Source organism: Brachypodium distachyon, chromosome 5 (assembly GCF_000005505.3).
Source record: "Brachypodium distachyon strain Bd21 chromosome 5, Brachypodium_distachyon_v3.0, whole genome shotgun sequence".
NCBI classification, from domain to species: Eukaryota; Viridiplantae; Streptophyta; class Magnoliopsida; order Poales; family Poaceae; genus Brachypodium; species Brachypodium distachyon.
The window spans coordinates 21412942-21549170 of record NC_016135.3 but is presented as its reverse complement, the minus strand read 5'-3'; the positions used below and the strand labels follow the sequence as shown (position 1 = coordinate 21549170).

Genomic DNA, 136229 nt, shown 5'->3' with positions numbered 1-136229 from the left:
GGCGCTGCATGAAAATGGGAAATAGTCATGTTAATGGGGTTGGTAGGGGACTTTGGGCTGGGGTGGGCGCCCACGCAGGAAAAGAAATGATTAGTTTTATCAGATAATTCTAGTAGTAGTAGCAAGAGGAAAACAAGGGAAAGAAGGGGTCGTGTCTCAAAGCAGCTGCCTAATCAAAGCTTTATCTGATTAGTTACCCACGTATGCATATACTCCAGGAGTACTAGCAACACTTTGCACTGTTTCGAATTTTTACTCCAGGAGCGGTGCTATTATTATGTTATAACATTGTAATAAGCGCAGTTGCTCGCAAAGTGGTTAGAGGCAGGGTCAAAGTTCTCTGAGAAAAAAAAACACATTGTACCCCTACTGCATCTCTAGATGCCCTCAAATCCGAAAGACGGTTTGGAGATATCATGCCAACATGCATGCTTTACGGGATACTAATTAGGATGATTTATTAAATAACATGACCAAACTTTGTCTGAAGATAGACATGCGTAAAAGATAGTAGTGCCAAAGACAACAACTTTTGGAGTTTTGTTGCAACTCTCGGTTTTTATCGCCTGCTTGATTTCTTTTTTAACACATCTGCCACCGAAGTCATTAAAACTCCAGGCAGTTTGCTCAAAGCACAAAGGTAAAGTTTCGTACGTGGGCGCATCGCAACTCTTTCATCCACGGGGATTCACGTTTGCCAAATACTCCTACATGCCCCGCACAAAGACCAGCCCCGAGGGAGCCGGGTTGGACGTGGTGAGTGAAAATTTTCAATCTTTGGGACGGACGTGTCGGTGCAGCAGCACGCACGTGTATTGCCTCGGCTTTACCCCATTCGCACGTATCCAGACACGGCCTGCTCTCGATCGCTGAGCGAATAATAGATGGTTCCAAGCTTCCAGTTTAATGCAATCAGATTTCCATCAAAATCACCGCTGGATGGTAGTAGTAGTAAGCGCCTGGAAGCAACCGCAAACCACCGTTCCCTCTGGTTCATAAACCGAGAGAATCACATTGAACTGGGCAGGGGGCGCTCCCGGCCTGGCCAGCGCAAAAGGGGAGGGGGGGCACAGGAGCACGTGACACGACATTATCAAGTGACGCAGAGTACCCTTGCGTGCTCTCCATAGGGGGTAAGTACTTGTCGTACGTAGCGGTTAATTAACGACAAATGGGGTACAGCCACGTTGTTATCAGTGATCAAAGTTGTTGGCATTTCATTTTCTCAACGCGTCACTAGGTTTATTTTGTTTTTCCCACACCCGCTTTTAGAGTTCTTTTCGTAGAAACTTCCGGCTTGTCACCTCAGTTACGTTAGTCATGACTGTCTGCGGTTGACATGTAGATTTGGATGGCGTAGAGTCGTCCAAGCTAAGCGCTCTCTCTCTCTCTCTCTCTCTTTTTTTATTGTAGACTAGAGTAATTTGGCTATTCGTCTTCTTTACTTGCGAAAAATCTGGCATTGGAGTTCTTTTTGTAAAGAATAATTGGTTGCTGTCGTCTTTTAATACTGGTTTGTGACTAGCTATGCGCTGTAGAATCCGCGAGCGTTTCATGCTGAAGGAAAAGGAAGAAGAGAAACACCATCAGGACGATCGTTGGTGACCAATATATAGCCCAAAAGTCCAGAGTCAGACTAATGACCTCAGCTTTGAAAACTTCGCTCGTAGCTCAACTTCGTCGACGCGCTTGCCTCACCAATTAACAATTGGTGCACGAAAACAGATACATACGTGTATACATACGTGTATGTAGGACTAAGATTCATTTGATCTTACATAATTGAAAAAAAAAGAATATGTCGCATTTGGATACTAAATCAGAAAAGGGCCAAAGAGAATTTGACCTGACCAATTATTGCCCTAACATATATTTTAGATGGGTTGGGACCAGTATGTTTTTTTAACCGGGACCAGTAGTATGGCTGAGATTAGAGTGATGGGGACTTTTCTTCTAATCCAACTATCAACACATGATTTTTTTTTTGCCCCTTGTGTCTAGCTAGTTCGTTACTACGGGCCTTAGCTGTAGCCCCACCATATGGCATATGCTGCACCTCCATCCCCACTCGATCGATCTGGCGCAACAAACTTTTCTGTACATGCAGTACTCCATCCATATCACATGCAGATCTTCGAAAACTAACCTTTATACTCATCCAGGGTTATTCTAACCGGTAATTAAAAGGGCTAAAAGAGGGGCACTGGTGGAGGAATCGGATGCCTAGCCAAAGCCCAGAACAGAGCAAATTACTCTGTTGCCAGATGAGTATTCTTCCGGACGAACCTGCGGCCTGGGCAGGGCGGGCAAACACTGTTACTGCTACTGCTGGAGTACTTCGTATAATTTCCTTTCCATTTCCTTCCGGCGCCTATACGGTGCATGCATGAATGCATGCAGAATCTGTCATACATTCTGGCCGGCCGGTCTTGACCGCAGTCTTTTCATGAGCACACCTTTGCATGACAAGGACGGCAATATCGTGTATTCATTTCGTTCTATAATTTTTATCAAATATTACATGTATCTAAACAAATTTTAAGAATAAACACATCAACTTTTTTCTTCTAAATTTAAGACAAGAGTACTACTTACTGTACAAAAAACCAAGCATCACATGGACTGTTCATGCATGTGCACCTATCTCTCTCTCTAATTAAAGAAATCGGCCCGCTACGTGCACGTTGCACCTGCACGTCGTGCCTACCCGATTGTAACGCCTCCAATTGACCGTGTTGTGTTGTGACACCGTCCGGAAGAAGAAAAACACGAAACATAATTGAAGTGGGGTTGCCAGAAATAACGTGGCGCCTTAATTTATTAGCATTGCAAACAGCAATAAATCAGCGTATCAAAAATAGAGAGGGCCGCATCGAATGGACGGACTGCACATTCAATGAGCCTATAATTGAATTTTCACAACAGTGCTCCTTGGAGAGTACACTACATTTTCCAGAACGGTTAAATCTTTGTGCAATACAGAAGTTTTTTTTTATGCGGATCGCACCCTGAACTTGCCGGATATTACTAATGGCGCTGAAAGACAGCAGCACGTTGCAGGCTTGCTAGGGGACACGCATGTACAGCGACGCAGGAGGGGGCAGATTCATCGGCTCATACTACGGAATCACATGGAGAGTATTTTTGTTTAATTTTGGCTTTTAGTCCAGGACGAAGGAGCCGAATGAGATTAAAATTTAAAAGCGGTTAGTCTGCTAAGATTCGCGCTGAACCCATTTCTTTACTGAGTAAATCCTTTTCAGTTTAGCCCCTCCGTGTTTACTGTATATATGATTGCTCTCCCTCTGTACGCTTTCTCCTCTGCCGTCTTTTCGTTCTCTTCTCTACCTGCTCTCCAAATGTTGTTGCCACCCAACAAACAAAAGGCTTCTTCCGCCTTCGCTACCCATCTCTGCCGCTTCGAAGCACGCGCTCCTCGATCAAAAAAGGACAGGAGAAGAAGAAGCAGAGCAACAACAAGCGGCCGCAGGCGTGCACCGATTCTGCACGGCGCGCCGGCGCGTGCGCGCGTGAGAGGAGGAGGCGGCGCCCATGGGGTCGAGGCGGCGGCGCCAGCAACACCACGGCCGGTGGGTGGTGCCCTCGGTGGCGCCGGCCGCGGCGGCGTTCGTGGCGGCAGGGATGCTGCTCCTCGTCGTCGCCTTCCACTGCTTCCTGTCGCCGCCGCCCGGGGTGGGTGGCGGCGGCAGCTTCGTCCGCCGCCCGAACCCGCCGTTCCTGGTACGCCTCCCTCTAAAGCCGGGACTTTGGGGCGACGGGAGTCGTCGGTTCATGCAATGGGTTCCGCTTCGATTTCATCCAGTTCCTGCCTTAATGTGGATTCTCCTTTTTTTTGTTTTGTCCCCCCCCCCTTTTGTTTCGCCGAGCAGTTGAACAAACCAGGCGAGTTGCGGAGAAATCTAGTTGGCACCGTGGATTTTACCGTTCCGGTGAGTGGGTAATTTCGCGCTTGCTTCGTCCTTGGTTGCGCATCCCGGGGAAATTGTGCGCTTAATTCGTCCAATAAATTCCGGATTTTCAGAGTGGCGGGAGCAAACTGGGGGAAGAGCTTTGGGTGTCGAAGTCGGCGCACAACTTCGTCGGCTGCAGCAACGCGACCAAGGAGTTCGCTGGTACGCATGCTTTGCTTGCAACAATTTTGTTTTCGTTTCGTATACGCTATGTTTGCTCGATAGGATTAGCATTGCCGCTGTCCGTATTTGACTGCTTGGCTGCTTGCTACTGTTAGTGTATCAATAAAGCTCCCTTTTTTTTTATGGCTTGGCAGATGCCAAGGCCGTCACCGAGTCGAACCGCTATCTGACGATCGCCACCAGCGGGGGCTTGAACCAGCAGCGAACAGGGGTAAGAGACCAATAGAGGAATGCTAGTTTCTACCATCAAATTATTCAATTTTTGCTTGGTTTAATAGTATGAACATTTCTTCCTCAAAAATAAATAATAAATATATAGTACGAACATACTCAACTTCTGTGCATATATCATCAAATAATCTTAGTCGTTATGTGGAACCGCTGGAGCATGTGCTACTGATACTGCAGTACTGTACTACTAGTTTCAAATCATTTCTCTTCAGTTGTAAGCATCCGGCATGTAGCACTGGTTAATTTACTCCAACTACTCATTGTGACGATCGTCCTTCATCTAGTTTATACTCCAACAACTTGATGATGCCCTGCGTGCCCCTGCATCCGTGCATTTCTGTCTTTTGTTGGCATACTCCAAGTCTCCAACTGCTTTTGGAAGCCCTGCATGACTGCACTTGTGTATTTATTTCGTTTGTTGTTATTATTAGCTGTCATCTGCAACTACTCTATATGTTAGGAAATGCATACCTGGATCCTTGCCAGTTCTGAATTTGAATCATCTGAACAAGTGCTGTTTTTTTGTCACAAGCCTACTCTATGAGTTATTGTTGTGAACGGGTGTCCAGCGAATAATGTGTCTCTCTGAGCTCGAACTCACATCTAACTTTCACGATTAATTTTGAACAAGCCGGGTGACCCACGTGTTTGCGTGGCCAGACTTATTATAGATTTTTGTGGCGGTTTCAACGAAGTAGAATTTGATTTTATCTCTATTAAACTTTTTATTGATTTCCCTCACTAAGGTGTCACAGTTATATACATGTGTACTTTTATCCAAAAATCTTCTTTTATTTATTTTCTATATTTAGCTCTAAACCATTATAATACGGATCCACAATGATTAATGTGGAGATTATTTAGCCTATGTTGATCAACGTGGTGGCTTCTTGTCGTTCTGTGTGTGTTTTTAGATCGAAAGGCATTACGCCCTGTTCCATTCCACTTGAAATGAAACCAGTAACTGTCCTTCTGTTTTAATTATATAATAGATTTCTTATGTTCCAAGATCGGTAATTTTGCCTCTTAAGCTCTCTCTTTTCCATATATGACGCGGAAACTCTTCTGTTTATCTGAATTTTCAGATCATAGATGCTGTTGTTGCAGCACGCATTCTGAATGCAACACTTGTCATTCCAAAGCTCGATCAGGCATCCTTCTGGAAAGACGCGAGGTCACTGTTTGACCCTCTCTTGGTTGCTGTGCCAAAATAGCATATCCTAATTCCATGTTCTTTATCAATGTTGCAGTGATTTTGTGGACATATTTGATGCTGATTCATTCATATCCTCGCTTTCAAACGATGTAAAGATCATACGGCAAGTACCCGAAAGGAATGGGAAAACACCATCTCCATATAAGATGCGTGTACCTAGGAAGTGTACCCCAACATGCTATGAGAACCGAGTGCTACCTGCTCTTTTGAAGAAACATGTAAGCATTACAAATTGTCAACATGACGTGTTTCTTATGTTTAGAACCTAAAAATCTCAATTCTGACATGTTTCTTGCTTTTCCACCTATGCAGGTTGTTCAGCTAACAAAATTTGACTACAGAGTTTCCAACAGGTTGGAGACTGATCTGCAAAAACTAAGGTGTAGGGTGAATTATCATGCACTACAGTTCACTGATCCAATTCTTAAAATGGGTCAAATGCTTGTCCAAAGAATGAGAGCCAAAAGTGGACGCTTCATTGCTCTTCACCTGAGGTAATATGTCGTGTATCGAATTTTGTGTTGTCTTTGCAGTGAAAGCGAACTATGTTCACCCACACATATCCTACAACAGGTTTGAGCCTGACATGCTTGCCTTCTCCGGATGCTACTTTGGGGGTGGCGAAATTGAGAGAAGGGAACTGGGTGAAATACGTAAGAGGTGGAAGACACTACATGTAAGAGACTGTTCGCTTTTGATGGTAATTGGAGTATGTTCATTTCAGATTTTTACAGTTACACATATACTTCTGAGCAGGAAAGTAACCCCGACAGAGAACGCCGGCATGGAAAATGCCCCCTAACACCTGAAGAAGTTGGCTTCATGCTCAGGGCATTGGGCTTCGGAAAGGACGTGCACCTATACGTTGCATCAGGGGATGTGTACGGAGGAGAGGAGACATTAGCACCTCTGAAAGCGCTCTTCCCAAACTTCCACTCCAAGGAGACTCTAGCAAGCAAGGAGGAGCTGGCACCTTTCTTGCCATTTTCGTCTCGCATGGCTGCCCTTGATTATGTCGTGTGCGATGGAAGCGATGTTTTTGTGACAAACAACAATGGCAACATGGCCAGGATGTTGGCTGGTCGAAGGTAATCCTTTTGTGATCTAGAATAATTTGAATAGCAGTATATTATGAAAAATTGCAGATTTACACTCTAAAGAGAAGGTGGTTTATTAATAAAATGTGTGTTCAGGAGATATTTCGGGCACAAGAGGACCATAAGGCCCAATTCTAAGAAGCTTTCCTCACTCTTCCTTAATCGAACCAGCATGAGCTGGGACACATTTGCATCCAAAGTTCAGATGTTCCAAAAGGGATTTATGGGAGAGCCCAATGAGATTAAACCAGGAAAAGGTGAATTCCACGAGCATCCTATGGACTGCATTTGTGCAAGGACAAAGGGAAGAACTGGGCATAGTAAGCCGCACCTAAGTAAACATGTTGGAGAAGCTGTCGAGAACCGTACTAGTGATGTGGAGTTCGACTGGAGGGATTTGGACTATGGAGAGAATACACCCTTGGGAAGGGATTCATCTTATGAGACTGATCCAGACTATAGCCGTGTTGGTGGATCAGACGTTCCTGAATTGGAGGACATAATCTCAGACTAGTCTTTTTTCACGTCAAAGAGACCGTCTGTAAAGTTTTTTGTGTACAGAAGCTGCCGCATAATATATCCTGGAGACATAGAAATTAGGAAGAGATTCTTACAAAAAAAAAAAGGTAAACACAAAGTACTTGACTTGAGTAGATGATATAATGTCATTATGCACTTGATGCTTACAAAATGAAAATTATGCACTACATGATCGTTATGTTTTATTCTAGTAATATGGATCACATTTTAATCTTAGTTTCCTTAATATTTTACACTGAATGAGCATTTGATATGCAAATTGAAATTTCATTTAATTATGGCACTTAAAATAAAGTTCCCATGAAAAATGAATCAAGCTGGAAACATTGATTATCTTTATGTATTTCTAACATGGATTTCAACACTCTAATTCTCCACATGTCTTGTCAATGCAGAAGCAGGCCTTCCGAATGAGCAAGACAAAAATGTACATTGTTTGATTAGTCTGGCGAATGCTGGCTGGCAAATTAGGAGAGGTTTTTGCACGGTTATTCTTTCATATAATTTAGCATGTACAGTCAAATAGATGATAAGCCTGTTCTCCTTATAGTTTTTATGTTATGTGATTGTCAGATTTTGCTGAGTTCGTTTTTTTTACTCTCGAGTTTTCCTTCATGATAAATGGTTGTATCTAAGTCCTTTGGGTGCTCTAAATTATCTGCAAGTTGTAATAGGCTGCACCTCTGAAAAGAGGCTGGAGCTCTGGAGTGCTAGTGTATCCTAGAACATTTTGAGGTGAAATGTACTCTTTTAGTTTCAGAACGTGCACCCAATATTTATTTCTATATATACAGCTTAGTAGTACTCTGGACGTGATTTTCTGCTATTTGGGCAGGAGAAAACAGAGGTATGTTTTGATATTTTGAACAGACCTTTATCATTTGCTACCTTTCCTCCACAAGGGGCTCTGTTTCGATATTTTGAACGGGATTTTTTTTATCAAGAAGGCACATTCTCTGTTTTCGTCTACCCGCGCGACGCGAGCTGAGCCGTCTGATCGTGCGGTCGCTCCCTGCGCGCGATCGTTTAGCTCTGCACGATGATCACGTCAGCGTATCCAGAAACCAAACTAACTCTCGTCCATCTCCTTCCTCTTGCCCCATTCCGCTGCTCGCCATCCCGGTCGTCGCCCCGCGCTGTGGCCCTGCCGCAGCCACGCGCCGCGTGCCCACGTCCACGCCGCTGCCGCGCGCTGCGACCCCGCCGCCGCCAGGAGTTATCCGCGCCGCTGCCTCGCGCTGCGACCCCGCCGCCGCCACGCGCCGCATCCCGAATGGCGGGGAGAACCAATCCGAAATCCCCGCGCCCGCGGGCTCTTCGCTACCCATTCCCGACAAGGGCGTTGTCAGTGAAGAGGACGGTAAGGATGGGGAGGTGGAGCGGCTAGAGCCGAAGTGGCGCCGGGCGAGCGTCGCGGCGCTCTACGCCATTCTTGCCCGCGGTGGCGGCGGAGGAAGGAGAGGCTGATGAGGAGGACCGGCGCTTGGATGGCGACGACAGTTCATCCTTGTTGCTCCAGCATGCGCGTGCATAGTGGGCGGAAGATTTTGACCCAAATAAATAAACTATTTGTATTCATTAGGTGTGTTGATTTGTATTCATTATTGCGTGGCAATTTGTGGGTGCTAAACTTTTAAATGGAATGTTTTTTTTGTGACATTTTTATTTGTGTTCATCATGGCTGGTCATCGCTTAGCCACTTAAATTGTGTTGGAGTGGAGGAGATGCATGATGTGGTGGTGGGTGGTAGATTTGACCAATGGACAAACATGGAAATTTGTGTTCATTAGCGATGACAATTTGTGTTTATTAGGTGTGAAAGTTGTGGCGGTAGATTAGAACTGAAATATTTCTTTTGACATGCTTATTTGTATTCATTAGAGGGGGCAATTTGTTGATAATAGACATGTATATTTGTGTTCATTCGGTGTGACAATCTATGGGTGATAGATTTGGACCAAAATGTTATTTTTGACATGGTTATTTGTGTTTATTAGAGATGACAATTTGTGTTCGTTAGGTGTGGAAATTTATGGCGATAGAATAGTACTGAAATATTTCTTATGACATGGTTATTTGTATTCATTAAAGGTTGCATAGACATGCTCATTTGTGTTCATTAGGTGGGACAATATGTGGGTGGTAGATTTGGACCCAAAATATATTTTTGACATGGTTATTTGTGCATTAGAGAGGAAATTTGTGTTCATTAGGCGTGGAAATTTGTGGCGGTAGAATAGGACTGAAATATGCTTTTGACATGGTCATTTGTGTTCATTAGGTGTGACAATCGGTGAGTGGTAAATTTGGACCAAAATATTATTTTTGACATGGTTAATTGTGTTCATTAGAGGTGACAATTTGTGTTCATTAGGAATGACAATTTGTGTTCGTTAGGCTTGGACATTTGTCGCGGTAGATTAGAACTAAAATATGTCGTTTGACACAAGATATTTGTATTCACTAGAGGTGGCAATTGGTTGATAATGGACATGTTTATTTGTGTTCATTAGGTGTGGCAATCTGTAAGTGGTAGATTTGGACCAAAATATTGTTTTTAACATGGTTATTTGTGTTAATTAAATGTGTCGATTTGTGTTCAATAGGGATGATAATTTATTGGCGCTAAATTTTGACTGCAATGTTCTTTTTTGCATGGTTATTTGTGTTAATTAGATGTGGCAATTTGTATTTATCGTCTGACTATTTATATTATGTGCTGGAGTGGAGGAGATGCGGGATGCGATAGTACGTGCTATATTTTGACCTAAATGGATTGATATGATTATTTGTGCTCATTAGTGATGGGAAATGTTAATTAGACGTGACAATTTATATTAATTGGGGATAACGTGGAGATAAGATTTACGTGGCAAGTCTATTTATCTCCTGAACTACTTGTTTTCTGGAAACTTAGAGGTGGCAACTTTTATTTAATGGCTATCAATTTTTCAACCATTATTCGAAGGTTTTGGCATGATAAGTTTTGTTTTTTACATGGTAATGCAAAGAACACAATCACACCTGATGAGGGTACGGATCCTCAAATGTTGATATCCAACATCAAGATATGCGCAATCTGTTGACAAATTCCTGTACGCTAAGAGTTCAAATAAGCTGAGTACATCCGTATGTGCAATCTGTTGAAAACCAATGTCTCTTTTTACTTTTAATCTTTTCATTGTTGTCCTCGTGAAGCCAGAAACTTCCTGGAACTCGGAACTTGCCAGGAAAACTTACCGGGACGTATCATGAAGTTGGATATGAATTTCTTGGCTACACGTGCACACACAAATCTCCTCTTGCCTTTTTTTTCTTTTTTTCGTAGCAATCTGATACCAAGATGATAAGGGGTGGCCCGAACTTCTCGTTGAGCTCGTTGTGGATGGATGATAACTCGCGAGACGCTGACGAATCTCTGGCTGGTCTCTTGCTGCCAATGCAACAATTCTCAACCCTATTTGATATTCGCAATACCACACACTTGCGTAGTAGTCCGCTGATCACAAGCGGTTTCGCAATCTTCCAATTCCCAGCGGAACGACAGATTACGCTCGAACTTTCAGTAGATAAAACACCCTATCGAAACGAATATGGTGTAGGTAAAATTCCTGATCGAAACAAATAGAAATCATAAACTTTTAGATGAATGCTTGGAGCAATTGAACAAAAGGTTCTGAATAAGCTAAAACATGGTGTACCCTAAACCTAGGCGCACCCCTTGTTTATATAGAGGAGTAGCCCAAACTCAATACAGACTCCGGCTCAAACTCAAACTAGAATTCGACTCAAACTAGAATTCGATTCAGACTCAAACTAGAACTAGAATTCGACTCAGACTCAAACATAGACTCGCAGATCCGGGCGCTCCTTAGACGCGTCGGACTCGTCGTAGGCTATCCTAGTGCGCCTCATATTCGTACACGACTTGTGGTGCATCCTGGACATATCATCCTTGTCGTTGGCTGCCCCTTGCAAGACATTCTTCTAACTTGTATCCTTCATATTCATTTTTGGTGCGCCTGCCTCAATCTCCTCCCTCGTGCATATCTTGACGTTGGATATCAACACTTAGGGATCCTTACCCTCATCAACACCCATCACACAATTGTTTAGCAACTCTTGGTACATATAGTTTAGTTTATACGTCATAATCCTGATTTAGTTTAAGGTCAACAATCACAAATATTTTATGAGTTTTTCTCGAGCTTTTTCAAGTCTCTTTCGAGAGACTTTTCGTGCTCCATGTCAATGCCCAGCGTCCCAGTGTTATGCGCAGGGTTAGAAGAAAAGAAGATGCACTGATACACGGACAGAGCAGCTTGCTTCCATGCGAAGTGGCAGCTGACGCCGCAGAGCTGGTGCTGCACGCCGCATGCTGAGACTATAGAGCTAACGGTCGCGCTTTATTTGCACCTAACAACATACTTCCTCCGTCTAACAAAAGATGTCTGAAGTTTGTCAAAATTTGGATGTATGTAGACATGACTTAGTGTATAAATTCATTCAAATTTGTTCAAAGTTGAGACATCCTTTGTTGGATGGAGAGAGTATATCATTTGCTATGCTATTGTTGGTCCACCGTGCAACACCCCATTGTCTTTCTTTCCAATTTCGTTCGCACCCTCTACCCCTCCATGGCTCCATCCCCAATGCACCTCTTCTCACCTATAGGCTATAGCACGTGCCACCCTTGACAGAACTCTTCTCCCCTGTTTGCCCCCCCCCCCCCCCTGTCCCACGGCATGGACCCTTCTGATGCAGCATTGGGCAGCAAACTAGATGTCGTCGTGACACTACCAATCTACACCACCAGTTGGAAAAAGAAGGAACGGCATACTCCTAGTGACTCAAATTTGTCCACATATGGATGTATTTGTATCAAAAGGCGTACATATGTATACATGTAATATTTCTTCAATTAATATGTGACAGAGGGAGTATTTCGGTTCAGAGTGCACAGATTTGGCAAATGTGGGGATGAGATTTAAGATTTATCTAATGATAGGGTACGGTAGATCTATACCATTGCTGTCAAAGAATACGATTCCAGAGCAAACTTTGCATAAATGCATACTGCCAGTGACTTCATCCTCCCAGCACAACCCCACAAGACAGTGCAATAGAGGGGGTAATACTCCACGGGTTGTTGTCCATGGTCTTCTATGTCTCCGCCAATGTGTACAAGATATTCTTCCTTAAATTTCCGAGGAAGAGGGTTGTGGTGGCGTTCCAAATTGAGCACAGTACGAACTCAATGATTTTCTGGTTGGGTTCTAGTGTTTGGGGAAGTTCATAAATGCCGATTTCATGACCATGTTTAGTGAACCCTATGCTAGAAACCTTCGATGGCATGACTTCATTTAGAAGAACTCATGTTGTGTGCATTTGAAGTTTTGAACAACTTTTGGAGTTGAAAGTCCATTTCCATAAAACGGGACGTTCTATTTTGGAAAGTCGGGAGGTTGTCGAATAGTACACCAAACTAATTGGACGATGAGTCGGCCAATTCCCGATACAATACCTAAGGATCCATATATATTATCTGAGGCTTCCGAATGCCGAATTGAAAGGGGGAAGAGGGAAGACTAGAAAAACGAATTGTTATAGCAGAGGTCCTTGGCTCTTCGCCCGTGAGGGGTTTCTTTTGGGTGTAGTACATTTTTAGTCAAGCACATGTATTTGGGAATCGTTCATAGTGATGTCTCGGAGATGAATCGCGCGTTGTGGAAAGTCAAGGTTCTCCTTAAAATCAGGATTTTCCTTTGGTGCCTCAAACACACCGTAACTGTCTTGTACATGATTACCCACACGAAATACATCACGGCGTGCCCGTTCGACAACTGGTAGGTGGTAACTGATACTACTGGTAAAATACATGAAAAGTTATCGATGAGAGAATTGTCCGAATAAATAGATAATTTTAAATTAGTGAATTTGATCCTATAATAAATATAAAGGCTCCAAAATATTCACGATATGAAATCAAAGAGGTTTTAATTTTGTTACCATAACTAATGGTCAAGGAAGATGGATAATAATTGTGTTACCACAACTAATGGTCAGGGACGATGGATAATAATTTTGTTACCATAACTAATGGTCAGGGAAGATGGATATACAAATTACATTGGTGGGTAATTAAAATGTGTCATATATTATATATTATTGAAACGACGTAGGATATCAGGCTGGAGATTTTTTAGACCTCATAAACAGCACATTTTTAATAGTTGCTCGGGTATAGATATGGATATAGAATAATTTTTATGAGGCAAACGATTTCCATTCCTGAAGAGCAAAACAGGCAGTGAAGCCTCCGGTTTGGCTGCTTGCACGCGTGTACATATACTCCCACAGTTGACGTCAACTTTTGCACCGGAGACGAACTGATTTGCTGAAGAGTCAACAAGTTTCCACAGCATTTTTTGCACTAGCTAGTATTGTGACATAAACTACACTAGAAATTTCATCGTCGTCGACGCGAGGTCCTGTAGAGGATTAACGATCCTCTCTGCAATACACAAGCCTGCTGCAGTACAGATGGTGAGCCAGAACACATTTCACGTATATAGCTTGACCCGTAGTACTCTGCTTTCCACAAGCTCCGTGCGACCAGTGCTCGATCGGACTCACGGACGTCCGGATTCATTACCTCTACAACAACAGCAAAACTTTCGATCCGATTCATTATTAACAATTACGGACAACAACAACCAGTACGCACGTGCTGGGGTTAGTACTAGTTAAAACTGATCATGTATGACTGAGACACGCTTCAATCTTGCAGGGTCTTACTATCATCGGCGTCCGCACGGCCATCCTGCTGCTCCTGGCGTGTCTCGCGGCAGCCCGTGGGCAGGAGCGCGCGTTCAGTGTTGTGAACTTCGGTGCCCGGGGCGACGGCACCACGGACGACACCAAGGTACACGTGCAGTCTATGTGCTCGATCCATTGAACTCACGTGCAACGCACCAAACTCACGTGTGCTCGCTTTTGGGTGTCTCGATTCTGAACCGCGAAGGCGTTCGAGCAAGCGTGGGCCGCAACGTGCGGTGCGCGTGGCCCGTCGGCGACGCTCCACGTGCCGGCGAACAGATCCTTCCTTGTCGGGCCGACCACGTTCCACGGGCCTTGCACTTCCGCCAGAGTGACAGTCCAGGTACGGTCCGTTTTGAATGGGCTTAGATATGGGCCGTCAATTGCTTTATCTGACGGCCCGGGGAAAATTAATGCTTGCCTTGTGTTTCGTAGGTCTTGGGCACGATTACAGCGCCGCCTTCGACGTCAGCCGCGTGGAAGTGGAGCGACTATTGGCTCATGTTCCAACAGGTCCGCGGGCTCACGGTGACCGGCGGAAGCGCCGGCGTGCTCGACGGCAGAGGCCAGACTTGGTGGCCCAGGAAATGCAAACGCAATGTGAGCCCACTAAATAAGAAAACCACACTTTCCCTAATCTGGATCTGTGTGTATTTTCTTGTTATTTAATCATCAATCTTCATCTCATTTTTGTGTTACTATCAATCTTTAGTTTCTCACACATCTGTTATTGTTTTCTGTTGCCGTTCAGTCAGGTCAGGGTTGTCTTGTTGTTGCACCGACGGTTAGTACAAAACCTTCTTCCGGCAAATTTAGCTAGCTACTCAACACTCCGAGACTGTAAAACTCACTGCGTGTCACTGAATCCGACATCAGGCCTTGAAGCTGGTTAGCTGCGACGGCCTGGAGCTGAGCTACTTGAGCAGCAAGGATAGCCCGCAGATGCACATCGTCGTGAGCACGAGCAGGGGGGTGAACATGACCCATCTCACCATCACCGCGCCGGGGGACAGCCCCAACACCGACGGCATCCACCTCGACCGCTCCGAAGGCGTGCAGATCACCGGATCGACGATCGGCACCGGCGACGACTGCGTCTCCATCGGCTCCGGGACCCGCTTCGTCACCGTCGACGGACTCGTCTGCGGGCCTGGTCACGGCGTAAGGTAACGGAGCTTAATTTGGAAGGTATCTGCATTTTGTTTTTACTCATCGATCGAAGAAGATGAGATCGTGTAATGGTTGTTGGGCTTTGTTTTCGTGGCTATATAGTGTGGGGAGCCTGGGCAGGAAAGGATCAAACGCAGCAGTGGAGTACATCGATGTGAGAAACGTCCACTTCATCAATACATCGAATGGAGCGAGGATCAAGACATGGCTGGTAAGTGAAGGCTGTCTGAAAATGGATCACTGAAAGACTTGTCTTTACGAACAAATACTGAGGTTAACTAAAAAAATTGTATCTTTGTGATTGCTGATTACTTCTTCACTCAGGGTGGACAAGGCTACGCAAGATCCATCTCATTCACCGACATAAAATTCACCAACGTGGACCATCCTGTGGTCATCAACCAGTTTTATGTAGACCGTGCCATCCAATCGATGGTATGCAAATATAATTCTGTGCTTATCGTAAATTCCAAAGCTAGCTGGGACAATAAAAACACAAGTCTATGTGAGGAACACGTAGTAATGCTCGTGTACCTTGTGGGATTTGCAGGGGGGAGTGGCGATCAGGAACATAACGTACACCAACCTGAACGGGACTTCGAGCCAGAAAACGGCCGTGGCGTTTGACTGCAGCGAGAGCGGCAGCTGCACGGGGATCCACGTCAACTCCATGGCGATCACGGGGACAGATGGCCAAGCGACCGTAGCCCGCTGCCAAAACGTGCAAGGAGACACCTCCGGAAACGTTTCTCCACACATCCCTTGCCTTGGCTAAACGCACCAGTCCTCTCCCCCTGGCTGCCTCTGTAGTCTGTATGCACCTAGATTTTCTTGAACTCTGTATTAGGAGAGAGAGACTGTGTTTTTCTAGAGAGAGAACAGAGGGAGAGAGAGACTCTCTCTTTTTTACACTAGAGAGAGACTCTCTCTAATCTTTAGCAGACAGGAAATTTTGTTGAGGCGTGGGATTTGCCAGAAAATAAAGAAATATTTCTGCTTCTAGAAACCGAAGAAACATTCAACCGGCCAACCTTAGCCATGGCGTAATTTTTCTTTTTTTTGACCAGTTGGCGTAATTTTTCTTTATGAGCAGCCATGGCGTAGTTTTTACGGGCAGCCATGGCGTAGTTTTTCCCTTATGGGCAGCCATGGCGTGGTTGGCTGCGTTAAGACGGCAAATGGGCTGGGCCCCGGAGAAATATTCGGCGAAACTGTCGGAGTTGTTCCTGGACACATAACGTGACCGGGCCCAAACTGCAGAGGCCGCTCAACGCACTCGGCCCTTGCCGCAAGAGTTCAGGCCAGGGGGCATCGACGCATCCTACAACACCCGCCCTTTCGCTCAAAAAAATAACAAAAAAACCGCCGTCCTTGTCTTCCCTGTGCCCTCGAGCCACGGCATGATCAGTTCCCTAAAAGAGCCTCTACGGCTCTACCCAAGATGAAGGGAACGAGCTTGGCATTGTGCCCGGCCAATACACCCAAACTAGAGTTGTGCTTGCGGAGGCTTGCGCTTGGCTAGCCGTGAAGGGGACCGGTAGATCGGGGATCCACCACCTTCCAGATAACTAACGTTTCCATGAATTTACATGCTCGCCAATGTTCGGGTAGGCAGGGAGATTCACCATATGAATCTCATAATCGATGAAGAATGTGTGCAGAACATCGGATCTGCAAACACGGTTACACGGATAAATGAACTATCAACATAAAATTCAGAGCAGGAATTAGATTCGATGTCTTGTTACTTGTAGTGACTCGACCGAACACCGGAGTATAGGGTTTTTTTTTTAGGGAAGAGTACAGGGGCTTTTTTAGTTGTTTGCTTAGACCAGTAGATTGTGTAGTTCCCTCTTACATGTGCAGTCAGGACCAGTATCAATTCATCAAGATGAGACGTTTAAACTCGGACGAAATCCAGTTCTGTCAGTACGGTTCACTTGTTAATTTGGTGATCCAGTGCTGCTTACTACAGGAAAGTTCAATTGTATGTGCGGCATCTAAAAATGATTAGTAACACGCAACCACCCTGTTGACACTAGATGTAAGAGACACAGAGAATGAATCCATAGTCTTTATTGATGATGATTTGTACACATAAATAAATAGGAAAACAAACGGCGTCGTTTCTTGGAGATGACGCTTCAGAGAAACCAACTGCCGGCAGTTTCGTTGATCGCGGGATGCAGCAGTTAAATAGTGGTTATCCTTAATTAACACATGTTAATTATTCTTAACACTCCCCTAATCACTGCTTCACTGAATTGAGTGATCCATCATCTTTGATTAAAACTTCTCCAAAAACCTTATGGGAAAAAAATGTGATGAGCAGTGTAGGATATGTTGGTAAAACTCTTTAAAAACCCTCTAGAAAAAATAAAGAGAAAATGATACAACACACTATAGTTATTGACTCTGTTAACTCGATACGAATAAGATCTATAAAATATAGAGGACAATAATTACGCAGTGTATACTATTCCTAAGAAAACCGGTGGGGAAAATAAAGTATGGCATAAGATCTTATGTTGATATTACCTCATTAAAAACCTTAATGAAAACATGTAAAAAAATCATAAAGGAAAAAGGTGTAATATGATGCTTTCAACAGGAGTGATTTAGGAAGACACTACCCTGATTCTTGCAATCACATAGCCGTCCTATACCAATACCATGGATGTATTTTTGAAATGTTGAAGTTGTTAGAGACTTTGTGAATAGATCAGGATGATCATCGCACGAATTGACTTCCCCCGATGTCTATTTCCCCACTCTTCTGGAGTTCATTGGGGGGGGCGGGGGGAGCGATTTAGGGGTGATATGCTTGCTTTTAATGTGTCGTGTTTGCATCTGTGCAATACAAGCCACATTATCTTCGTAGATAATGGTTGGTTATTCGATAGAACCAATTCCACGAGCCTTACGTATGTGGCTTATCATCATGCGAAGCCACACGCATTCACTTTATGCCTCGTATAATGCAATTATTTCAGAATGATTGGTAAACGTTGCACCTAGAATCTATTTTGAAGACTTGCATGATATGGCAGTTTCATCATGTCGGAACACAAAGCCGGTCTGCGATATGTCATTATGTAATCCCCATAATACTAGATTGCAGACCGGCTTTGTGCTCACACGTAGTGGAACTGCCATATCATGGAAGTTCTCGAAACAGACACCGGTGTGTATTTCTACCGATCATTCCGAAATAATTGCACTATATGAGGCATCACGTGAATGTGTGTAGCTTCGCAGGATGATAAACCACATATAGAAGTCATGTGAAATTGGTTTTATCGAATCACCTACCAAAGATAATGTGGTTTGTGTTGCACAGATGCAAACAACATACATCAAAAGCAATATCACTAAGCATATTTCCCCAAAATTGTCTTATCCCCATGAAGTCCAAAGAGTGTCGAAATAGGCATTCTGCAAGTCAAATCATGTGATAATCTACGTGTGCACAACATCTTTACCAACTTCAACATTCCAGAAATTCATTAATGGAGTTGGTATGCGATGACTACGCTGATTTGCAAGAATCAAGAGGGGTGTCTTCCTGAATTATTCATGTTCAATGCATCATATTACACTCTTTTTCCTTTCTGAGTTTATTTTACAAGTTCTCATTAAGGTTTTTTTATGAGGTAATATCAAAATGAGATCATATGTCATACTTTCTGTTTTCCCCACCGTATTTTTTAGGAAAGTATACGCGGCATAATTATTGTCTGTATTGAGTTAACAGAGACAATAATTATAAATGTTTTGTATCATTTTCTCCTTATTTTTTCCACAAGATTTTAAAAGAGTTTTAACAGCATATCCTACATTACTCCTGACATTTTCCCCACGGGGTTTTGGAGAAGTCTTAATCAAAGATGATAGATCACTCTTGCATCCCACAATGCCCGGAACTGTCGGCGGTTTTTTCTCTAGAGCGTACTCTCTAGGAACTGACATCTTAGAAGGCCTATTTAGACGTGCAAACCATCATCAATAAAGATGACAGATTCATTCTCAAATTTTTTTACAACTTGATCTACAGTAATTATCTTTAATTGAGAAAAAGCAACCACCTCCCAAGTACTAAACAAGTTACAAGTCAGATATATCCAACGCGGACCAAGGTACTTCAGTCAGATCTTTGTGCTGACAAATTCTGGTGATTATCATTTTGTCCAAAGAGCTCAAGTGACAAATTGTCAACGGCACGATGCCCCATTCAAGCTCCTTGATTGTCTGCACAGAAGCCCATCCATAAGTTACTTTATCTGCAGATTTAGGAGCTACCACGATGCCACCTCTGCATCATACAGTAGTATACTTTCCTTTTTGTTGTCTCTGGTTTCCACCAAGCATGGAGCGGAGGAAGTGTTGACATTTTTGAAATTAACAGGGCTCGAGCACCATGGTTCCAACCTTTCATTAGAAAAAGAAGAAACCACCATAGACCTACTTACACGAATGCAGCCCACAAACGTTTCAGCGAAACAAAAGTTAATTACACGAGGATATCGGTATCACCGAACCTGCCACCAAAACGCCAACAGGCCACAATAATCGTGAAACTACAGAGTCTTCATAAGATATGCTATTCTAACTTCTCTTCTAGTTACGTTGTTCTCACGTTCTCCCTTGACAAGCTTGCTGCCTCTTGAGCTCGTCTTATTATCTCCTGGAAGGCTTGCAGGGAATTGGCAGCAAAGTTCTCCAGAGCTTGAAGGACCAATCTCAAATTTATGTGCACGCTGCTTGCTTCGATGCAATGCGCCTCATATGTCCGTATGGTCGAAGAACGTTGAAAACCCTGTCGGCCCGGCACTAGGGCCAGCTTTCTGTTTAATTCATCTGCTTCCTTATTAAGATCCAGTGCCTTTCTTTCCAACAACTTGGTCCATTTCTCCCTTTCTCGAACTGCAACGATTTTCTCACCTTGCTCAAGATTCTGTTGCTCCCACAGATGGCGCACGCTAGACACAAGAGCGTGCATTGCATTAACCACATCCTTCTCAGAAATCTTATCCATAGCTTGAGACCATTTGTTGCAGATGACAAAAATCAATGGAGCCCCTATTCTCCCAGGCGAGTGTAGGGGAGCTGTCTCCTGCGGCTCATAGTTGAGACAGAGTGATAGCCATCCATTCAGTGCCTTTACAAAGTTCCTGTGTGCACTCACCCAAGAGGAAAAATTGATGATCCATTTAATTAGTTCAAGTTCAAGTTCCATTGCCAAATCACGTCCGTTTCCACCTGATACAACGGAAGCCAAGTTCTTCGCTTTTGATATCACTTGAAGTTGTATTTGGTAGCAATGTAACTTATCTTGCCACATTTTTGCAAACCTGGAAAGGGGTGATCAGTTATTAGAAAGAGATACCAGAACCAAATGAGAAATAGATGCCATGTAAGAGATAAAGTACATAAAAGCAACCAGAAACTTCAGTCTCCACCAAAATTATCATGTATCCAGTAAGCAAAACAGATTATGCGGGAGTCAAATAAAATCTTTGGAATAATCCCAATTTTTAATGCAGGATATCTGCCTTTTCCCCAAAATCAAATCATTAAATTCAAACGTTTGCATCATTCATATCGCCATGCACAACATCAAAGTGAAAGTTGATATGTTATAACTGCAATTGACATCTTTTTAGGTACAAACTAAAAACAACAATGAAAAAAGTAAGAGTATTATCCTCCAGTTGAAAGACATACCCTTGGGTCAATGTATTAACTTGTGGGCCTAATTCCTCGTCCCTCACTCTGTTAATCTTCCTTGAAACCTTGGCAATGACACGCACAGCTATTCTTATCTTTGTTGACAGCTTCCGGAGCAAATTTCGAGTTGCATCAATCTTATGAGCTTCAGCACCCCTTTGATCTAAAAGCTTCAGTCGCCTAGAATTCTTGGCAAGAAGTAAGCGCATTTTCTCCTCAGCCTACAAAGAGAAATGCCACAAAAAATAAGTAAAATATTGTGTAAGCAGAGCAGGATACTTTGGTGAGTACTTGCATAGACATAATCTACTGAGCTACTCAATAGGACTGTATGGCATATCACAACAACTAATGTTGAGTGGCATATCCAATCCACAAAAGATGATACTAGCACATAGTGTGACATGCTGACCTTGATAATCCTCTAGCATGAGAATAGGTGAAACATACTTCATTTTACATACTTAATTCCAATTGTTTAAGCAACTTTGCCAGGTACCTCAAACCATGTTCATTTGAAGCTTCTTTCAAGTAGATTGCTCTTGCACTAAATAAAAAGGCTAGCTGAAGGTCTAGCGAACCAAAACTAGTAAAGTGCCCTACTATTAAACATCAGGCTACATGATGTAGGACCCAGACGACACTGTTTTGGAGTGACAGGATTGTGACCTAATCTATTTAATTTCACGGCTAGAAGAACAAAACTCAAATGTAGAAGCATTCTCATTCAAATGCCCATGCACATTTCCATAAACAACTAAAATCATAGCTTAAGATCAGATACCATTTCTACACATAGCAAGGCACTTTGTTAAAATGAAAGAGTGTGTATACCTTGACCTCACCATACAGCTTCTTCTCCCAGAAATATAGCTTCTCCAGTGTCAAGGATAAGCTCCACGAGCCCACCCCTTTCCATTCTCCACCAACTCCCATGCCCAACATGTCCACGTCTTTACAGCCCAGATGCGACACAGAGATTGCAGACATCACCCTTGATGAAGCTTCTTCAAACAATGAAACAAACAAGTCACACAATGCACCACGGATAAACTGAATTAGATCAGACATTCAGAACTTCAGAGTAGTAACTTCTCTGAACGAGTAGTAAGCTCACCGTGGTAAACCGAGTTACGTCCCTGGTAGCTCGGCTTCCCGACCTCTAGCAGCGGCGCGAGCTCCCTTGCCGCCTCCGCCGCGCGAATAAGCTGCGTCTTAACCGCGCTAGCAGCATCCACCGCAGCATTGCCGACGACCCTGGCCGGAGGCGGCTCTGGTGTCACTGGGGCGACATCACGGTACGCCGGTGGCCTCCGTCGTACGCAGCCTCCATTCCGCGGCCTGTCGAGCTCGGCGATACTGTTGACGACACCGGCCGAGCTACGATGGCTTCGGCCGCCGCCGCTCCTCCGAGCCATTGACATTGAGTGTTCGCTAGCCATCTCCTTGACAACCAAGCTCTCCCCGTCGTCCTCCTCCAGCTCCGGGATGCCTTCCTCCTCCCGCACCTCCCGTGAGCTTCGGCTCGGCGTGTACGCAGCCGCTGTGGCGGCGGGGTTGTAGTAGTAGTGGCTATCGTACGGCTCGTGGTTCTCGATGTCGAACACGTTTAGGAAGTCCCACGAGCTCTCCCTGGCCGGCGGAGGCGGAGGCGCCGCTGCTCTCAGCGGCGCCGCATGCGCCGCGGCCGGCTCACCGCCGTAGGCGTCGTGATACTGCGGGTACTGGCCGCCGCCGCCGCCTGCCGCGTCGTACGAGCCGTAGTACACGCGCTCCGTCCCCTGCGCGCGCTGCGCGACGGCGACCGACGCCGGAGGCGGGCGGCTGCGCGCGTAGTAGAACTGCAGCGTGCTCGCGGGGGCCACCGCCTGGTAAGCGAACGCGGGCGGCGGCTCGGGCGCGTATCCGTACGCGTAATTCGGGTATTGGGGCTGCTCCTGGAAGTGGAAGACGCCGCGGGGGGGCGACCCGGCCGGCGAGGCGGACTCGGATCCGGAGGAGGAGGAGTCGAAGTCGATGTGCTGCTGCGCCTGCGAGGAATGGCAGTCCGGAGGCGACGAGGAAGAGGGCAGATGCAGACCGCCGGCGCCGGCGCCCTTGCGCTCCGGAGGCAGCGCGAGCCGCGGCGAGGAGGAGGCCTGGAGGTGGAGGAGGATGTACAGCGGCGTGGCGAGGGACTCCAAGGATCCCGCGAGCGCGCCGTGCGCCTCAGCGAGCGCGTAGCGGTGCCGCACGGCGGCCGCGATGAGGTCGGCGCGGCCACGGCACAGCGCCACCGCCTCCTGGCTGTCCAGCTTGGACCCCTTGCACCCCATCGCGGCGCGGGCGGCCCAAAACCGCAAGGGACGCACACAGCCCCTCCTTCGAAGGTCGAGTGTACCTACTACTCCTGTTCGTCGCCTCCCATTATGGCGTTCGGTGAGGTTGGCGCGAGGACGGAGAGGGAAATGTCGACGAACTCCAGGACGTAGATTTGCTGTAGAATGCTGCAATGGAGACGAGAAGTGTTTTTCCGGTGTTTGTGTGGCTGGGACGACGCAAGGGAAGTGGGTACTGAGGCGAGGGAGGACTGGAGGAGTAGGAGAAGCAGAGAAGAGAAGGTTGTGGGGGATCGGAGGAAGGAGAAGACCGGGAGGCAGGAAGGCAGGAAGGAGATCTTCCTTTCTATCGTTTTACACTTTTCTTTTGCCGGGCCTTGTCGTTTGTCCCGTAACGCGGAGCTGTGGGCGGAAGCGGAGTCAGCACAGGGAAAATCCGAGGCGCGCGGGCAGTGTGAGGGTGAGAGGAATGTGAGGTTCTTCCGGTAAGCTATTGGATGTACCGGACGGATTTCACAGAGGGGACCCTTCGTAATGGAAGCGACGGAGCGGTGGGTGTATTGGTGGGGATGGGGGAGAGAGAGATGGGACTCGGGACTCGGATCCGAGGGTTCTGTTTTTCTTTCTTCTGACTTTGGGTGCGTGCTGCGCGGCCGTGCGGCGCATTGACGGACGCTTGTCCTGCTCCTGCATGGCCTGTGCGTGTGTGCGGATCGGCACCCAGGTGTTAAACCCGCTGGCGCGTGCCTGCTCGCCGGGACACAGCGCAGCTGTAGCAAAGCCCCTTTCTCCGTCTTTGCCCGGCTCTCTCTGCTCTTTGAGTCTTGGCAAAACAGAAGATGCAAGGGATGTCTTCGATTTCTTTTCATTTTTCGCAAGGAAGTTAATACACTTGGTCTGCTGCTGCTGTTTTGGCAAAGGGGCAGCATTTGACGGTCGTTGAGCTTTTGCATGGCTGGAGCCAAAGGAAGAAGTTTTGGTTCTGGATGCGCCCAACCGAGGAGCATTCATTGAGTTTGGGCCGGGAAGTAATGCCATGGGTCATGTCGCCGAACTAGGTGCTTCTCCAGTAGAGTGGGTTTTCAGTAGTAAATTCCTGTATTGTTACATCAAACATTGCTACGGCTGCGGTGCTGCTTACAACATTGATGTATGCTGGTGGATTGACTTTGCAGCTTTGCTGCTATGTGCTGCTGTGCTACTGGCCTGCTGAACCGTACATAAATTACGCCCGTAAAGGTGATGACTGCAAGGAACTGTAGACGAGCACACGTACGTATGTGCAAGAGCAGACAAGAAACAACGCAAAGACTTTTCTGCTAGTTCCTCTGTCCTTCTGGTGTTTTCCCGGTAAACAACCTGACGAGCGATCCCCAGCTGCTCCTTGGATCATCGGTTATAAAACCGGGCCATGTTCGCTGGTATACACAACGAGGAATATTGTATTTTGGTAAACTGAGGATTGTTTACTGTAGTTAGCATTTTCACTCCATGTGTGGGTACAAGACCAAAGGGCAGTAAAAGGCGGTAGTCTGAAGAAATGTCCATGCACTCAATGCAAACTTGCAAACTCCCGCATTCTATCTTTCCTCCTTGTTCATCCCTGTTTCTGCTTTCGTCTCCGCACGTCCACATTCATGTCTCACACTGTTTCAGGGCGGGTTGTGGACCGGTCCAATCCTTTGGAGAACAGGGCAAAAATCTGACGACCGGGAGCCTCAGAGAAGCATGGCGACAAGATCTCGATGCAACTCTGCGAGGCGATCACGCTGCTCTGCGCTGCTGCAGAGAGAATTTACTCCAAGGACCTCCAACCATTTTCCTTGCATGCTCGGCTTCCTTCACCTCTGAGCATGTCTCTCTGTAGGGCCAGGAACTTCTGCCATGTCTTCAACACCATGCAACCACTGGAGGGACAGTGTGCATTGATCCACTCCCACCTCGTGACCTTTTTTTCTGGTTTCTCGGTTCAATCTTAAATGCTAGGTACTGTATATACTACCTCCACTGTTCATTCGAGGCTCCTGCTCTTTTCCTACAGTAGGATCCAATCAGGAGCATGCCGCTTTCCATTGTGCTGTTCAATCACACGACGCTTTGGTGATCCATTCCGTTCAGGGTATTTAGCACTGACCTTGCAAAGATCTCTGCAGCTCAGAACCTCTTTTGCCGACAAATTGGGATGGGGAGAAAAGAAGTGCACGTACGATGGTTAATCACTAGTGCTACAGCTCACTAGCTCCTGATTGCCACAGTTAAGCACCGGATAAGGAGCTGAAACGGATGCTGTACTTCTGGTCCACCGAAAGGATCTCCATCATGTTGAGCAGCTCAGCATGCCGCCTACTGAAGAGCATAGCTAGCTAGGCACAAGTCACTCACTCATCCACGATCGATTCAATTGTACGCGGCTGAGACGAGAAACCCACGTGAGCCCAACCCCAAGTTAGTAAAAGGCAACGGGTTCTTGTAGGATCACTTTTGTTTTAGTTGTCCCTTTGATCCGGTTCTTTTGATAGAGGACTTTTCATTTGGTACCAGCAATGTCAGAGATGCAGACGCATAACGTAAGAAGCGAGTTACAAGTGCTTAATTGAATTCTACTGCCCATGCGATCGAGCGTTTCACGTGATGGCAAATCGAAGAGGATATACTATCATAGTCCATGCAGAATAGTGTCATTATTGTATTGGTGAGGGAAGCACATCATGCAATCAAATGGCCGTACTAAAAAAGCAAGCTGCAAATCTCGGTCTAACAACTGTGAACCTTTCTGTCTAAAAACTGTGAATAGAGTAGTCCAGCATGTGGTGTGTGTGTGTGTATAGTAGGCCTTGCATATTCAAAGTTCGATAAGCCACGGCTGTCTGGTAAGTACGGTATCTTCCAGTGAATTCGTCCTTGTCTGGAATTAACGGTAATCATAACGCCCAGTACATCGTGTCCTGGAACACATTGCTGAAGATCTGAATCTGTTTAGGCGCAGTGACGTTCAAATTATTGCACCCACTCGGCAAAATTAGAGGCCCCATGAACCACCTAATTCACATCAAAACATGATTACTCCATCCATCGGCCATTAGTTTTGTGTCATGTGGCTCAAGACCCTACCATGATCGCAGCGTGACGGTGTAGGGATTTTAGATCAACAATTTGAAAACACATGGGGCCTAATTGGCTACTCGTAACTGTCAAACATCAAATTGCCATTGTGATCCGTAGCAGCAAGTTCCTGGATTTCAGATGGTATACAAAACTATGCAGTAGTATCAATTTCTAATAGTGGTGTAGAAGGGTTTGACTTGACTAGCTATGCCAGTAATAACTGCACACGGACATAACAATTCGTTTCACTGCCTACTTGGCTACCTCTTGACACTACCTATGCAAACTCTAGGCATTTTATTCATGCAAGCCGTCAGGTCTTGCATGTTTAACCCTGGACCTCCGAAGTATATCTGGTTTGAAGGTACACGAATTTTTTTCTTCGATCGAACAAAGTCAATTATTATTCATCATCAACTTGGATATGCAGGGACGAATCTACCTTGTGGCCAGCATGCAGCATAATGTTACGTATCTGTGATGATGGTCCTCGTATGATCTTCCAGCTCCCAAAAACAAACTTTTTATGTTCTCCGCCTTAATAAAGATGCGTACTCATAGCATAGGAGTAGCAAACTATAGTTGGTCAAATCTGGTCCGAGTTAAAGTCGATCTGTTCGTGCAGGCCACATGCCAATGTTTGCTTGTTCTCATCTCTCTTAAATCTTTATGCCAGCCTTTCACTACGGATTGCCTCAGCTTTAATTCTTTTTGGCTTTTCCGCAGTCTTTTCCCCTTCCATTTTTGTGTCTATCTTTTAGGATACGATAAATGTATCGTCCATGCATGCATGCACCTCATCAAACTGATCTATCTGTGCTAGGCCACGGCTTAAAAATTGTCATGGCCGAGGTAGAAAATAAGAGAGGGAGACATGTTGATTGTGTGTGTGCAACTGCATATAGGTAGGAGTACCGTTCTATATACACTGAATGATTAGATCAATAATTGCCCAGAAGAAGATAAACATAGATACTTATCATGTAGATGTCAGAAAAAATAGGAGTATGTAGCACGTTTTCGTCTCTTCCGTACTTGTTCATAAGGAGTATTATGTCCATCAAAAGAAGTATTATGTCCACACCAATACCATTAGTTTCGTCTTTTAACCAGGCATGAGCGACAACGACAATAAAACAGCACCGGACAAACATGTGATGACACTGCCACACTGGCAACCAGGTTAGTACTAATTACCAGGACACCCGGCAATTAACATGTGGACGGACACATGTACTGCAAATAGTTTCTGCTGAAACATAAAACTATGCAGATTAATTGACATTGAATTAACTCCAACATAAGTTAGTGCCTTGCCCCCCGTACTACTGTATGATTTCTCTTGCCCCGATGGTTAGAACGGGGCGCGGACGTGAAAACTAACTTATATATTGCCTTGAAAAAGATTAAAACTCCCTGAATATGCATTCTCGAGCGCATGTTATTTGTTTCCATCCTCGGAGGTCATCATGCATGCATGCTGGTGTTGGTGGCTAACCAGGCTTTCAAAGATTCTCTGAAAAACCTGAAACCAAAGCAATATGCTAAAGACAGTAATTTGTGCCAGGACAGAAATGATGTACACCAGGAGCCTTAGCAATGATCATCAATGTGACAGAACAGTGATATGGCCATGACAACATGCACTGTGCAAGGGAGACGCGGTGGCGTGCAAGAACAGTGATACGTACTGGGTGATTGGGTTTTTGCGTCTATATGCACAGCATAGAGTGTCACAGACTCACAACTAACAGACCCTCTATTTTGGGATGATCTTTTTATTGAAGTGCATGCCCAAAAGCCCGAAATGATGGAAAGAGATTTACTTCAGCACTCACCCTACGTCTTTGCATTTTTTGACTATTTTGACGTTTGCTTGGGAAGCCGCAATATTTGTTTAAAATAGTGCGTTGGTCAGGAGTCAAACTTGAGACCTCCGCTCTAATACCATATTGAACTGCATGCGCTAGCCATCTGAACCAAAAGCTCAAACCGATGAAAAGAGTCTAAACAATTTACTTCAACACTTTTCAATCATGGCCGACGCATCGATCTGTGGTCGTCGAGGCCGGGGTAGCCCTACTGCGTGCGTTGGCCCAGTGAGTGAATCCATTTGCACACCGGAGGGCTGAAACGATTTCTTCAGAAGCGTGGGAGCATTGGATCCTCTAAAACCATACTTACCGCGTTTAAATATCCATCAACCATCCACTCCTATACTAAAGGTCGATCTTAGTAGACGGGGGTCCTAGATATCTAGTGCATGCATCTATATGACGTGCATTAATTTACTGTACAGAAAAAGAAAAACGATAGATCATGGAATTGGAGATGGATCTACTAGACGAAAAGTTACTCGTATATTTGCCCGCCCTTTACCTTTGCATCAACACGTCTGCACGTTTTTTTTTCTTTGACAGAATTCTGAATTGTGTTTTATTAAAGGGGAATAAACTCCTTTTAATAAATTGTGGTGCAGGCTGGCTTTTTGCCTGCCGAAGTTCTCTTCATTTTTTTTTTTGTGTTTTAGTAGTACTCTTTTCTCGAGAGAACGAGTGGCTGAAAGCCTGAAAACACCGCAGAACTGGGCCATATGAACCTTCAGATGGAGTATTTGGCAACGCAACTTCGTATCCGAATATAATTTTTTTAGAGGAACGGCCCAGATATAAATAGGCATGACTTAAAGGCCGGTCTTTTCAAACGGAAAAGGGATAGAGTTGACACTCACCTGGGCCGGCCCATTACAGGTCTGGAGCGTTTTTTTTGTTTTCTTTATCAGTTTTTTTTATTTTGTAGGGTTTTTTTCTTTCATGTGTTTCATCATTCGATATTTATTTATTCCGTGCTCTTTTAAAAGAATATTTAGATAACGTGACTTTTTTTAACCAGTTCAGATACCGTGACTTTCTTTCATGCGTTTCCACGAATTTTGCAGTTGCTTCCAACATGCCCAAGCCATCCGTTTCTTGCGTGCGTGCGGAGAGCAAGAAGATTTGGGGCGGATTTGCAAGGTGCACATGAAAATTGCATAAATACTAGGGTAAAAAGGTCAAAGTTGCGTGAAAAAAAATTCTCAACCGTAGTTGCCTTGGTCTTAGCGAAGGAATTTATGCATCTTGCTTTCAGGAGCGAATGGAGTATTTTATTTTTACAAAATAAAAATGTTAACACAACTAAGTCATTCATCTTTGTGTGAGTTAGGCAAGCATTTTTGTTGTTTAAATACATTTATAGTTCAAATTGGAACTAAAACCATGATAAGAATTTATGATCGGAGTGAGTAATTCACAGTGTGTTTTCTTACACATGTAGTTCGGATTTTGTGATCTAGGTTAGTTTTAGGTGTGAGCAATAGCATTAAGCTATAGAAACAAATGATTCGACAACCTGTATTGCGAGGTTTTGTTCCCGGCCACCGTGCGTTCAACAGTCTTAAGTTTGCACCCGCTGGGATGAACGGCTCAATAAAATCTACAAGGTTATTCCAACTTATAAAGGTTGATTTCGTCACCAGAGATGTGAAAAAAAATCAAGATGCAAATGGCGTAGCAAAGAAGTTGCCTTCAAAGATTTTGTTGATGTAACTTTCTACTTATCCAAAATCTTTGTTGTTATTTTGTTTTTTTGTCAGTTGTACTTTATTCATTGAGTAAATAAAACTAGATCGTTATTTTTTTTTTAAAAAAAGAACACTGTTCGAAAACCAGCCGGAGAGGACCCATCCCATCCTGGCATCATATGGCTCATGCCAGACATGACCTGAGCCACAGCCCACAGCCCACGGCTGTTGGATCCGTGATCCGTCCAGCCAAAACCAACAGGCCGACACACGGACAGAAGAGACCACGATAAACCCGACTGATGAGTCGACGAGAACCCCCGCACTCCTGCAGCAGCAATGGCGCAACGTGCGATCAAACGAATTCACGTGCAGACCCCAGGGGGGCACACGGGAGCATCCTGTCGGGAACCAGCCGAGCAAACGCTGCCAGCGCTCCAGTTCCATATTCGCCATCGCCAGCACGGCGGCAGCGCATCTATCTATCCCTAGCTACGCTCTGCTTAAAGAACAGGAAACCGTCCTCCTCCTCCTCCATGTGGCGGTTAGACGCTTTGATCTGTACAAGAGGGAAGATTAATGGCCAGCCCTTCCTGCAGGCTGATCATACGAGCTTAAGCGCAGAACGTGCGGGCGCGACTGATGCTTCGTGCGAAAGCGCATCGGCAGGGCGGTCGCAGCTGCGCTAATAACCTGTTTCGTAAGTTCAAACTTGGGATAAGGTACTGAAAACCTTAAGACAGGTTTGCAGTGCGTCAACTGAGAGAGATTGCAATCGAAAATGGTTTACCAGAAACCTTTGTCCGATGAATGCGCAATGTGTCGTCCTGTGTCGCCGGCGCTAGTACCAATTCTGTCGCAACAAGTCTATCACATGACGACTCACATGTCCCAACCCAACTGATTACATACATGCATGATACAAGCGTTGGCAATGCACATGATTTTTGGTATTGTTTTTGCCCAAATATATGGCGTCCAGGTTATCTCACATGACGACTCACATGATATTTTGCCGTCATCAGTGCGAACTGCAAAGGAGCAGACGGACGGAGATCTGGAAGTCTTTCTGAAATAGGGGGCGGCTAGGCAGGACAAGTGGAAAAAGTGCAGAGGGCATCTGTGCCGACTCACCAAATGCATTGCGCACCGCGGATCGGAGCTGTCGTCGAGCCGGCGGTGCCGGCTTACCTGCACACAAGCCCAGCTAGACGCACACTTCCCACCAGGTTGGGCATATGTTGTCCCCGGCAACGGGCAGAGATGACAGGCACGAGCTGGACGGACCCGGCATGACGTGAGTGTCTCATGCGAGTTCTGAAAGAAACAGGGGATATTGCTCTTGCCGGCCTCGAGCTGCGAGCAGTGATAGAAATTAGCTAATGGCGACGGGAACGTGTACGGCTCTAGGCGACAGGGCAACGCGAGTGGTGCTGCTGGTTTTAAACAGTTTCTGTTGCAACTGATATTTACGGTTGTCATTCCCCTAAAGAAAAGGAAATACTCATACTCCTATATATTTACGGTTGCAACTGATACAGGACCACAAAATTCATAGCGTTTCCGGTAGTACCGAAAAGGATCCTGTGGTTCGGTTCACCTAGCTGACGAGTGACGACGAATTCAGACATACGGAGGAGAGCAGGCATACTCATTTGCAACCACATGAGGCAAGATTTTCGATCAATCTAGAATGCCCTCTCCGGCTAATACTAGTAGTGTACACGACGTCGTAGAATTTTGTGAAAGAATGTGCGGCATCTGCATTCCATGGGTTGCTATCAAGAACCGGGCCAAAAATGCAGATTTCCCCATTCGTAACGCCAAGTTCCAAACTCTTGAAAGATGCAGTCGAACGAACAGGTTGCATCCCAGAACAATAATATTTACAAATTTGCTCCAAACAAGAAGTACCAAAACATGACGTTTCTCAAATTTCAATTCGAGCTGTTCTTCGACATCAGAAGGTCGGGCTGAGAATGTTGAGCAAGGAGACTCTAGTGTTGACCAGAGCTCGGAACACCTTCTCGCCGCTGCAGTCGACGCTGGCGATGCACCGTTCCAGGTTCTCGTGGAGTTCGAACGCGGCCTTCCGCGCCTTCTCCTCCGGCTTCATGCGTCCCTCGGACCGAAGACCCACGGTGGACGAGTCATCGCCATTGTCGGCGCTGCTACCGCTACGTTTCCCGGCCGACCGGCGCTTGGCGCGCGACATCCAGCGCACGAGGTCGGCCACCCACCATATGCTCTGCCTACTGGTTCTCGGCGCGTCCGACGAAGCAGCGATGAATCTCGAGGGGGCCGTGAGCCAGCAGTGCGTGGAGGCGACGTCCACGCGCGCGGCGGCGGCGGCGTTGGAGAGCGCGGACACGCCGGAGAAGACGGCCGCGGAGGCGGACGCCACGGCGATGGTTGAATCTGCGACTGCCGCAGCGAGCGCCGCGGTCTCCGGCTGTAGGTCCTGGGGAAGCGCGACGGGGGCCCTGGCCGCGACGGCGCGCGCGGCGGAGGCGAGACGCGGGAGGTCGCGCCCGGCGCGGCGCTGAGCGCGCGCCGCGGAAGCGATCCTGGCGCGGTCACCGCGGCGCAGCGCGGCGCGCGTCTCTGCCTGGAGCGCGGCGAGCGCGACCAGGGACTCGCGGAAGCTCCCGTGCGCGTCGGCTAGGCGGAGGTAGTCGTCGAGGAGCCGCTCGGCGAACGGGGACGACGCGCCCAGGCGGCGCAGGGGCTCCTGCGCTAGTGGGTGGTGGAGGAGCTCCGAGAGCGACGCCAGCACGCGCACCACCTGCGACGCGGCCGCCGACACGGACGATGCCGATGATGGCGCGGCCGTGGAGGAGGAGGAGGAGGAAGAAGAAGGGAGACGGTGGCCAATCACGAGGCGCAGCGCGGCGACGTCGTCGTCGAGCTGGAGCACGAGAGGGTGGAAGCGGCAGGGGAGGCTGGCCGAGCGGACGCGGTAGGCGGCCGCCAGCTTGCCATTGGCGGAGGCGGAGGTCTTCGGGGTCGGGAACGAGATGGTGCGGCGGTAGTAGCCGGCCATCGTGTTTTTGGCTCCCTGAACGGTGGCGTGTGTGCTTTCTTTTCGCCGTGCCGAGCGGCGAGAAGGATGCGGGTTTATTGAAGCCGAGTGCGGTTGGGTCCCGGGAACGCGCGTGACACTAGACTACCAGCGCTAGACTGGTAGCTTTGCCAAGGCTACCGTAGCCGTGTGTTTATACAAGGGTCTCACGGGAGCGCGACCGGCTTGATCGAGGGCGGTGCGTTCTTCTGCTCGTGCCACATTGACTGCCGCCACGCTCCGTCACGGCACGGACAGGCCGTTACGCTTCACGCCTTTAACGGGATCGTTTACGGCGGGCGCATCTCCGTTACGGCACCCCGCACAGACTGACCGTTACGTTCAACGTGTTCGTTTCGGGCCCGTGGACCGTGCACCGGGCGGGCGCCCGCTCGTCGGCGTGTGCTGGGTAGATTTCTGCGGAAATGCCCGCACGTTCGAGATCCGGGGCAGAGTGGCGGGCATTTCGCCACGGAGGCTTGCCTTCTCTGCCTCGTCCCCGCCACGGCCGATTCCGTGGGGACGCATCCAGCAGCAAAGCCAGCAACGCATGCATGTCTGGCACGGCACACTCTCTCTGGTCGATGGAGCGAGGGCACTCCACTCATGAATCACGAGACGGCTGCAGGGTGAAACAAAACAAACGCACGCACAGGCACAGCACAACGTGATGGCATTGTTGCTGCTGCCTAATCTAATCGTCCTCTCAGCCTCGGGTGACGGCGATTAGGCCGGCAAATTATCTCGCCGCGCGTTTCATTAACCTGCGCTGCCAGGGCCAACACGTGAAGCATAGAGCTCATGTCTCGCGGATCGTGTGGCTGCGTTCATTAATGTGGCATGCGGAGCTGGCCGGGACGGGAAGGCGAGACTGCGACGCCTGTATTGACCTGTGGCTTGTAAAGGTCGTGCGCTGTGCGCCTCTTGAGCCAGCGATCAGCTACCGTGCACGCGACTTAACTGTTCTTGAGCTTAGCTGCAAAATGCTGCACAGCCTGCACAGTACGTATATTGGTCTGCGCAAACGGGTCCCGTGTATTGTTCCATTTTTAATCAATTTTGAACTCTCATGTTTTTAATGGCAAATCTGAACTGCCAGGACGGCCGGAACCCCATCTGAAAGTGACTTGGAGAGCTCGTCCGCTCTCTGCTGCTGTTAATCCTCGTGACTAAAACAGCGCTCCATTGATTATCATCTCTTCAGAACCAACACTCGTCACTCTCGGCTCTTAACATGATTAGTTTTTCTTCTCCTTTCTTTTAGGTAGTGGAACCTGACATTTGACAGATCCCCCCACCCCCGGCCCATCCTCCCACCCAAGCAGAAACTTCTAGCGGAGATCAAGTTAAGCGTTCGAACTTGTACTGTGCTACTACGACCTGTAGTATAAGCCTTAATTAAAGTCACAGTAAAGCTACGTACTCCAAGTCCAAAGGTACTAGGATGTAATTAAGCTTAGTACTAATACTAATGACAAGTACTGATCGATAAAGTTATTAGTGGAGTACAGTGGCTAGTTAAGTAGTTGAGGAATCAATTCGGCACCCAAATTGCTTAGTACAGTACAATGCTGTACGTAAACCATCACTGTCGCACAATTGGCCCCATTATTTTGACTAACAAGGCCACGTCTTAGACGCCGCGACACAGACGATTCTTATACATTGTTGGCAATACTTATCTATTTCATTTATGTTTTGCTGCTATGTGGGGGGCTTTTGTTATCTTGGAGTTGCTAAGTTGCACAGTAAAGGAGTACTAATTTGGGATTTCCATTAGGTCGACAACCATAGCTTGTGACATACAATCGGACGAGACAAAGGTGACTCGACCTCGTGCGAGGCTAATTTTTTTTAAATAATATGATTTTTTTAATTTTTTTAAAAATAATACTCGTTTTTCAAAAATTTTAAAAATAATACGGTCTCGGCCTCGTCCAGGCCGATTGGGCCCAGTCGGCCTGGCTTGATTAGGCCCAGTCGGCCTGGGCCAGGCCGACTGGAGCAGTCGGTTTCGTCGAATCCGATTGGAACTAATTAGGCTAATCAGCTTCGCCAAAGTTAGTTAGTTGCATGATCAATGCATACACGTACGATGGGCAATTTTTGTCTCGAATCCTTGCGGTTTTTTGAACTAAAAGATTTGACAACTTGGATAAATTAATATACATCGATAATGTGCTGGACAATTTTTGTGTCGATTCCTTGCGGTTTTCTGAACTAAAAAATTTGACAACTTGGATAAATTAACATACATCGATAATGTGCTGGACAATTTTTGTGTCGATTCCTTGCGGTTTTCTGAACTAAAAAATTTGACAACTTGGATAAATTAACATACATCGATAATGTGCTGGACAATTTTTGTGTTGATTCCTTGCGGTTTTTTGAACTAAAAGACTTGACAATTTGGATAAATTAACATACATCGATAATGTGCTGGTTACGGAACCAAGGCACAACTAAATTAACATACATCAATAATACCGCAATTGGACAGAATTAAAGATAGCAAATACAATTGAAACACAGTACAAGCACTACTGAGTCCACTTAGGCTATTTTCCAGTCGTATCGCCACGTTCTTCTGCAGCTTTTGCCATGGCGGCCCTTTCTCTTTGCCTCTCCCTTTCTGCCTCACGAGCATCCTTGCGCCTTCGTTCCTCTTCTTGCATGCGAAGCGCTTTTCTCCCTGTTTTTCCTCAGTGCTTCATCAAAGTAACGACGTTGTTCCTCCCTATGCTCTTTGAGCTCTCTCCCTTGCTCCTCTATCTCCTGGGCTGCAACTGTTGCCGCACGTTCCTCCGCGTGGAAACGTTGTCATGCACTTCGTGACCTTGTGTTAATCTCTTCCACCGCCCAATCTGGCATCTCCATGTCAATCCAACGATACCACATGCATAGAGGCGGAGGAGACTACAAAATAGCCTAATGTTACAAATAAATCGAATATGACACACACAACATGTTTAAGCACACATATATGTGCTTACTGGACGCTTGTCGTACAGCGAAACCGGGACAGGAGGATCATGCTCATAGTTCGCACGCATGAAAAATTTCATGCCCAGCTTATCTGAAAAATCTGTCACCTCCTTCACCTTGCATAGATTGCCGCACCAACACCTGAGATGTTCCACCCTCGAAGGCAACATCGCTTCTTTCATCTTCCTCGGCCTCTCGTCCTGGTCGAAACAAGGCAAACTCATTGGGTGACACTGAAATATTGGGAAAAATAGTAGTGGAAAAGATGCTTGGATGACTACCGGATATGAGGTATTTATAGGCTCTCAAACTCATTCTCTCGCCACTGTTTCCCGTCAGGTTTTCCCGCCACCGTACTTCTCAAACAGAAGAGGAGAAGAAGAACAAAAGGGAACGGGCAGGGAGCTGGGCTTGGTCGGGTGCTCGGGCTGGGGAGGAAGAAGGGAAGGAGAGAAGGAATAAAGAAAAAGGGGAAATGAAGAGGGCCCAGTCGGCCACGACTAAGCTGAAAGGCCAGTCGGTCTGGGCGAGGCCGACTGAGGCGCCAGTCGGCCGGCACCGAAAGTGCCTGCCTCCATTCGGCCTGGGCCAGGCCGAGGCCGTATTATTCCTGAAATTTTTGAAAAACGCGTATTATTTTCGAAAATGATTAAAGTTGGGGAACTTAAAACGTGCAATATTTGCCCATCGATTTTGGGGTCAGTATTTGATACTGTACCTCATACATATTCAGTTTTTGCGTGCACAAAGGGTTCAACTCGAATGCAGCCAAGGACCGGTCAACTTGGGAGTTCTCTCATATTCTGAGACTCGAGAGTTCAGAGCATAAATTCGTTGACATAACAAAATCCCGTGTGGATTTGTATACTGATCTAGCATCACTATCCTCAGGAATTCCTATGGCATTGGTTACCAATGGCTAACAGAGTAACAGCTTCGTAGCTAGCACACGTGCATTTCACATATCCTTCTTCAATATATCGCGTGGCATCATGATTAACTTTTTATTAGTCGTCTGAAAACAGAAAATTTCTTTGTCACAGCATGCCAGGCCTGGGGAAGAAGTTTCTAAGGTTTAAAGAGTTTTGAGTAGATATTTGTCTTTTTTAATGATGTGACGTTATCCATTGCAGTTTTAACTTGAAAGATCTGGAAGCATATAAATGCAAGGTGATGTCAGCGGTAGGCGCATCGTCCCTGTTTATATCTTTCACCTTCAAACTTTTGGCATGACTAACAACTCCAGTATGACATCAGCTAATATGTATTGATAAGCAATACAGAACTGAAAGCACAATACAATATGCCTGGGTAGCACCCGTAATTGGACTTTAGATGTCAAACGCAAATGCAGCCAGAACGAATCAGAGATCGGCAGGAGACTGAAAGCAATGCGCCAGCGCAGGTGTACTGTTCTGTTGTTGCACACAAACTGGTCTTCACCCTTGAAGTCTTAACCTTGCTTAAAGCCAGTGATACTCCTGACGGCAGCTTCAAAACTTTATAGTATCACAGAAGACAAAACAAAGATGCTGCTGCTGGAGTACACCAGATGACTTTTGCAAGAACGATCCAAGAACGCCAGCCTCCAGGATGCCAGGATCGACAGCAACTTGTTTAGCAGAAACCTATGCTTCTACCCTGTGTCTTTATCTGCACTGTTCTGTTACAAGGACACGTGGCCTGGACTCTCGTTGTTGCTTTATTTCAGTTTACACCGGACAAACCCATTCGGACGCATCGATGTAGCCCTGAATTGATCCTGCATCAAACTCAGGAACAAGGCCCTATGTAAATGCGGTTCCAGCGGTGCATTGTTTCTACCATGTTCTTTTGACAGCAGGTTGCATATTCTTGTGTCACCGGAAGATGCAAAGCGAACAACTCTAGGACGAAAGAGAAGACAGAGGGGGACGATTTGCACACGCAAAAAAGCTTCTTAGCTAAGCTAACTTTATGCCAAGAATAAATTGATGAGCGTTGCTTATTGCTTCAGAACTCAGATTTATTTACCCCAAAAGCGTACGATTCCAGGTAAAGAAAAGAATATCCAATGGTGGCCGACCATGCTTACCTTTTCTTTAGAGGGAGAGAGAGCTGCCTTGCTTACTCTTTGCGGAATATCCTTTTCTTTTTTTGAGCGAACTTTTCGGAATATCCAATGTCTCAATGCTTCATTTTTTTTTCTTTGAGAAAATGTGTCGATGCTTCGTGCTACTACACTATGGTCTTAAAAGGCATTTCTGTACAGGCCTGGTTTCCTGGCCTGTGTTTTGAGACTTGAGAGTGAGGATCCTGGCCTTTTCTTAACTGGCTTTTAAGCCCTCTCTCACACCAAGCCTACTTCGATTTCGGCCCATCTACCAAGGGGCGTGTGCGAATTGGGTTCGGCTAAGGCTTCGGGCTGCAGCTCGGTTGCTGGGCCGCCGTACGTTCTGTACAACCTTCATATTACACGGGCTGACTCTTTTTTTGCGGGGATATTTACATGGGCTGTCAATGCAAGAATTTCTCCTCGGCTTGACTTCGACCGCTCGCCTCTTCTCTCTCTCTCGATGTGAACTTCTGAAGTCGTGAATCAAAAAGAATCAGTTGAAAACTGAAAATGAATATCCGATCTCATATTGTCCTAAGTCTTCCCAACCTCCGTTTCCCTGCTCCCCCTTTTCTTGCCCCTTTTTCCTTCTTCTGCGCGCGAGCGACCAACACTCCGTGCCTTACACCAGCTACTCGATCCAATCCACCAGCCGATGAACTGATTTCCTCATGCAAACTTCTTCTGTGCAAGCGACCAACCCGACCCCTTTCAGGCAGATTCATTCCACCACATACCTGACAGAGTCCACGCTGTGGAGTCTTTTCGTTTCGCAGAGTCATAATTTACGTACGGTTGGTGTGCCTCGTTTCTATTCTCAAACACTTCATTAACCAGCACTGCGAGACCTGTTCACCCACCACGACGAACGGCAGCTGCGCAGGCAGATATTTTGCGCCAGTACACATACGCACTCAAACATGCGACCCAAGAAAGGGGGACACGAACATTCTTTTGTCAACCCCATCACTTTGGTTATTTTATCCACCTTTGTACTACGTACCTTTGGCCAAAATTTTCCTGTAAAGAATCACTACTTTAGTTATTTGTTCGGGGTCACTGGATTCGTCCTCCCTTTTTATGACGTGCATGATGGCCTCCGGACTAAGAATAGTCGTCGCGAACCGTGACCGGCTTCCCATCGATCCTTTTGTAAATGCGGGAGACAAACGCGCGTCGCGCATTCTGTCCTGGTTTGCCAATTCCCCGATTTGATAACGACTCGAGCAAAGGGAAACTTGATCAACCGGGACTGGCTAGACTTCATCATTTTGCTTCAGTGCGGTTGTTTGGTCGGGTATTTGGGTAGTAGTGTGGCAGGATAGGATCATAGGATCGACTTGAGCGTACGACAGCTTGGGATTGCGTAAGTACTTGCTATCACAAAACGAGCAATGCCACCACTTGAGGCACTAGCTGCTCCATGCCCCCATGGATTATCTGCTCGCGGGGAAACGAACGGAGATTAATTTACAGAATGCGATCGAGATAATCCATCTATTTTATTGACCACAAGGTCACGTCGGTTGTCCGTCCTGCTTACACGTGATGGGAACTCGATCGACGTTTCGGTACTATGATCATCATCCGATCATCGTACGTACGTACGTACGTACGCTTAAAGTTTGATGTGGTGTCGTGTGATGCTTTCAGCTGGGTGTGGCCTGATCGTTGAATTAAGCACGCATGCAGCACGACATTTGTCAATGGCATTGGAAATCGCCGCACCAAACATGCTGAACTTGGGCTCGCGCAATTGATTAGCCGTACTGCCAACGAGGTTGTTGATATGGACGCATCGGCCGGCGCATGCGTATCCTCCAACCATCTGTGCGTTGAGTTGGACACGCGTTCAGCCATGATTTTATACGAAGTCCGTGATGCTCCCAATTATATGCCCATGCATGTTTCCGCAGCAGTGGATTTGTACGTAGTTGGTTAACGTAATTGAGTAGGCGACGGCTGTGTGATCGGTCGCAGGTTCGCGGAGCCGGCTGTCGCTTTTGTTTTCCAGTGCCGTCGAGTCGGATCCATAATCCCCGATGAATTTTTTTTCTTTTCAGTGAAGAGGATGTTTTTGTTTGTTTCGTTATTATATGCGGGCCGAGGTGTTTCTAGGAAACACAGTAGGATAGGCTCTTACTGCAATACTACTGCATACTAAAATATGGAGTACTAAATTAATACATACTCTGTATGATTTACGTTGAAGTTGAACACACACGTGCTGGCTAGTGACCAGTACATACGATGGTCTCAAGAAGGTTAAGGAATGAAGACACACGTTTTATATATGCTTGTTCTTTTTAAAACACTTGGAGAGACCAGTGGACCAAGGTTATGATGCCATCAGCTCTTCCTTTTATTTCCATAGCAAAGTTTTATTTTTAAGTTGATATAGTCATGCGAGAATAAATAGAACGTAAATAGAATAGATACAGTAGTATTTCTTTCGGTCCAAAGGTTTTTGTTTTGTTTTGCGGGTAACTAGTCTGAAGGTGTTCAACCCATGATAATTTGGACAGACGGAAATAAGCGGCATAGACATATAGATGCTTTCAAAATATAAAGCCCGAAAGTATTTGAACAAATCAAGTCCATCCAACTTAGCAGGGTCGATTTCAATGAAGGTCCAAGTCCAACCAACTTAGCACGACCGAGTTGGACCTTTTTTGGGGATGCAAACGAAGAGCTCGATCTGTGTAGTCCGTACTCACGCGAGATGCAAGTCTCATCCAAACCGAGTCAGGTTACATTCACATGAGTTCTCGTAACACATTGCATGCTATCAAATGCAAATCTTACTAAATTCAACGCGACCATTCTGGAACTACTAATATAGACTTCAATCATGTGAATTGTCAATTTATCTGTAATTTTTATTCCAAATTTAATATAACAAATGAGTTATGTTCTTTTTATCCAACTTCTAGTTTCATATAAAACTATTTTCAATTTTTTTATTATGGACTTCATATGGAACATATGCACAAAAACAGCTCTTTGTTTTGAATTCTGTAAAAGAATAACTGAACTATTAAGCTCAACTTCCATTTTTCTCAAATTATCGCTTAAAGAGTAGTAATTTGGATTGAAATGCATACATACGTACATGTGTGGTGCTAGAGTATGGTTTCCTTCGCTATGAAACTTCCGTGTGCATGTAAATTTAGCTGTTCAAATCAAGACCAACGGGGTATATATTTTAGCCTATGTGAACAAGCGTGGTTGCTTCTTGTCTTTTGTTTTAATTACTTAAAAGATATTTATCAGATCTCTTAGGTCGGAAAGTATGAAGATAATTCTAGAAAAAAATAACTATATAGGCAATATATTATTAGATTTACTTGATAGAAACTAGTGCAAAAAATGCTAAAACATGAACTATATAATGACTCTGAATAGCATATCGTTCAAGTTACATGAGCAATACATGACACCGATGATTCGTTAAATGGTTGTGCAATTTATATAAGACTTATTAAAAAATATATATATATACCCTATATATATGTATGTATGTATAATAAAAACATTAAAATATATTTTATAAAATAAATATTAAATGTTATTTGTCCTCAAAAAATTTGTTTGCCACCCTTATCCTAATGCGTTATTGAAGCGGAGAGACGAAACTGTCTCTTGTGCGGAAGAGATGTCTTGAGAGATTGTAAAGAGCATCAATGCCACCTCTAATTTTAATGTTTCAATTCTCTCTTGTGCACCGCACCACACCGCCTTCATCTTCCCCAAATGCTTCCTCTTTTTGTGCCTCTGATTTCACCCGAACCCTTCTTCTCCCCAGATTCCCTCTAATTCCACTGATTAATGGAGTGAGATCCTGGAATTGGCATTGACGAAGACGTCACCTCGGGTGCTGGTGAGGGGCTCGTCTCGTCTGCGCCCGGCAGGCCAAAACCCTAGCCAACTCCGGCAAGGGTCCGGATCCGATTCGGCGAGAAGAGATGAGCCCATCTCACAACCGCCACTCGTCGAAGTTGCTGTCGGGGCTGCTCGACGAACTCTTCCTCGAGATCCTCCTCCGCATCCCGCCGGACCGGCCGGAATGCCTCCTCCGCGCCTCCCTCGCCAGCAAGGCCTGGCGCCTCGCCCTCTCTGACCCCGCCTTCTGCCGCCGGTACTGGGACTTCCACCGCACGCCACCCTTTCTGGGCTTCTTCTATGGATGGTACAACGTGAACGAGCCCTCATCGCTCGGCTGCTTCGCCCCCACTACGGCCTTTCGTCTGCGCTCTTCCCTGAGCCTCAACTGGAGGTGATCAACGCCCGCTATGCCCGTGCTCTCTTCTTGGATTATTCACGCCAGGACTTGGTCGTCTGGGACCCCCTGACCAACGACCAGTGCCGCGTGCCCTTGCCCTTGACACCCTTGATAGCCAACTGTGCGTTGCTCTGTGCCACGGCAGGCTGCGACCACAGTGGCTGCCGCAGTGACCCGTTCCTTCTTTTGGCGTTCGGGTACCGTCACAGCACGAAAACCATGACTGCATGTGCCTACTCCTCACAGGATGGTGCCTGAAGCAACATGGCCTCTGTTGAGCACCAAGAAGATTTTGATCTTGTCCCACCGTTACCGCGGGGCAACATTCTTGTAGAAATCACAGTGTACATCATCTCGGGAACTGCTGTCATCAGGTAAATCATGGAAGACCGGCGACTAGAGGTGATCGACATGCCGTCTGGGTCTCACCACCATGAATCCAGTGTCCTCCGAAAGACGGAGGATGGCACCCTGGAGTTCGCTAGCCTGCAAGAGTCCAAACTACACCTATGATCGAGGATGGCCGGTTGTGACGGAGCCATGGTGTGGGCACAAGACAGAGTCATTGACCTCGAGACGGTGCTCCCTATTCGTGGCCTCTCAAGCAACCCACTTCTGGAGGTTCTTCTGGTCCTTCCTTCCATCCCTCCAAGAAAACAGTATTCTATACAAAGAAATAATCGAAATTTAAAATTATACAAAAATTATGGTATAGTTATACAAAAGAAGAGAGAAATGAAATACCATTACCTCCGAACCATCTTTCGTTTTATACTCATTCATACAACGAGATCGCACATATGTCTTTCCCTCTGCATATTTCATGATTTTCAATATGGATCTCTTGTATACACATTTGTTTGTTTCAACTATAAAACGTGTTTGCCATTTTTCGGTTGAAATATGTAAGTGGAGAACAAGGTATGCAACTCCATCCGTTTTGTACTGCTCGAGCTCCTCGAAACACTCCTTTGTGTATATACAATGGAATACACATTACTTGGCAATAAATAGTGTGGATTATTGATCCATTGGGACAATATGTCCTCAATCTCTTCATCTGAAAAGACCTACAAGAGACAAAATGATGAGGCACAACATATTTGAGTTTCACCATTATGCTATATGCTTCATGAAGTACCTTGGCAAGATTTGAGTTTTACCATTGCGCTATATGCTTTATGAAGTACCTTGGCAAGTATGATTATGTCATTACATGTCATCATATTACTAGACGATACTTGGTTGCCCTATACAACTATTTTTTATCAATGTACAGTAGATGAGTTGTTATGAGTAATATCTAGTTGTACCTTTAGCTGTCATTTAGCATGCTACTAGTTGTCATCTATACCAATATATTAAATTGGAATTGGTGGTGAGGACCGCGGGCGTGTTGCCCGTACGTCCCGTCTCTCACCCAAAATCCCAATCTGTTCGTGGCCACCCCCATTATGTCTACTCATGTCAAGTCAAACATGAAATCGCCCAAAATCCCGATCTCTCCAACACGAACTGATCGAGCCATGGATCTGGATCCAAATCCCCTGATCTCTTCCTCGCCCAGCCTCCTCCTCGCACGCCCGCCCCGATCCGCCTCCTCCTCGCACACGGCACTCCCCGGCCACTATCTGCCTCATCGATCACCTGCGACATGCTTTGCCCGCTCGTCCTAGCTAGTCCTTCCTGTCGCCATATGCCGCGCAGGCGCTCCCTGCGCCCATCCCAGTCCTTCATGTCTCCATATGGCACGTCGCTCAGGTGCTCCCTGTGCTAATCCCGTCCGGATTGGAGGCCGGCTCCTCCTCGACGGGGTGACAGCGCGCCAGATCGAAGGTCACGGCGGTACCGGACCTGAGAACCATGCAGGGAGGATGCAGAGAGTGATGAGAGGGAGCGCAGTTGGGGATGCGACGCCGAGAGAGATAGAGATCGACGGGGGAGAGGAGAAGTGTTGGCGAGAAGATCGATGGTTGCAATCGTGCAGGTGCACAAAGAGGTCAAGGGGAAGAGGAAGGACTACGATTGGGACTTTGGGCGTAGGAGAGGGAGCCGATGCTGGCCTGCGGGCCGGTTTGTAGGGAGTAGAGCATGCCGAATTGGGCTCATGTGCTAGGCTGGCCGGGTATACGGGTTTGCGGGTCCGGATCTGGCCATACCAATTGCAGACCCGCGGGTTACTTTTTACTAAATCCACATGCTAATTGGGTCAAAACCGGTCAGACATCTGGGTATCGGGTCCTCGTTACTATCATAGTTTTATATTATGGGGAGCGGGAGGTCGTGTTGTACGTCTTCTTAACCAATTATTAGCTTGAATTTTTCTATGAATAATTATCAACTTGAATTGTGGAATTGAGTTTTCATAGAATACTTTTCAATTCAAAGTATGCTCTTGAAACACATTAAGCTTACATCATAATCGATTCTAGACATATATGCTCATGAAACACAACAAGCTTTAAATTGGCATTTTGATACATTTTTCATTGTTCCGCCGCAGTGCACGCGTCTCTTACTACTCTTAGTTATATGTGACTTGTATAAGGCTTTAGGGCCTATAAATAGACGCAATTTCTCCTGGTTTTGTAAGTTTTATGTAACCACTATCTGATGAAGAGAACTTGATGTTCCTATTAAAGATCTTGGACTAGATCTGTTCTTTGAGCTTTGGATTAAGCTCTTCTTGTCTGCGGATTCAGACTCTTAGGGCTTTATTTACTAGCACTTGAAGCTGTCCTTTAACATTTTGTGCGAAAACTACCTACCAGCACCTTGCAGTTGTTCCTCCAATATATTCTTATTGAAATTTCACCTTTCCAGCCAATTTCTACATTCTCGAGCATCACGAACAATTCTTTCATGCTCTTACATTGATGATGAGAACCTTTTAGCTTGGCGTGACTTACGCTAGCTAAATTTCAGTACCCAGCTATTCGAGGATTTTAAATCCCTGCGAATCCAACTATTGGATGTACTCAACATTTTGAGGACGTGCCGATTGACCGAACTTTCTTATGTTATCTCGCAACCTAGTAGGGTCTTTATAGTTATCTCAATGGAGTTATAGGGAATATGTCGCTTCCATGCAGGGTTTGCATTGCTGAGGTTAAACGAATTCCAACCAGAAACCTATATATTTGTTGTGTTGTCCTTGAAACCATACCTCCAAAACTTCTTTCTGATATCTGAACATCATCTCTTGCTTAACTTCGATGACTCATGACAGTATAAGTATATATATTAAAATCAATTTAAAAATTTGATGAAAATAAGAGATTATCTTTTATTTAATTAAGAGATGATATGCATTCTTCTCTCTTTCAAAGTCAGCAGTTACACTGCATGAACATTGTGCATGCATGACCGGGCCCTCTTCTTTTCGGTTGAAACTTCTCCAGCAACTAGCTTCAGTTTCTGAATAATCTCTTAAAAAGTGTGATGAAAATAAGAGATTATCTCTTATTTAAGAGATGACATGCACTTTTCTCTCTATCAAAGTCAGCAGTTACACTGCACGGCCATTGTGCATGCCTGACCGGGCCCTCTTCTCTTCGGCTACAACTTCTCCAGAAACTCGCTTCAGTTTAGTTTCCAAGGGAAGATCTTGACACAAGAAGCCTTGAGAAATTGTTTGTCCTGTTCTTTTAGCTCTTGAGGTTTGAACTTATTGTCTTGTCCGAGTTTCCGTAATGCCCTTGAACTTCAATTGATTCATGAATTCATATATCATTTTGGATTGTCTTACATTATTGGACAATTAAGCAATAGTACGAATTTAAAAGATAATGAAATGCCAAATTACATAAGATGGTTTATGGTTACCCACAGGAAACCATATATAGTTATCCAAGTAGGACCATGTCCATTTGTAACTGCATGTTTTTCACACACAGAATAAAGCTAAAACATTTAATTCCAGGCGATAACACAAAGCTAATACTCCCTCCGTTTTTCTAAGTAAGGCGCCTAAATTTTCCAACGAATTGCCAGAATATAAGGCGCGCAGCCGCGGAGGAAAAAAATGTCTGCCGTTGCATGCGTGGAGAGAAGCCAGGAAGTTGCATGCACGTTCGTTGCTGCTAATCGTGGGCTAATTGCGGCTGCCGGCGGCGGTTGCAAGCGGCAGATTCAGTGCAAAAGCGGCAGTTGCATGCGGGAGACCATAGGATGCGCATGTCAGTTCGGTGCGTCAAGGCTGCGTTAATATTTGCGCTAAAATTTACACGTCCTATATATAAAAACGGAGGGAGTACCTCTTATCAAGTTTATAAAACATTGAATGCATGCATTCATTTTTCTTTTGGAAAATACACTAACATGCATCACAAAGAAGTTCATCTTCAATATGTAAGCATTAATTACTCAATAATCAATCAAATAGTTATAGATCGTAGCAAAACTATCTTAACACTGGCCACGAAAATCATGAATATTGAGATAGATCAGTACAATTTCTTTTCTAAAATCATGATAACATATCAAGAAAATATTTAATTTGGCAATTCCATGTGCTTGAAAAAAAAACTTGGTCAAACTCATCGAAACTGAGACTGTAGCATAGAAATACGCCGAGTTGCTTTTAACAAGGCAAATAAAAAGGGCAATTCTATCATACTATCTTAGGTAGTGTTTGGTTGCTATAACACGGTGTCTTTGGGTTGCGTTGACTAGCGTATGAAGCTTTTCATGGTATCAAAGTCAAGAGGTCTCGAGTTCGAGACCCGGTTGTCACAATTAAATTGCATCGCACTTTCGATCCACGTTTAGGCCTGCGAGAGTCACACGTGAGGGGGGGGGGGGGGGGGGAGGGTGTTGAAGTATAAGTGGATTGCCCAATCCCTTTCATCAGATTGGTCTTTTGGTTGCGTTAGCTAGCGCATGAAGCTCTTCAGAATGTACTGGAATCGTTCCAGATTTGACGATGATTCTTGTGTTTGGTTTAAAATATAGAAATAGCTAGAACCATATGGAATATTCTCCCAACATGTTGAACCATATGGTAGTAACTTAAAATGGAATGTTCTCCCAAGTAGAACTAGCTAGTGGTTTGAGGTACGCGTTTGGTTCCCAAAATATAGAAAACTAAAATCATTTCATTCCATTTCATTTTTGTAAGAATAAAACCTTTTAAAGTAGCCCCTACTTCCGTCATAACGGGCGTAGCTGTAGTAACGAAGATTTGGCATATAGCTTAGCGTCCGCTTCACGAGAAGTCGAGAAGCACCATTGATCGATAACGCTAGCTATGTCGATCCGCTAGCTAGAGCCAGCTATCTTAAGACGGGTCAGGCAAGATCACTCCAGTGGCCGGCTCTGGCCGCACCAAGCTGAAACAACAGATCACGATGCATTCATAATAGAGTTACTGATACACGTCACTCCATCCAACCTTTGCACAAACAAAGGCCAGACTCGTCCGGCCAGATCACTCGATACACTGACCAAAGTAACACACCACCGGCAATGCTAGCTTTGCCCGTCGATCGGGCCTGCTGGGTGTAGAGCATACATCAATCATGGCCAACATGCACTCGTCTGCATGATCGTGTCGCCCCTTGAAAACAGCATTGGCTTTCAGGATAGCTAGCTAGAACCCAAACCCCTGCCTACCCAGCTCCCACGATGCACGTTCACACCTGCAGGACGACTAGTCAAACCCTTCAGCATTTCACCAACCGCGATCGAGCGCGCGCCCGGCCCAAACCACCTATAAATCTCTCCCGTGCCGTTGCGTCAAGCACTCAAGCCTCGCCGGCCGGAATCAACACCCAACACCAAAGCGCCGACACGTCGCGGGTCACGTAGCTACTAGCCGTGTGGGTACGGCCACCGGGCCCGCCGCCGCACGCTTGTCGTCGTCCAAGGAAGAGCAAGTGATGGCGAGCAGCAGCGAGGCGATTCGCTCCGCGCCGCCGACGCCGCGGACGCCGCAGGTGGCCGCGCCGCCGTCGCAGATACACTCCCCGTCCCCGGCGGCCGGCAGGTCGCCTCTGCGCGCGTCGCTGACGCCGCTGGCCAGCCCCGTGAGGAAAGCCATGGCGAGCGTGAAGGGTTACCTGGAGGAAGTGGGACACATCACGCGGCTCGCCGACCCGCGCGACGCCTGGCTCCCCATCACCGCGTCCAGGAGCGGCAACGCCTACTACGCCGCCTTCCACAGCCTCAGCTCCGGCATCGGCTTCCAGGCCCTCGTGCTCCCCGCCGCCTTCGCCTCCCTCGGATGGTATGCACACGCCCGCACGTACTCGATCACTATTGATGCTCCGATCGTATATATCCTTGATTTGTTCCAAACCGTGTGCCAGATGATGATAGATGTGTGCCCCTTTGATTGATTCTTGCTGCAGGACCTGGGCGATCATCTGCCTGACGGTGGCATTCGTGTGGCAGCTCTACACGCTGCGGCTGCTCGTCAACCTCCACGAGCCCGTCCCCGGCGGCACGCGCTACAGCCGCTACATGCACCTCGCCACGACCGTGTTCGGTGAGCTCCCGTAGTGATCGGTGTCATCCCACGCGCTTCGTCTCTCAGACTTAATTATAACACGGCAACTTAACGTTCCTTTCCGTTGATCTAATTCAGGTGAGAAGTGGGGCAAGATCCTGGCGCTGCTCCCGACGATGTACCTGTCGGCGGGCATCTGCACGGCGCTCATCATCGTGGGCGGGGGAAGCATGAAGATCCTCTTCAGCATCGCCTGCGGGCCGGCGCAGCCTTCTTCTTCGCCTACCACCGTGGAGTGGTACGTGGTGTTCATCTGCGTGGCCGTGGTGATCTCGCAGCTGCCCAACCTCAACTCCATCGCGGGCGTCTCGCTGGTCGCCGCCACGGCGGCGGTCGGCTACTGCACCATGATCTGGGCCGTGTCCGTGGCCAAGGGCAGGGTGTCCGGCGTGTCCTACGACGTCCCGGACAGGGCCACCAGCGACGTGGACAGGACCATCGCCGTCCTCAATGGCCTTGGCATCATCGCTTTCGCTTTCAGGGGGCACAATCTCGTGCTCGAGATTCAGGTAAATGTCCGCGAAAACAGGACCTTTACTTTTCTTTTCCTCGGTGGATGCGGTCCGTTGCTGCTCGTGCCCACTGAAAAATAGTCAAGAAATAAAGCCGCTGAGTGAGTGTGCTCTTCGCTTTGATTTGCAGGGCACAATGCCGTCCACTCTGAAACATCCTTCTCACGTGCCGATGTGGAAGGGCGTCAAGTTCGCCTACGTCATCGTCGCCTTCTGCTTGTACCCTGTCGCCATCGGTGGCTTCTGGGCTTACGGCAACCAGGTCCATACAACATTCCCAAAAATTTCAGTAACTTGGGCTGCGTGTATCTCTAATCTAACTCTACTGCTCGTTTCGACTTACTTCTGCAGATGCCTCCGAACGGGATCCTGAGCGCGCTGTACAAGTTCCACAGCCGGGACGTGTCCCGGCTCATCGTGGGCCTGGCGACGCTGCTGGTGGTCGTCAACTGCCTGACCACGTTCCAGATCTACGCCATGCCGGTGTTCGACAACATGGAGGCCGGGTACGTGCACAAGAAGAACAAGCCGTGCCCGTGGTGGCTGCGCGCGGGCTTCCGCGCCTTGTTCGGGGCCATCAACCTCCTCATCGCCGTGGCGCTGCCGTTCCTCTCCGAGCTCGCGGGGCTCCTGGGCGGAATCTCGCTGCCGGTCACGCTGGCCTACCCGTGCTTCATGTGGGTGGCCATCATGAAGCCGCAACGGGGCACAGGGATGTGGTGCCTCAACTGGGCGCTGGGAAGCCTCGGCATGGGCCTCAGCTTCGCCCTCATTGTTGGGAACCTGTGGGGGCTCATCGACAGGGGCCTGCATGTGCAGTTCTTCAAGCCTGCGGATTTCCAGTAGTTAAGATCGTGAACGCAAAGTTTTATCGACCAATGGAATGCACATTACGATGTACTAATGTTGTGTGTACTTTTCTTCTTTCTTCATGAGAAATATACGGTGCCAGTGTATTGTAACCTGAAACGTTGACTCTTTGATCAGAAGCAAAGCTGAATTAACGTTTCATCGATCATGCCATGGATTAGCTGTTACAAATGCTTGATTAGTTGCTTGTGGCCACGTTGTTTTCAGTGTCTTGAAGCTTTCAAATCAGCATGTATCCATGTATATATAACGATAACTAAGGATGGCACATAAGAACAAAAGGAACAATCAGGTATAGAACGAACAAGTTCTCTGTAATGCATTTGAACATAAGAGCTGCTTTCCCAGACCAATTTGTTCTATCACAGATGCGTGATGAAGTTCTCGATTCGTTAGAGGCTGCACAATGTATAACAAAAATCCAGATTTGAGCATATCAGGTAAATCTAATGGCATCGTTTAACCCAGATGCACTACCTATGAGACGAAAAGGCCACATATACTGTACATGAATAGTGAGACACAGGTACTCATATTATTCTTGTATTAAACTAAACTAATGATTTCACATACTAACACATCCTAACAGCATCGGCAGCAGATTACATCTCGGCATGTGTATGGTCTAGCTCTGGCTTCTAGTTCCTCCAGTGGGGGCACTGCTTCCAGAACATATCCCTCCGGTCTAGACAGGCAAAGGTCGTAGAGGTTCCGGCAAATACCTTTGCTGAAGGGATAGACTGTCAGAGGAACTCCCCTGAAAGTGGTGTTCCATTGATTCGTTACCAAACACAAACAAATATAAAAACAAAACTGCTAATCTACAGCCACTCTAATACGGTAATACCTTAGGTAAGAAATTCGCTTCTTTCTGGCAATCTCATATGTTGTTTGGTTGGTAAGAGCAAGGTAACTGCAGATATGCAAAAGCTTGTGAATACAATAATCACCCCCAAAGGGTATATTTATTTTCATCCAGTTATATATAAAAAAACTTAAAGTTGATCATTGTTGTTTATTTTTCTTCCAATTATCGTCTGCTGCATAGTACGTTGAGAAGGCTAGAAAAACTCAGCTTATTGTGAATATAAAGGCAAAAAAAGCTTACGTGTGCAATATCAATAAGATCAGCAAAACTATCGTTATTAATGACAATGCTACCAACAGTATCAAACCAGTCAAACCCTTCAACCTGTCCATAAAAAAAGGTTTCCAGATAAGATGTGTGGGAGCGCAATTAAAGACCGAACCCAAGAAAATTCTAATGAGTCAAAAAATTAGATTTACAAAAGTGTAAAATCAACATACCAGGACTCGTTGATATCCACATGTAAGAATTGGATGTAGAGAGCAACAGTCCAAGTAGCTAAAATTGCTTGTTCCAATACATACCACCTAAAAAACGTTAACTGTGAAATAAGAATAGCCGGATTGGCTTACACTGTACCATAAAATAAAACATCATAGCATTACATATGCATATTCACATGCATCAGCAGAAGAATTTAGAGTTCTCTTTTAAGGAATACATATTGATAGAACATTATTTTTAAAATAAATAAATAAATGGAGGACGCCTGCAAATTCTAATATCGGGAAGAATTCTTGAGTCCAATAATCATTGTTTTATTCTCATTATTTTTCTTTCGTAAAAAACAGTTGCACTGTCATCGGCTAGCTTTGATTACAAAATAACCAGGAGTCCAGGATCACAAAAGTCCTGAAAGGGCACATTGCAAATCTACATGTGCTTTGCTTATGAATCAGTATAACCCCAACGGGAGGAATCAGGAATGTGGTAATGATAAACTGCACAATAAGCAAATCCAGAACTCACCAAAACCGGCAATGATTTCTTTTGCCGATGCATGTTCCAAGCCATGCACAGTGATGATCAAATTGGAGAACACATTTCTCACAGTCATGACAGTGCTTGGTGCGTGGTGGCTGTAAAAAAGGTTGTCAACAACATACAGATGAGATTTAGACCGTCAGCATAGATGGTACATCAGTTATTCATGAATAATTCATATGAATGTGACAGAGATATTTGAGAAGAAATAACGATCAGATCATGATTTCCATGTTACCCTGACTAAGCCAATAATGCTCAATTAGTTCCTTTTGTCATGTTTAAGTAGATTGTGAGATTGGTAAATACTAATGAAGCATGAAGTTATAGAAACTCTTCTTGTGGTCTGAAATAAGTGAACTATGCACACGACAAATAAGATTATCATCTCAAATAAAACACAAGTTATTAGCTGGGTGCAATGAGGATATTGATTGGCAGTAACATAATTGTATGACTCACTCTGTTTTTTTTAGAAAAACTAGAAGATTAACACATTACTTCCCATACGGCCATAACTACTCCTGTCATACATTAACAGTATCAAGTACAGCTTCCTAGCTAGGTACTAAAGCAAGAGCATCAAACACATGGCATAATAAGGGCATCGAACATATTAGGCATACCACAAGACTTTCTTAGTTGCTTTCAACTAATCATTATATAATTAAGACCCTTTAAAAAAAACCATGTTTGAAAATAATAGGTCAGCTGATTTTCGTTTCCATTTTCCTTTTTTGCTCAAATCAGTTAGTTAGTTATGTTTGTTGCTGTAAGCACTAACATCAAGATTACAAGCCGGTAATATTGCTGAACATTATCACAGAGAACTACAAGTTATTTATCATCGCGATGACTACAGAGAACATCACACTAGCTCTGCAAATTTAGAAAACTCAAGGTTTACCTGAATGAGATGGCAGTGAGAGCAAGTCAAATCCCTAATTAAAATAGAAGCATAAAACCATATCACAGAAAGAAATTACATGCAAATATATATTGAAAACTGTGTCTCAGAAGGTGGGGGGGGGGGGGGGGGGGGCGGGATATTTTCAAAGGCCTAAAAGTTTACCTGCTGGATGACCCAGGAGGATATAGATCCATCAATGCCAGGAACGACGAAGGTATAGTGGGCTGGGCAATTTGTTGCTCTATTTTGCTGCGACTCATGGCAGAATTTAAGCTTCTGTTTTTTGAACTGGCCTGTCTTTTCTTAATCATAAAAAGTTGCATTTTAGTTTAGCATAAAGCCTCAGCAGTCTGCAGGCTCCAGGACTCTATGTATATCCGATCATAAGGCAACACAAAAGAACTTACGACATTACTTTGAGAGAGTCGCTGTATTAATGAAGGTTGCATGCATCCCTGATCCAGCCCTCAACATATCACCCACATACCTAGCACCAAAAGGACCAAAGGAAGTGCAATGTAAAAGGTATCCTGCTCCTACATACAGTGTCCTTCCTCTAGGGAAAATATAACGCTGACAAGGATCAATTACCCTGGACATGAATTAGCTGTATACAAGTATTGCACCAAGGTAAGCAGTACCAACGCTCCATATAAATTCATGCACCTGGCATCAAAAGTGAACTGTAGAAAGACTAAAGAGAGATGGCCAATAAGATGCCTTCTAGATAAGAACATGCTAATGATAAACAGAGAGATAAATCTATCATAACATGTGAATTGCCAATATCCATGATAAATAAGCTGACTAACCCTAGTAGCCACTCAGTGATCAGTACTAATAATTCTCAAAAAACTCAGGCACCCACGCACATAGAAATTTGGGTTCATCCCACAATGACAGCTTGCTCTCGGGCTGTCAACTCAGACCAGTAATTTCATATGACTCCTGCCAGAACGACTACATTGCGAGCAGAACATCCACCATAACTATTTTTCCCTCAAAAGTAAAGCAGGTCACGAGATAAGACAAACCGATGGCACAACGAAATTGTAGCTGGGAAGAGCACTAATTGCAAGCAAGGGCTAGGAGCAAATCGACTCAACACAGCTTATACAAATGTAATCTAAGCAAGCATACACATTTCATAAACACAAAAAAAGATGAGGAGAAAGAGAGGAGGTGGGGTGGGAGCGGTTATACCATTTATCCTGACGGATTTGCCTCCGGAGGGTCGGATCGAGCAGGAAGACGGCGCCGATGAACAGCACATGCAGCAGCAACACGATTACCTTGGGACACCTAAACGGCTTCCTCCCTGCGCGCAAATCCCCAAGCCCCCGATCAGACCCTTGCCGGGAAGTACCCCACCACGACCAAATCGAACCAAACGAGAACCGCAGAGAGTACGGACCGTGACGTTGGGGCTGCGGCGGGGCTCCGATGCCAGCAGAAGGATCGCTGGGCCCTCCGCAGCACGGCATCTTCGCGGCCGCACCGACGGGAGGCGGAGGAAGGAGGTGGCGATGGTTCCCGGTGGTCGGGAATTCGCGGGAGGTGGAGCTTCGGGAAGGAGGAGCCGGGATGCTACCACGGTGGGAAAGCCCACCTAGCGTGAAGCCGACTGCGTATCTTTCAGCCCAATTAATCAGCCTATACAGTTCTTAGGATGGGCCAAGTAAAGGAATCCAAATTCGCCCATTAGTCCAGCACCCCAATGGCCTAAAGCAAGCCCAAATAGAATTCATTTACATTACCGCCGCAGGCCGCACCGCCGCACCCGCATTGCAAATTTGCAACAACCTGCTCAATGAAGACAAAAAGAAAACAGTTTTTACCCTAGGTGATTAGGGTTTCTCTACTCCGCCGGCGACTCTGTCTCCGGCGTCGAGTCCTACTGGTGTTATCTATCCGACCTCTGAAGTTTCCTTGCTGCCGGTTCTCGGGCTGATAAAGGGGACGGCTTTATTCGTCTGCCCGGCCTTGGTCCCTGGCGCTCGGAGTTCTAGGATTTGGAAAGATCGATCTACGTTTGCGTTTGTGTTGCTGTTTCGGCGTCTGGCATGGCGGCGTCTTCAAGTACGACGGGGAAGGAGCAGGCTGGCGTGGATCTAGCCAAAGCGATGGATAATTTGGTCTTGCGCGAGGGGGAGTTGGATGACGTGCTCATCAACGATGAGGAAGTCGCTCAGATGGAGAAGGAAGCCCGATGGCTTGCCCTGGCAAGGGTCCATACCACCAAACCCTTCAGCTTGACTGCTTTTTACGAGAAGATGCGTGTGACCTGGGGGTTGGCATATGACATCGATCCCCTGGAGATTGATGACAATCTGTTTCTGTTCAAATTCTCGTGCCTGGGTGACTGGAAGAAGGTCATGCTCCAGGGGCCTGGCTGTTTCGGGGATACATGGTTGTGGTGGAAGACTATGATGAGAAGACGGACATGGCCTCGATCCAACTGAATCGAGTTGGTTTGGGCACAAATTCACAAGATCCCAGTACTCTATCGACGTGAATCAGTTGTGGATCAATTGACTCGGCGCATAGGGCGTGTGATAAGTATTGATCTGAATCCGCCGAAGTGGTTTGAAGGGGATTATGTGCGGGTTAGAGCGAGTATTGATGTCAGAGAACCGCTGATCCGTTTTGTGCCGCTAAAGGTCCGTGATGAGCGCCACCACTTAGAAGTCAAGTATGAAAAGATGAAAAAGATGGGATTTTTTTGTGAAATTTGTGGCGAGTTAGGCCACGACAGGGATGAATGCGGAGATGGTGTCCATGATGAGAGTGCAAAGCAGTATGGAACTGGATGATAGCCAAACAACGTGTTGCACCGACGAGCGTTTCCTTTGGCGCCAGAGCTCCTTTCTCTGGGCGCAGGGGAGGCGGACATACTCAGGGTCAGGAACGTGCGCATGGTGGCAGCTAGAGGGAGAATGTCGCTGTGTCAATGAAAAGATCTTCTGATGATGCAGATCTGGACAAGCAGGAGGACCTGGCGGATACAGCCTCTAGTCCAATTAAAGGTGCTAATCAGGTTAATGCTACTGAGTCACCATCTGTTACCAGGAAGCTTAATATGGATATCGACACTAATGTTCCCAAGGATTATGATGCTGATATGGATGACGGCAGTGTTGTCCCACCGGCGAAAGATGCTATTCCTCCTCCCCCACCAGCTTACGTCTCGCCAAAGGACCATAAGAGAAGCAGGAAGGGTGCTTCCCCTAATAAGGCGATTTCTAATGGATCGGTGGCCTCCACGGCAGAGGACCGCCGGGCGCAATGAGTATCTTGAGCTGGAACTGTTGCGGTATTGGCAACGACGCGACAGTTCGAGAGTTCCGCATTTTGGTGCGACGGTTTGCCCCCTCGGTGCTCTGTCTTCAAGAAACTCAAGGTTGCAACACAAGGGCTCAGAATCTTGCTTTTACTTTAGGTTTTCAACATAGTTTTGCTGTTAGTAGTAATGGTCGGAGTGGTGGACTTGCTATGTACTGGAATAATGGTATTGCAATGGAGTTAATTCACTATTCGCAGTACCATATTGATATGATCGTCCGCTCGGGGAATGAGGATCCCTGGCGGCTCACATGCTTGTATGGAGAGGCGCGTGTGCATGAAAGGCATAAGACTTGGGAATTGCTCCGCTTCCTCCGGAGTGAATCCAATCTTCCTTGGACATGTGCTGGAGATTTCAATGAGGTGTTAAGCCAAGATGAACATTTTGGAGTTGGTGAGCGGGACTCTGGTCAGATGGCGGGTTTTCGCGAGGCTGTCGATGTTTGTGGTCTCTGTGATCTAGGCTTTAATGGCAATATTTGGACTTCTGAAAAGAGAGTCTGGGGTGGATCATTTACCCGTGTTCGGCTGGATCGGGCGCTTGCCTCAACTTCCTGGTGGATGATGTTCCCTTTCGCTGCGGTGTTTCATTTGACAGCAGTGAAGTCAGATCATTGCCGTATTCTTCTCAAGATTAGAGAGCCTCGGCAAGGTAGTCAGGCGCTCTGACCGGTGTTTCCGCTATGAGAAGATTTGGGAGACCCATGAGAAGTTTGGGGAGTTCATGAAGCAAAAGTGGCTCAAATCAGCTCCTGGTTTGTCCATGGCTGACCTACACTTGAAGCTTAAGAGAAGGTCCAGTGACCTTGTTGCATGGGGGAATGAGGTTTTCGGCCAAGTTCGCAAGAAGACGCGTGAGCTCCTGGCAGAATTAGAAAGGCTGCGAGCGCTTCCTGAGCGTGTTGGTCCAACAGAGGAGGAGAAATCTATTGTTGATACTCTCACTATTTGGAATCACAGGGAGGAGATCATGTGGCGACAAAGATCCCGTGTTCAGTGGCTCGCCGAGGGAGTTCGTAACACCAGATTTTTCCATCAGCGAGCTAGCGGGAGGAGGAAAAAGAACCAGATTGAGCTACTTGCTCTCCCGGACGGATCCACAACAAATGACCACCTCATTATGGCCCAGCATACGGTAGACTTTTACAGAAACTGTATACTTCTGAAGGGGTGTCTGGTATGGAGGAGGTTCTGCGCACTGTACCACGTAAGGTGTCAGTGTCAATGAACGAAATGCTCGAAAGACCATATACAGCTGAGGAAGTAAAGAACGCTTTATTTCAGATGTTCCCGACTAAGGCGCCTGGGCCTGGTAGCTTCCCAGCACACCTTTTTCAGCGTCATTGGGACTTATGTGGACCGGATGTCACAACAGTTGTATTAAGTATTCCCAACGGGACTGAAGATCCTCATGAAGCTAATCAAACTTTGCTCGTTCTTATCCCCAAAGTGGCAGGTGCTTCTTCTCTTGTTCAATTTCGCCCTATAAGTCTGTGTAATGTTATCCTGAAAATTGTTTCGAAGGTCCAAGCTAATAGATTGAAGGAGATCTTACTGGAGATTATTTCTGAGGAACAGTCGGCCTTTGTCCCGGGGCGGCTTATAACTGATAATATCATAACGGCTTACGAGTGATTACACTTCATGAAGAAGCGCAGAGCAAATAATTCACAAAATAATTCACAGTTCTGTGCATTAAAGCTGGACATGATGAAGGCATATGATCGTGTTGAATGGGTCTAGTTGCGAGCTATTATGCTGAAGCTTGGCTTCAGCATGCGTTGGGTGGACTCCATTATGAAGATTGTTTCGTCGGTCACCTTTTCTGTTCTGTTTAATGGAGAAAGGACGGAAGTATTTCAACCGAGCAGGGGTATTCGACAGGGTGATCCGATCTCACCGTACTTGTTTTTGCTAGCAGCTGAAGGTCTGTCTTGCCTTCTTAGGAGCAGGGGGAACTCTGAATTTTTGGCGGACGTCGTTGTGGCGCCTAATGCACCCCCGGTCAATCATCTTCTATTCGCAGATGACAGCTTGCTATTTGCAAAAGCTGTGGAGGGAGCTGAGGCTATTTCTGATGTGATCCAAGCCTATTGTCAAGCTTCAGGCCAACGAGTGAATAGACAGAAGAGCTCTATTTTTTTTCAGTAAAGGCTGCCCTAATGATACTCGACAAGCTATGAAGGATCTCCTCCAAGTCCCGAATGAATCGCTTGCAGCCAAATATCTTGGGATGCCGACTGATGTAGGTAACTCGAAAAATGGTGCATTTAAATATTTGAAAGACCGTGTTTGGGGGAAAGTTAAGGGCTGGATGGAGGAAACCTTATCCTTCGGGGGAAAGGAAGTTTTAATTAAATCGGTCGCCCAAGCTGTCCCTACATATTCTATGGCATGTTTAGCTTCCCCGTGGTCTGTGTCTGAAGATTAACTCCATGATTAGGAGCTTTTGGTGGGGAAGCAAGAATGGGAAGCGGAAGACCCATCGGGTCTCTTGGGACACAATGACTTTGCCAAAGTATATGAGAGGATTGGGATTCAGAGACATTGAGCTTTTTAACTTATCTCTCCTGACCAGGCAAGCATGGAGAGTTCTCGCGAGCCCCAACACCTTGAGTGCCCGGATTTTACGAGCTGTTTACTTTCCCAACTCCAGCTTAATGAGGGCGGAATTAGGGAAACGCCCTTCACAGATCTGGCGGGCGATCCTTGAGGGAAGAGATGTGATGAAGCTTGGTGCTATTCGGCAAATTAGAGATGGAAAGACAACTTTTGTTTGGCAAGACAATTGGCTCCCTCGGGACGAACGTCAATCACCATACCTTGCCCTGTCAGACGATCCTCCTACCCGGGTTTCAGAGTTGATCGATCCAACTGAATGCAGCTGGGATGTGGCGAAGCTCAATGCCCATTTTCTTCCGATGGATGTGGAGGCTATACGAAGGATCCCTATTAGCACTATTAATTATGGAGATTTCTGGGCATGGCACTTCGAGAGGTCTGGTGTTTTTTCTGTAAGATCTTGCTACCGGATGCTTGTTTCAACAAGGAAAGTTCGTGAGGATTGGCTTGAAAAGAGGCCGGCATCAAGCTCGGATCAAGCTAGCAAAGCATGGACGAGGCTCTGGAAAACCAAGGTACCATCAAAAGTCCGTGTCTTTGCGTGGCGTCTTGCTCAGCAGTCACTACCGACATGTGATGTTCTCAATCATAGACATATGGCCGACTCCCTAGTGTGCGCAATTTGTCGCTCTGCTTCGGATTCTTGGCGGCACTCCTTGATCGAATGCACCATGGCGAGGTGCGTATGGGCTTTGTCAGATGAACTGCTCGCTGAGCATGTTTGTGCATCGGTCTGTCCAGACGCAAAGGAGTGGCTTTTCCATCTTCTGGAAACGGTATCGCATTGTGAATTCACTGAGATTCTGTTGACACTATGGGCAATTTGGTCCGCTTACCGGAAAGCCATCCATGAAGGCATCTACCAAAGTCCAGTTTCGGTTAATGGTTTTGTTGCCAACCTGCTATCTGAACTAGAGGTGGTTCAGGTAGGTAACCCGTCTCCCTCTAAGCAAGCTGCTCCGGTTGCGGCCCACTGGATCCCTCCTCCAGCAGGTTTCCTCAAGTTCAATGTTGATGGTGGTGTCGCGAAGACGCAGAATAAAGGGGCTTCGGCGGTGGTCTGCCGTGATCTCCAAGGTGTGCATCTTGGTTCATCCGCTCGAATCTTTGATGCTATTACAGACCCGCCAACATTGGAAGCTCTCGCTTGCTGCGAGGCTCTGGCGCTGGCCAAGGATCTTAATGCCGACAAGCTGTATATTGCTTCTGATGCTGCTGAAGTCGTCAAGGGGATTATTAGTGGAACCCGTTGCTCTTATAGTGCCATTCTCCGCGAAATTGCTGTTCGGAGCAGGGAGTTTAAGGATGTAATTTTTGCTTTTGAGAGTAGGAGGTCGAATTGTGGCTCATACTTTAGTCCGGAGTTCGTTATCACTTCAACACGGTAGGCATGTGTGGCTGATTAAGCCTTGGAACAATGTTGTACCCATGTCTCTGAATTAATAAAGCCTTGTGTTTTCCTAAAAAAAATGCAACAACATGCTCACCTCTCAAAAAAATAAAATAAAAATGTAACAACCTTCTCTCCTCTAAAAAGAATGCAACAACCTGCTCACCATAACAGATTTATATTCGTTTAAAAAATAATACTAATAACAGATTTATATTTCGATTAGCTCAAAAAACAGATTAATATCTTGAGATCCCAACAAATCTCCATCTATTCGACGCGCGAGAAAGCCATCTATAAATACCCGCGCGGCCATCTCCAACCCCTCTCCCGCGGAGCCATCTTTACTTTGCGCCATCTCCTCTCCAGCCGCCGTTGCTCTTCTCGACGCCATCGATCTCTTCTCCTGCCCTTGGAGTTCGAGATGGCGGCGGCACAGCTAGTCGTCCTTGCGTGCATCAGTGCCTTCTTCCTCCCCGCGCAGGCAGAAGCTCCTTACAGATTCATCAACTGGGAGGTCACCTATGGCAACATCAACCCGCTAGGAGTTCGGCAACAGGTACAGATAAAGCAAAGCGCTACGTACGCTGGTTTGCTCCAGCAAGCAACATCCATACGGCATGCATCTGATACTACGGCGTCTGTGTTTTTCTCTCCAGGGTATTCTGATCAACGGGCAGTTTCCGGGGCCAGAGATCGAGTGCCAGACAAACGATAATCTGATCATCAACGTGCACAACCGATTGCCGGAGCCGTTCCTGCTTTCATGGCAAGTTTAATTAGCTTACTAAACCTTCTTCAGTGTTGCACAAGTACTATCTGTTGTAATCTTTCTGTATTTTTTTGCCAGTTTGCCTTGCTTAAAACCTTCTTAGAAGTTGTACGTTACGCCAGTTCGATCTGTATCGATTATTTCTGTTTTTATTTTCAGATTAGCTTACTCAAACTTTCGTAATGACACGTTACTTTAATCTGCATTAATTAATTTATTATGTCGTCCAGAACCAAAGATCATCAATAAATTTAAAGCGGTCCTAAAATTAGGGGAAGTTTTTGTTTAAATTTCAGTTTGCGTGTGATAGTGTTTGTGAAGCGCCATCTTGTTTTGCTTTCAATCTACTAGTACCATACTTGTGTAGATAGCGTTTCCCGGTACTTCATTTCTCTTGTGTAAATATACTTTTTGGATTGACCGCAAAGCTCCGCAACTCATCTACCTTGACATATTTGTCAGCAAGTCAGTGAACAAAGTTAGATCTGCGTAATTCATTTAAGTTCGTACCCATCTATGCAAGTGCAACACTAATGAACACGTACGATACGATGTGCGACACATCAGGAACGGGTTCCAGCACAGGAAGAACTCGTGGCAGGACGGCATGCCGGGCACCAACTGCCCGATCCCGGCTGGCAAGAACTACACCTACCACATGCAGGCCAAGGACCAGATCGGCAGCTTCTTCTACTTCCCGTCGCTCGCCTTCCACAAGGCGGCCGGCGGCTTCGGCGCCATCCGCATCCACAGCCGCCCCCGGATCCCCGTCCCCTTCCCCCCGCCGGCCGCCGAGTACAACATGCTCATCGGCGACTGGTACAACACCGGCCACAAGGTATATATCGCGGCTTCTACGATTGCATCACACATTGGCACCTTGTACGAATGTGGTTATAAATAGTTTCCCTGATATCGTTTCGGTTTTTCTGTTGATTATTAGGCTCTTCAAGCAATGCTGGACAGCGGAAAGCAGCTGCCTTCCCCTAGTGGCATCCTGATCAACGGCAAGGGTCCCAAGCGTACAAGCTTCACGGTGGAACATGGTGATTGATTGATACCGACAAGCCCTTTTTATTTGTCGCAAGCAAAATGATCAGAGTATCTTAACAAGTTCTCTTCTTCTCCTCTGGTTTCAGGGAAGACGTACAGGCTGCGCATCTCCAACGTGGGCCTGGGGAGCACGCTGGGCTTCGCGATCCAGGGCCACAACGCGACCCTCGTTGAGGTGGAAGGCACACACACGGTCCAGAACACGTACAGCTCCCTCGACGTCCACGCCGGCCAGTCGCTCTCCGTGCTTTTCACCGCCAGCCGCCCTGCCAGGGACTACCACATCGTCGTCTCCACCCGCTTCACCAACCACAGCCTCGCCTCCACCGCCGTGCTGCACTACGCGGGCTCAAAGCTCCACGCCGCCGCCTCCGGCCCACAGCCCACTTTGCCCGCCAGCGACGTCGACTCGGCCCTCCGCCAGGCCCGATCCGTCCGGACGAACCTGACGGCGAGCGGGCCGCGGCCCAACCCGCAGGGCTCGTACCACTACGGGAAGATCAACGTGAGCCGCACCATCAGGCTGGCCAACTCTGCGGGGCCCGGCAAGCGGAGGTACGCCGTGAACGGCGTGTCGTACGTGGACGCCGACACGCCGCTCAAGCTGGCCGACTACTACAACATCAGCGGCGTGTTCCACATGGGCGGCATCCCGGACGCGCCCGCCGCGGCCGGCGAACACGGGAAGACGGCGCTGAAGAAGGCCACGGCCGTCATGGACTCTGATCACCGCTCCTTCGTCGAGGTCGTGTTCGAGAACAGCGAGGACGCCGTCCAGAGCTGGCATCTCGATGGGTACAACTTCTTCGTCGCCGGGTACGTGCACCTCCATCGTCCTGTTCTCTGTTACAGCAATCATGTTGGATAATACTGTGATCACATTCTTGGTTCTTGTAGGATGGACAAGGGAGCGTGGAGTGAGAAGAGCAGGAAAGGCTACAATCTCGAGGACGCGGTCGCGCGCAGCACGGTGCAGGTAAGAGTTGTCCTTCTTTCCTTCTGGCTAGCGAAATCGATTCACAGGTTATTGGAGTACTACTTATGTTATTCACTTTTTTGTTGTTGCTGTTGCTGTTTGCTCTACGAAGGTATATCCGAGAGCGTGGACGGCGATATTCATCGCGCTGGACAACGTGGGCATGTGGAACGTGAGGTCGCAGGACTGGGCGCGCAGGTACCTGGGCCAGCAGTTCTACCTCCGGGTGTACACGCCCACGCACTCCCTGCGCGACGAGCAACCCATCCCAGCCAACGCCATCCTCTGCGGCCGTGCTGCCAACAGAAGCCGCCACGGCCCCCTCTCCCAATACTAAGCTGCCGCGCCCTGGAAGAATTAATGATGATCCAAAGTGTACCGTAGTTTAGGAGTACTGCTAGTGGTGAGTAGAGTAGGAGTATTGTGTGCAAGTTCAGCAAGTCGAAGACTTGTTTATACTTCATTTAATTGTGGAATCGTACCAGCTTTCTGGCCTGACGGCCTCGTTATACAGAGTTACGGACTACACAGTGGTCTTAGTCTTTTGAGTTCAGATATACAGTCTTGTCGAGTTTCTGGCCAAAATGGCCTCAGTATAATCAAGTGCATGCAATCTGTGTGATATCTGTGATCTATCCGTGATGCGACTGTTTTACCTGGGTTTACCACGCCTATCGCCTATGATTCCTAAGTTAACCATTTCTTAGCCCTTTATATCAACATCCAGACTAAAAAGCATTTTACTGAAATTACATATTCGAGGATGCAATTGTAGGCTTCGTAGCTAGTTCTTGATTTGGGATGTCACTGTCCATGCAAAGTATAGAAAACTGCAATGATCGGTATCAACACTCGCGTTTGCCGCTGCACAACAGACGAATTTGCAGAAACGACGAGCTGGTGTTCTGGAGTGCTCTTCGTAATTTCCAAATGCAGTTCCCCTGAGAAAGTAATAAACATAAGACGCGCATCGCGATTTTTGCACCGCCGACAGCAACTTACGCCCGAACCGTTAAAAAAAAGCATTTACGTGCCAGATTCACAGCTTGCTTTTTTACGCGCAAGCAGTTTTCTTCCTGACGAAAGGATGCATGCAGTGATGCAGGGACCTCAGTATTTTCTATACTTACGTACTCAGATACGCCAGTAAACAGGAAGCTAAGCTAGCTACGAGACGTCGCGTCTCGGTCTCGATCGTTTCTTGTAGTATCTACATGCTCATCTTCTGGAACCACAATAAGGACACCGGCTTGCAACAGAGCATGGACTGAAGATCCAAGCCTGGATTTCCTTTTCCGCTCGTAAGCAGCCCAAAGTCCTTCACCGAATGACCATCATGCATACGCTGGCAGAAGGAGACCCTTCAATTCAGTCCAATACGTCCCTTGGAGCTAGCCAATGGCAAGTTGCCAATTGCAACTGAAGCTGCAGTACTTGGTTGGCCGTTTTACAATAATCAGTGGCGACTGAGAAACACAGGCAGCAGGGAGAATAATTAACCGGGTTCTGCATTACATAACAGAACAAAACCGCATATCCTACTGCGGCGAGGGGTTCGAAGATACCCCCTGGCCGCGCGCGCGCATGTGTCATGTTCTCCGGGGCTCCGGTCTATATATAAACACCCACATGCCAATCTCAAATGAGGGCGCTCATATATAGGATATATACCCCGCGCGCGCTGAAATTGAAGAGGCCGGGCGGCAGATACGGGAGAAGGCTCCAATGGCGAGTCGTCGTCCTAGCTGGGCGTTGGCGCTCGTCGCGCTGTGCTTGTCGTTCGAGCTAGCGCTGCAGGAGAAGGGCAAGGGTAAGAAGGAGGATGACAACAACGGCGGCGGCGGCGGCGGCGGGGAGACCCTCGTGCCGGCCATCTTCGTGTTCGGGGACTCCACGGTGGATGTCGGCAACAACAACTTCCTGCCCAGGTGCAACGACATATGCAGGGCCAATTACCCGCGCTATGGCGTCGACTACCCCTCGCAGAATGCCACCGGCCGGTTCAGCAATGGCTACAACCTGGCGGATTACGTAGGTACGTCATGTGTTACTGATCAATTAATTCGCTGATTCTGTTTTCATAGAGACTAGTACCTGCTAGTTTTGGGTATTTGTTAGAGGGGTTCAATTCGCTCATTCTGAACGAAAACAAGTGCATTCCGTGATAACGTCTATGCATGGTGCATGGTATCTTTTGTTTTTTTTAACGAAGAAAACAAATCTGTAGTATCGCCAACGACAAATTGAGGAATTGAAATTTTCACACCAGGACACTTGGCCTTTAATTGAAGAGAGCTTTACTAGAATCGGACATGGTTTACAATCAAAATGCAATGAGGAAATAACATGAGACTGCGGATCCCTTTTCTTTTTCTTGAGACAAGCAGACCTCTTTTCCTGGCGAACGAACTGAAAGCTGCTGTCCTTTCAGTCACGGGGTGACGATGAAGGCGCTGGGCGCCAAAACATTTCAGGACTTGAGGCTTGAGCTAGAGCATGACTAGACGACAGAAAAGTGAAAACCTCCGACATCACAAAGAGAACACGGTGTCGAACACGGTGTCAAGGGGGCGCAGAAACAGTTTTTTGACTTTTTCAGGGGAGAGCAAAGAGGACACACCCGCTTATATGCTACGCAAAGTAAGCAGAACATTAGTAGCACATCAGGCTAATAGACAGCCTCGATAACATTCGTGCGTTGGGTAATTAGCTAGAGGCGCAAGCTGTCAAAAGAAAAAACAGAGAGCTAGAGGTGCAAATCCGAATCGTTGTGACCTTGAGATAGATTTCGTTTTATTTAAAACGGTTTTGCTATACCTAAGTTGTCTGATTTTTAGTTAGAGATAAGTTAATTTCTCAGCCGTTGGATGTTATTTGTGCTTTAAGATTCGAAATGGATGATGAAAAAAGAAGATCTAAATATTAATCCAATGATTCTGATTCATCAACTTAGATTTAAGCTTTTATTTAAAAATCAACTTAGATATAGCCACAACCTTTCTCACCGTAATTTTCTTTAGTTGTGACCTTGTCAATCTTCTTTTTATTATTTTTACCGAAGTTATAAGCTGAACCTACGTGTTAAGATGACGTAGTTGTTGAATTGGCGGACAACTCGACCATGTAATTGCTGCAAGGGGTTTAAGGCTGGTTACTTTGTATATTTCTACCAAATTTGATCAAGTTTTGTAAAAATCTACCACTTAGAGCCATGTGTTTGACATCATGTGGTACAATTTCACAAAGAAACTGATGGAAATTTACAGAATTTGGTAGAATATACCATAAATTTATGTTGACACAAAATATACCCTCGTGTCAATCAATTCAGCCGGTGCCCCTGACGATAAAGTATATGAGTTGTCTACGCAGTAAGCTCAGCCAAAAAAACAAGACAACTATAAGCCTATAAGCGATGATCGGTCACAACTAAAAGGTAAAATAGGAAAGAAATTTGAATAGGGTAAAAGCTACAACAAAGGTTTTTTTTTTGAGGAACATGCAGGAACACTGCCTTTTCATTAAGAAGAGGACAATAAATATTTACAGGAAAAGCTACAAGAAAGTTACAACTTGAAGACAATTTTTTATGAAGTTCAACTATTCACATATACCCAACCCACACATCTGGTTGCAATTTGACAATATTAATCATCAAGCAAGTAAGAATGCACGATAATGGACTAAGCCCCCCTCCTTTACTGTTGCGGTGAACAGCTAAACTTCTTGGTTTCCCGGAGAGTCCACCAGCTTTGAAATCCTTGTCGGAGGAGGGCATTATTGAACAGATGAAAAAAGGCATCAACTATGCATCAGGAGGATCAGGGCTGCGGAATCATACGGGGCACGACCTGGTAGACACGCCGGCTTGAATTTGTTTTACGCTAACTGAATTGGTCAATGTACTCATATACGTGCATATTCACTAGCTTGATTGGCTTTCTTAATGCAGTGTGGGCAAGTATGTACCATGGCCGACCAACTCGAGATGTTCACTTCAAACGTCCAAAAGATGGGGAAGGAGGACTCGTCCGAACTCATCTCCAGGTCACTATTCTTCATCAGCGTTGGCAGCAATGACTTGTTCGAGTACGCGAATGATTCCAAACCACGCCATAACCGCAACGACACTGAGTTCTTGAAAGGCCTTGTCGACCTTTACAAAAGCTACCTGCAGGTGCGATTGCTATGCATATATATGTCTGGTTATCTATCTATATATTTGCTGCAAAAATGACATGATTGTTCCCCTGCTGCTGCAATGTCCTTTCAGGAGTTGTACGAAGTCGGGGCGAGAAAGTTCAGCGTGGTGAGCCCTTCGCTGGTGGGGTGTTGCCCGATACAGAGGGTGCTCGGGAATCAGAGGAATGATACCGACGGGTTAGGCTGCTTCGGCACGGCAAATAACCTCTCCAGGCAGCTGTACCCTATGATGCTGTCGATGCTCCAGAACATTGATCTCCAAGGCATGAACTACTCCATCGCCGATTCGGTCGGGATGACCGAACTCGTCTTCGAAGGCGTCATCCCGCCTGGCATGAGTAATTAAGCGAAATCCTCCCGACCATATATAAACCCCAGCATTAGTCAGTAACTTATTGCGATTTTTTTTATGCCGACGTGGCATTCTTTTTTTGCAGACCTGACGGTGGTGGACACGGCATGCTGTGGCGGTTCAGGGCCGTTGCAAGTGGACAAGTGCAACTCCACGGCTACGCTCTGTCCGAACCGCGACAACTACCTGTTTTGGGACGGCTTCCACGCGACGGACGTTGCGTCGTCCGGCGCGGCCAAGATGCTCTGCAGCGACGAGGGCTCGTTTGTTCACCCGATAAACATTACGAAGCTGGCGACGCTGTAGCCGTGAAGACATAAAAAAACCCTGACCACGTGGTACTACGTTTACATGCTTTGGTTGTCGACATCCTTTCTTATCAATAACTCCGGAATAAGTAGTAGGTTGAGACTACAGGTGTGACATTTGGGAGATGTGGTTATAGAGGCAGGATTGTCACGTACGTCTGACGAATTTCGTGTATGGGCGTGCTTCTCGTCCGAGATCGTTGTGTTGTACTACGTACGATTTATTTTACCATCGCGTGTTGCTTGTCCCAAAACAGACTTTCAAGCATGTTACGATTGTACGAATGACTCATGATTGTAATTGCTGGAAAACTGCAAGTTGCGTCCTATTGCCTCTCTGTCAGGAACTCAGGATTCAGGATCAGGAGAGAACTGCAAGTCGCGTCCTGTTGCCTCTCTGTCAGGAACTCAGGATTCAGCATCGGGAGAGTTCAGATACTTCAGCTGTAACGCAAGAGAGGCCTAAAAAAAATTCAGGATCAGGACCGTCCAGTTGCGATTGTATGCTTGTTTGGTTTTCAGCAGGTTCGGGCGTTCGGCATATAGGCGGGCTGTACAAAGCAAAAACACTCCTCTCAGTTGTCGTCTCGCTCCTCTGTACGCGGGGGATTAGCTAGGGTTTAACGGACCGCGAGAGCACCATGACGGCCACAACCGCAGCGGCGGAGGTGGATGCGGAGGTCAGGGGCATCCTAGAGCGGGTCGCGGCGGACTCCTTCCCACCGCTCCACGCCGTCCACCACCTCCTCTCCGTCGGGGTTCGTCTCCTTACCCATCTTGTTTCCCCCTGTCTCCCCGAGCTACGGCATAGCTCTGCCTTTCGATTATAAGGAAGTAGCCAAAACATAATTTTACAGATTATAGTTGTGCTTAAGCAGCAATAGTAGTGGAAGTCCCCCTTGGGAATACAGCGTAGTTACTTTTTTGGTCGGCGATGAAACTTAGCTACTTGAAGCAAAGTAGAAGAAAAATCCCCAAATTGGTCATTTTGTGTTTGGTAGATGTCTTATCTAATCAAATCTGTTATTCCTCTGCACCATCGCAAAAATGCTGCGCAAGCTTTGGTGCTGAATCCGCACTCTTCTCATGTTCACGGTTTGGTACTTGGTTTACCTCCCCCAACATAGATTTAATCTCAGATGAGCATTTCCTAAATACGGGGTTGATTGTTTCAGCAACTTTGCTAAGTTATTTGGTTGCATGTAGATGGGTGGGGATTGAATTCCGAGAATTGTGTGCCCCTCTTGATCTGGCTTGTAGAGATGTAAGGAGGAATATAGGAACACTAAGGAACTTCTGTACTGTGTTTAGTATATAGTGAAGCAGATTGTGATATTTGTTGGCTCGAGTGTGAAAGAATGCTGAAGCGGTTGATTAGCCATGTAGATATTTCTGTCCAGTTGCTCTTCAGTTTGTCGCATTGTCCGTGTGACCTGCCTGTTAATACATACGCCCACAACTGGAGAAGAAAATATCAACATTTTTGTCATGTTGCAGGTTTGCGTGCCATGCACCTTTCGCATGTTTGGAGCATTCAGCCATGTCTGCTCATGCACGTCTCTTACGGCATCAGTTTTGCATTCATTTCTTGAAGATCATGATGATTCAGCAAAAGGTGGGCCTTGCTCATGTTTGTCAACGGATGAGGCATGCTGCTCTGTTTGCTTTGGAGTATTGCTACCCACCTGCCATCAAGATGATGGTGTAGTATCGTTCAATGGCATTTCTCCTATCGACAGAATTACTTCAATGGTATTTCAAGCAGTCCAAAGAGAGAGTTATCAACTTGATGAGTTTTTTCTTGAAATTTCACTGCCTGCAGTTGTAGCAGCTAATGAACGTGCCATCAGGTAACCATCTCTTCTTGAAATTCTCTGCCTCAGTTTTGTCTGCACCACCTTTGATTCATGGACAGCGCTACACAGCGGCGTGCCCCACGTACGCTTAGCGTACGGCGCCCTCGCGAGGTGGACGGCTTTATTCGCACGCGCAGGGGCGCCTGGCTTTCTCGCACGCGCGGGCGCCCAGCAGCCCGGCTCGCACCTGACAGCAGCGCAAAACCCCAGCAATACGCACAGGCGAACAGCCCAGAAGGAAGCAGTACGCAGCTCGGTCGATTCTTCCTACGATCGTTCGATTCTCACAGTGTGCATATCACGTAAGCCCGTTAGAAAACATCCTAGGACCCAGCTGTCCAACTTATATTCTTTTTTTTTGGCAACTTCAATTTATATTCAACACCCCCTAAAAAAAACTTATATTTGACAGAAATTTACACCGATGCAAAAAAAAAATCCATTACTCTCTCTGTCCAACAAAAGATGTCTCAAGTTTGTCAAATTTTGGATGTATCTAGACATGACTTACTGTATAGATGCATTCAAATTTAGTCAAAGTTGAGACATCCTTTGTTGGAAGGAGGGAGTACATTACTACCAGTGCACATCTCATCTCTAAAAAGGCATCGGATCACATTCATTTCTCTCACACTTTCTTCGTTAAAAAAACTCCCTTAAAGATGATCTACACAATTATGGTCAAATAAGGTGGCCACAAATAGTAAGAATGTGACAATTGAGCAATGGTAAACGCATGGCAAAATAGGATTAGGTAAGCCGGTCACTTAGGATAACAGATGTGTTGAGCAATGATAAAACACATGTCAACTAAGATCAAATAAGCTGGTCACTAAGAGTAAAAAATGTGGCAATATAGCAATGGTAAAACACATTACAAATATGATCAAATAATCGGGTCACTAAATGTAAAAAATCATGACAATTATGATCCACATCATGGCAATTATGACCAAACAACATGGCAATTAGGACCAGAGAACATGGCAACTAGGACCGGAGAACATGGCAACTAGGTAGTACAAGACAAGTTGGCATGGCAACTATGATCCAACATCATGGCAATTATGACCAGATAACATCGCAACAATGTAGTACAAAACAAGTTACTAGTGCACGACATGGCAAGTATGATCCAACATCATGTAAATTATGATCAGACAACATGGCAAGTGGTATAAAATAAGCTGGTCACTTAGGGTACAAATTTTGGCAATTGAGCAACAGTAAAACACATGACAAATAGGGTCAAATTGGGTAGGCTAAAAAATCATGGCAATTGTAACCCAACATTATGGCAATTATGCCCAGACAATATGGCAACTAGGATCTACAATATGACAGCTAGGCAATACACTACATGGTAGTTAGTAGTGCATGACATGACAACTATGATCCAACATGGCAATTATGACCAGATAACATGACAACTAGGACCAGAGAACATGGCAACTAGGTTGTACACGACAAGTTAATAGTGCACGACATGGCAAGTATGACCCAACATTATGACAATTATGACCAGACAACATGGCAACTAGGATCAAATAAATTGGTCACTTAGGGTAAAAATGTAGCAATTGAGCAATGGTAAAACACATGACAAATATGGTGAAATAAGCTATGCAGGATTAGGATCGACAACATGACAACTAGGCAATACACAACATGATATTGAGTAGTGCACAACATGGCAACTATGACCTAACATCATGGCAATTATGATTAAAAAGCATGGTAGCTAGGACCAGACAACCCGACAAGCAGGTTGTACACGACATGCATGGTATTTAGTACACAACATCATGGCAACTATGACACGACATCATGGCAACTAGGTAGTATTACATGACATTAGGATAAAATAAAATGGTCATTAGGCTAGAAAAATACGGCAAGTGAGCAATGGTATACAACATGTCAATTAAGATCAAATAATCTGATCACAATTGTTTCGACACGTAACTTTTGAAGATAACTTTTTCAACACGAGAAAGACATTCACGGATATGAATTGGAAGTACAAAAAAGAACTTTCTACTGCAGGAGTTCCTACAATCATGACAGTCATGACCTTTTGCCACGATGACAAGCTGATCAAGCACTGTATGACCTCACAAAAATCATAAACATGCAACAATGGTATGCATCTACATGTATAAAATAATCTGAGAGGCCTCATAATCTGAAGACTACGGAAACCAACCAGAGATCTCAACCTACAATGATATGCAAGCTCTTATGGGTGCGACAAAACGTCAAACACCTTGTGTGCACTAGGAATATGGTGTCTGTTTTCCACAGGAAGTCCAGCAGGGGAGGTCCATGTCGTTGACGACGGACTCGACGTGCTGCAGGTATGGTTGCAGTACCGTTTCCAGTCATGCCGGCGCATGCACATGTGCCTTCTGCCGCCGCGGCCTGCTCCGGCCGCGCCGCTGTGCCATGCACTGCCCCCGCGCCGTTCGCCGCCGCCGCACCCCGTGCCCTGCTCCGGCCCCGCGCCCTTCGCCGCCGCCACCCCCTGCTACAGCCCCGCGGGCTTCGCCGCCGCCGCGCATGCACTGCGCCGCAGCCTCCTCTGCCCTGCTCCCTGTACCCCGCTGTGCCCTACTCCGCGCCGCTGCCGCAGTCTGCTCTGTTGCCGTGATTTGGGACCGCCGCGGTGGTCGGGATTTGGGGAGGAGAAGCGCAGAGAGAGAGAGAGGGAATACCATCGGGAGGAAAGAAGATGGGAGAGAGAGAGGCAGAGGCGATCTCAAGAGCATCGACAGAGAGCGGGGAAGAAAAAAGATAAGACGGTAGGACACGCGCCGTACTGGAAGACCAAGTGGGGCACGTGCCCCACTTAGAATCTCCGTTGATTCATATATGTGGTAGTTCATAGAGTGCACTATATAGTCTATATTAACCATATAGAAAAAAAAACTGTTTGGTCTCAAACTCTCAATTACATAGATGTTGATATTTGACACAGCCAATATAAGAAAATCTACAGCTTTGTTTAACTAGCAAACATTTCACAGAAGTGAGCTAACATCTGGTCTCCGTGGATACTAAATAATTAGTACAATGTAAGACTAGGTCTTGCCTGTGCCTGTCCGTACATGGATTTGTTTTATGGGTTTACTTCTAATCTCCCGTGTTATTATACTTAACATGGATTTGTTTTATGGGTTTTCTCCCTCTTAATAGGTTACATATGAAAGAAAAATATGGCAACGAAAATTGGTTCAAGGACAAAATATTTTCTCAACAAACCATGTCAGTGAAGGAAGCCCTGAGACTATTGTTAGTGCCATCACTCGAGAAGAAACTGGTAAGTAGTCCTGTGACTGCCTGTTGCGTGGAGTAATGGTGATAGCATCTCCTAGAAGTGACAATACCTTGACTACATGCAGGATGTTAAACATGGTAACAATTCATTTCGAATTCGCTTAACATATACTCACGACGATGCTTCACGGAAGCTCAAAAGTTTATTGCCAAATGACCGTAATCGTAAAAGAAAAACAGGTAAGGCCGTACTGCAAAAACTGAGTGAATTTCTTGATGGGTGGCCATTTTCTAACTAGCTAATTTAATTATCCTTCTGTATGCATCTACTCTCATTCATACTCTGATTTTTGTGACGTTTTAACAGAGTCAAGAGAAGGAACTGATACTAGAAGGAATTCAACATATGAAGATAACCAGATATTAAGTGAAACAGATTCATTCATCCACAAGACCCTTGAGTGTATTCAAGATCAGGAGTTCTGTAGTTTATTTCAGCTCCCTCCTGAAAAGGTGCCAATATTCTGCTATAAGATCGATTTACCCAAGATATTGTCCATGTATTTTGCTGATTTTCAGATTGACTTACTTAATCCCCCCTTCAGGTGTTCAAACCTTGCCATCTTGTAATATCCTGCCTAAGATCGCCCATATATATTGGTGGAAGATACTTGAAGGTATGCTTACAAGAATGTCAATTGCAGTAGAATGCACATTTTTATTGTCAGTAAGGACTAATTTTCCTGATAGCAAAGTTTTTATGAATTGCTTTCTTAATCACTGCTTTCTCGAAGAATTACTTCATCTAGATTTATGTATTTCTGCAAAGTCGCTGTCCAACCTTATTAAAGGTGGTACAAAAAATTCCAACTCTTAGTTTATATGAATAGTTAAAAAAATCCACTGTGTCCAAATCAAGTATATTTAATTAAAAAAAGAGAAGAAAGTACTTTTGTACCATAATATCAATTTTATGTCACTTCGTATGTGCCTCTCTATGCATACTATATCCATGTTTGCTGTTCAGTTGATATTCAGAACAGGTTATGAATCCCTCATGATACTATTCCCCATTGTCAGCTTTCAAGAAATGTGAGTCAGTCATGTTGGATAATTGATGATGAAAGAATGGGGGAAGCATCAGTTGAGGTAAAACACACTACCTCCCTCTCTCTGTCTCAAGAGGCAAGTCCAACCCAAGAAAGAGAAGGACAGCTGAACACCACTGCACCCTTTTGTAGGAGATAATTGGAGAGGATGTACGTACCATCTGCAGAGGTGATGGCTGCAAATTTCATGCTGCTGGAAGAGAAGATATCGATGTAATGTTGTAGGTTGGACTTTGGAACTGTGTTAGTTGGTATTTGCTATGCTTAATGTCTCATGTCCACAGGTACGGATGCTTGGATCTGGTCGTCCGTTTCTAATTGAAGTATTGAATGCGCGATCTATTCCATCTGCAATTGAAGTTGAACAAATTGCTGAGAAGATTAATAGCTCCGAAAAGAAATATGTAAGAAATCAAATTGATACTGGAATGCATTGCAGAGTTTTAGTTGCACACATATTGCATATGATGTGCTTATGACTCGGTATTTTGTAGGTCAGAGTTAGGAATCTGAAGTTGGTAGACCGTGAAATATGGTCCATGATGCGGGAAGGAGAAGCGGAGAAGCAGGTACACTATTCAGTCGATGACAGTATTACTATACGATACTGTCAGTTGTTCTTGTCTTTCTCACTGTTTGGTCGCATTACATTATTGCCTTAAGCCAGCACGTTGCCTTCTCTTGCAAAAAAGACCTTATCCTTGTCTGATTATGAAGGCTTACTCTTTCGGTGTGCAGAAGCAGTATGCCGCCCTCATATGGACTTCTAGATCTCTGACGGATGTTGACCTGCAGAAAATTTCGGGTGTTAATGATATGGTATGACATATTTTCGTGCTACAAAACTAACAGAGTGCTGTTTGATTATATTCTTCGTTGTTTTATCGTTTAAGTTGGGTTTCACATGTGACTTTGTTGCAGTAGGCTTCGGGTCATTTTGATCTAAGCAAGTAGTATCGATGCAGGCAGCGGGGAATAAGCCTGTGAAGATACGATACGAACTTAGCCTTGATTTCCTTTTGTCTTCTGTCCCAGGATTGATGTTCTTCCTGAGCACATCCATGCATTTGTTCAGGCAGGTAGTTTGTCATGAGTATGTGGCAAATTGGTTGGGACTTAGATCTGAATTTATTCAACTTTCTTTATGTTGATATCTTGCTACTCGCATACTAAGCCATCATTCCCTATATAGTGCACATGGTGACATCTTGTCTTACCTGCCATGTAGGAAATTGTGCAAAATACCCCGATAAGGGTTCTTCATCGAAGAAGCCCATTAGAGCGGAAACGGATAATACATTGGTGAGAGTTGATACTGATTCCAGCTTTTGTGATCCATTTCATTGTTTTTGTGAAAATCCACTTTATATGTCATTCTTCTGAGAAATGGCAATTCATCTGTCTGTCAGGATGGAGATTGAGAAAGTTGAGGGAAGCTCCAATTACTATTTGTTGCATCTATGCACTCAGGTACCATCTTGCCAGTTTTAGTACGTTATTTGTTCCTTGTGTATGCCCAAATGCGTGGGAAAATTCTACTTTTGCTAGATACGTCTGTAAATATAGTTGTAGAATAATTCATCAAATATAAAGTTTGTATTTTCTATAGTTTGCTGTTTCCTGTGTGATGAACTACAGTGTGTTTACAGGCTGGAACATACATTAAGGAGTTTGTGCACGGCGATCTTGGACGCACACATCCTAGGTATCCATTCTCCTTGTTGTCAGATATATCCAGTGCCCTAATTGTGCTTATGCAAATTAATCTCTGAATGTTTCCTTTCAAGCTCCATTCACCTGTAGGAAAACTAATAATTAAACCGAGGACCTTGAAGTATATTTTCAATTTCTAATCTGCTTGTTTACATGACTTGCAGTATTGGTGCCATATTAGGTTGCAGAGCCGAGATACTGCAACTCGATGTCACTGACGTTAAGATGGACTTACTGCAGTAGTATGCAGTAGTATGCTGCTGCTACATTATATCATTCGCCACAACTACTGTTTGTAGAGAAGGCGTACTGATAAACCAAGATTCTTGCAGAAGAAGTGCTCTGATAGAAAGTGCGCGAAGGATGATTAATTACTCTCCTCATCGAGCGTGTAAAGTATGTCAATTGGAAAATGTAGACCAAGGCAAAGAGCAGCAATTTTGAGAACAAAAACTGAGGAATTAATCCATTCAACTCCAATGCAACCTTATTTTCGTTCGTTAACTTTGCAGTCTCGTCACAGATGTAGCTTGTGATCTCGCCTAAAACAGGTTAGTTTTGAAGCTGACGGCCAGTGTCCAATCTATGCCTCCATTTTGGTTTATTATGCTTTGTTTCCGACGTGTTGTATTATTAAACATCAACATCAAGGTTTACACCAAACTAGTGCAAAAGCTACTCCGAACGGTATGGGATCTACCGTTTTTAGGTGAAAGCTGGTTTGTCTCTTAATTATCTTGTTTCATCACATTGTCGCTTTTCCATTGAAATCGCAATGATCAGATTGAGAACTCGCAAAGGATTACAGAAACATGGACAAAGAAATGGTTACCATGTATCAGCCATGGTTCCAAATTGCTGATTGTTAAAAATTCAGGCACTGACATGCCCCCTTAACATATCTAAATACAACGGAAACCGGGACAAATTCTCTAATCGAAAGCATGAAGCCTCACAATATACATTGCATCAATCAGTTGATTATTAGCCAAAAAAGTGAAATCTTTGGTTCAAGCTCCTCCACATATTTCAGTCCATGAACAATGATATCGATGCAGTTGCCGTTCAGATCCTTTGGATGCCTGCGTGTTAAGGGCAAATTATTGTTCCATCGAAGTTGACAGCAGTAACCTGTACTACCCATCTAAGACATGAAAACATACCTTGGAAATTCTACGGTTCCATTAGGAAACTACGAATGCTTCATCACTCAGCTGCCTGCACAATAATAATTAGTCAGAACTCTGGCAAGATAAGACCATAACTTCTGCCATCCAAGTTAAATTACAGGAATTTTTCCAAAATTATCATTGTGGGATTAATCGTTGCCAATGGAAACTGTTTATGCCCTATTATGAAGCTGCATTCTCTTTCAAGTTTCTTTTGTCGGTGGCAGTGATAGATCATCACGAGTCCTTTGTGAACAACAATAAGATAACAGAATTTAAAAATCTAGTGCAGAAATAAGAATTTTATTAGCAACAAAGCATGCATCACATAAAATTTATTTGTGCAAACCTTGTTAAGAGGGTTGTCTGGGGATTTCTTCCATAGCTTCCATATCATGTCCTTGTACTGTTTCAGTGTCAGGCCTGGCTTTTCTTCCTTCAGCCTAGGGAGTTCTGCCTCTTCAAATGCCTGCCATAAAGATAATGGAGGTGTATTTAAGCAATGGATGACTGGATGTCATAACGACCTTGCAACTTCCAACCATAGCATACAGAAGTAAAACTAAAATGTCTTGTGCAAAGTAATATATCTCATCTTTTTTTTGCGGGGAGTAATATGTCTCATCTAATTTTGGATCTTGTGAAGTAACATGGTAGAGTGCAAAACTTTTTTATAAGTGAGATGATTAAAAATCATAACCAATCTGATGGATTTGTGTTTGAAGTAAAGCGGCCGCAAAATCATAATAAGACTAAATGCATTGCTACACATAAAGAGTGTGCAGAACTCTCTTTTAAGTGAAATATTATAAACCATTACCAACCAGATCAATCTGCATTTCAATTAAAAGCAACCGCAATATCGTGATAATACTAATTACATTGCTACACACAAATGGCCCTCCTTTATCTGTAATTCCAACTGGCTGATCATCCTCTCGGACGGGCTACTGATCATTGCCTTGGTAGACAATTTGTGACCAACTAAACCAAACAGATGAGACCCTTCCTTAGACGAATTTCTCATTTTACTTCATAGCCTATGGGGTGTTAGCATACAACCAATAACTGCAACACAAGGTACTACACTTACTATGTTCAGAGAACAGTGAGCTCTCCAAAATCAGATACCAGTTCAGCTCATCGTCTCTTAAAAAATTATGCCAATTTGATTGGTCATATCACTAATTGCACTCATGGAACGTCCAAACTATTGCAAATAAGAAACACAGGGCATACCAGCACAGCTAGTTAGAGAAGTCAGCTACTGTCGAGCGTTCTCACAATCCATATCCAAACAATACATATCATGATCAGCAAACCATGTGTATTGAGCGATATGACCATAGCACGGTTGCTCCTAGCACATTTTTTTTTCTTTGTGATTAAGTATATATCAGACAAATTTCACACTTTGCAGCAGTTGAGTTAACAAATCTAAACTTTGGTCAAGTACTGAAATGTACTACCTTGAAGGATGCCTTGAGGCGACGCTCGGGGTGCCTGTCAGCAGGTAAGGCTGCTTCTGAGTCAACGATTGACATCCGAACGATGGCCTCGTCGACTGACGACGCCTCGATAATGGAGTCGTCCCTGTTGGTGTTGGCGACAAGGATAGTGCGCTCGTACTCCTCCTCCTCGGCGGTGCGCGCGGCGCGCTTCTTGGCTGCCTCGGCCTCGCGCTCCAGGCGCAGCCGCTCCTCCTCGCGGCGGCGCACGAGCTCAGCCTCCGTGACCTTGGGAGCCGGGGCGGCGACGCGGGCGGCCTTGCGGGCGTCGGTCTTGGACGGGGCCGAGGCGGCGGCGGCCTCCGCCTCGGCGAGGCGGCGGTTCTCGGCCTTGCGGGCGGCGGCCTCGGCGCGCTTCTCGGCCTCCTCCTCTTTGCGGCGCGCGGCGCGGGACTTGGACCCCTCGGCCTCGCGCCAGTACTCTTCCTCCTTGGCGCGCTCGGCGCGCTGGCGGCGGTCGGACTCCTCGGCGGAGCGGCGCTCGCGGGCGGCCTCCGCCTTCGAGTTGACGCCCATCTTCTTCGGCATCGCGTGAATATTTGCGTCGATCGGCGGTGTGGCGAGGGAATTGGGGACGGAAACTGAAGCCTGCGTGGATTGGGATTTTGGGGAAGGAAGCTGGCCTAGGGTACGGGTGTGGAAGGTTATAGACGGAAACTGTGTGCGTGTTTTCCTATCAGAAGAATCTTCCCGGTACGAAACGCCTTCCGGAGTCTTCGCGTTGCACGACTGATATGTGGACGCACAGGAGGTAAAATACCTGAGGCTGAGAAAGATGGATACAACCACGGCGCTACCGCCGACCTGACAGCATGAGATCCTTTTCTCTGACGGCATGAGATCCTTTCCTTATCCTAACGGAGTAAAGTCTATTTTAAACCTCCGTTTTGCAGAGGTAGTGACACATGAATCTTAATCTTTTGATTCTTGAAATTGGCACCCACATTTTCAATCCCAGTAGTCATTCTCGACTTTTTGGCACCAAGACATTGTTTGGGTGCAGGATTGCTGACGTGGCCGGCATTTCTGACATTGAGCCTGTGCTCCGTCGGCGAGATCATTTTCCAGCTAAACCGTCTAGGCTCCCCGATCCAACCTCATACCGTTGTGCCGTTTTTCAAGCACCATCATGACGGAATCAACGTTGAGTATCTTTCTGGCTGCCTCCTTCCCTTGTCTATAGTCTCACATTCGAGCTAGATCTAGACATTTAGACCACGTCAATGCCACCGCCTCTCTACGACGAAGCTAGAATCGAAAGCCGTTTCTCGTTTGGTGCCCTGTGTGATCCGGAACGCGAACGGCATGATGCCCCGTCCAGTGCGCGCCCGTGCGCCGCCGCATCACGCTGCCGCAGCCAACCACCTCGCTGAGCAGCCCAACCTTGCGCATTGGCTTCGCCATGTCACCGGGAGACTACCCCTCGAAGGAATTGAACTCAAGTGCCATGATTCACCGCTTCCTCCCTCTTATTTTCCGCCGCCAGTCGGCCGCGCCACCATGCCGATCTCCTCCTCCAGCGACCTCCGGTCTTCGGCGCAGCCTTCCTCGGCTCCGGGAAAATCTGTTGAACCCTCCGGTGCTCCTCGTCGACTCCCGTATGCCCTAAGCCACCCTTGCCTCATTGCTATGCCTCGGCCCTTGCCGTTGAGAACCACGATCTGGTGCTCCTGTGCCACTCCCGAGCTCTAATCCCGGTCGGGATTTCTCGGTGCGCCAAACGACTATAAGTTTAGGATTGACCGGGATTAACAAGGTCATGTGCTAATTTCAGGGATTCAAAGATCAATGTTCAACTTAGATACCCTTTACAAACTCAGGGTTTAAAATAGACTTTACTCTATCTCTCAATTCTCAACGACCTATCAGAGTCATCTTCCAGTTTGATGGGTTCGTCGATATCCCTACAACGTCAAACCGCTCACTCCTCTCGTTGTAGATCCCCGGGCACCCCGCTCCTCTGAACATTCCTTTAGGTCCGCTAGAGAACTTATTGGTCCAACGAAGAAGAAAAATTCCACGATGTCGGAATAATTGAAAATTGTCTTCGAATTTGCACGCATGGTGCATGGCAATGATACAAATCAGACAACAGGAACAATTCACAATGAATAGAATTCGTCAAAACTCCTGTGGAATTCCCTAAATCGTAGAGGCTCTCAATAATCAAACACCGCGGAGGAGAAAAATGGATATTCAGCGAAAGAATGTGAGAGTTTATCTATAAATCGGTCAAGATTCTATTACTTATTAAATCTATGAAACGGTGTGCAATCTTAGTTTTACAAATGAGCAATTGAATAAATGTATATTCCTATCCCAAATGTTGCATGTGATATATTGTACGATATGTATGTAAAGTGCAACCCGACTGAGAAATGACAACCTCGGATAATTCCATGTACAAATCAAGCGCTATGTCGACACATAGGAGAACCAATGGGCATTCCCAAAACGAAATGGCAACGCGTAACCAAAAGTGGATGTACATGACATGTAAAATGTATTCATTTTCTTTATCTTAGAAAACTCATGAAGGACACCCTCACCACATAGTGAGATGTGTTATTCAATGAAAATGCTCCCTTAACTTTTCATTTAATGAAACACTTCACTTGGTCATTCAAACTTTTTAGATTTCCTTTAAAAAAACAGATCAAAACTCTCAAAACAAAACCAAATCATTTTTCTAGATTTCACAATTCCAGGACACAAATGTCAAGTTCCATCAATTCAAACAGGATTAGCATTCAATTGCCAGTAATCATCTAGGTTTTGTATCTATTTAATATTGGTTCTGTGCACAATCGCATCAATTGTGGGATTAGATTTTTGGGTCATGCATTCGGAAAGTCCCATTACAATTCTTATATTTTGAAAAATACCTCTGCGGTGGTTTCTTTTGACCAATTATAGTGATATTTTGTTTAAACGGCAGATTTGTAATCATTTTTATATAAAAAATAAAAATTGCAATGCATTTTTCCAATACGCAAGAATTAGAGTGGCATATATCAACTGCAGCGACATTTTGTTTGTTCCACATCGGTTAGCACACATCTTCATGCTGATTGGGTAATACTGTACTCTGAACCGCATGATCTCAGTTAACGCTAGATTTGCACAATAAACAACCAGAGGGGAGGCTCTGAGCGTCGTGTTGTCCACGTATTACAATAGCTGTCTAGGGTCACAATCGCCTCCGATCTCTTGACTCCGATCCGTGTTAAGTCCGTGCGGAGAATCAACTCAGTCGATCCAGGAGAGCCCCATCATCTTTGCCGCGAACGCGTAACGATCCGCAGCCTCGTCGATCTGCAAAGCCATCCACAACAGAGCCAATGCATCAATCGACAAAGCAAAATTCAGTCTCACGGAAGAAAAACAAAAGGTGTTGAAAGCGCTTACGATTTTCTGCGTGGAGCGACCGCAGCCGTGCCCGCTCTTGCGGGCGATCCGGGCGACGATCGGGTTCGTCTGGGGGCTGCCGTGCTCCTGCAGGCTCGTGCACAGCACGTGTTGCATCGTCTGACCCAGAGGAGATTGAACCGTGTCAGAAAAATTACTGTAAAAATTGGATGCAAACACGTCGAAGGAAAACAAGAGGCGTACTCCGTATGTACGTACCGCGAGGAATTTGAGCGTGTGCGAGGGCACGACGCGGTCGTCGTGGTCCGCCGTCAGCAGCATGATCGGAGGGTACTGGCGGTGGTCGCCGCCGCCGCCGGCGCACTTCTCCCATGGCCGCCTCACGTTGTGCAGAGGGGAGTACCTGCGCGCGTGCGTGCACGGTCAGTGTAAATGCTTTGTTCGCCAGGATTAACAAACAAACAGTTCCTTACTTGATAAGCCAGTGGAATTCTTCCTCGTTCTCCGAGCAGCCGAAATCACAGGTCCAGGCACGACCTGAATCGTCGACCAGGCATCCATAAATAAGACGACAATTTTCAGGGAAGCAAAGAAGTTGTGATTTACAGGAGGGGGGATCAGAGCAGGCAAACCTATGGTGAACTTGTGGAACCGAAGCATGTCCATGACACCCACATGAGCAAGAGCACACCCGAAAAGACCAGGCCGCTGCAAACCGCAAACAATTTCTCCGATCATTTTCTTCAGCAAACGGGGCCAAAAGAAAAAAAAAGCGCAACAACAACGTGGCAAAAATTAAGACAAATCCCTCACCTGGTTCACGCAGCCGGCTACCAGGAGGCCTCCATTGCTCCCTCCTTCAATGCACAGCCTGCTCGGGCTCGTGTAACCGGCGGAGACGAGGAACTCGCCGGCGGCGATGAAGTCGTCGAAGCAGTTCTGCTTGTTCGCGAGCGACCCGGCCCTGTGCCAGCCTTCCCCGTACTCTCCGCCGCCCCGGATGTTGGCAATGCACGTCACTAATCCTAGGTTCCTCATGAGGACGACCCGGGCTGCGCTGAACTGCGGCGTCATGCTCATGCCGAACCCGCCGTAGCCGTAGAGCAGAGTCGGGTGCGACCCGTCCAGGTCGATGCCCTTCTTGGAGACGATGAACATGGGCACCTTCGTTCCGTCCTTGCTTTGGTAAAACACCTGGAAAAACCAATCAAGCAGGGTTAAGAATTCAGAAACGATATGTACTCGCCAATTAGCCATGTAAGCCTTTCAGGTACTGTTTGTTTTTTTTTCTTCAGATAAGGGAATTTACCTGCTTTGCTTCGAAGCCCGTGCGATCAAAACCAGGAACTGAAATTTCTCTGTATATGTTCATCTCAGGAGTCTCGGCGCTCAGATCACACCTATAAATGATTCCTGGGGTAAGGAAGCCGGCAAACTCGATGAACACCTCGGAATCGACACGCCTTCCGGTGATCCCATTGACGCTGCCTATGTCGATGGGTATGTCATGGAGCAACTCCCCAGTGATCAAACTCCTCACCTGCAACACATACTTGACATCTGACAAGTAGTTCACCAGAAGCTTGTTCCCGTGGACGGCACAGGCCGATTCTAGCACAGCCTTGTCATCTTCAGGTATAACATCGACCCATGACTGTGGATTGTCGATGCCGACCCGCGACAATTTATACCTCGGAGCATCTTTATTGGTGAGAATTGTGAATTGGGCGTCATCGTTGGCGATGACTCCGTAGTATGCCTCGAATTCGTCTACAAGCTTCACAAAAGGAAGCATGTCTCGGGTTCCCTTGATGCCTTCTAGCCCGTGAGGAAGAGCTGAGAGGTCACAGTAGTACAACTTGTTGACCGGTTCTGAAGCTTCTGAAACAGACAGAAGCACATACTGCAACAAAAGTGGCAAAAGATATCAGCTACAGAAAGAACAGCGATATCAGCTGCAGAAAGAATACCGATCTCTGCTTTTGCCAATGTTAACAGGAGTATCGGTGCATAATATCTGGCTAAGTTCAGTGGCTAGTTTACCTTGCCGTCCTCTGTAACTTCAGGGGTGTATATGTGCTTGGGATGCTCGGGGTCATTCCAGCAGAGGACGTCGTCAGACTGGTCAGTTCCAAGGAGATGGTAGTAAACTTCGTGGTTGAGATTAATGTCAGTCCTGATCCCAGAATTCTGCACGCCATCGTCCCCCCTGCTCACCAAAAAATCCCAGCAACGCCACTCTATTACACGAAGCATGGATAAAAAAAGATACAACTACTCCCATTTCATCAAGCAAACAAAGAACTTTGCAGAGCACTCCTGCTATATTTAACTGGCACTTACTTTGGAGCTGGGAAACGCGAGTAGAAGAAGCCCTTCCCGTCGCACGTCCACGCAATTCGCGAGAACTTCACCTGAAAAAAGAAGAAGATCAAGCACGTGGTGGAGTCAACATTAGCTTCTTCTTTTCGAGGAAGATTTTTATTTCTCTTTAGGATCCCACAAGACATTTGCTGAGAAAAAAAGAATCAACCGAGAGTTCCATTTGGGCATGGCTTACCCAGGATAGGCAGTCGGGCAGGCGGTGCTTGTCGCGGACGCGCATCACCCTGACGGTGACCCAGTCGCTGCCGCTGCCGCTGGTGCCGTAGGCCAGGTGTTCGCCGTCGTCGCTGACGCCGATCATGGAGAGCGACACCGTGGCGTCGTCGCTGAAGGCGTTGGGGTCCAGCAGCACGCCGGGCTCGCCGTCCAGCCCGTGCTGCACATCGCACAACACGAGACATTCAGTTCAGAGAAAGTAAAAAGGATGATGCATGGCGCCGTTTCAATTGATTTTGACGACGGTCGATCTGAGTGGGACCTGGACGTGCAGGGCGGCGTGGGGCAGGAGGCCGGGGTTGTGGAAGTAGAAGTAGCTGCCGCGGCGCTTGAACGGGGCGCGGTAGCGCGGGTGGTCGAGGAGCGCCGTGAGCTGCCCGCGCAGGCGGCCGCGGTGGTCGCAGGTGGAGAGCACGGCGTCGGCCACGGCAGACTGCGCCTCCACGAACTCCTTCACCTCCTTGGACTCCAGATCCTCCATCCTTTTTCCGTCCAGTTAGCCAGCAAAATGCATGTCATTTACGGTACGAGAAACAACGTGCATGTCGGCGCTACAAAATAAAGGTTCGCGTCGTTGAGTTTGGCCTGGATTGGAGGCACATACGTTCGAAGTTCGGGTCGGTGGGCGGCGTAAAACTGTAGAAAAGTTACCTAAAATAACTGTAAAAAAAGTGCGGCTTCGGCCGTGCTGCCATGGCAGAGAATCCAGTAGAGCAGGTGGGCGCGCATGCGTGCCACGAGCTGTGTGTACTTACGCGACGAATGGACCAGTGTATCCTGTTCTCGTCTCGTGCACTATTTTAGCAGAATCCATTTACCGCAGTGCGGAACTGACATAATGTATAGAAAACGTTATCTGATGCAGGGATTTCGACATACATAATGTCAGCCTGTCAAGAAACATTGTTATTTTTTTCAGCTTAGGCAAAGTTCTTCTTTTTCAGTGGTATGAAATCTATCGTAAACTCCCAAACATCAAAGTTGCACGATACTAGTACTACAAATCCTACATGCTTAGGTTGGCAAAGTTCATAGATGTGCAGAACTGAAGAACGGAAGGAGTAACATTACATTACACAGGGCCGTAGAAACGCGGGGAGAGGCCCGAAACAAATCAACACGCGTACACGTAGTGTTCATCGAGAAGGCAAACAACTAAAAATCCAGATTAACCAGGTCGCCAGAGTAATGGAAGCATGTGAAATAAAGCGTGTCTTCAGATTTCAGAGCACTCACCATCTGTAGGGGTCCGGCACGAGAACTCCATGGTAGTCGTCAACAATGTCGCCGTCGCGGCGAGCCGGAGGGTACCGGAGCGGAGGCAGCGGCTCGTCGGCGGCGGCGAGGGAGCCCATGGCGTTGTGTGAAGCAAGGCGATGCCCTAGCGCCCTGGGCCGGTGGTGGTATTTAATGGGATTGAATAGCGGCGAAGAAGTCGCAGGATGGCAACACATGCCCGCTTCATCCGATGTATTTGTAGTAAGTACCTGCGAGGGTGTCTGCAGGATGTGATCACATGGCGAACAATTTTTTGATTTTTTTTCTTTCCGTACAAAGAAAAGTTAGGCAGCTACTGCATTTTAACAGAAAGAAGTATAAAACCGAACATTGACATAGGACAGCAGTATAAAGTCATCCTAAATTTATTAAACTAAGTTTCCAGCTGATTTGAGTGACATTTTTTGCTCTGCACTTATACGAATCTGTGGGCAGGGAAAGAAGCGGGTTCTGCTTTTTCTCCTGATATAGAACGGATAAACTGATACGTGTAGAGCGAAAGAGCGTTGGTGGAAGAAACGGGAGATGTCGCCATGGAGATGTAAGGATGTTGCCATGCACGAGATGCGTCGTTATCACTCTCGGTCATGCGCGACAGGCAAGGCTCTGCTCTGCCCAATCACAATCAGCTCCGCCTTCTCGGGGACTGCTGGCTCTGTCGCGAGTACTTCGGGCTTTGCATTTTAAAAATTCACTGGAATTTTTTGGTGCCTCTTTGAAACCCAGATTATTTAAGTACGAGTAAACATACAAGATTGAGATGTGGATGTTGAAAGCAGCTTTTTTTTCCGCAGATAGACAGAGGTTGTCGGACATGCCCAACGCTGACGCTTAACAAGGCGCTAACGAAATAAAACCCCAACGAGCCGCTGCTACCTCTAGTCTTCTACTCCCTCCGTCCGCAAAAGACCGTACGTCTGGCTCCAGCGTTTGTCCGCGAAAGACCATACGTCAGTGATGAAATTTTTCAACATGCAAGCATATCTAAGTAGGAAACTCCCACTACCTATTTCTCTCAACATGCAAACATGCCACATCATCAGACCCACCACTTTGCCATGCAAACCATGCCAACTCATCAAGTCATGCATGACTTTCTTTTTTCAAGCCATGCATTTATTCATTTACAATTTTTGCATTTAATTATCAATTCAAACATGTCACCTCATCAATTAATTCATGTACTCACTTCATCCTGGAATAATTGACGTGGATTTGTATATTTTTCAAGTCATGCATGTATTCATTTACAATTTTTGCATTTAGTTATCAATTCAAACATATGTCACCTCATCGCTCCGTCCTGAAATAAGCCTCTATTTCAGGACGAAGGGAGTATTAATTTTTTGGGAAAAATTTATCTCTCTTTATACATTATTTTGTCACGAAAACCATGCCACCTCATCAAATCATGCATTACATTTTTTTCAAGCCATGCATGTATTCATTTATTTTTTTTCATTAATCTATCAATTCCAACCGTGACATCAATTTAATCATGTCTTCCTTTTTAAAAAATTGTTCCTTTATATACATCATTTTGTCACGTACTTTCTCTGATCCTAAATTTTTGACTCAAATTTGCCCAAATATGGATGTATCTATTCTTATAAAGCGTCTAGATACATGTAATATTTCGACAATAATTTAGGATCGGAGGGAGTACTTCTTAAATTTAATTGTTTTAAATGTAAAACAAGAACACTTTATATTTTTTCCATTAGGTTTAGTTAATTTTAAACATATATTTATGCATTTGTCTTAACACACGGTTCCGCGGCAACGCGCGGGTCATCATCTAGTATAATTAGTAATGCTACGCGTACAGGCAACTTACGGACGGTTACGGGTTGAGTAGGAAAAAAAATAATCCTACTTGACCGTTGAAGTAAAACAAAAACGAAAAAACTAAATAAAAAGGCAGTTACGCTAATTACGCAACCCTCCTGCCGGGCGCCGCCTCATTCGTGGGATGACAACCGCTGGGCGCTGCCTGGTGCCGCTGCTTGCGACCAGCAACTTGCAGTTCGTGTGCTCCACCAGCCGTCCAACAGCTCTCGTAGTCTTGTGTGCCGCCGCCTGCAGTCCAGCAGCTAGCCGCTGCCACACCAACAACTTGCAGCTCGCCGAGGCTGCCGATGAGCAGCTCAACACGGCTGCCGCCTGCGTACAAGATCTCGGCGCGACGCCGCCTGCGACCAAGACTTCGCCCCGCTGCCCCATCGTTGATAAGGGGCGTTCACTCCGCCGCCAGGAGATGGAATTGGAGATTTCACACCGTGTGACAATTTTTTCTTTACTTTTTTGCCTTTTTCTCTCACCGTGCGGTTTTAGTTTTCCACTGGAGCCACGTCTGAAGACCCGTCAGCACTAGTGTTTCCGTAACTCGTCGCGTCCGTAGGTGTAGCATTACTGTAATACAATCCCAGTCTTTGGGTTGGCCTCCGCGCAAAATGAATCGCCGAGGGCTTATGCTTCGCCCAACGTTGGAAGCCCAAACTCTTAGCGGGTGTTTTATTTATTTTATTATTTATTTATTTATTTACTCCAGTTTGTGCGTCTATCTAGGCGTCTAGCAATAGGGCATGTCCAGTTCTAAGACTCTTAGTCAGACGTTTAAAGCATTAGTTATGACATGCACAAGCGCCTGGTTGTTTGAGCTGTATTTTGCCGTTACTTTTTTGTTGTAGTAAAATAAAATCGTTATAGGGGTCGGGCCGTAAATCTTATGTGGCGACGATTAAGTCAACATTTCCTAAGCATGAGTCAAGACGCTCACGTGGTGCAGTCAATTCTACGTGGCAAAGGAAGACAAATCAACGAGTCAAGCCTCTCATGGCATGGTCAAAGGATGGAATGAGTTAGAATAAGAGGCAAGAAAGATGTGGGGATGAGGCTTTTGGTCAATGGTGGACCATGAACCAACCCTCACTTTCCCCCTCATGGTGCACACAAAAGCTATGTACTAAGGAGCTACTTTTACCATTTTGCCCCCGCTTTTGTTTCTCCCTTAAGGGTAGCCACGGTCTTTTGTCATGGACTCCTAGGCTATAAATACCCCTCATGCGGGCATGTACCATTCACTCTCACTTGAATAAACTAAGGGGAGAGGGCTAGAGTGCTCCCTCTAAGATTCGCTCTCGCGCTCCGCTCTCGAGTGAAAGTCGATCGGCCTCAAGGAAACCTTCTAGGGGACTCTAATTTCGAGGCTCTGAACTAACCTTGGTTGGCACGGGCTCGAAATAGAAGGGGTTGGGTTAGAGTTCCGAGGGTATCCTAACCTCGATACTTGGAAAGATGCGTTCGGTCCAAATACGAGGAGGCCCTGATGAATCTCTCGCTAAAAGGTGTCTTGGGAAGATCCGCTCGACCCAAACCCTTGGCTAACAACCCCCTCAAACTTTTTCCTAACATAAGATTAAGTCGCACCCGCAGGGTCGACCGAACCTTTTCAAAAAATATCAACGTGTCAACTTGTCCAAGTGTACGACGACCTTCGCTATAAGGCCGGCGTACACGCCCTACTTTTATACTCGCACTTGTGCCATCGAGCATTGGCACCCCTTACTCTAATTGTTGTCGAGAACAACAACATTTTTAAAGCGCCTGGCTTTCCTTTTTTTTAACAACAAAATACCTCTTTATTCTATGGAAATAATAGTTACATCGTTGAGAAGGAGAGGTACTATGCTAAGAGGAGGGGAATTAAACCAGGAACTAATAGGGATGAACTTAGCTAATTGTGCCAATTCATGGGCCACCAAATTAGAGTAGCAACAGCAATGGCTAAACTCTACTCGAGCAAGATATTCCATCAAACTGAAGCAGTCTTCATAGATGGCTGCTGCGGCGCCCATCGGCTGAGAGCCTGCGGTGAGTGCTTGGACGACGTCCGATGAGTCAGAGTTGATGATCACCCTAGAGCATCCTGTAAGTGCCACGAGCTCCAGTCCTATCCGGACAGCATGAGCCTCAGTTGCTTCCACATCGGCAACAAGGTCGATTTTCCAATTTGTCGCTGAAACAAAATTCCCATCATGATCCTAGATCACCGCATCCATGGTCGCACGAAGAGAATCGGCATCAAATCCAGCGTCCACATTTAACTTAACCCAGTATGTTGGAAGTTTGTCCATCCCTCGGCTGAGCTTTGGAGGGGACTACCGTTGTGAAGTTAGCCGCAAGGTCCTTAATGGCAAAAGCCGTCTGTGCCGATGTTGGGACAGGCTCATCATGCACAATCTTGTGTCTCTCTCACCAGAGATACCAGTATAAAGTTGCCACCAGTTCGCAAAAGCCATAAGAAATAGGTCCCGATTAGAAGGCAGAACACAGGAGGAACTCCAGAGCAGCTGAACCTGCACGATCATAGTCGCAAGCTTCAGATATGAATTCCTGGCACTCGAGAAGGTTCCAGATTTCAGCAGCTCGGTCACATTTGAACGGCATGTGCATGATATCTTCCGCTCCCTGAGGACAGAGGGGACATTGTCCGCTGATCTTCATATGTCGATTCGCAAGAACCACTTGGCATGGCAAAGCACCATGAAGAGTTTTCCACGCGAAAAATCTTGACCTTCGGGGACCCGGAGTTTCCACAAAGTTTTCCAGGCCGGTTGAGTTGACGATGACTTCATACCACCAATACTGGAATATCACTTTATTAATTGAATTCCAAAAGAGAATAAGACCTCCAGCCCTACCATTACTTCTCTCAACTAACTTGAGATCAAAACCTAGTTTACGACGAATAACATCTGCCATATCTTTATTAAGATGTGTTTCAGCTAGGAATATCACATCCGCACGCACCAGCCCTTGGAGATCCAAGAGTGACCGAACGGCCACATGTTTCTTGTTCCCGCGGCAATTCCAACTGAGGATCTTCACCGCAGCTGGAGAAACTCTGAAGAGGAACTTACATGAAAACTGAAACCGGTCTGGATCGGTTGTAAGGAACTTGACCGCAGAAAGGGCCCCAAGGAAAACCCTAAATCAGTTTCATGAACAAGCACGACCGAGGACAAACTAAAAAGACTTACCACTAGATATCGGTGGGAGCAGGTGTACTCACCGCCGGGGGCCGACGGGAGGAGGTGGACTCACCGCCGGGGATCGGCGGCAGTAGATGGACGCCGGCCCTAACTCATAGAGTCAAAGAGGCCGGAGTAGCATAAGACGACTTTTTTCATAGCCATGAGAGAGAAAGGTAGCAACCAAGTCATTTCACAAAGAACTAAATGGAGAATAATCGCCTGACTCCTAATTAAGCACCGATGCCTGAATTTAAGCTGGGAATGATGCACAACGGCTGGGATTTATATCCCATCGCTTGTGCACTAGCGCCCCATTGGACATGGCCTTAGGGCGTCTCCAGCGGGGCATGCATTTGGCCCGGACTGGTCCGTTTGTATGGAGAAAAGTACGCTCCAACGCAGTGACCCATTTTGCCGGCCGGCCGCTTTCCTGTCCGCCGCGACTCATTTCGAACCCAAATTTGGTCCAGGTTTGAGTCTGAATGGACAGCGCGTACACTGATTTGTCCCCCCTTGGCCCGTCTGTCTGTGACCAAAATTAAATAATAAAACTGACCAAATGGGTAACCGTGTTGGACAAGCAGAACCAAACAGATCAAAACAAACACTTTTGTGTCCGATTTGGGTGGCTGCGCGGGAGTAGAGAAAAAAAATCATAACCAATCGCACACAGGGCCCTTCCTCTAGAGGCTAAAGGGATTTTTCGAGTGTACACATCTTCCTTCTCGATGCCAAGCTATCATAATGCAAATAACTAAGGGAATAATCATCCCATCCTTGAGTATATACTTCGTATTGACACTTCCTACAAAATTACTACCCTAGCAACTTAAATCTTGAATACATGATCTCACCATTCGATTGAACATGCACGGTACACACATTTTAAATATGTGTTGTCCATGTCGTTGGCATCCTAGTGGACTGGATGGGAGGTGCATTTCGAATATTAATGTCGAGTGGCAACATGCGGTATTCAATATCAAGATCTCTGAGAATCTTCATCATCTCTTGGAGAATTAGCTCCCTCCTCTCGAATCTCATCCCCATGTCCTGGAAGTTGATCGTGTGGCGGCACCATATTGATATCTTTAGTCTGTTTGTATCGTCGATGTCACGAAGGACGACCATGGAACCAGGGTACCAATGTTCTTTCTTGTTGTCGAGGTAACTGAAATGTCAAACAACAAGGTAAGTTTAATAGTATTGAAGTGTCATGAAAAAATTCTATTTTCTCCGTCCAACAAAAGATGTCTTAACTTTGATCAAATTTGAATGCATCTATACACTAAGTCATGTCTACATGCATCCAAATTTTGATAAACTTGAGACATCTTTTGTTGGACAGAGGAATACTTTTGTTCTCTAGACTATTGGCTTGTTTTCCGAACTGACTTGACTGAGTGCGTGCAGAAGATTTTAAAAGATCGATAAAAAAATTGTGCATGCAAGTTGTATGGGTGAATCTTTAGATTCCGTGAGAACTTCTAGGAGCAATTTTGACAAACTATTTATATATATATATATATAAATATATATATATATATATATATATTTATATATATATATATATATAAATAGTTTGGAGTGTGTTCACAGGAGAAAATGGGTTTTTCAATAAGGCCAATAATTATGTAACTGGGTTCTCAAAAAATAATATGAAAAATGAGGCAAGATCAATGGCACATACTGCAATAGCCTTTCCTTCATGAGGGCTAGTTTCTCCGCGGGTGTAGCAACATGAACAGAGAAGTCAACCGCGTCTCCCATATCAGGACTCCGGTAGTAATTCATAATGGGCAATGTAGCTAGAACACTGTTTGGATAGTAAATCTTGAGGTTGTCAAATCTGAGGAAGATCGTCGTCATGATGTTCATTTCCTCAACGACCACCTGATATTCAGCCATGTTGTCAATTAGCCCGAATCATTTTGTCAGTTCAGTAAATAAGCACAAAGGTAGAGAGAGAGAGAGAGATATTCCAAAATTAACCTGCATTCCATCGACTTCGCAACGGTCGCCGACATCAAAAGGGTGCATCACGAACAGGAACACGATCGCCTCGAAGATGGTCTTGAGCGTGTTGCCGAACATGAAGACCGCGACCAGGAGCTGCGAGCTGAGGAAGACGAAGAAGCGTGTCGTGGCGATCTCCAGGATGAGGAGCCAGAGCGCGAACACGACGAGGGCCACCACGACGTTGGCCATATGGTGGAGCGTGTTCACCGCGGTCTTGGTGTCGTTTAGTGTCAGGGCCAAAGCTTTGCGCTCCCTGAAGGCGTTCACCTGCATGCAGAAACGAACACACGTTGGTCACCTGGAGATCCGTAATAAGCGGTGTCACACGAGGTCAGAGCTCCCATAGGTAAGTCAAGAGTGTATTTACCACCCAGTTCTTGAGTGACCTCTTGCTGACCCTGTTGTTCTCCTTCGCTCCTTCAAAGAGATCCATTGCTTTCAGAGCCTCCTCCTGCCTCATGAATCGCATCAAATCCGACAAGTATATGTGCCTGTAATATCGTTCGCCATCAAGTAAGAATTGTGTGAGCGCCAAAAACACCATTTAAAACTTAAAAAAAACACCATTTAAAACAGAGAAAAGAGAGAGAGTATATTTTTGGTCCCGAAATTGGCGGTGAAGACTAGAAATGGTCTTTGAACTCGAAACCGTATAAATTGGTCTCTCATGCAAAATCGGATACTTTTGGTCGATGTCCTGCACTCGAATAGTTTGGATTTCACGTGGAGCGGTTTTTCTCGGAATTTTCCACGTCGGATGTCACAATGTACTACGGTTGAGTGATCAAACGTACATGATTCGAGTCCGTGGACCATTTCTAGGAGGAAACCCGACGCTATCATGGCATATGACGTCGAAAGTTTCGGATAACTTGACGCCAAGTGCAGTCAAAATCATTCAAATCCAAAAGAAGGACCAACAAATATCCGGTTTTGCTAATTGAAAGATCAAATGTATATGATTTTGAGTCCAAGTGCTATTTGCAGACGTCGCTCTCAAATGAGAGACCAAATTATTATTATTATTTTTATTTTTAAATAAGACACCAAAATTAATTTTCACCGTGACAACAAAATTTCGTCTTCGTGACCTTAAGAGAGCTTCGCATTAGTACAGGAAAAAAAAGACTCAACTAAAAGCGAAACGAAGAGAGCAATTAAAGAGGGGTGATGCTCACTTGGATCCAGTTTTAGCGACATTGTGGAAGATCCTCTTGGCAGCAACCCTGGCCTCGTGCTCACTGTGGATCTGCGTGGCCAGCTCGTCCTCCTGGCCCGTCGCATGCTTGATCTGCTCGTCCATGGTGGTCAGCGCCCCGTACCGGACAATCCTCATCATCCTCTTCATGCTCCACGCAGAGATGTTCTTCTGGCTGAGCCTGTTAAGCTGGTCAATCGAGATCCCTTCGTCGAAATTATGCCGGTCCGTCTTCTGCCTCTGCAGCTGCTTGCTGCTGAGCCCTCCTCGCTTGGACGCCGCGCGCGCGCCCTTGGGCGGCACGGGAGCCGGCATGGCCGCCGCTTCCTGGCCCGGCACGGCCGCGCCCTGCAGCCTGTGCACCTCGGCGATCATACGGCTCTCGTCCACCAGCGGCGGGCCAGAGAGCGTCTCGATGACGTACTGGTTGAAGAGCGCGTCCTGGATCCGGTCGAAGTAGGTGGAGACGTGGAAGGAGGAGGCGAGCACCTTGAGCAGCAGCGTCTTGACGAGCCGGATCACGGTGGCCACAAGCAGGCAGCAGAGCACCTTGGTGACGTACGGCAGCACGGGGGTCTCCATCTCCCGCTTGGCGTCGTTGTCGAAGAGGAAGTGCCAGGACACGAGCGCCACGCCGAGCCAGAGCACGTTCCGGACGGCCCGGCGCACGCCGTAGACGAAGTAGAGCACCTTCTTCCTGAGCATGAAGTTGCGCTCCACGAAGAAGACGGCTACGCGGATGATCCACCCCGACACGAGCCGCCCGCAGATGAGCACCAGCACCAGGAGCTCCCACTTCCAGAGGTGCAGCCCGGAGAGCTTCTCCCCGGACAGGCTCGGGATGGTGAGGCTGCAGACCAGCAGCGCCACGATGACCACCAGCCCGATCCACTCGAAGATGATGAGGCAGTCCACCGTCTCGCGCTTCAGGTCCGCGGTCAGCCCCTCGTCCACGAACGGGTCGTCGTCGTCGTCGTTGTCGAACGAGCCCCCGGACTTGCCGATGGGGCCTGACATGCCGATCAGGCCGGATTTCCCGATCAGGCCCGACCGCAGCTGCCCGGACTTGGGCGGGCCCTTCATCACGAACGACTTGCGGTCGTTGCGCTGGTCCTCGACGTTCGCCGTGGACGGCGGCGGCGGGTCCATGAGCCGGGACCGCGTCTTGCTGCGGGCGAACAGCGTGTTGGAGGCCCCGCCGGTCGACGTCGACGTGCAGCGTAGCACCTCGGCGGTGTCCGGATTGTTCCGATTCTGGGGGTCTTGGAAGGAGACGCGGAGCTCCCGGGAAGTGGAGATGGAGGACGTGGGCGCGCGCGGGGGGCGGGATTGCCTCGGCTCCTCGACCACCTCGAGGTCCGGGTCCAGGGAGAGCTCGCAGCCGGCGGCGGCCTGCTTCCGGAGGAAGTTGCCGATGAGGCGGCCCGCCGGGTCATCGCCATCGCCGCATTCCCCGGCCCCGGCGCTCGGCGTGGCCGGGTGCGGCTGTGGGCGGTTGTTCTTGAAGCTGAACGAGTCGCCGGCGCTGCTGGGCGAGGTGGACGACGTCCCAGGAAGCGCGCTGCTAGCGCTGCAGGCGCCGCCATCAGGGTCGATCTTGACGACGACCTCCCGACGGCGGTCGCTGTCCTGGACGTCGAAGTCGAACGAGCCCGCGGACTGCGACGACGACGACTTGACGCTGCCGCTCATCGCGCCGGGCGTAGAGAACCACCCGCCGGAGAGCTAAGCCAGCAACCCCGGCCGGCCGAGAGGCGCCGCTGGTTCGTACGTTTCCGCACGCGGGGCGCCGGATGCTCGGGCGGACGCGCGCACCCCGCGGGGCGCGTAAGCTCACGCGACGGAAAATCTTAACACGGCCGCACGCACGCACGAGTGCATGCATGCACCCGGCCGGCCCGTGGCCAAAAACGTTCAGGGATAACGCGAACAGGATACAGAAAGTTTCGGCTCGGCTCGTGTTCGTCGGCCGGCGCTGGCTGGAAATTTTTAGCGACATGCGTCTACGGGGTCCCGGGGAGCCTCGTGCGTGCTACTGCTGTATATATCCCGAGGGCTGAGGCGCCGGAAATGCCATCCGCAACTAACGGCGAGAAAGTTAAGCTGGCCGGGTTGGGCCGCTGGGGTGGTGGGCTAGTGCTGGTGGCCAAGTGTGGTGGGCTAGTAGTGCTGGTTATTTCGGGCGCGTTTGGTACGCGCGATCCAGACGGGCAGCCACTCGATCGGCCAGAATTTCCCTTCCTCGCATTTGCTCGTTTTGCATTGTTGGGCCGTGCCATTGCCATGCACGCACGCATGTCGGTTACTCGGTTTGAATTGATGTTCGCTTCTCCTGTGCAGGCAAACGTTAACATCAGCCTTCAGCCGGCAGCCGCACACCACTTGCCCGGCAAGGCAAGGCCTCTCTCGGTCTCTCTTACACGAGATACTGGTTGCCAAGGACGATAGCTGCTGACGTAGTCCCTCCGTCTCAAGTGTACTTCTAGACTCTAGTCTTATCTTAAGTCACATATTTTAAAGTTTGATTTATGACATCAATTTAGTATTTTTAGATTCGTTTTGAAATATAGTTTCATATTATACTGATTTGATGTTACGTATATTACTATTTTTTTCAATAAAGTTAGTCAAAGTTTAAATCTTTTGATTTAGGACAAGAGTTAGAGATACACTTATTTGAAGACGGAGGAAGTACGTAAACAATTCTCAGAACACAGAGATCCTTGAAACAAGACATGGTTTGGATTCTTCCCTGTTTTTTGTGTGTGCTGTAAATCGTTTGTACTGCAGTACACTATTTTGTTGTTGTTCCACGAGGACGAACGAGGCAAGCAGCAAGGAAAATTGTTTTGAAAGTTACTCATACATAATAAACAAATAAAAACAGCAGACTGCAGAGCAACAAGGTTATCCAGAAGACTTAATTTCATGAGTAGCATTCAGACAGACATGCTTGTACACTTAATCGGGAACAGTTAATGTAACTTATTTCGCCCCTTTGACACCCATCTTTTCTGATTTGTTCGTATGTCTCGGCTTATCCTTGGCATAAATACTTAGAAGATGACAGAAGCAGTAGGAACTGATGAGCAGACTCTCACACATCTCTCTTGTGGAAAATATATGATGGCGTGTTTGGTTCTGCCGTTCTCATCCGTTGATGTCGTCACTGCTGGTTCATTTAGATAAGCATAAGTGCTTCTTTTCCACCTGCAGCCAGTGGGAGAACATGGTTTGTTTGTCATATTCACATGCAGTCATGTACCTAAAATACTATGAAAGCTTCCTCAAGGACGTTAAGCGTATATAACATATGTACAAAAAAGAGTCACGTTGGTATAGTAGCGTAAGATGGATCACCAGACACATTTTTCCATGTATATCCTAGCTTATGGTGCTTCTCTTCCATATGTTAGTTGACCCTAATATATGGCACAGTGAGTTGTGACAGGACACATCCAACTTCGGAATTGGATAGAGTGGGATACAGATTGTTCCCCACACAGCACCGGTTGCCGGTATCACACGCTGTTTAGAAAGGGACGCACTCTCGGTGCTAGAAAGATAACATGCAATTTCGAGAAGAGGATACCAGTGCTTGATGCCAATCCGTGCCTCGGCGCCACTGGCGGCAATGCCCACCATCTTGCTGTTCTTTGTGATGCCTGTCTCAGTCCTCCTTGCCCCGTCTCCTTCGTTCCCCTCCTTGAGAATCTCCCTTATCATTTGCTCGAAAAGCATGTAATCTTCCATCTGCTTTCAAAAAATTCAAACACTCCTCAAACATGTTAACTTATTACATTTAGACAAAAAATCGAAGTCACAAGTTTCACGACCGTAACAACTAACAAGAGAGAGGATCGAATCATGGAAACAGAACTTTTCGTTGTCGTTGAACATACCGAAACTTGCTGACAAGGAAGTTGGAACTGGAAAATACAGTGGATCGATATTCGATAACAAGGACTTTTTTTAGACGTAAATGGCAGGAGCTCTTTTTTTTCATCAAAGGAGAAGAGAACAACAATCCAGAACAGACAGAGAAAAAAAGCAAACCCGTTTCTGCAAAAGGAAGTACGGCTGTACAAGATCAGTAGCAAGGACTGACCTTAAGCGCCTTGGCTTTGGTTCTTGCAGCCTCCTTCTCGGCAGCAAGGCGTCGCTCCTCTTCTTCCGTCTCCTTTCTCCTCCAGAAGCCATTGATCTCTGCCCTGGTGATGCTGTAAGCTGGGAACGCCATCTTTCCTGAACCTGGTGTCTTTTCTTTGGAGCTCCTCTTTCCTAGGTTGAGACCGAGGCGCAAGTGCAAGCAACAGGGATACCGGGTCAGCTCATATATAGTTCTTTCAGGAGTAGGATCATGCATCACCTACTGATCAAACTGAAGTCACAAATCAGAAAGTCATAGGAGCTACAGTTGATCGGAGAAGGACAGGTTGGGAGTTGGGTCCCATTCCTTCTACTCTTCTCAACCGCCGCCCATCGGTTGGGTGTTGTTTATGTGTCGTTGCCTGAGTCAATACCTTGTAAGATAATGGAGTGTAGCCAAAGCAAGGATCACAGAGGTTGGAGTACTCTGAAGTTTTTGTGGTAAAGAATAAGACTCAGTTTGCGTCAACAAGCAAAATGATCTCTCTCCGTCACACCGACAAGTATATATATACTAGCATTTGTTTCTATTCAGTAAATCAAAGCTGTTAATATTATAACAAGTACTGATCACGGAAAGTGCTTCCTTACCTTTGACTGCAATCACCTCACATGTCCTTTTTTGGTTTTGCAGTGTTGGCCAAGCTTCACAGAAACTGGTCTTTTTCTTTGGTCAGATCAGAAGGAGTTTATAGTGTTGAGGTTCAGGTGATCTGCCCTGGTATTGAACAACAAAATGAGAAGGATATGTGGTTCTAAAGGAGAGTAACAATTTGCTCCAAGCTATTAAATTTCAACGTACATTTTTCATTAGCAAAAAATTGGTACAACATGTCCACAATGTCAGAAACAAGATAGCATACAAGACGACTGATCTTGCTACCAAAACGCACTACACAAACGCCGCCGAGAAAAAGAGCACCGTCAAGGTTGCATGTGGTTGTCATCGTCATCAGTCCGTCGACCTAGCGACTCTGACTTCACTATAGATGACCACCAACATAACCCTCACTTCAACAACGCACAAAGGACAATGCAACTATGGTATCGTTGACGAGCTTCGTAGAGTGCAGGTTGGAAGTTGGAAGCCTTGCGTTGGAGATTACTGAAAATAAAACCACCTCCGGCAGACATCTTCGACACCCCGGAACAACGACTCTGACTTCACTAGGAACGGACAAAGAAGAGGCCTGCAATAGTACAATTCCAACTCCGCTACACAACTGTCGGGGGGACGACCCCGGGTAGTGTCAGGACGACACACGTTAGCCGAGATGACGAAGGCAAAGAAGCCGGCACAGGCATGTACGCCGGTATCCTTAAGCCGAGCTAATACTAAGCCGACATACCGAGTGTATGTCGGCAAATCTATCTTGTCTTATGTGATTGCAGGATAAGGATGAGTACTCTGATCTCAGCTAGCGCCGAGATGTCTCAACGGTTTTATCCTCATCACATGGTGCAAAGTAAATCAACACTTTCTTTATCACTGGAAAGCAGTCGCTACTTACGTTGTGGTGCCAGGCGACTACGCAAAGAAGCATTGAAAGAGAATCAATGACGGAGGCTGGCAGGAGGCTGCAGCACTTGCTGCCAGATGCCAAGAAAAGTAAAGTTGTTTTGTCCCCTGTGGTGCTACCCGGAGGGAACCAAGGCGCGTGCCCGGCGAGGCCCGTAGAAGATAACGTTAGCCTTTGGTCCACATGTCAGTGTGACATGGGCGGTCCATAAATAAGAGCACTACCCATCTTTGAAAAAGGATCTCCCCCGCACTTTTACATCTAGGGTTTTCCCCTTCTTCTTCTTCTTCTTACTCAAGAAAACTGCTCAAGGAGCACCATTGTAGATCTTGGTATCTCGGCTTGTACAACAATGTAGGAGTAGGAGTCTTACCTCGACAAGAGGACTCCGAACCTGGATAAATATGTGTATGCTCGTGTGTTTGTGCGTGTTTCTCATCACGTCCTTCCTCCTCCGGTTCCTCATTCGTCCATCGGCCCAAACATAAAACATCCTATGACATCTGCCATGACACCATCACGACAACAACAAAAATGTTACAAGATAAAACCAAAAGACCATTGGTCGACAACAAATGCCATGTCGCGACCCTACTCTGCTCACCACCATTTTAGTTTCCGCACATATCACAATGTGACCACACGGACTGCTCACGGTCGCACGTCCAAAAAAGAACACAATGTCGTCTTCGACAAGGAAGCTAGGCATCTCCGGGGTCCCAACACAATCCAGAGATATTGGATATTGTCTTCACCTAGCTCTGCATCGTCATTCTCAAAGCCCAAGCGGCCAAGCCTCAGCCCGGGCCCGACCACCCAACGATGTCCTCCACCAGCAACAGATGCCCTCAGATTGACCTACCAGCCCACTTAGGCATGGAACAAAAAGATCTAGATCCAACCGAGCCATCACGATAGGAAGCCGCCGTGCCGCCGTGCACCGGCCATGTTGACTGTGAATTCAAAATGGGAGTAACTATTTCTAAGTAGTCCCATGTTAGGCCAGGTTAGGACATGTTTGCAACCACGAACAATAGGAAGATATCAAGTCAAGACTCAGGCCGCCACAGTGAAGTTGTGTAAAACACGTTCATCCGATGAAAAACCAGAATAGTTTGACCGCGCGCCGTTGTTTCTGCGTCACCGGCAGCGAATAAGATCAGCTGGCGCTGGCAGCATAAGGTAGCGTGATTCCGAGGCTTACTTACTTTGAATCACGCTTTCCCTCTCACGAGAACCAAACAACGCATAAAGCTCAAACCCCGGACCAAAAGCAACGCGCAAAAGGGGACAGGCATCAGCCTCGATCACGCCAAAGCCCTGCCGCGCTCCCGCCGTCTTCCTTCTCCTCGTGCAAAAGCCCCAGCTTCTTCAAAACCTCCGTCCCAGAGACCCGGAGCTGAGACCATCGCATTCGTTCGTTCCCCGAAGAAATTAAAGGGCGAGAGGCGGAAAGAAGAAGAAGAAGACGGGAGCATAACCATGGGGAACTGCTGCGCCAAGACGTACGAGATGGAGATACCCATCACGTCGGGGACGATGGAGCGGCCGCCGACGTTCGGCAACCACCCGCCGCCGCCCGCCGCCGGCCAGCGCAGCAAGGGGCAGGACCGGCCGCCGACGTCGTGGCGGCTGCCGACGTTCCCGAAGCAGGCGCCGCCGCCGTCCGGGCGGCCGGCGCTGCCGAGCTCCCTGACGGGGGTGTCCCAGTCCCGGAAGGCCGGGGGCGCGATGGGCCCGGTGCTGCAGAGGCCGATGGTGGACGTCCGGTCGCAGTACAACCTGGAGCGGAAGCTTGGGAGCGGGCAGTTCGGGACGACGTACCTGTGCACGGAGCGCGCCACGGGGCTCAAGTACGCCTGCAAGTCGGTGTCCAAGCGGAAGCTGCTGCGGCGGGCGGACGTGGAGGACATCCGCCGGGAGGTGACCATCCTGCAGCACCTCAGCGGGCAGCCCAACATCGCCGAGTTCAGGGGCGCCTTCGAGGACGGCGAGAGCGTGCACCTCGTCATGGAGTTCTGCTCCGGCGGGGAGCTCTTCGACCGCATCACCGCCAAAGGGAGCTACTCCGAGCGCCAGGCGGCCGCCGTGTGCCGGGACGTGCTCACCGTCGTCCACGTCTGCCACTTCATGGGGGTCATGCACCGGGACCTCAAGCCCGAGAACTTCCTGCTCGCCAGCCCCGCCGAGGATGCCCCGCTCAAGGCCATCGACTTCGGTCTCTCCGTCTTCATCGAAGAAGGTCAGCACCATGACACGAACTTTTACATGATCTGGACTACATTCTGAATCAGTTAAGCAGAAAGCAAGGCAGAAGAATTTACATACTACACAATTCAGCTCAGCATTTCGTATAACCATAATGCATTTTTTGGGGGCCCCCTAACAAATGCAGGAAAAGTGTACAAGGATATTGTGGGAAGTGCATACTATGTAGCACCAGAAGTATTGCGTCGAAATTACGGGAGGGAAATTGACGTCTGGAGCGCTGGAGTGATCTTGTATATTCTTTTATGTGGGTCGCCACCTTTCTGGGCAGGTAAATATTCATACATCTTCAGTTTACATGCTACATTGCTTATATACAGTATCGATCGCAGGGCTAAATATCCGAATTTGCAAATCTGTGCAGAAACAGAGAAGGGGATATTTGATGCTATACTGGTGGCCCAGCTTGATTTCAGTAGCAGCCCGTGGCCAACGATATCTGAAAACGCAAAGGATCTTATCAGACAAATGTTGAATACGGATCGCCAGAAGCGTATTACTGCAGCACAAGCCCTAGGTAGTACACCATCTGGGGTTATGAATGTAGAGCTTTTCTGCAATTCTATAGTTTATATGTCATCGCCACTAAATTAACGTTTCTGTGTGCAGAACACCCATGGCTGAAAGAAGGCGGTGCATCTGACAGACCTATCGATAGTGCAGTCTTGTTAAGAATGAAGCAATTCAAGGCAATGAACAAGCTAAAGCAACTAGCACTTAAGGTGAATCCGCGTTAACATAGGGTGCTACTTTATCTTGATAATTAAGCTGACCAACTACTCCTTTCATTTAATCTCTAGGTAATGGCAGAAAACCTATCACCAGAAGAAATCAAGGGCTTGAAACAGATGTTCAACAACATGGATACAGACAAGAGTGGAACAATCACAGTTGAAGAACTAAAGATTGGTTTGACGAAGTTAGGATCAAAGATTAGCGAAGCAGAGGTCCAGAAGCTTCTGGAAGCGGTAAGATAACTTATCTTTGTTTCAATCTTCACCATAAGTCTAGCATGTGAAGATTTCACCAACCATACTATGATTCAGGTTGATGTAGACAAGAGTGGAAGCATTGACTACACTGAGTTTCTGACTGCTATGATGAATAAACATAAGATGGAAAAGGAAGAGGATTTGATCCGTGCATTTCAACACTTTGACAAAGATAACAGCGGGTAATTCTAACTTTACTAACAATTCATACCTTGTTGCATTCATTACCATAAAGAGACATACAAGTGACACTAAACTTCTGAAGTCAGGATACCTACACCCTTCACATATTGTCTCCTTCTGTTATTATTTAGCCTCTCATCCTTAGTTTGAATTTAAACCCTAAAAGCTGTCAACTTCCAAAAAGTTTCACCAGCCACTGAGAAAACCAGTTACGTGTGCTTTCCATTGATGCTAGTACAGGTCAAGAATTTCTTCCATAGTGTAAACTCATTGACGATATGCATAATAATAACTATAGGTACATATCAAGAGAGGAGCTTAAACAAGCTATGACAGAGTATGGAATTGGCGATGAAGCAAATATTAAAGAAGTACTAGATGAAGTTGACAAAGACAAGGTGAGCCTTTCTTAAAAATTCTTTTTAGTGACATATGCGTGAATGTTGTTACCATTGGATTCACAGGATGGGAGAATCGACTATGAAGAGTTTGTGGAAATGATGAGGAAAGGAATATATACCTGAGGAGACTCCTGGATCTCTTGATGAACGGTTGTACAGAAATGTTTCAATATATACTGCAAAGATAAGCAACATTGTAAAGTATAACTCAAGAACAAGTTGCTTCGGCAGATATGGTCACCAACGTGTGTATTTGCTGATAACCAGTATGCATTAAAAGAAGATACAGTGTTCAGAGAGTTAAAACTTAGAACTATCATACATATGTAAGAGAAATTGAACATACAAGAAACCAGGACCTATTACTGGTCAAATCAGTCACGCAGTTCTTCGAGAGTATCAACAAAGTACACTGATGTTTTTTTTTTCTCGAACACGCCGAGCGGCGTGTCATTTTCATTAAGAAGAAAGCGCAAGAAGCGCAAATACAAACAAAGGCAACAAAAGCGATCCCCAACAGGGCTCAAAGAAAGAAAGGGAGGAGAAGAAGAAAAAGGCCAAAGGCCACTGTACAGAGGAGATCCCCAACAGTACACTGATGTTGAAGCTTCCTTTAGAAGGAATATGTTTAAAACTGGGGAGGAAAAGGGAAACCATCATGCTTAAAAAATGTGCACACATGTGCACCTTCAGGATTCGGAAACACTGTCGCATGGACAGTAAAAAGAAAGGTAAAAGAAATAGGGCATGAGGAAATTTCTGTTAGGTTTTATCGGCCTGAAGTAGCTGAAAGCCATCGGAAAGCTAGATAACTGGTTTGCACTTTTAAACAGATAGCCATATTTACATATACTTTTAAACAGATAACTAGTTTGCACTTTTAAACAGATAAAGAGCTCATACATAGCTTTTATACATCCACTAATTACATATAAATAGTTTGCACTTTTAAACAGATAGCCAGATTGACATATAATATTAATATGTTTTCCTATGAACATATAGAAGTATTGTTACACTCAGAAACCTTAACAAAAGAATGAAACATCTGCAGTCTCAGAGCAAGAACTGCTGTGGAAGAAATATGAATAAATAAATGAAATAATAAAACGAAGTGAGAACTGGCTGGCCTTTTATGTACATACTAGCTTTGTGCCCGTGCTTTGCAACGGAACCATCAATAAAAAATTACAGCTAAAAATAACATGATAGTCAGGCTATGGATCAATACCATACTATGGACCCCAACTCCTGGAGGTTAGTGATTAGAGGCATTGGAAGAAAGAAACTAAGGGAAGGTTATGGCTTGATGTTTCAACTCATGAGTATGCACAACCAACTTGTCATAGATGAAAAGAGAAGGGTCAGGAAGAAGTGAATGGACGACCACCAACTCCAAACTTTATAAGTAGGAAAGATATATAACTTGCATGGCAATAGCAAGGTCATGATCTATGAAAATTACAATCCTCCTGCCACCTGAGAAGGATAAATAAATGGGAAAAAGTAAATAGAGTAAGAACTGGCTCACCTTTTATCTATGAATTGTATGATGATAGCACTAGTCATGCTCTAGGAAATCGCTATCATTTCATTGGAGAAAAAACTCGGAGAAAGAATCTCAGTCTTTAGTTCATTGGCTCTTCTGTTGAGACTGCACAATGTCTCTATATGAGGCTCGTCTCCTTCAACAGCAATGATTTTAGCAAAGTTTCCTTCACCAAATAGTCCACTGCCATATTGGCAGCTTCAATTCCAGTCACATATGCCTTTTCCTATCACACACAAAATCCATAAATACACATACTAGTGACTATGAATCATAGTTGAGAGTTGTGACATAGAAAACTCACCTTCGAAAAGGAACCATGTCGGTTCACTATCCAATCACTGGCAATAAACAAATTCGGAAAGGAAGTTGTCCCCCGCACTGTCTGCTTGTAAGAACCTGCAGGCAATGCATTTTTGTCCACAGATTCAAGTAGGTAGTTATTCCTCAGAGGCACTCCATAGTTACATTAGATGCACATATGCGCTAAAAGGGACCAAGAGTAGCATGTTTTGCTTCTGGAATGTTACCATACCATCATATGTACTGATAGGTATCAAGAGTAGGATGCTATGATTCTGGAACCTTACTACAGTATCACTCGTATCAGTGTATAACTAGTCATCTATTTAATTTAACTGTAATGAGCTAATCCCAGTCATCGCTAAAGGTAGTGATAACTTGGCTGTTCCCAAGGCAGAAAGCTAACAGGAGTAATTTCCCTTCAGCCACATATATTACAATAAGATCAAACTTAAGTATACCTGGAAGAAAGTGGTATACAGATCTAGGAGATCTTCTGACCAATTGCTGAACCACAGTGGCCCCCTCAAAGTCATCTATGCATCTAATAAGGCATGATGTAGCTTCAGAAACGATCTGTTGATCAGTCAGTGGCAACAGATGGCTCGTGTTATACTGAAATGAATGATATTTGCAAGAGTAAGATACATCATGTTGGAAAATGCTACATGCCAGTTTATAATTGATTAACTATGAATTAAACATACAAATTCAGCCTCCACAACTGTTGTTGGTTCATCAGCATAATCATCATATATTGAGGTGAGGTCAAAGAATGTCCAACCAGAAGAATCATCAAATCCTGAACAAACGTTAGCAGCCTTTGGAATGGTGACCTGTCATTACATATCACAAAATTATATCATGAGCACAATTTGGACTTGCCTTGGTGCATGATGTTGTATGATGTGCTCACCTTTTTGTCCAGCCATAATTTTACAGAGAGCACATCAGTCGTTGACAGATAAAGAAGATTGGCAAATTCTTGTTGAGACTGCAGAAACGGACTAGATAAAATTTAGTAGTCAGGAAAGCTCATAAATAGTTTTTTCTTAATAAAGATTTGAAGTTGTGAAACCTTCGGATTCAGAGCAATCTTATCTCTCGAAGTGACTAAATACAGGCATCTAGGAAAAGCTGAGCCAGGATGCACACATAATGACCACCTGAATATGTGTTCTTACCTGTTTCTAATGATAGATTGTAGAGGTGAGAGTCCCGTAGCCAAAACAAATGCATCTGCATCATATATCTCATCGCCGCAAACAATTCCAGAGACACATTCAGTGTCTTTATTTAGTGTCAACCTTGTTGGGACTTTGTTTGAAAGGAACATTAAACCTTTTAATTCCAGTGACTTTAGCCATGGAGAGAAAATTGTATCTTCTACTTCCCCACGGCACATACAAAATCAGAGTTTTCCTGTAAAATAGGATATTCATGACAAACCACAATGCCAGACACCCGTTGGGGCGACTCAACGGGTGTTTTTGGTGTTTTCTCAAAAGGAAAAAAGTGCCTCAGATTTTTAGAACTACTTATTACGTGAAGAGGCTAAAAGGACTTATACTATGATTAATTAGAAAAAAAGATTGCCATTTTAATGAAAAAGAAGGAACCTGATGGGACAGCATATAATAATACCACATCCCCAATGCTGCAGCTGCACTACATTGCTCACCCAGAGCAAACAGGGAGGCCTGAATAGCAGGTTCAAAAACTTCATTGTAAAGTCTTTGAGAGCACCCAAACATCTTTAAAAGCTCTCTTGCAGTCACTGCAGGGAAGAAAACCAATAATTTGGTAGTGATAGATTGTAAGAGGCAGAAGTGATCTACTATGCATGTTACCAACACAGAGCAGCAGCCAGCCAGCTCTGCTTCAGTACATGTTCAAATTCAGAAATTACAACACATCTTAACCAAACAAAATGGCAGAAAGTTTTCTCCTCTTCGGCAGCAGCGGCTGCTTCTTCTTCTTCAGCGGCGCCTTCCTCTTCCTCCTCATCATGATATCATGTACTTCTTGCACTTCTTCAGCAACAGCAGGATCAACACCTGCTTCTTGCACTTCTTCAGCAACAGCGGCATCAACACCAGCTTCTTGCACTTCTTCAGCAACAGCGGCATCAACACCAGCTTCTTCTTCCACTTCTTCAGCAACAGCGGCATCAACACCAGCTTCTTCTTCCACTTCTTCAGCAACAGCGGCATCAACACCAGCTTCTTCCACTTCTTCAGCAACAGCGGCATCAACACCAGCTTCTTCCACTTGATAACAACCGCGGCATCAACACCAGCTTCTTCCACTTCTTCAGCAACCGCGGCATCAACACCAGCTTCTTCCACTTCTTCAGCAACAGCGGCATCAACACCAGCTTCTTCCACTTCTTCAGCAACAGCAGCATCAAAAATACCATTTTCAGCTTCAGTCCACTCTTCAACACATGGACTGGCCACCTGCACCTCATCCTGCTAGAACTCTCTCCCCCTGTCCACTCTTCAGAACTGCCTTCTGCAACAACATGCACCTCAGCCGGCTCTTCTCTTGCTTCTACTTCTTCTTTTGCTGCTTCTGCTTCTTTCTTCTTCTTTCCACACACCCTGTCAAAACATGGCAAAAAAGGTGTAATTCAGCAAACTTCTTCAGCAACATTTAAATTATGATTTTAAGAATAAACAAACCTTGGCAGCCTCGGCAGGCTGAATACGCAGTGCTGAGAATTTGCTCGATGTCCTAATAGGTGACATCTAGCGCACCTCTGTTTGTTCTTACTGCCTTTCCCTCTCGTTACCGCTAAAGGGTCCAAATCCTCCAAATCTGCGTCCTTTCCTTTTCCTTTGCCCCCTTTCATTTGCCCTTTTGTTCCTTTCTTTCCCCTTCGCTCTAAAAAACTTTTGAAGCGCTTATGTTTAGGCCTACCAGATTTCCTAGTGATGCCAGGGGCACAAAGCTCATATCCAAGTTCCACTTCAGGCCATTGAGATTGGTTAGTAAGTGGAGGCACAACTCCAGCATAAGCTGCCTTAAATCTCTCAACGGAGTAATACTCATGCAAATATTCCCCCAACATCAAGTGAGTTTTCCCTGCCAAAACCACAATAGCATGTGGGCAGGGCTTTCCAGTTGCTTGCCATTCAAGACAGGTGCACTCATGCTGGTCAAGAGTCACAACATGCCTCCTGCCATTTCTAGTGTCCAGAACTTCAGAATTGTAAACTGAAGCATTGTCAACATGGAAGTGCCCAAGTTTTCTACTCCTGCATACCTGCTGTTGGACAATTGATGAAAGCTTGTCACCATACAACATATTAGAAAGAGTCCTTCTCTTATTAAAAAGACTCACTATCATGATCCTTAGACTGTCCATTAGCTCATGAATAGGCAGATCTTTGATCTCTCTAATCCAACTGTTAAAACTTCCTGCCAAATGATTGTTGATATGATCCACCTTAATATCTGTGTTGAATCCACTTCTGTACCACAACAACGAGTGGTAAGTGTTCATGTAAACAGAAAATTCAGCCCCAAATTCTTCATCTGCTGCATAACCTTCTCCATATGATATTTGAAAGTGCTCTCGCTGTATGATCTTGATGCTGGCCAGATCCTGCCATAAACCTCTCCTTGAAATTTCTTGATCAAATTGAGCCACATATGGCCGAAGCACTCTCTCTTCTCTGCATGAATAAATACATTTTTCACTGCATTTATCAGGCCTTTAGAAGCATATGTGCATATTGCCAAGGGTTGCATTGGTCCTATGGCCCTATGCAATTGATTCATGAACCAAGTCCAGTGAGCCTCTGTCTCTGACTGAAACAACCCGACAGCCACAGGAAACATCCAATTGTTTCCATCTAGAGCTATTGCTGCCGCCAACTGCCCATTCCATTTTCCATTCAGTGCAGTGGCGTCTATGCTGAGGTATGGACGGCATCCTGCTTTAAAACCATCTACACAAGCCTCCATAGCCATAAAGAACCTAGAAAAGTAGACCTTGTCATCTTTTACAAAGGTGTCGATCTCTACTATACTCCCAGGTGACCGTTTTAACATCTCAGCTCTGAAGTTGTACAACATTCTAAATGTATTACCCAAATCACCATATAATGACTTCATAGCTCTTTGCTTCCCCTTCCAGACAGTGCTATAACTCATTGTACATTTGTAATCCCTTTCCAACTCATTCTTCAGTACTTAAGCAGTTGTGCTAGGGTCTTTACTCAAAATCTTCATGGCCTTCTCTGCAACCCATGCTTGAGAAGTCATTCTTGTGACTCTCCTTGATTGTGTCCTACAAGTATGCCGCTCCAAAGGGGTCATTCGATTGACCCTAACATCAGGCCCATCAGGTAGCTTTCCACAAGACATATACCATGGGCACGGCAGCATATTCCCATCAAACCCCTTGCATCTGACGCAATACCTCTCTTTGGATGTCCACGCAGTCCTAGTCTGAAACTCATGTTGCACGGCGTATGTCTTGAAACACATCTTCAGTTCCTTCATAGTAGGAAACATCCTGCCCACATCAAAGACAGGAGTCTCTTTGTCATAAGCACAACGCAGCCTCTGAGGCCAGCCTCTCAGATTCAACGTTCTCAGCAGTCGTTGGTGGAGGCATAGGGATGGCAGTAGGTGGCTTCTTCATCGGCTTTCCTTGTTCATCCTTATCAACTGGAATCCCATATAGCTCCAACATCTCATCCTCCTCGATAACTAAATCATCAAAATCTGTTGGCTCTTCTAAATCGACTTTACTCCAATCAACAAATGTTCCTTCACCCCGTTCGCCCGCGGCATTCAAATCTGCTGGAGGAGGTATATGATTCGGACCAAAATCAGCAACATTCACTACAGGAACACTCTTTGTTCGAAATGCTACATCGTTTATCGCCTCCGCAGCTTTTGATGCTACGAATCCTACAACCGAGTCCTCCCTGGCCTCAATTAGCTCGACAAAAATGGCCGCCTCTGGCTTGGAGGCATCTGCTCTCCGCCCATCTTCAATCGCTTTAACCAGCTGACAGGTTGTAATGATCCTCTCATATCTCTTCTTCGGCCCATAATAGCACAGTTCGTCCTCTTTCCCTCTGCCCCAAGCCACCTTCTTCCCCAACTCCTCAATGAATTTCCGCACTGTGATGTCCCCTACCCCGACTTTCAATTTCTTCACCACATCCAGTCCAATCTTAACCTTGCTGCCGTCATCTAGCCTACCTTCACATGGACGAAACTTCACTGCCACAATCTCTTTCTTTTCTCCGGGTTCAATCCTAAGCAACAGCACAAATTGTTCGATTGACGCAGGCCGCGATGAAAATCCCACCAAAAGGAATGAAATTGAGGATACACGGGCAAGGAATTACCTCACTTCTTCTTCTTCTACCGGTGGTTCCATCTCTCAAATCGTGCTCCGGATGCGAACCCTAGAAAAGGGGATCGAAAGAGATGAAGCTCGGCAACTCAAATCCATTGAGAAAAATGGTCTGGCTGGGACCTGATTCACTCACCGACGAATAGCTCCGCCGCCGCCGCTTTCCTCTCGCCGGGGGCTAGGGCACGAGCTCGGACAGGAAGAACAAAAACCGACGTGGCAAGTGACTGGCGAAAAAATCCTATGCGACCCTGTGAACCGTGCGACCCAGCGTGGACCCAGGAGAGGGCCGTTCTCCCGTTCGATCTGCTGGTGCTGGCTGAATGCTGATACGAGTACGCGGGAGTGGAAATTTGCTCGCCGAAGGATCGGGGCTTGGTTGTTTCCTCCACATGCTCCGATCGATGCTCCCTTCAAGTTAAAGGCTGAGATTAATTTTTTCATGGCCCACGTCTCCGTCCCAACCGTCATCCTCCTCAGATCCCGTTCGTCCGCGTAACCGAGCCTGGAGAGAGCCATGGCCGCCGCCTCCAACCACCGTCCTCCTTTGAGGAAATCGCATGGTAGGTCCATAAACATGACAGCCATGTTCAGTTTTGTAACATCCCAAATTTTCAAAACTCTCCATATGCATTGCATACATAAGCATCATGCCATTTTTGCACTTAATCACTTTTAAACCCTAAAGTTTAGCTCAGAAAAACCCTTTAACAAAAGTACTTTTATTGAATCTGGCTCTTTTCTTGCTTTTGGTTAATTGCATTTTGACCCATGAAGGTTGTGGCATAAAAAGGGGTTTACTGTATTTATAAAACTACCTCATTTATTGGTTTTTGAATTTGATTTGAAACACTAATTATTTTGATAGTTAAAATGCCCTAAAGGCTAGTTCTTAGGCAAAAGTATTTTTGAATATTTTATTTTGAGGGAATTCTTATCCCAAAGGTTGAATCATATGAAAATATGATTTTACAAATTTTGTTGCAATTTATTTGGTTTGAATTGGAGCTTTGAATCAAAACTTGTGTTCAAAAACAGAAAATAGAACAAAAGAAAAGGAAAAGAAGAAAAAAAAAAGAATCGGACCGACCCAACCGGGCCAGCCCATTTAACCGAGCGCAGCCGCAACCCAGTTCCCCGCACACGCCGAGCCGCTGCCACTGACATGCGGGTCCCGCATGTGAGGGCCGTCTTCCACCTCAACCGCCCAGGCCGATTCTTCCGGCCACGTCCCCGAGTCCACGCGCCCGCGCCTCCACTCCGTTTTCTCCACGCCACGACCCTTATTCCCGAAGCCGTTCGCGTCGTAGTAAAGCCTTTGACCTCCTCTTCTTTTTCCCCAACCTCTCTCGCTCGATTGCGCCCCGGGCCGACGAATTTCTCCGCCGAAAACCGCCACTGCCGTCGCCGTGTTGAAGCTCGCCGTCGGTGACCAGAAGGTCCAAGCCGCCGCCGCCTACCCCTTCCTTCTTCCCTCTCCCTTGCGCAAGTTTTGATGCGGTTGCCTTTTCTTTTGGACCACCGTAGCTCGTCGCTGCCTCACCTCGCTGGAGTCCGAAGCCGCGCCGCCGTTCCCGAGCCCCAGAGCTCGACATCGGCCGCCTCAAGCTCGAAGCCGAGCACTGGAAGGACCGCCCAACGCCCCGCTCGTTCCTTGCCCGTTCCCCAAGCCTAGGAGTCACCGGACCGCCGTCGCCGCCACCGCCCGACCCGTCGCCGCCGCCGCCCGAGCTCGCAGGAGCGAAGCCCTAGCCGCCGGTAAGCCGCCCCTAAATCTCATCTGTCTGATCCCCATCCTATGACTAGGATTAGATCACTTATCGAACCGGTACCCTCCAATGAGAAGCTTCCATGTGTCCTTTCTTTTTAAATAAAAACAAATCCCGGACAGAATTAAGTGGTAACTTTGCAGAAAAGCCCCTGGAACTTCAAATCATCATAACTTTTAAACCGTTTGCCCAAAAATTATGATCCGCACCTTTCTGGAATCCTCACAACCTGTAGAATCTTTTGGCATAGTTTATTTTCGACTTTGAACAACTTTAACAGAAGCAAATTGCAGAATGCTTAATTATGGTTTAATAATCAAATGAATTATTTCAAAACTAGTTTTGAGCATGTTAGCTTGTTGAAAAATATTTTGAGTATACTCTCTGTCCATTGGGACCAGAGGGGAAATTATTTTGTAAATAATATTTCCACACAAATTTAATCTTGCTCCATGCTTTACAAAAATCAAATAAGCTTTTAATTAAAGCCCATCTTTGTTTCATACAAAGCTTTTACCTCTTTGCTATTTTATAATCTGTCCAAATCTTTTGTGAAGCTTTTTAAAACAGAAACTAAACATGTTACTTTTAGAACCAAGCTAAGAGTGCATCATCATGACAATTACATCATAGCATGTTTTTGTATTGAATAGCATGTTTATGTGTGTGTGTTTTCTTTTACTTTTAGATTGTGTGGATTGTGAACCTTGTTGTTGCGAAGAGTGCGAGAACCACCACAACCTTGGACAAGGCAAGTTCACTTTGATCATCTCCCAAATATTTTTACTATGCACTAGTTGTTTTATTATTTACATTAGGAATATTATTTGTACCTCTATGCTAGCTATAAATCCCAGGTAGTATAGTTTTACCCTCGCCATTACCTTACTACCAATTTGCCATCGATTGTAGTTGAATGCTAGGCTATGGTAATATCGTAGGGGAAATTACTACATTATGATATTGTTACGACTATGGAGAAATGAGATGTTTTATTAGAGTAAGGCAAAACAATTAATTTAATGAACCATCCTGGGTGGGCGGCTTTGAGGATTTTGATGTTATGCGGCGTCAGGTCCATTTCTATGGGTCCATTTCTATGAGTCGTCTCTCCATGTCTATGGGAGCGCCTGCGTCGCAAATGTGGAATGCCACCTGGGGTAACCGAGACTGGACTAGTTTCCTATTTAGTAGTTTCCAGTACAACCACAATGCTAAATAGGCTCTGGCGAGACAAGAGTATGTTGTATGAACCTGGACCCGAGGAATTGTACTGAGGTAGCCTGTGTAGGGGGAGCGTGATTCTCTCGTGGTTTAGGGAATTACCTCTGAAAATTTCGTAATCGACGCCGTTGCTACTCTACCTTGAGGACAGTAAGGAATTAACCCGTTGGTTTCTTGTGGGGAATGTGTACAAACTCTCGAGAGCGTCAAAACTAAGTACTTAGCCGTGTCCCCGGTTATGGACAATTATGAGCAACTGGATGTGGAGTTGTAAGGAAAGTCTCACTCATTCTAATTTCTAAATAAAATGAATGGTTTGAACTTGGGTTTAGGAGCATTGATGTGTCTACTCAATGTCCTTAGTTTAATAGGAGCATGGGTGTGTCTACCCCATGTCCAATAGTGATAAAATTATTTGACTAAAATGATAGGATTAAACAATTGAGCTTTTATGCAAATAGCCTGAACCCCACCTTGCCACATTATGCATATACTTGGTAGGTTCTGTTATAACTCCTAGTGATCTTGCCAATGCATTCAATGTATTGACCCTAGTGGCTGCATCGTTTAATGATGCAGGAAGCTCCGACGAAGAGTAAGAGTATGTTCTGGTCTTTGGGTTACGAGCCTATATTCCAACACGATCTCACCGGGGTGTTGATGTAGCCCTTGTATCTTCCGTTTTTCGCTATTTAACAATTGTTTTAATTCTAGCTAACCCATGGGGTTATGCGAGTTTGTAAGTACTTTTAAAATTCTGGATGATGCGTTGTAATATTGAGACATTTGTTCTATGATATTACATCTTGAAACTGTGTGTGCTAGTGAGTCGATCCAGGGACTAGCACTAAAAGCACAGAGATTGAACCCGTGTACGGGGGCGGTCGCTTCAAGTTTCATCCATTAACTCACAAATCTGAAAAGCGGATTCATAAACTTGGCAGACGGGTTCATTTTAGTCCAAACTGACGAATTTGGGCCTAATTATGCCAAGGTGGCAGCCGATGAGGACTTGAGGGGTGTTTTTCACAATTTTGCGGGCGATTGAAATTTCACTTACCCCCTGGTAAACCTAGGCCATCATCCAGCGGTTCAGCTTGCCACAACGTTCCAAATCCCCTCATTCCCTAACCCTAGCGGCAAAATTCCCCACTTCTCTTCTCAATCCCTGCTCCAAAAGCGCCGCCAGTGTCGTGGAGGCCTCTGTTCCAATGCATGCCGCCGTTCTCGCCGCCGCCGCCGATGCCTTGCCGAAGTGGTTAACCGGCGAGAGCGACAACTCTGTCATGTGAAAAAACAACACTCGCGGCTCAAACCGTGGGTTTGAGCCCTTCAAGATTCTAGAATGAAAATGTTTGCAACCCCCCCCCCCCCCCCCCACGGCCTAGTCCACATCAGCTGTCGCTGTGGCAAAATTAGCCCCGAATTCGTCAATTTGGACTAAAATGAACCCGTCTGCCAAGTTTATGGATCCGCTTTTCAAATTTACGAGTTAATGGATGAAATTGAACATCGTTGTCAAGTTTATGGACCCGCCATGCAATTTCCTCGTCCTCCTTTCACAATAATCTGGTTCAATACAAAGCAATTACAGAATTGAACGCACAGACGCATGCCATTTCCAGCCTAATCAAGTAATCCCATTTCAAGTAGCTCGTGCCGTGATGCCTGTGTCAATCTCCCATTTTAAGTGCCCAAAGACCGCTGCGTTCCCCATCCTGAGAGCAGGGACAGTGAGGCGACTCGATTGAATCTTTTAACCAAGTATAAATGATCAATTTTGACAGTACTCCCTGTCTAATACAAGACAACCCTGGCGGAAGACATGGTCCGCAGCGGCGAGCACGTTGTCAAAATCGATCACGGTCGCTATGAAGTCTCTCAGTGATCACCCCAATGTAGTTGAATCACACAAAGTAAAGTCCTGTTGTGTGCCTCTAGCTATTAGTGAATTTTACTGCTTTTGCTAGTGTAAATTTTGTCAATCTCTTGTGCCAGTAGCTCTAGCTGTGATGGATTTGAATGGCTAAAAGAAAACAAGACGGTAACTAGTCTTACTTCTTGCAGGAGGAGCATGAAGTGATCTTGAAGAGAAGAGACGATCAGCATTCTGGGATCACATGGGAGGAGTACAAGTCCATGACATTCACTGCTCAGGTTTTAGTCCCACATGCATATTCAAAACGAACATTGCACGTTGTTCTTGCAATTAATAGTCAGCAAATATTGTGGGATCACCTTGACAAATTCACTAGTCAGTAATTAATCAGGTGTAGTCCTACAGGCTACAACAGCAACAGCACCACGAACATTGCAGCACTGTCCATAAATCTATCAAGCTGGACAACTCCTTTGGCATCCATCCTTTGGGCCTAGAATTCTGGAATTCATTTCGAATTTTAGAAACCAACTTGTTTGGTTGGAATCGAATTGCCCACAGGAATTCAATCTCAAATTCCATGGAATCACACTATAACTAACCCCAATTTCTCTCTAAAAGCCATCATTTCTCTAGGATATTATGGTTAGTGGTAAGCCAATATTTGTTTGTACGGCGCCCAACGCAATATAATCCATTAGGGAATTGGTATGTTACGTCATCTCAACTTTATTACTCCATTTGCTATAATCTACTCCCTCCGATCCATAAAAATTGTTGCCCATTTTGTACTAAGTGCTCCGATCCATAAAACTCGTCGCCCATTGTGTACTAAGTGGGCGACACTTTTTATGGATCGGATGGCGTATATTTTTATAAGGATGAGCTATTAACGGGTATTTGAATTATTATAACTCTACGTACCAGCAATAGCGACTCCAAATATTAACTCCGCTACTAATAAAAGTCATGTAGGAGCAACTGATTAGCCAAACACTACTAATCAAAAAATCGCTACAAAGTCAAACAACAAACAACTAGCTCACTACCTAAACTTTAATCCGTATATCGATTGAATAAACCATGTAAACTTAATGTCACTTTATGATTTATTATCACGAAAGTCCTACCTAATAATATAACTTGGCATACATATGACCGATGTAAACACATGATTGATCAGTCTGGCATATGAATTTTCACATTCATCACGTACACATTCATGATTCACGAATTACTACTACACACGTACTCTTGCAATTATAAGAAGCTGTAAATCAAAGAACATTCAATATGCATCTGTATGAAGCTAGAGTAAGGGATCATACCGATTTTTCCTGCCAGTGGAGTTTTATCATGTCATCATTATTGCCGCCTCCGATTATTTGCTCCAGTGGCGGAGGGAGAGTGGGGGGGGCCAGCAGGGGCCAAGGCCCGGGCCATGAAAAGGAAAATTTACTAGGATCTAGGATTAGTTCTGCCTAAATTTGTGTATTCTATAGTTATGGCCCCCCTCAACATTCACACACAAAAACAGCAGCCACAGAAAACCTGCTCTTTGACTAATTGACTTCTCATATTCTACGCCAAAAGCAGCCTGCTGCCTGCACTCATCGCTGGAACCGGCCGGCCCCCAGCCACTCCTGCCCCCAAATAGCTACATGCGCCTGGGCTTCTCTTCTTTCAAGAATTTGTTTTCCATTTTTTGTCAATTTTTACTTGGCTCTCCCTATCCAATTTTCCTGCCTCCGCCCCTGATTTGCTCCAAATAATAAATCGTGCAATGTGGCAAAGGAAACAACTCCATAGGGGAAATAAAATTCTATAAAGCTACTAAAGAAAAACAAAGAAAGCAGAAGATAGATAAAATCTTTTTGGTGTTTTTTCTTCTGATACTACCATTACTACAGAGAAACTTCAAATCTTTTATGTTTTGCATTAAGATGCAGCAAACCAAAATTCTCACAAAAGGAAGGAAAAAACTTTTTGGTATTTTAGTTTTTGACAATGCAAATGCAAGGAAAGCAAGCATGCGGAATAAAAAGAAAAGAAAAGGAAATGCAGAGTGCAGATGCAAGTTATAGTACATATAGAAAACAGGGGATTAGCCTACAGGGAGATCACTCAGATCAGAACAATTCAATGTGTTCAGCCGGATAGATGTTAGTACACAAATCATTCATCTCCAGACTAGAATTTAATATGGATGACGTTATACATGTTCTATTCTGGGAAGTTTTCCACTAACATCCATTCTAAGCAATAAAGCCGGCAAGAATAATCCTTCAATCTGTTTAGCCAAACTATAAGGTCTTATCTGAATCAGGAGGAGCTTCATTGAAAATCATTAAAATATCCTGAAGTGAAGTTTGGGGTCCCTGGAGTTGTTAAACCTGGATAATTTAGGACAAAAATAACCTCATTCTATTTTCCCTTTTTTACAATCTTATTAGGAAGCTACTAGAAACAGACGTTTGGCGACCTATCCAGATACAACACATGCAGAGAAACAAAAAGTACTTTGAATTCTTGATGCAAATAGTAAGGGGTATCCAGGAAAGTTATGCAAACGCATATTCAACTGTAACGAATTCACTGAATAAAATAATAAATAATATTTCAGTGGATAAAGCAAAAAGGAAAAGAGGTTACTTCAAGTCTTTGTGGAGAATAGTACGCTGCTCATAGTTACCCTGTGAAAGGGGAGATCCGCAGCTTGTCGACCAGTGAGAAAATGTTTAGGTACGGTCCCTACCGTATGGATACCAGAACCCTAAGTGCAATGCCACGATGCAAGAAAATTATGGGAACGATACTGTCAATAGAAGCAGTAAGCTACTGAAACTCGAATTATGAAGTCGTAGGACACCAAACAGTATTTCGGAAAGGTATTCTGAAAGCATAAAACCGCGCTGCCGCAAATTGGCGCACACACGGTCGCCGGTCACGCACAAGCTGATGATGCGCACGAATGGATCACGCGGGAGCTTGCGCACTATGAATCGAGAGCAAGAAAGCAGCGGGGCACGAGCAATCGGGCACCGCCTCGCGGGAGCAGACCTGTTTGACGAGGTGGTGAGCGGTGGCAAGGCCCGCCCAGCCGGCGACGGCGACCTTCTTCCGCTGCGTCCCGCCCCCGGGAGGTGCCTCCGCCCGGACGGGGCTTCCCCGACGGCGGTGGCGAAGGGAGCGCGGAGGCCGCCGCTTCCGGCCACGGGACCGGACGACCGGCGGCGACGGACGTACTCCAGCAAATTCCTTCGTCGGGAAGCTTCCGGGACTGCAAGACAGCAAGAACGGGGGACAAACCACACGATGTCACAAACGGGTGGCCCCGGGTCCCTGACGAGGTGTTCGCTTGGCTATTCCTGTTCTGTTTCTCAAGTCTCAACTCTCAACGCAAACCACCCCAAATTGGCAGCGGCTCCAGTTTCTCCCTGCGCAGGACTCCTTTCCCCCCGCGGCCCAGCCTCTCAGTCTAGGTCAGCGATTCACCCCGCCGCCGCCCGGCGGACCGCTGCTACCTCTGGTGCTCCTCCTCCTCCTCCTCCTCCTCCTCCCAAGCTTGTCGCCGACTGGGTCTCGGCTGCCATCCCCAGCCCCAGCCGCCTCTGGTCTCTCGGCTGCTCCAGGGAGCAACTCTCCCCTCTTTCCCCACTCGGCTGCTCCAGGTATGGGGTCCACCCTCTTACTCTCATTCTCCACCCCCTCTCATTCTCCTCCCCCTCTCATTCTCTGCTACAGCCTACAGGTATGGCCATACATGCTGCTGCGGCTGCTGCTGCCCCTTCTGTTTATTTGTTTCAGATGCTGCTGCTTCCCAAGCTTCCGAGGTGGAAGTAGCCATTCTCTTAAGAGAAATTCATGGGGGAACAACAAAACAAAAAGAGCTAAATTAACACACTAATGAAACAAAAAGATTCGCTCTTGGCATTTCATGGAGGAAACAGTATCTAGATTCTTGGTGTACCTCTGTAGGGTATAACTGAAATGTGGGATTAGTAAGTTCGATAGATGAACTTTGTGCTGCAAGTTTAATTTACTCGCTACTTCAACTGTCTACAAGTTTAATTTACTCACTACTTTGACTGTCTATATGAGTTTAGTATACATTTCTGTCCTGAACAAATTGTGATGTGTGACTAGCGTCCTACGCCCTGTTTGCGAGAGTTCATGAATAAAGATCTGAAGAGGATCCCACTTTAGTTTGGTGGAGTTACTAGTTGAAATGTGTTGGTAATTCTTGTCAGATCACTTCATATTGTTATAATCTGTTTAATTGCTAAGTGTAAGCGCCGAGAGATGGGAAAACAAAAGATAGGTCACATCAAACATATATTATAGTTGTTTGTGAAATTTATTTTCATATGTGGATCATGGATTAGATGGCTTGTGGGACTGCTTTGTTTATTGCAGAATTATTGTTTCTAATTTACTGATACTGTGGTATCATGATGCAGTTTGAAGTAGTATGATTTTGAGGATCTGAATAAAGAAGGGATAATATCTATTGGGGGTCTTGTAAGTTGTAATGGATAAAATACAAGCTGATTGCCCTTATCCTGGATGTTTCTTCTGCGTTATGAAGGAGGCAAACCCTAGCAAACGAAGAGCGAGTGTGCTGAAGTTCTTTAGAGAACTTCCTTCCCAAGATGATGATGGCCAAGTTCTTCCTATTAGTGGCCTTTGGAATACTGCAATGGCTCACCCAAACGACCCTGAATTCATTAACTTGGGAATATTTGAGTGTATGGCAGCTTTAATATGGAAGGGCTTGAAAAATAGGCGCTGGCTTTCACATGATCAGAATATTTACATCCCATATTATGCAGCCCACGTTATTGGATCTTATACGATGAATATGGAGGAGTTTGCAGAACGTGCTGTTCGTGCCGGAGTAATAACCCCATTAGTTGAACTCTTAAGAGGTAGGCTGACTTGGGTGGAGCAAAGAGTTGCTGTTAGAGCTTTGGGGCATTTGGCTACATACCCTAGTACATTCGCTGCTGTTGCTGATCATGGAGAAGTACTTGAACTTGCGATTCAACTTGCCTCAAGCTCGCTAGAAATTGTGTACTCTCACTTTTACCAATTCGTAGATCGGAGACTTGGCTACCATTGTGATCTTCTTACACGTGGCATGGGTGGTGCGGAAATGGAATCTCGTAAAGCTGAGGAATGGGCTAGTCAATTGCAGTGCTGGTCTCTGCAGCTCATAAACTGCTTTGCATTTAAGCCTGAGTTTCTCCATGATATCTGCAAGCCTGAATTTCTAGCCAAGTTACCTGGTATGTGGGGTGGACTTGTGAATGAGAACTCGCCTGCTGGTATTGGTTTACTAAGAACAATCTGCCAGAGTAAGCTTGGCAGAGGTCATGTTGCTAATATTTCTGGTGTCATTGAAGCTTTATGCAACATTGCTCGTTCTTCGGATGACTGGCAATATATGGCCATTGATTGTCTACTCTGGTTAGTGCAGGATCCTAGTACATATCACAAGGTAAGACATTTCACACTTCACTTGATGCTTTAAGGGATGCTTCAGCATGACCTAGTATTCTAGTTAAGAGTATTGGTGCCTATTTCCTTGTCCTGATTGAAATGGTTCATTTTTTTTATGATCTTGCTTAAGCTCAAGACATTGACACGTATGTGCTGCTCCTTGGACTCGATTGCAAGAAAAATTCGTTACACATAAATGCAAATTACATAATTCCATTAACTTTAGGAAATGAAGAGTTGAACCGCTAGTATATTTAGCTACGGAACATCTAATAGTTTATAATGCTGATGTTAAGCTTTTCTCTCTGTATAATGATCTGGCAAACTATAACAATTTTTTAAAGTTTTGTTTCTTGTAGCTTGAGTCGCTTCTTCCCTGTGCACGCTACATTTGGCAGATATTTCCACGATAGGTATCTATAAAATGCTTGGTGGCACTATTGTTTGATAGCAATTTAAGACAGTTACACGCATGTGCTCCTCCTTGGATATCATAACAACAAATTTTGTTAGACTTAAATGCAAATTACATAACTCTTCAACAACTCGGAAGAGTTTAGTATTTTGAGCTGCCAACTTCTGATATGAAATACTGATGTAAGCTTCAGTTCTGTATTAGGAAGTGGCATGCTTCACCCATTGTCTGTTTTAAGCGGTACATGTTAATTGTTCAGCATGTCAAATATGGTTTGCTGCTTTCTTTTCGTTAACTCAAGCTCCGGATCGCTATTATTTCTGGTTATTGGAGAAAAAGATGTTGCTGTAGTCCAGTCTGAATGCAACCTATAATTATTTGTTAAGCTATGTTTTTGTGGCTTTAATCACTATCCACCCTTTGTACAGGTTATAGATAAAATTGCACCGGCATTGATAGATTTAGCAGATATTTCCACACTCGGTGATTATAAAAAGCTGGGTGACACTATTGTCACAGTCCTCCAAGAATGTATGCAACAAAATGGGAATTCACGGAGTTCAGTTAGTAGTCACACCAGAGAAGAAATTGATGAACTCTTGAGTTCCAGGCAGAAACTTAAATCAGAAAAGAATATGCCAAAGGAGGATCTTCATATAAAACAAGCTGCTGCATTGGTTGTTAAGTTGGAAGGAAATTCGTTGTTCTCTTCAGGAAATATTGAAGGAGCTGCAACCAAGTATTCTGAAGCACTCGCATTGTGTCCAATGAAGTCTAAGAAAGAAAGAGTGGTGCTTTATAGCAACCGAGCTCAGTGTTATCTTCTCCTACAGCAACCTTCGGCTGCCATCAGTGATGCTACCCGTGCATTGTGCCTTCACAGTCCATTGAATCGACATGCCAAGAGTTTGTGGAGAAGAGCTCAAGCATATGATATGCTTGGTTTGGCGAAAGAGAGCCTGCTGGATGCAATTCTCTTTATAAATGAATGCTCTCAGTCCAGTGATCCTGATCTGTCCTTGAGGCAAAACAAAGTTCCTGATTATGCTGAGCGATTGGTAAAGAAGCAGATGCGTGCCGCTTGGTTATTCAGAGCATCATCCCTAAAACATGGTGGAATCCATTGTGAGGGAGATGCTAGTGATGCATTTGGTCAAGAGGCTGATGACTCTGAGTGGGAGACAGTGAGTGAAAGTGATGGTGAGAATGATGAAAGGAGAGAAGCAGATGATGAAACTGAATGGAAGAATGGCAGTCACTGGGAAGACGTCTATGCGAAAAGCTGAGAAACAGGTTTGATTTTTTTTTGGTCTTTTCCTTCTAATAACTGTATTATAGTAAATTTAAGAACTTTGGGAAAAGATTTAGAGAGTGACTATGCTATGTGCATGGAAATTATATACTTCTCTAACATCCACTTAGTATCCTAGAAGTGGGAACGGTGAGCAGTGGGAAAAGAGTGGGGACTGGGGAGACCACTCCAACATAATTTTAATAAAGAAAAATAAGAATGCTTTTCCTACCTTGATGCATAATTGCGTGTGCTGCACATATAATCCATAGCAATCTCTGTCTTGTATGCACGTTTTCCCTTTTCTGACTCAAAAAAGGTGTTGTTTCCTTATGCTAGGTACAAACGGCTGGTAATTCTAATTCCTAATCTGAGCTGCTTCTGTTTTTCAGGGTTTTGTTCTATTGTTCGTTAAGCTTTGCTATCACTGCACTTGTAGTCAGCAGCAACAAAAACAGAAGTAGCTGCTGGCCTGCTGCACTGCTAAAGCAAAACTAAATCGTTGAAAGTAGATGAATTCTGCTTGATCAAAGGTCAGAAAAAATTGTAGCTTCCGAAAGTAACAATCTGGTGTATATTGTTTCTATGGAGAGCAAGGCTAAAACACTATGTATTGCCCGCCCTTCTTGGGTCTGTCTGAGTTTCTGTGATTGTTAAGAATTTTCGTCTTCCCCGCTTGCTTTTGGTGTTGTAAAATGAACAGAACAGTGCCTTGGTTTTATCTTAAACATCATCCATTTGTGAATGAACTTTACCTTGAAGCTCTGTTGTGCTGCAAGTAAAGATGCAAGCGGTACTTCCATGCGTCTTGAAGTCACAATAGGATTTGGGAACTGGAATTTCAGACATGCAGAGAGTTTTTTTTTAGTAAATATCACAAAACCCCTAGTTTCTAACGAACTGTATTGCAAAACTATACCTTTTGGTTTTTTTTATCATTTAACCCGTATTCTTGGACTAAACCGTATTGCAAAACTCTAAATCTCGCTGTCCATGACGCTAACAGGGAAACTGACAGGCGGTGGCGGCCTCGCCTCCGACCGGGACGACGAGCGGGCGGCGCGGTTGGGCAGCAGGGCGGCTGGGCGGGGTAGTGGGGCTGCAGGTGCGGCTAGGCTGCGGGTCTGGTTTGGGCTGGAATGTTCCCACCATGGACGGCGCAAGGGAGCAGAACGCTCATGGGAGGAACTCGCCGGTGGTGTCCAATACGACAGAGCTCTACGGGGGTGGATCCGAGAGGGGAAATAGGGGGAAAGAAGGAGAAGCTCATCACGAACTCGTAGGCGGGGTCGGTTGGGGAAGAGGAAGCCGGTTGGGGCGAGTCGACGGCGAGGCGTGGTCGGCAGAGGAGGAGCTCGGTGCGGGGGTGCTCGGGGCAGCCGGGGATGAGGACGAGTGCGCCAGAGGAATCTTGGAGACGTCACGCTGCTTTTGCTGGCGTCATCTTGGCGCGGGAGGTTGCAAGCAGGGGGATTGGCGCAGGCGGCGCTCCGCCGGTCTTGGGGAAGAAGACCCGCGGCGGTGCTTGGATAATGGTGACGGGGGCAGGGCAAGTGTTATTAAGGTAAGTAAGATTGCGCTTCAGAGTCCGACAGGTGAGCCCCCCATGGCAGTTTCCCTATTAGCAACGTTGATAGCAAAATTACGGGTTTTGCAATACAGTTTAGTCCAGAATACGGGTTAAGTGATAAAAAAAGGACGTTCGCTCCCTGGTCTTTCGGCGCGACGGCTAAAGTTGCCATCTGCACAGAACTAAAGTTGCCATCCTCACAGACTAAAGTTGCCAACCCTACGAACTAAAGTTGCCACCCCCACGAAATTAAATGTTCGCTCCCTCGTTTTCTGACGCGACTGAGTAAAGTTGCCACCCACACAGAACTAAAGTTGCCATCCTCACAGGCCAAAATTGCTATCCATACAGAACTAAAGTTGCCACGCCACATAACTAAAGTGTCACCCCACAAGACACGTGGTGAGATCTCAGGCATAGTCTTCTCAATCGATGGCCAGCAGATCGTTCGCTCCGAGAGACTAAAGAGCGAACGTTCGCTCAATATAAATTCCGATAAAAAAAACCAAAAGGTGTAGTTTTGCGATACAGTTTGTCAGAAACTAGTGATTTTGTGATATTTACTTTTTTTTAGATGACTAGTTTCTTGCCCGTGCATCTGCCACGAGCCTAACGTTAACGAATTTAACGACTCGGTTAAATTGGTACGTGAATGGACACCTAATGTTGAGCTAATATGTGTTGGAGACTTGAAGGGTGGGAAGTTGGAACTGTTAAGTGTATGAACAGATGTAATATATGTTGAGATAGTCAAATTTAAAGAGCATGCATGTCAAAATTTGTTATTGAGCTTAGTGAATTTAATGAGGTAACTCGTGAGTTACACGAGTTGAGCCGAGTTTGGTTTTGAACTTGTTTAACGTGACGAGCCGAATTGAGCTAGTCCGTTATTTTAACGAGTTGAACTGACTTGTTATCCAACACTAGCGATGTCATCATGACATAGCTCGAGCAGGTCATGTTCGTTGGATTAGACATAAAAAAAACAAAAATTAGGATCTTCTGATTCATACGAGATTGAAATGTCATGACATGTTCTTTTCTGCAATAAAAGAAACACGTAAATAAGCAAATTTGCGCCAGAAAAAAAAATAGGAATTCAAATTACATGCATGGGCATTTTTTTTACAGCCATGTGCATGAGCATAGTTGTTATGGAAACCAACATTTTTTTTTCAAAAAGTTAAACTCAGTGGAAATTTTCATCTAGAATGGAGTCCAAAGTGAATCAGAAGAAAATTGTATAAAATCTAGCCTTACAACCCAAAGAAGCCTTGTTTGGTTCCTAGGCTTTGCTAGTCAACCCGGATGACACACGGAGAAAATGTCAGTTCTCCTTGTTGTGTTGCTTGTCCACCTCCACCTCCTGCTGTGCGCCCATGGCGCTGCCGCCGACGCGGCGACGCCGCCTCCTCTTCCTGTCCTGCCCGTTCCTTCCTACGCGCAGCTCCAGTGGCAGCTCGCTGAGATGGCCCTCTTCCTCCACTTCGGGCCCAACACCTTCACGGACTCCGAGTGGGGCTCTGGCCACGCCGACCCCTCCGTGTTCGCTCCGTCCGCGCTCGACGCCCGCCAGTGGGCGCGCGTCGCGTCTGAGGGCGGATTCGGCCGCGTGGTGCTTACGGCCAAGCACCACGACGGGTTCTGCCTCTGGCCGTCGGCGCTGACGGATTACTCGGTGGCCGCCTCGCCGTGGCGGGAAGGGGCGGGGGACGTCGTCGGCGAGCTCTCGGCCGCCGCCCGCGCGGAGGGGATCGGTCTGGGGCTGTACCTTTCGCCATGGGACCGGCACGAGCCGGTGTACGGCGACACCGTCGCCTACAATGAGCACTACATGGGCCAGATGACGGAATTGCTCGCCAGGTGTGTTAACTCATCTGTTTCGAATTACAGTGTAATTGTTGTTAATAATCGTTGGAGGTTTTGAAGGCCAGCAACTGAATTCAGCTTGCAGATCGCGGAAACCTTAGATCTTGATGTGAATTTGGAGTGAAAAGTTAAGAAATTAGCCTTTCTGCTTGTTCCTTTGCAGAAAGTTGTAGTGGTTGGTTGTTGGATCGGGCGTACTTAATATTGGTGCCTTGTACTGTTTCCAGCTCTTGTACTGTTTCCTTGGCGAAATCTTGCTCTTTATCTCCACGATGATATAATATTTGGCACTTTTGCTTTTACTAGTTCTTTGCTTCATTCATTGTTTGGATTCAAGGAAATAATATATCATCGGGATTTATAATGAGCGAACGTTCGTATATTATACTTAGTCTATAAATTCTGCCTCTACATGTTCAGGTATGGAGATGTGGAGGAAGTTTGGCTTGATGGTGCAAAGGGCGATGATAAGCACATGGATTACATGTTTGATGCCTGGTTTGCACTTATCCATCAGCTCCAGCGAAGGGTTGTTATATTTTCAGATGCTGGACCGGACACTAGATGGGTAGGAGACGAGGCAGGGGTTGCGGGACGCACTTGCTGGTCTCCTTTCAACAAGAGTGTCGTGACAATTGGGCACATCATTCCTGAGTAAGTGATTTAGTCTTTTTCAACTGGAAAAAGGTGCAAAGACTATTGTTAATTTTAAACCTATTTTATTATACTCCATTAATGGTGCTTCCGGCTTCCTCTAGTACCGTAGTGCAAAAATTGATTTCGAGTGACACAGATATGTACTACTCCCTCCCTCCCATATTAAGTGACTCAAATTTGTGCAAATATGGATGTATCTATGCCTAAAAAACGTCTAGATACATGTAATAGAAAGTCATTAATATGGGACGGAGGGATTAGTTACTTACAACACACCGCAGAGTTTAATTACCGTGCATAGGACCGGAACCCTAACCTTTCGTTCATAGTACAGTACTACAGTCATCTAGTACCTCCAACTACTGTAATGATAGTTTATATTGAGCAACTACTGTCCTTCCAAAATACCTAATGATAGCCTCTAAAAGCGACAGCTAATTATAGTATTTGATCTAAATAAACAATGCGGTTTCCTCTCTTTGAAGGTAAGCATCATTCATGGTAAAACTTACTGTTATTCAGCAGAATTGGAGATGGATGTGCGTACCACAAGTATCTACTGCAAAGTCTCCTTTAGGCAAAACCTACAATCCAGACGATATATTTCCCTATCGTGGATACGGGGTTCAAGTGCTGCATTGCCACAAAATGAAATGAACTATAAGGATGACTAGAAACTTAAATTGTACAGACAATGATTTCCTTATTCATGTTGAGACCCAAAAGGCAAAATCCCTGCGCAGACGAGAAGTTGGACTAGTGCGACTGATTCATTTACTGATTTAATAGCAACCATAGATGTGAAAATGATTAGCACGAAGTGACCTGTAGACTGTAGCTACTATTCTGGTTCTGAAAGATGTTTGATGAAATATGAGTTTGCTTGTCATTGACGAGTATTTTACTCTTAAATATTCATTAGTCTACTGACTGGCATGCCAACTTCATTGCCAGATACTCGCGTAATGGGGATCCTTTTGGGCAAGACTGGGTTCCTGCAGAATGCGATGTTTCTATCAGGCCAGGGTGGTTCTGGCATGCCTCAGAGAAACCAAAAAGTGCTATAGTTCTTCTTGACATATACTACAAATCAGTTGGTAGAAATTGTCTTCTCATATTGAACATCCCCCCTAATTCATCCGGGCTCATTTCTGACGAAGATATGCAAGTCCTTAAGGAATTCACTGAGATTCGGCAGACAATTTTCTCTCAGAACTTCGCTGCAAATGCGACTGTCATGGCAAGCAGTGTACGTGGTGGGCTGAACAATCTGCAGTTTGCACCATCCAGTGCCCTCCAAGATAGCATATACTCCTACTGGGCACCACAGGAAGGCCAGACAAGCTGGGAGATGCTTTTTGACCTCGGGCGATCTACTTCCTTCAACTTGCTCCAGCTGCAGGAGCCTATTCAGCTAGGACAGCGTGTGATCAGGTTTCATGTGGACATCCTTGTGGGTGAACTGTGGGAAACGATTCTTGAAGGCACAACAATCGGATACAAGAGGCTGCTGCAATTCCCAGCGGTTCAGGCCCGATACCTAAAGCTATCTGTCGACAGTGCACGCGCTGATCCGCTGATTGCATTCTTTGGTGTTTTCATGGATCCCTTCTCGGTCATATATAGCTTAGATCATGGCAAGCCGCCCCGTACTAATAGTAGTGAAGTTATAATGTTGAAGACAGACCATGCTGCTGGCAACAAGAGTACAGCTACCGTGTGAGGCAGAGTACAGTTTGTGAAGTGTGAGATTGCCCATGTTATGTTTTATCAATCAACACGCAGGAGGTCCTTGTATATGTTTTCATCTGATTGAAGAAGGGCATGCAATTCAACAGTAAGCAGTGTGCACATATCTTTTCCATCAGTTCAGTTTGTTTCTTGTAGCATTCTGTACTTTCTCAGATCAGTCATTCTTCTCAAGTTACTGAAGATCTTAAACCTTGTGTACTAGTGCTACTCCTGATGAAATATGTGATCAGAAACTTTGCTTTCTGTGAATAAATTAATATTTTAGGAGTATCATCAATCTCTGTATTGGCTGCAGCTCATCTCTGTAAGAAGAAATAGAAGAGGACAAGGGCAATTCTGTATTGCCTGCATTTCATCTATGTAAAAGGGTACTGCTACTAAGGAGCAGCTGTTATTCCGAGATCCCTGTTATTCACGTTTTTTTTTTTGCGGGTCCCTGATATTCACGTTTCCTACACGTGAAAGCGTAAATCAGCTAAGTTGCCCCTTGCCGTCTCCCACCCTGCGCACGGCACACCCGCGACCATAGCTGTGTAAACCCCAGATTTATCGAACAGGCGGAGCCGCTCTTGCCGCCGCCGGCGACCATGGCCGACCAGCAGCCACCCGACACGCCGCTCCCCCTCATCTCCTCCCTTCCGCCAAATACTGATCCCATGCCGCCCCCGGCCCCCACCCTTGACCTCCAAATCCCCGCCTTCTCCAGCAAGCGCAAGCGCACGGGGTTCCGCCGCAAAGTGCCCTCCGGCTCCTCGGCCGACCCACTCGCCGCGTCCCCTGCCCCCCACCCGCCAATCCCCGCCTCCGCCGCTGATGACATCATAGTCATCAACCGGGAGCCGACGGCAGAGGCCGTCACCGCGCTCACCGCTGGGTTTCCGGCCGATTCCCTCACCGACGAGGAGATCGAGGCAGGGGTGGTTTCAGACGTGGGCGGCATCGAGCAGGTCAACTACATCCTCATCCGCAACCACCTCCTCACCAGGTGGCGCGAGACCTTCAACTCATGGCTTGCCAAGGAGCCCTTCGCGGCGCTCATCCCGCCCCACTGCGACCACCTCCTCACCTCCGCCTACAACTTCCTCGTCTCCCACGGCCACATCAACTTCGGTGTTGCCCCAGCCATCAAGGAGCGCCTCCCCAAGGAGCCCACGAGGCCCGACACTGTCATCGTTGTCGGGGCTGGCTTGGCTGGGCTCGCCGCGGCACGGCAGTTGCTGGCGTTCGGGTTTAAAGTGGTCGTCCTGGAGGGCCGCAAACGGTGTGGTGGCCGCGTGTACACGAAGAAGATGGAAGGGGGTGGGCGCTCAGCTGCTGCTGACCTTGGTGGCAGTGTGCTTACAGGGACATTTGGGAACCCACTCGGAATTGTGGCGAAGCAGCTCGGCTTACCGATGCACAAGATCAGAGACAAGTGCCCACTGTACAGGCCAGATGGGTCGCCAGTTGATCCAGAGGTGGATAAGAAAGTGGAGAATACATATAACAAATTTCTTGATAATTCCAGCCACCTGCGGGCATCCATGGGAGATGTGGCGATGGATATCTCGCTTGGTGCGGCGCTTGAGACATTGCGGCAGGCTGATGGGGGTGTCTCCACACAGGAAGAGATGAACTTGTTCAATTGGCATATAGCAAATCTTGAGTATGCCAATGCAGGATTGTCTTCAAGGCTTAGCCTTGCATTCTGGGACCAGGATGATCCGTATGACATGGGTGGGGATCACTGTTTCTTGCCTGGCGGCAACGGGAGGCTTGTGCAGGCCCTGGCAGAGAATGTGCCCATTGTTTACGAGAAAACAGTGCACACTGTACGCTACGGAGGGGATGGAGTGCAGGTGGTTGTCAATGGTGGGCAGGTGTATGAAGGGGACATGGCGCTGTGCACTGTGCCGCTTGGTGTTCTTAAAAATGGCGGTGTCAAGTTTGTACCTGAGCTGCCACAGAGGAAGCTTGATAGTATTAAGAGACTGGGCTTCGGGTTATTAAACAAGGTCGCAATGTTGTTTCCTCATGTTTTCTGGAGCACCGACCTTGATACGTTTGGACATCTGACTGAAGATCCAAGTCACCGAGGGGAGTTCTTTCTGTTCTACAGCTATGCAACAGTGGCTGGTGGTCCATTGTTGATGGCATTGGTTGCTGGTGAAGCCGCCCACAACTTCCAAACCACACCTCCAACTGACGCTGTCAGCTCAGTTCTTCGGATACTGAGGGGTGAGTCTTTAATTTGATTATTTTGTATCCTCAAAATTTACATTTCTATATAATAACAGAGTGTGAGGTATGGAAGTCCACTATATAATAATAACTGACTGTTAGAACAGATTTTTTGTTCCATTAATCTCTGCAGTTGCACTGAATATGTAGTTATGTACTCGCGTTGCACTGAGGTTTAACTGCTTAAAAAGGTTTCTGTCTAAAAGATGAACCTTGTATTGCAGGTATCTATGAACCACAGGGGGTTGAGGTACCAGATCCTCTACAGAGTGTTTGTACGAGATGGGGCACGGACTCTTTCAGTCTAGGCTCGTATTCGCATGTGGCGGTTGGAGCATCTGGAGATGACTATGACATATTAGCTGAGAGTGTTGGAGATGGGAGGCTATTTTTTGCTGGAGAGGCCACTACAAGGCGTTACCCAGCAACAATGCATGGAGCTTTTATTACTGGTGTGCGGGAGGCTGCTAACATCAGTATCCATGCCAATGCTCGAGCAACAAAGACCAGAGTGGAAAAAAGTCCATCAACAAACGCTCAAGCTTGTGCTACTCTATTGGTCGACTTGTTTAGGCAACCAGACTTGGAATTTGGGAGCTTCTCCGTCATATTTGGTGGAAAAGCTTCTGATCCAAAATCCCCAGCTATTCTAAAGGTGGAACTAGGCGGCCCTCGAAAGAAAAATGCAACTGAAGGGGGGAAAACAGAACAGCACCACTCAAACAAGTCGTTGTTTCAGCAGCTACAGTCACATTTCAACCAACAGCAACAACTTTATGTTTACGCATTACTATCACGGCAGCAGGCTATGGAGTTAAGAGAGGTTAGAGGAGGTGATGACATGAGGCTGCATTACCTCTGTGAAAAGCTGGGTGTGAAATTAGTTGGCAGGAAAGGTCTTGGTCCAGGGGCTGATGCTGTGATTGCTTCCATTAAGGCAGACCGAAACAGCAGTAGAACTAAGTCTGGCCCCTCTAAGTTGAGACTGGGAATTTCTAAATCCCCAAATTTGCTGCATCGTGATCCCTGACTACTGATCTTTGTAGGAGCCTGACTGTATATGATTGATAGAGCTGGTTTCTTTGTTCTTCAATTGTACACCTGCTTGGATATTATGGCGTTCATTTGCATGGAGCCTCAGCTCATATGTGCTGAATCATTGTTTCGAGATCATTGTGTTCATTAGTATGGAGCCTCTGCATATATTCTTAATTATCCCAGACTAATCTCATGCCGCATATTTGTTGATTGCTTGATGATGCCATTATATTCCATTTCGAGTAAAATTATATAGACTTGCATATCGACCGGACGGCGCGCAAAACTAATTTTATTTGCACTGTTAACTGTTTATCCTTAAAGAAGCTTGTGGTTGAGATTTCCCATTCGAAATTCAAATTTGTATAGCCGTTGACCTGATGTACATAAACTTCTAGAATTGGATAAAAAACGTGTCTCTGGTACTTAATTTGGAGTTGCGTGCGTACGTCCGTGCGTCGGTCCGTCCGTTACCCCAACAGCGATCTCCCATCCCAATTCCCGCACACCCGTCCCATCCCCGCAGAAACCATGGTAACAAGAAAACAAATCCCGCGATTTTAGCTCCAGACTTCCGTCATTCCCCGTCCGCCTCTGCCTTGCGTCCGCCCTCGGCTGATCTCCCTTGCGCAGTTGCGCGCCCCTCTCTCCTCTCCCTGCCTCGCCCCCTCTCTCCACTCCCTTCCTCGCCACCTTCTGTCTCTCTCCCCATCGCCCTCTCAGACAGCCAACGACAGGAGAGGGAGGGGCCGCCGCCGCCGGACTCCACCGCCAGCGCCGATGCCGACGGACGAGATCTCCACCGTCTCGGCGCTCCCCGACCAGATCCATGGCCTCCGCGGCGCTCCCGGTCGAGGACGGCCCCGCCGCAGCGCTCCCCTTCGCGCTAGAACTACGCACGCGGCGGCGGCGGCGGCGGCGCCGTCCTCGACCGGGAGCGCCGCGGACGTCCTTCCTTCGTTTGTCGGGACGCGTCGTCGCATCGTGATGCGTCTGCCTCTCCGACGGCACGAGGTGGTGCCACTGCCGCTGCCGCATCTCATCGTTCCTTCCGCATGCCGTCCTGCATCTGCACATATACTGCAGGGGTATTCAGCACGCAAGGTGCATGGCTTATTTCGGTGGTAAACATGTGATCCTGATGGGGCTTGCCGGTTGCTTGTGCAGATGGGGGATCCGGCGTTCGAGATGCCCATATCGCTTGTTGTCAAGCTGGAGCGATTTCTTGGCGACGAGTCTTTCGGTGAGTCTGTTGTTGATTACCTGAGTTCTGTCATTTGGTCATAGCTGATGAAGTGCGGCATATTCGTTGATGCAAAATTTCTCAATCTGACTTGAGTTTAGCATTTGCGTCGGTATGAGACCGAAGCAGTTCCTATCCGGAGCAGCTATCATGTGAAAGGAATTTATCGAAGCATTGATTGAGATTGAGATTTCCTCCTCAATGTGTCACTGTATTGATTGAGATTTCATTCCATTGATGGGCCCTTGGGAGTATACGCTTCCTTGTCACTCATGAGTCTTGTCGCAATCTGGTGTGATATTTTGAAATAAAAGAATATCATGTTGTGATTTATAATTTTGTAGTCTGTAAAATGTGTGGAAATCTTTGGGTCATGTCCTTCAATAAAATTATCACTCTGTAAATAAAAATCTTGTAGCTATTTCACACTCAATTTCAAGTTATTTGTTTATAACTTTATGAACATTTTAGTAACTCTTTTGTCTTCTCGACTCTTTTGTTATTTATTGGACTGATATGCAGCTTCTCAATGGCACATTTCGGGACAATCAAATCCTATGATCACTTTCACATGCTTCTTCAGTATCATTTTTGAACTCCAGTATTCCACGTCTTTTTTAGTAGTTGAAACACACCACGAAATTCAGTTGACAGATTGCACAAGAACGATTGTTTACGAAGAACTACTCCGTATTAAGCAAGGCTAAATAGTGAATACTCATATTTACTCTTTGCAAGGACCCTCGATCCCTCTCCTCTTTGCTGGCTGACGCGGTTGTCGGTTCAGAGGCATTTAGGCGTTAGTGTGGTCCCTTTGTTTTGATTTTTAACTCGTGAAACTACTCCTTTTGGCTTAATTAAATTGAGACAACTTTTCCCGCATATTTGAAAAAAAAACAACACAATGTGAACTACACGTTCAGTTTGTAATGTTCACTCTTCTCTGGTGTTATATTTTGCTTCCAGTGCATTTGATATATTCATTTTATCGTGGCCATGTGCTCATACTGTGTATTGTAAGTATTTCCACTAAGTACACTTCGTATTCTCGGAGGATGAGCTGGAGCGATTCCTCTGTGCAGAACAAGATAATTGGGGCGTATGTGCCTGTCCTTTTGTTAGAATTTTTTATATTCAATAACTGTTGTAAATTTGTTGTTGATACCTTGTTTCCCAACAGTTTGAGAAACTTGTGGGTCACATAAAATTTGATCATGGCTACAAGTCCAGCAGCCCTGCAGTCATTAATGTGAGTCTTTTAGGTAATACATTTTGGATCTGAAATAAATTTTCTGAACAGTACGTCCATGATGTCTTATTCTTGAAGTAAAAGATTATCTTAGTGTTCATTTTACGAACACTTGCAGTGTTATCTGTCATTAAGCTTTGGCGCTGTGTTCACTGATTTTAATCTTTTATCGTGCAAAATGTTATAAGCTTTGACCATCCAATTTTTTGTTAGTTTTGCATGGTTGGAATGCTGGTAGTGCCAACATATGCTGCAATCGTTGCCGAATACTATCCTTCATTAAGCTACCAATACTTTCTCGTATGTAATGCTTTAGCCTAAATTAGAGGATTTTTTTCCTACAACTATAACAAAGCATAAAATATAGTTTATGTGTGTCAAGATTTCTGTTTCAGCGCTGTAGATCAACCTTTTCAATGTACTTTATGTTCCAGGAAAAAGATTTTAGTTGAGTCGAATTTATATGGGCCTAAATATACTAATCAAGTTTTTGTTTGCAGGCAAACACTACACGAGCATGATCGAATGCTTTGGAACTAAATTTCACTGTCTTTCCAGTTCAGTTAAAATTTGAAGGGAGATGTTGCTTGCAGGATTCAGGTACCATCACCTTAGTTTTTCTTCTACTCCCTCCGTTCCGAAAAGAAGGGCGCGTAACATTCCGCGCGATGTTCCAAAAAGGAGGGCGTGCTCCTCTTTTGTCCTCCCACCTGACCAAAGAGCCCCTACTTTCTGTCCACTCAACTGCCCACCCGTCTGATCACTTTATTGCCTTCTTCTTTTACTCTGCATGCAGATTCTTCCCCCTTTTCTCTTCTCCTCCCGAATACTGCTCCTCCTCCACTGCACCTTGCTGCCTCCGCCTCCAACTCCAAGAGAAGAACACCAAGACGAGATGAAATCAAAAAGAAAAATCGAGATGTTTGATGAGAAATCGAAGAGAGCTTGTCTTCCGTCCGTGGAGGACGAGTCAGCTACGCTTGCCGTTGGCTTCGACATGCCTGGCGACCACTCCGACGACGAGACCGACGATGGTCAATACCAGGATCTTTCAATTTGGGGGGAGAGTCAAGAAGATGGCTTCGACGAACTCTACGTCTGCAGCGAGGAAGAAGACACGGAAGAAGAGAAGCGCGTGGGTGGAGGGCGACGCGTCCGTCACAGCGAGCACCGCGACCCGCGCGGCAGCCACCGCGACGAGCCCGGCGGGCTCGGTGAGGGCGCACGCGGGCTCATCCATGGCGGCATGCACGACTTGTCGGACGACGAGCCGGTGGAAGACGGCGTGCGTTGGGTCGGCCATAACACGAGCACGGGCGGCATGCACAGGCGTGGCCACGGCTCCCGCGGACTCAGCAGCGAACTCTCCATCGGCCGCGAGGAAGAAGGCTACCAGCACAGCGAGGGCCGTGCGTGCGGTCTCGACGACGGTGTGTGCGGACTCGGCGGGGACTTGGACACACGTGCGGCAAGCTCGGCCACGGCCACGACGACGGCGCGCGTGGGCTCGACCACGACCAAGGCCACGGCGTGCACGGCAGGTCGTGCAACTCCCAGCTTGGCGAGCGCATCCAGTGCGTGCCCGTGGACTCAAGCGACGAGGACGGAGCTCGCCATCTCTGTTGTGTGCGTGGGTGCGGAG

General features: G+C 46.2%; 18 protein-coding genes and 1 non-coding gene across 28 annotated transcripts; 10 read left to right on the top strand and 9 right to left on the bottom strand.

Annotated features, from left to right (window-relative positions):
* Positions 1 to 3318: 3318 nt before the first annotated feature.
* On the top strand, positions 3319 to 8042 carry LOC100823642 (O-fucosyltransferase 6). Its single transcript, XM_014903405.2, has 11 exons — positions 3319 to 3741; positions 3891 to 3950; positions 4043 to 4133; positions 4289 to 4365; positions 5471 to 5559; positions 5636 to 5819; positions 5914 to 6095; positions 6175 to 6277; positions 6358 to 6689; positions 6795 to 7324; positions 7634 to 8042. Exons 1-10 carry the CDS (start codon positions 3553 to 3555, stop codon positions 7210 to 7212), a joined length of 1725 nt encoding a protein of 574 aa, XP_014758891.1. The 5' UTR covers positions 3319 to 3552; the 3' UTR covers positions 7213 to 7324; positions 7634 to 8042.
* A 5739-nt stretch (positions 8043 to 13781) lies between these two features.
* Positions 13782 to 16002, top strand: LOC100832305 (polygalacturonase-2). The gene is made up of 9 exons (XM_003581480.1): positions 13782 to 13805; positions 14029 to 14163; positions 14263 to 14400; positions 14493 to 14657; positions 14818 to 14841; positions 14934 to 15223; positions 15330 to 15438; positions 15552 to 15662; positions 15778 to 16002. Exons 1-9 carry the CDS (start codon positions 13782 to 13784, stop codon positions 16000 to 16002), a joined length of 1221 nt encoding a protein of 406 aa, XP_003581528.1.
* Positions 16003 to 19608: 3606 nt separating this feature from the next.
* On the bottom strand, positions 19609 to 23806 carry LOC100823336 (nitrate regulatory gene2 protein). 2 transcript variants are annotated; one of them, XM_014895435.2, is made up of 4 exons: positions 22072 to 23806; positions 21789 to 21961; positions 20952 to 21175; positions 19609 to 20578 (listed from the first exon to the last, which is right to left on the bottom strand). In XM_014895435.2, exons 1-4 carry the CDS (start codon positions 23267 to 23269, stop codon positions 19849 to 19851), a joined length of 2325 nt encoding a protein of 774 aa, XP_014750921.1. In that variant the 5' UTR covers positions 23270 to 23806; the 3' UTR covers positions 19609 to 19848. The 2 variants fall into 2 exon arrangements, with proteins under 2 accessions (XP_014750921.1, XP_003580328.1); XM_003580280.4 differs by having other exon boundaries at positions 19849 to 20578; positions 21789 to 21958; positions 22072 to 23269.
* Positions 23807 to 31730: 7924 nt separating this feature from the next.
* On the bottom strand, positions 31731 to 33192 carry LOC100823023. Its single transcript, XM_003580279.3, has one exon. The coding sequence runs from the start codon at positions 32980 to 32982 to the stop codon at positions 31900 to 31902; it is 1083 nt and encodes a 360-aa protein (XP_003580327.1). The 5' UTR covers positions 32983 to 33192; the 3' UTR covers positions 31731 to 31899.
* A 14830-nt stretch (positions 33193 to 48022) lies between these two features.
* LOC100822704 (lysine histidine transporter-like 8) lies at positions 48023 to 50433 on the top strand. The gene is made up of 5 exons (XM_003580278.4): positions 48023 to 48588; positions 48713 to 48849; positions 48949 to 49379; positions 49513 to 49644; positions 49734 to 50433. Exons 1-5 carry the CDS (start codon positions 48242 to 48244, stop codon positions 50226 to 50228), a joined length of 1542 nt encoding a protein of 513 aa, XP_003580326.1. The 5' UTR covers positions 48023 to 48241; the 3' UTR covers positions 50229 to 50433.
* Positions 50434 to 50547: 114 nt separating this feature from the next.
* On the bottom strand, positions 50548 to 54624 carry LOC100832012 (protein S-acyltransferase 10). Its single transcript, XM_003581479.4, has 11 exons — positions 54429 to 54624; positions 54218 to 54332; positions 53606 to 53680; positions 53430 to 53501; positions 53177 to 53311; positions 53012 to 53045; positions 52090 to 52199; positions 51561 to 51647; positions 51361 to 51444; positions 51100 to 51165; positions 50548 to 51009 (listed from the first exon to the last, which is right to left on the bottom strand). Exons 1-11 carry the CDS (start codon positions 54496 to 54498, stop codon positions 50835 to 50837), a joined length of 1023 nt encoding a protein of 340 aa, XP_003581527.1. The 5' UTR covers positions 54499 to 54624; the 3' UTR covers positions 50548 to 50834.
* Positions 54625 to 60711: 6087 nt separating this feature from the next.
* On the top strand, positions 60712 to 63730 carry LOC100831708 (L-ascorbate oxidase homolog). Its single transcript, XM_014895695.2, has 7 exons — positions 60712 to 60927; positions 61028 to 61137; positions 61708 to 61978; positions 62084 to 62186; positions 62280 to 63009; positions 63091 to 63169; positions 63282 to 63730. Exons 1-7 carry the CDS (start codon positions 60793 to 60795, stop codon positions 63504 to 63506), a joined length of 1653 nt encoding a protein of 550 aa, XP_014751181.1. The 5' UTR covers positions 60712 to 60792; the 3' UTR covers positions 63507 to 63730.
* A 1091-nt stretch (positions 63731 to 64821) lies between these two features.
* On the top strand, positions 64822 to 68317 carry LOC100831106 (GDSL esterase/lipase At5g55050). Its single transcript, XM_014895786.2, has 5 exons — positions 64822 to 65204; positions 66887 to 67023; positions 67122 to 67346; positions 67443 to 67710; positions 67810 to 68317. The coding sequence occupies exons 1-5, from the start codon at positions 64895 to 64897 to the stop codon at positions 68028 to 68030; spliced, it is 1161 nt and encodes a 386-aa protein (XP_014751272.1). The 5' UTR covers positions 64822 to 64894; the 3' UTR covers positions 68031 to 68317.
* Positions 68318 to 68515: 198 nt separating this feature from the next.
* Positions 68516 to 76590, top strand: LOC100822088 (putative tRNA pseudouridine synthase Pus10). 9 transcript variants are annotated; one of them, XM_014896047.2, is made up of 16 exons: positions 68521 to 68790; positions 69530 to 69882; positions 73084 to 73207; positions 73290 to 73404; positions 73532 to 73677; positions 73770 to 73841; positions 74245 to 74313; positions 74406 to 74486; positions 74558 to 74677; positions 74768 to 74842; positions 75012 to 75092; positions 75239 to 75352; positions 75502 to 75575; positions 75683 to 75743; positions 75923 to 75978; positions 76151 to 76590. In XM_014896047.2, the coding sequence occupies exons 1-16, from the start codon at positions 68674 to 68676 to the stop codon at positions 76227 to 76229; spliced, it is 1737 nt and encodes a 578-aa protein (XP_014751533.1). In that variant the 5' UTR covers positions 68521 to 68673; the 3' UTR covers positions 76230 to 76590. The 9 variants fall into 9 exon arrangements, 5 of the variants coding, with proteins under 5 accessions (XP_014751533.1, XP_014751535.1, XP_014751534.1 ...); XR_001404869.2 differs by lacking the exon at positions 76151 to 76590 and having other exon boundaries at positions 68518 to 68790; positions 75239 to 75348; XM_003580276.4 differs by lacking the exon at positions 75239 to 75352 and having other exon boundaries at positions 68531 to 68790.
* Positions 76591 to 76801: 211 nt separating this feature from the next.
* LOC100821166 (coiled-coil domain-containing protein 124) lies at positions 76802 to 79394 on the bottom strand. The gene is made up of 4 exons (XM_010241957.3): positions 78625 to 79394; positions 77505 to 77624; positions 77150 to 77204; positions 76802 to 77068 (listed from the first exon to the last, which is right to left on the bottom strand). Exons 1-3 carry the CDS (start codon positions 79189 to 79191, stop codon positions 77193 to 77195), a joined length of 699 nt encoding a protein of 232 aa, XP_010240259.1. The 5' UTR covers positions 79192 to 79394; the 3' UTR covers positions 76802 to 77068; positions 77150 to 77192.
* A 2258-nt stretch (positions 79395 to 81652) lies between these two features.
* LOC100820865 (prolyl endopeptidase) lies at positions 81653 to 86091 on the bottom strand. Its single transcript, XM_003580272.4, has 12 exons — positions 85870 to 86091; positions 84896 to 85115; positions 84593 to 84793; positions 84376 to 84446; positions 84076 to 84241; positions 83342 to 83935; positions 82846 to 83226; positions 82665 to 82740; positions 82506 to 82569; positions 82291 to 82435; positions 82072 to 82191; positions 81653 to 81978 (listed from the first exon to the last, which is right to left on the bottom strand). The coding sequence occupies exons 1-12, from the start codon at positions 86085 to 86087 to the stop codon at positions 81913 to 81915; spliced, it is 2322 nt and encodes a 773-aa protein (XP_003580320.2). The 5' UTR covers positions 86088 to 86091; the 3' UTR covers positions 81653 to 81912.
* Positions 86092 to 91544: 5453 nt separating this feature from the next.
* Positions 91545 to 95856, bottom strand: LOC100830799 (mechanosensitive ion channel protein 5). The gene is made up of 5 exons (XM_003581475.3): positions 94145 to 95856; positions 93334 to 93457; positions 92940 to 93233; positions 92638 to 92840; positions 91545 to 92118 (listed from the first exon to the last, which is right to left on the bottom strand). The coding sequence occupies exons 1-5, from the start codon at positions 95854 to 95856 to the stop codon at positions 91833 to 91835; spliced, it is 2619 nt and encodes an 872-aa protein (XP_003581523.1). The 3' UTR covers positions 91545 to 91832.
* A 1144-nt stretch (positions 95857 to 97000) lies between these two features.
* LOC100821464 lies at positions 97001 to 98706 on the bottom strand. Its single transcript, XM_014895592.2, has 4 exons — positions 98688 to 98706; positions 98273 to 98445; positions 97757 to 97917; positions 97001 to 97374 (listed from the first exon to the last, which is right to left on the bottom strand). Exons 2-4 carry the CDS (start codon positions 98402 to 98404, stop codon positions 97221 to 97223), a joined length of 447 nt encoding a protein of 148 aa, XP_014751078.1. The 5' UTR covers positions 98405 to 98445; positions 98688 to 98706; the 3' UTR covers positions 97001 to 97220.
* Positions 98707 to 101124: 2418 nt separating this feature from the next.
* Positions 101125 to 104058, top strand: LOC100830491 (calcium-dependent protein kinase 12). Its single transcript, XM_010241951.3, has 8 exons — positions 101125 to 102075; positions 102229 to 102372; positions 102466 to 102618; positions 102711 to 102823; positions 102902 to 103069; positions 103148 to 103275; positions 103575 to 103674; positions 103741 to 104058. The coding sequence occupies exons 1-8, from the start codon at positions 101316 to 101318 to the stop codon at positions 103798 to 103800; spliced, it is 1626 nt and encodes a 541-aa protein (XP_010240253.1). The 5' UTR covers positions 101125 to 101315; the 3' UTR covers positions 103801 to 104058.
* LOC106865396 (phytoene dehydrogenase-like) lies at positions 102323 to 107781 on the bottom strand. Its single transcript, XM_014895694.2, is given in 11 exon segments — positions 102323 to 102540; positions 103797 to 103853; positions 105209 to 105452; positions 105531 to 105625; positions 105991 to 106144; positions 106237 to 106365; positions 106446 to 106536; positions 106714 to 106936; positions 106939 to 106951; positions 107149 to 107263; positions 107552 to 107781. Coding segments are annotated over 9 exon segments (1158 nt in total). The 3' UTR covers positions 102323 to 102540; positions 103797 to 103853; positions 105209 to 105344.
* On the bottom strand, positions 107231 to 111428 carry LOC100830183. Its single transcript, XM_010241952.3, has 4 exons — positions 111046 to 111428; positions 110902 to 110961; positions 108214 to 110808; positions 107231 to 108132 (listed from the first exon to the last, which is right to left on the bottom strand). The coding sequence occupies exons 3-4, from the start codon at positions 109035 to 109037 to the stop codon at positions 107781 to 107783; spliced, it is 1176 nt and encodes a 391-aa protein (XP_010240254.1). The 5' UTR covers positions 109038 to 110808; positions 110902 to 110961; positions 111046 to 111428; the 3' UTR covers positions 107231 to 107780.
* Positions 111429 to 119174: 7746 nt separating this feature from the next.
* On the top strand, positions 119175 to 123750 carry LOC100846671. The gene is made up of 4 exons (XM_003580271.4): positions 119175 to 119452; positions 120242 to 121281; positions 122127 to 122991; positions 123382 to 123750. The coding sequence occupies exons 2-3, from the start codon at positions 120313 to 120315 to the stop codon at positions 122982 to 122984; spliced, it is 1827 nt and encodes a 608-aa protein (XP_003580319.1). The 5' UTR covers positions 119175 to 119452; positions 120242 to 120312; the 3' UTR covers positions 122985 to 122991; positions 123382 to 123750.
* Positions 123751 to 125824: 2074 nt separating this feature from the next.
* On the top strand, positions 125825 to 132269 carry LOC100846366 (lysine-specific histone demethylase 1 homolog 3). The gene is made up of 5 exons (XM_003580270.4): positions 125825 to 126422; positions 126849 to 127082; positions 128040 to 128804; positions 129823 to 131054; positions 131282 to 132269. The coding sequence occupies exons 1-5, from the start codon at positions 125884 to 125886 to the stop codon at positions 132085 to 132087; spliced, it is 3576 nt and encodes a 1191-aa protein (XP_003580318.2). The 5' UTR covers positions 125825 to 125883; the 3' UTR covers positions 132088 to 132269.
* Positions 132270 to 132929: 660 nt separating this feature from the next.
* MIR7768B (microRNA MIR7768b) lies at positions 132930 to 133044 on the top strand. The gene has a single exon (NR_127059.1). It is a non-coding gene; the product is annotated as a microRNA MIR7768b (primary transcript).
* Positions 133045 to 136229: the final 3185 nt, after the last annotated feature.

Bases quoted from the DNA above. Each gene is read 5' to 3' on its own strand.
- LOC100823642 (XM_014903405.2), top strand. From the start codon at position 3,553: ATGGGGTCGAGGCGGCGGCGCCAGCAACACCACGGCCGGTGGGTGGTG. The intron at 3,742-3,890 runs GTACGCCTCCCT...TTCGCCGAGCAG, and splicing joins GCCCGAACCCGCCGTTCCTG to TTGAACAAACCAGGCGAGTT. The intron at 5,560-5,635 runs GTCACTGTTTGA...TCAATGTTGCAG, and splicing joins TCCTTCTGGAAAGACGCGAG to TGATTTTGTGGACATATTTG.
- LOC100832305 (XM_003581480.1), top strand. From the start codon at position 13,782: ATGGTGAGCCAGAACACATTTCAC. The intron at 13,806-14,028 runs GTATATAGCTTG...TCAATCTTGCAG, and splicing joins TGAGCCAGAACACATTTCAC to GGTCTTACTATCATCGGCGT. The intron at 14,658-14,817 runs GTGAGCCCACTA...CAGTCAGGTCAG, and splicing joins CCAGGAAATGCAAACGCAAT to GGTTGTCTTGTTGTTGCACC.
- LOC100823336 (XM_014895435.2), bottom strand. From the start codon at position 23,269: ATGGGGTGCAAGGGGTCCAAGCTGGACAGCCAGGAGGCGGTGGCGCTG. The intron at 21,962-22,071 runs GTGAGCTTACTA...CATTGTTTGAAG, and splicing joins ACGTAACTCGGTTTACCACG to AAGCTTCATCAAGGGTGATG. The intron at 21,176-21,788 runs GTATACACACTC...TTCTCTTTGTAG, and splicing joins AGCTGTATGGTGAGGTCAAG to GCTGAGGAGAAAATGCGCTT.
- LOC100823023 (XM_003580279.3), bottom strand. From the start codon at position 32,982: ATGGCCGGCTACTACCGCCGCACCATCTCGTTCCCGACCCCGAAGACC.
- LOC100822704 (XM_003580278.4), top strand. From the start codon at position 48,242: ATGGCGAGCAGCAGCGAGGCGATTCGCTCCGCGCCGCCGACGCCGCGG. The intron at 48,589-48,712 runs GTATGCACACGC...TTCTTGCTGCAG, and splicing joins GCCTTCGCCTCCCTCGGATG to GACCTGGGCGATCATCTGCC. The intron at 49,645-49,733 runs GTCCATACAACA...TTACTTCTGCAG, and splicing joins TCTGGGCTTACGGCAACCAG to ATGCCTCCGAACGGGATCCT.
- LOC100832012 (XM_003581479.4), bottom strand. From the start codon at position 54,498: ATGCCGTGCTGCGGAGGGCCCAGCGATCCTTCTGCTGGCATCGGAGCC. The intron at 53,046-53,176 runs GTAAACTTTTAG...TATTTTAATTAG, and splicing joins CCTCCTGGGTCATCCAGCAG to GGATTTGACTTGCTCTCACT. The intron at 52,200-53,011 runs GTAAACCTTGAG...CCTTTTTTACAG, and splicing joins CTCACTGCCATCTCATTCAG to CCACCACGCACCAAGCACTG.
- LOC100831708 (XM_014895695.2), top strand. From the start codon at position 60,793: ATGGCGGCGGCACAGCTAGTCGTCCTTGCGTGCATCAGTGCCTTCTTC. The intron at 61,138-61,707 runs GCAAGTTTAATT...GCGACACATCAG, and splicing joins GAGCCGTTCCTGCTTTCATG to GAACGGGTTCCAGCACAGGA. The intron at 63,170-63,281 runs GTAAGAGTTGTC...TGCTCTACGAAG, and splicing joins TCGCGCGCAGCACGGTGCAG to GTATATCCGAGAGCGTGGAC.
- LOC100831106 (XM_014895786.2), top strand. From the start codon at position 64,895: ATGGCGAGTCGTCGTCCTAGCTGGGCGTTGGCGCTCGTCGCGCTGTGC. The intron at 65,205-66,886 runs GTACGTCATGTG...TGCGGTGAACAG, and splicing joins CAACCTGGCGGATTACGTAG to CTAAACTTCTTGGTTTCCCG. The intron at 67,347-67,442 runs GTGCGATTGCTA...ATGTCCTTTCAG, and splicing joins TTTACAAAAGCTACCTGCAG to GAGTTGTACGAAGTCGGGGC.
- LOC100822088 (XM_014896047.2), top strand. From the start codon at position 68,674: ATGACGGCCACAACCGCAGCGGCGGAGGTGGATGCGGAGGTCAGGGGC. The intron at 74,487-74,557 runs GTAATGTTGTAG...TCATGTCCACAG, and splicing joins CTGGAAGAGAAGATATCGAT to GTACGGATGCTTGGATCTGG. The intron at 74,843-75,011 runs GTACACTATTCA...TTCGGTGTGCAG, and splicing joins AAGGAGAAGCGGAGAAGCAG to AAGCAGTATGCCGCCCTCAT.
- LOC100821166 (XM_010241957.3), bottom strand. From the start codon at position 79,191: ATGCCGAAGAAGATGGGCGTCAACTCGAAGGCGGAGGCCGCCCGCGAG. The intron at 77,625-78,624 runs GTAGTACATTTC...TCTTTATGGCAG, and splicing joins GCCTCAAGGCATCCTTCAAG to GCATTTGAAGAGGCAGAACT.
- LOC100820865 (XM_003580272.4), bottom strand. From the start codon at position 86,087: ATGTGTTGCCATCCTGCGACTTCTTCGCCGCTATTCAATCCCATTAAA. The intron at 84,242-84,375 runs GTAAGTGCCAGT...TTTGGTGAGCAG, and splicing joins TCGCGTTTCCCAGCTCCAAA to GGGGGACGATGGCGTGCAGA. The intron at 83,227-83,341 runs GTAAATTCCCTT...TGGTTTTTCCAG, and splicing joins CGGGCTTCGAAGCAAAGCAG to GTGTTTTACCAAAGCAAGGA.
- LOC100830799 (XM_003581475.3), bottom strand. From the start codon at position 95,856: ATGAGCGGCAGCGTCAAGTCGTCGTCGTCGCAGTCCGCGGGCTCGTTC. The intron at 93,458-94,144 runs GTGAGCATCACC...ACGATATTACAG, and splicing joins GTCGCTAAAACTGGATCCAA to GCACATATACTTGTCGGATT. The intron at 92,119-92,637 runs GTATGTGCCATT...TTGACATTTCAG, and splicing joins ATGAAGGAAAGGCTATTGCA to TTACCTCGACAACAAGAAAG.
- LOC100821464 (XM_014895592.2), bottom strand. From the start codon at position 98,404: ATGGCGTTCCCAGCTTACAGCATCACCAGGGCAGAGATCAATGGCTTC. The intron at 97,918-98,272 runs GTCAGTCCTTGC...TTTTGAAAGCAG, and splicing joins CCAAAGCCAAGGCGCTTAAG to ATGGAAGATTACATGCTTTT. The intron at 97,375-97,756 runs GTATCCTCTTCT...CACTGGCTGCAG, and splicing joins CGGATTGGCATCAAGCACTG to GTGGAAAAGAAGCACTTATG.
- LOC100830491 (XM_010241951.3), top strand. From the start codon at position 101,316: ATGGGGAACTGCTGCGCCAAGACGTACGAGATGGAGATACCCATCACG. The intron at 102,619-102,710 runs GTAGTACACCAT...TTCTGTGTGCAG, and splicing joins TACTGCAGCACAAGCCCTAG to AACACCCATGGCTGAAAGAA. The intron at 102,824-102,901 runs GTGAATCCGCGT...TTTAATCTCTAG, and splicing joins TAAAGCAACTAGCACTTAAG to GTAATGGCAGAAAACCTATC.
- LOC100830183 (XM_010241952.3), bottom strand. From the start codon at position 109,037: ATGAACACTTACCACTCGTTGTTGTGGTACAGAAGTGGATTCAACACA. The intron at 108,133-108,213 runs GTTTGTTTATTC...ATGTTTTGACAG, and splicing joins AGCCTGCCGAGGCTGCCAAG to GGTGTGTGGAAAGAAGAAGA.
- LOC100846671 (XM_003580271.4), top strand. From the start codon at position 120,313: ATGGATAAAATACAAGCTGATTGCCCTTATCCTGGATGTTTCTTCTGC. The intron at 121,282-122,126 runs GTAAGACATTTC...CCCTTTGTACAG, and splicing joins ATCCTAGTACATATCACAAG to GTTATAGATAAAATTGCACC.
- LOC100846366 (XM_003580270.4), top strand. From the start codon at position 125,884: ATGTCAGTTCTCCTTGTTGTGTTGCTTGTCCACCTCCACCTCCTGCTG. The intron at 126,423-126,848 runs GTGTGTTAACTC...CTACATGTTCAG, and splicing joins ATGACGGAATTGCTCGCCAG to GTATGGAGATGTGGAGGAAG. The intron at 131,055-131,281 runs GTGAGTCTTTAA...CTTGTATTGCAG, and splicing joins AGTTCTTCGGATACTGAGGG to GTATCTATGAACCACAGGGG.